This window comes from Haliotis rufescens, unplaced genomic scaffold (assembly GCF_023055435.1).
Source record: "Haliotis rufescens isolate VD_foot unplaced genomic scaffold, xgHalRufe1.0.p SCAF_144, whole genome shotgun sequence".
Classification (NCBI taxonomy): domain Eukaryota; kingdom Metazoa; phylum Mollusca; class Gastropoda; order Lepetellida; family Haliotidae; genus Haliotis; species Haliotis rufescens.
Window position 1 is genome coordinate 201,097 of NW_025963829.1, and position 131,159 is coordinate 332,255.

General features: G+C 42.2%; 4 protein-coding genes and 138 non-coding genes across 143 annotated transcripts in view; 140 read left to right on the top strand and 2 right to left on the bottom strand.

Moving 5' to 3' along the window:
* LOC124145266 overlaps positions 1–2,032 on the top strand; it is a 3,538-nt gene extending 1,506 nt beyond the window's left edge. Inside the window, exons 3-4 of the mRNA XM_046515025.2 lie at positions 857–922; positions 1,927–2,032. Coding sequence (XP_046370981.2) covers positions 857–922; positions 1,927–1,937 — 77 coding nt within the window. The 3' untranslated portion in view covers positions 1,938–2,032. The remainder of the gene's footprint in view (positions 1–856; positions 923–1,926) is intronic.
* An 8,047-nt stretch (positions 2,033–10,079) lies between these two features.
* LOC124130234 lies at positions 10,080–16,590 on the bottom strand. The gene is made up of 5 exons (XM_048395786.1): positions 16,483–16,590; positions 15,012–15,338; positions 14,832–14,912; positions 12,032–12,113; positions 10,080–11,610 (listed from the first exon to the last, which is right to left on the bottom strand). Exons 1-5 carry the CDS (start codon positions 16,562–16,564, stop codon positions 11,424–11,426), a joined length of 759 nt encoding a protein of 252 aa, XP_048251743.1. The 5' UTR covers positions 16,565–16,590; the 3' UTR covers positions 10,080–11,423.
* Positions 16,591–21,127: 4,537 nt separating this feature from the next.
* On the top strand, positions 21,128–21,200 carry Trnaa-agc. Its single transcript has one exon. It is a non-coding gene; the product is annotated as a tRNA-Ala (tRNA).
* Positions 21,201–21,266: 66 nt separating this feature from the next.
* On the top strand, positions 21,267–21,339 carry Trnaa-ugc. Its single transcript has one exon. It is a non-coding gene; the product is annotated as a tRNA-Ala (tRNA).
* Positions 21,340–21,794: 455 nt separating this feature from the next.
* Positions 21,795–21,867, top strand: Trnaa-ugc. The gene has a single exon. It is a non-coding gene; the product is annotated as a tRNA-Ala (tRNA).
* Positions 21,868–22,569: 702 nt separating this feature from the next.
* Positions 22,570–22,642, top strand: Trnaa-agc. The gene has a single exon. It is a non-coding gene; the product is annotated as a tRNA-Ala (tRNA).
* Positions 22,643–23,096: 454 nt separating this feature from the next.
* On the top strand, positions 23,097–23,169 carry Trnaa-agc. Its single transcript has one exon. It is a non-coding gene; the product is annotated as a tRNA-Ala (tRNA).
* A 454-nt stretch (positions 23,170–23,623) lies between these two features.
* On the top strand, positions 23,624–23,696 carry Trnaa-agc. Its single transcript has one exon. It is a non-coding gene; the product is annotated as a tRNA-Ala (tRNA).
* A 982-nt stretch (positions 23,697–24,678) lies between these two features.
* On the top strand, positions 24,679–24,751 carry Trnav-aac. The gene has a single exon. It is a non-coding gene; the product is annotated as a tRNA-Val (tRNA).
* Positions 24,752–25,205: 454 nt separating this feature from the next.
* Positions 25,206–25,278, top strand: Trnaa-agc. Its single transcript has one exon. It is a non-coding gene; the product is annotated as a tRNA-Ala (tRNA).
* Positions 25,279–25,733: 455 nt separating this feature from the next.
* Trnaa-agc lies at positions 25,734–25,806 on the top strand. The gene has a single exon. It is a non-coding gene; the product is annotated as a tRNA-Ala (tRNA).
* Positions 25,807–26,260: 454 nt separating this feature from the next.
* Trnaa-agc lies at positions 26,261–26,333 on the top strand. The gene has a single exon. It is a non-coding gene; the product is annotated as a tRNA-Ala (tRNA).
* Positions 26,334–26,928: 595 nt separating this feature from the next.
* Trnaa-ugc lies at positions 26,929–27,001 on the top strand. Its single transcript has one exon. It is a non-coding gene; the product is annotated as a tRNA-Ala (tRNA).
* A 314-nt stretch (positions 27,002–27,315) lies between these two features.
* Trnaa-agc lies at positions 27,316–27,388 on the top strand. Its single transcript has one exon. It is a non-coding gene; the product is annotated as a tRNA-Ala (tRNA).
* A 66-nt stretch (positions 27,389–27,454) lies between these two features.
* Trnaa-ugc lies at positions 27,455–27,527 on the top strand. The gene has a single exon. It is a non-coding gene; the product is annotated as a tRNA-Ala (tRNA).
* A 6,201-nt stretch (positions 27,528–33,728) lies between these two features.
* On the top strand, positions 33,729–33,801 carry Trnaa-ugc. Its single transcript has one exon. It is a non-coding gene; the product is annotated as a tRNA-Ala (tRNA).
* A 448-nt stretch (positions 33,802–34,249) lies between these two features.
* On the top strand, positions 34,250–34,322 carry Trnaa-ugc. Its single transcript has one exon. It is a non-coding gene; the product is annotated as a tRNA-Ala (tRNA).
* A 291-nt stretch (positions 34,323–34,613) lies between these two features.
* On the top strand, positions 34,614–34,686 carry Trnaa-ugc. Its single transcript has one exon. It is a non-coding gene; the product is annotated as a tRNA-Ala (tRNA).
* Positions 34,687–35,001: 315 nt separating this feature from the next.
* Positions 35,002–35,074, top strand: Trnaa-agc. Its single transcript has one exon. It is a non-coding gene; the product is annotated as a tRNA-Ala (tRNA).
* A 455-nt stretch (positions 35,075–35,529) lies between these two features.
* Trnaa-agc lies at positions 35,530–35,602 on the top strand. Its single transcript has one exon. It is a non-coding gene; the product is annotated as a tRNA-Ala (tRNA).
* A 429-nt stretch (positions 35,603–36,031) lies between these two features.
* Trnaa-agc lies at positions 36,032–36,104 on the top strand. Its single transcript has one exon. It is a non-coding gene; the product is annotated as a tRNA-Ala (tRNA).
* Positions 36,105–36,533: 429 nt separating this feature from the next.
* On the top strand, positions 36,534–36,606 carry Trnaa-ugc. The gene has a single exon. It is a non-coding gene; the product is annotated as a tRNA-Ala (tRNA).
* Positions 36,607–36,921: 315 nt separating this feature from the next.
* Positions 36,922–36,994, top strand: Trnaa-agc. The gene has a single exon. It is a non-coding gene; the product is annotated as a tRNA-Ala (tRNA).
* A 429-nt stretch (positions 36,995–37,423) lies between these two features.
* On the top strand, positions 37,424–37,496 carry Trnaa-agc. Its single transcript has one exon. It is a non-coding gene; the product is annotated as a tRNA-Ala (tRNA).
* Positions 37,497–37,925: 429 nt separating this feature from the next.
* Trnaa-agc lies at positions 37,926–37,998 on the top strand. The gene has a single exon. It is a non-coding gene; the product is annotated as a tRNA-Ala (tRNA).
* Positions 37,999–38,427: 429 nt separating this feature from the next.
* Positions 38,428–38,500, top strand: Trnaa-ugc. The gene has a single exon. It is a non-coding gene; the product is annotated as a tRNA-Ala (tRNA).
* Positions 38,501–38,815: 315 nt separating this feature from the next.
* Positions 38,816–38,888, top strand: Trnaa-agc. Its single transcript has one exon. It is a non-coding gene; the product is annotated as a tRNA-Ala (tRNA).
* A 429-nt stretch (positions 38,889–39,317) lies between these two features.
* On the top strand, positions 39,318–39,390 carry Trnaa-agc. The gene has a single exon. It is a non-coding gene; the product is annotated as a tRNA-Ala (tRNA).
* A 455-nt stretch (positions 39,391–39,845) lies between these two features.
* Trnaa-agc lies at positions 39,846–39,918 on the top strand. The gene has a single exon. It is a non-coding gene; the product is annotated as a tRNA-Ala (tRNA).
* A 66-nt stretch (positions 39,919–39,984) lies between these two features.
* Positions 39,985–40,057, top strand: Trnaa-ugc. The gene has a single exon. It is a non-coding gene; the product is annotated as a tRNA-Ala (tRNA).
* Positions 40,058–40,303: 246 nt separating this feature from the next.
* Trnaa-agc lies at positions 40,304–40,376 on the top strand. Its single transcript has one exon. It is a non-coding gene; the product is annotated as a tRNA-Ala (tRNA).
* Positions 40,377–40,805: 429 nt separating this feature from the next.
* Positions 40,806–40,878, top strand: Trnaa-ugc. Its single transcript has one exon. It is a non-coding gene; the product is annotated as a tRNA-Ala (tRNA).
* Positions 40,879–41,307: 429 nt separating this feature from the next.
* Positions 41,308–41,380, top strand: Trnaa-agc. Its single transcript has one exon. It is a non-coding gene; the product is annotated as a tRNA-Ala (tRNA).
* Positions 41,381–41,629: 249 nt separating this feature from the next.
* Trnaa-agc lies at positions 41,630–41,702 on the top strand. The gene has a single exon. It is a non-coding gene; the product is annotated as a tRNA-Ala (tRNA).
* Positions 41,703–42,131: 429 nt separating this feature from the next.
* On the top strand, positions 42,132–42,204 carry Trnaa-agc. Its single transcript has one exon. It is a non-coding gene; the product is annotated as a tRNA-Ala (tRNA).
* Positions 42,205–42,633: 429 nt separating this feature from the next.
* Trnaa-agc lies at positions 42,634–42,706 on the top strand. Its single transcript has one exon. It is a non-coding gene; the product is annotated as a tRNA-Ala (tRNA).
* Positions 42,707–42,773: 67 nt separating this feature from the next.
* Trnaa-ugc lies at positions 42,774–42,846 on the top strand. Its single transcript has one exon. It is a non-coding gene; the product is annotated as a tRNA-Ala (tRNA).
* Positions 42,847–43,133: 287 nt separating this feature from the next.
* Positions 43,134–43,206, top strand: Trnaa-agc. The gene has a single exon. It is a non-coding gene; the product is annotated as a tRNA-Ala (tRNA).
* Positions 43,207–43,660: 454 nt separating this feature from the next.
* Positions 43,661–43,733, top strand: Trnaa-agc. The gene has a single exon. It is a non-coding gene; the product is annotated as a tRNA-Ala (tRNA).
* Positions 43,734–44,161: 428 nt separating this feature from the next.
* Trnaa-agc lies at positions 44,162–44,234 on the top strand. The gene has a single exon. It is a non-coding gene; the product is annotated as a tRNA-Ala (tRNA).
* A 455-nt stretch (positions 44,235–44,689) lies between these two features.
* Positions 44,690–44,762, top strand: Trnaa-agc. Its single transcript has one exon. It is a non-coding gene; the product is annotated as a tRNA-Ala (tRNA).
* Positions 44,763–44,829: 67 nt separating this feature from the next.
* On the top strand, positions 44,830–44,902 carry Trnaa-ugc. Its single transcript has one exon. It is a non-coding gene; the product is annotated as a tRNA-Ala (tRNA).
* A 289-nt stretch (positions 44,903–45,191) lies between these two features.
* Positions 45,192–45,264, top strand: Trnaa-agc. The gene has a single exon. It is a non-coding gene; the product is annotated as a tRNA-Ala (tRNA).
* Positions 45,265–45,764: 500 nt separating this feature from the next.
* On the top strand, positions 45,765–45,837 carry Trnaa-agc. Its single transcript has one exon. It is a non-coding gene; the product is annotated as a tRNA-Ala (tRNA).
* Positions 45,838–45,904: 67 nt separating this feature from the next.
* On the top strand, positions 45,905–45,977 carry Trnaa-ugc. The gene has a single exon. It is a non-coding gene; the product is annotated as a tRNA-Ala (tRNA).
* Positions 45,978–46,266: 289 nt separating this feature from the next.
* On the top strand, positions 46,267–46,339 carry Trnaa-agc. The gene has a single exon. It is a non-coding gene; the product is annotated as a tRNA-Ala (tRNA).
* Positions 46,340–46,839: 500 nt separating this feature from the next.
* Trnaa-agc lies at positions 46,840–46,912 on the top strand. Its single transcript has one exon. It is a non-coding gene; the product is annotated as a tRNA-Ala (tRNA).
* A 67-nt stretch (positions 46,913–46,979) lies between these two features.
* Trnaa-ugc lies at positions 46,980–47,052 on the top strand. The gene has a single exon. It is a non-coding gene; the product is annotated as a tRNA-Ala (tRNA).
* Positions 47,053–47,341: 289 nt separating this feature from the next.
* Trnaa-agc lies at positions 47,342–47,414 on the top strand. Its single transcript has one exon. It is a non-coding gene; the product is annotated as a tRNA-Ala (tRNA).
* A 500-nt stretch (positions 47,415–47,914) lies between these two features.
* On the top strand, positions 47,915–47,987 carry Trnaa-agc. The gene has a single exon. It is a non-coding gene; the product is annotated as a tRNA-Ala (tRNA).
* A 67-nt stretch (positions 47,988–48,054) lies between these two features.
* Positions 48,055–48,127, top strand: Trnaa-ugc. The gene has a single exon. It is a non-coding gene; the product is annotated as a tRNA-Ala (tRNA).
* Positions 48,128–48,416: 289 nt separating this feature from the next.
* Positions 48,417–48,489, top strand: Trnaa-agc. The gene has a single exon. It is a non-coding gene; the product is annotated as a tRNA-Ala (tRNA).
* A 455-nt stretch (positions 48,490–48,944) lies between these two features.
* Positions 48,945–49,017, top strand: Trnaa-agc. Its single transcript has one exon. It is a non-coding gene; the product is annotated as a tRNA-Ala (tRNA).
* Positions 49,018–49,084: 67 nt separating this feature from the next.
* On the top strand, positions 49,085–49,157 carry Trnaa-ugc. The gene has a single exon. It is a non-coding gene; the product is annotated as a tRNA-Ala (tRNA).
* Positions 49,158–49,446: 289 nt separating this feature from the next.
* Trnaa-agc lies at positions 49,447–49,519 on the top strand. Its single transcript has one exon. It is a non-coding gene; the product is annotated as a tRNA-Ala (tRNA).
* Positions 49,520–49,948: 429 nt separating this feature from the next.
* Trnaa-agc lies at positions 49,949–50,021 on the top strand. Its single transcript has one exon. It is a non-coding gene; the product is annotated as a tRNA-Ala (tRNA).
* A 67-nt stretch (positions 50,022–50,088) lies between these two features.
* Trnaa-ugc lies at positions 50,089–50,161 on the top strand. Its single transcript has one exon. It is a non-coding gene; the product is annotated as a tRNA-Ala (tRNA).
* A 289-nt stretch (positions 50,162–50,450) lies between these two features.
* Positions 50,451–50,523, top strand: Trnaa-agc. The gene has a single exon. It is a non-coding gene; the product is annotated as a tRNA-Ala (tRNA).
* A 431-nt stretch (positions 50,524–50,954) lies between these two features.
* On the top strand, positions 50,955–51,027 carry Trnaa-agc. The gene has a single exon. It is a non-coding gene; the product is annotated as a tRNA-Ala (tRNA).
* A 595-nt stretch (positions 51,028–51,622) lies between these two features.
* On the top strand, positions 51,623–51,695 carry Trnaa-ugc. The gene has a single exon. It is a non-coding gene; the product is annotated as a tRNA-Ala (tRNA).
* Positions 51,696–52,010: 315 nt separating this feature from the next.
* On the top strand, positions 52,011–52,083 carry Trnaa-agc. Its single transcript has one exon. It is a non-coding gene; the product is annotated as a tRNA-Ala (tRNA).
* Positions 52,084–52,150: 67 nt separating this feature from the next.
* Trnaa-ugc lies at positions 52,151–52,223 on the top strand. The gene has a single exon. It is a non-coding gene; the product is annotated as a tRNA-Ala (tRNA).
* Positions 52,224–53,014: 791 nt separating this feature from the next.
* On the top strand, positions 53,015–53,087 carry Trnaa-agc. Its single transcript has one exon. It is a non-coding gene; the product is annotated as a tRNA-Ala (tRNA).
* Positions 53,088–53,516: 429 nt separating this feature from the next.
* On the top strand, positions 53,517–53,589 carry Trnaa-agc. Its single transcript has one exon. It is a non-coding gene; the product is annotated as a tRNA-Ala (tRNA).
* A 429-nt stretch (positions 53,590–54,018) lies between these two features.
* Positions 54,019–54,091, top strand: Trnaa-agc. Its single transcript has one exon. It is a non-coding gene; the product is annotated as a tRNA-Ala (tRNA).
* A 455-nt stretch (positions 54,092–54,546) lies between these two features.
* On the top strand, positions 54,547–54,619 carry Trnaa-agc. Its single transcript has one exon. It is a non-coding gene; the product is annotated as a tRNA-Ala (tRNA).
* A 66-nt stretch (positions 54,620–54,685) lies between these two features.
* Trnaa-ugc lies at positions 54,686–54,758 on the top strand. The gene has a single exon. It is a non-coding gene; the product is annotated as a tRNA-Ala (tRNA).
* Positions 54,759–55,047: 289 nt separating this feature from the next.
* On the top strand, positions 55,048–55,120 carry Trnaa-agc. Its single transcript has one exon. It is a non-coding gene; the product is annotated as a tRNA-Ala (tRNA).
* Positions 55,121–56,077: 957 nt separating this feature from the next.
* Positions 56,078–56,150, top strand: Trnaa-agc. The gene has a single exon. It is a non-coding gene; the product is annotated as a tRNA-Ala (tRNA).
* Positions 56,151–56,578: 428 nt separating this feature from the next.
* Positions 56,579–56,651, top strand: Trnaa-agc. Its single transcript has one exon. It is a non-coding gene; the product is annotated as a tRNA-Ala (tRNA).
* Positions 56,652–57,080: 429 nt separating this feature from the next.
* On the top strand, positions 57,081–57,153 carry Trnaa-agc. The gene has a single exon. It is a non-coding gene; the product is annotated as a tRNA-Ala (tRNA).
* Positions 57,154–57,608: 455 nt separating this feature from the next.
* Trnaa-agc lies at positions 57,609–57,681 on the top strand. Its single transcript has one exon. It is a non-coding gene; the product is annotated as a tRNA-Ala (tRNA).
* A 428-nt stretch (positions 57,682–58,109) lies between these two features.
* Trnaa-agc lies at positions 58,110–58,182 on the top strand. The gene has a single exon. It is a non-coding gene; the product is annotated as a tRNA-Ala (tRNA).
* A 957-nt stretch (positions 58,183–59,139) lies between these two features.
* Trnaa-agc lies at positions 59,140–59,212 on the top strand. The gene has a single exon. It is a non-coding gene; the product is annotated as a tRNA-Ala (tRNA).
* Positions 59,213–59,640: 428 nt separating this feature from the next.
* On the top strand, positions 59,641–59,713 carry Trnaa-agc. The gene has a single exon. It is a non-coding gene; the product is annotated as a tRNA-Ala (tRNA).
* Positions 59,714–60,142: 429 nt separating this feature from the next.
* Trnaa-agc lies at positions 60,143–60,215 on the top strand. Its single transcript has one exon. It is a non-coding gene; the product is annotated as a tRNA-Ala (tRNA).
* A 455-nt stretch (positions 60,216–60,670) lies between these two features.
* Positions 60,671–60,743, top strand: Trnaa-agc. Its single transcript has one exon. It is a non-coding gene; the product is annotated as a tRNA-Ala (tRNA).
* Positions 60,744–61,171: 428 nt separating this feature from the next.
* Positions 61,172–61,244, top strand: Trnaa-agc. Its single transcript has one exon. It is a non-coding gene; the product is annotated as a tRNA-Ala (tRNA).
* A 455-nt stretch (positions 61,245–61,699) lies between these two features.
* Positions 61,700–61,772, top strand: Trnaa-agc. The gene has a single exon. It is a non-coding gene; the product is annotated as a tRNA-Ala (tRNA).
* Positions 61,773–61,838: 66 nt separating this feature from the next.
* Trnaa-ugc lies at positions 61,839–61,911 on the top strand. Its single transcript has one exon. It is a non-coding gene; the product is annotated as a tRNA-Ala (tRNA).
* A 289-nt stretch (positions 61,912–62,200) lies between these two features.
* On the top strand, positions 62,201–62,273 carry Trnaa-agc. Its single transcript has one exon. It is a non-coding gene; the product is annotated as a tRNA-Ala (tRNA).
* Positions 62,274–62,702: 429 nt separating this feature from the next.
* On the top strand, positions 62,703–62,775 carry Trnaa-agc. Its single transcript has one exon. It is a non-coding gene; the product is annotated as a tRNA-Ala (tRNA).
* A 429-nt stretch (positions 62,776–63,204) lies between these two features.
* On the top strand, positions 63,205–63,277 carry Trnaa-agc. The gene has a single exon. It is a non-coding gene; the product is annotated as a tRNA-Ala (tRNA).
* Positions 63,278–63,732: 455 nt separating this feature from the next.
* On the top strand, positions 63,733–63,805 carry Trnaa-agc. The gene has a single exon. It is a non-coding gene; the product is annotated as a tRNA-Ala (tRNA).
* A 428-nt stretch (positions 63,806–64,233) lies between these two features.
* Trnaa-agc lies at positions 64,234–64,306 on the top strand. The gene has a single exon. It is a non-coding gene; the product is annotated as a tRNA-Ala (tRNA).
* Positions 64,307–64,735: 429 nt separating this feature from the next.
* On the top strand, positions 64,736–64,808 carry Trnaa-agc. The gene has a single exon. It is a non-coding gene; the product is annotated as a tRNA-Ala (tRNA).
* A 455-nt stretch (positions 64,809–65,263) lies between these two features.
* Trnaa-agc lies at positions 65,264–65,336 on the top strand. Its single transcript has one exon. It is a non-coding gene; the product is annotated as a tRNA-Ala (tRNA).
* Positions 65,337–65,764: 428 nt separating this feature from the next.
* On the top strand, positions 65,765–65,837 carry Trnaa-agc. Its single transcript has one exon. It is a non-coding gene; the product is annotated as a tRNA-Ala (tRNA).
* Positions 65,838–66,292: 455 nt separating this feature from the next.
* Trnaa-agc lies at positions 66,293–66,365 on the top strand. The gene has a single exon. It is a non-coding gene; the product is annotated as a tRNA-Ala (tRNA).
* A 66-nt stretch (positions 66,366–66,431) lies between these two features.
* Trnaa-ugc lies at positions 66,432–66,504 on the top strand. Its single transcript has one exon. It is a non-coding gene; the product is annotated as a tRNA-Ala (tRNA).
* A 289-nt stretch (positions 66,505–66,793) lies between these two features.
* Positions 66,794–66,866, top strand: Trnaa-agc. The gene has a single exon. It is a non-coding gene; the product is annotated as a tRNA-Ala (tRNA).
* Positions 66,867–67,295: 429 nt separating this feature from the next.
* Positions 67,296–67,368, top strand: Trnaa-agc. Its single transcript has one exon. It is a non-coding gene; the product is annotated as a tRNA-Ala (tRNA).
* A 429-nt stretch (positions 67,369–67,797) lies between these two features.
* Positions 67,798–67,870, top strand: Trnaa-agc. The gene has a single exon. It is a non-coding gene; the product is annotated as a tRNA-Ala (tRNA).
* A 455-nt stretch (positions 67,871–68,325) lies between these two features.
* Trnaa-agc lies at positions 68,326–68,398 on the top strand. The gene has a single exon. It is a non-coding gene; the product is annotated as a tRNA-Ala (tRNA).
* Positions 68,399–68,464: 66 nt separating this feature from the next.
* Trnaa-ugc lies at positions 68,465–68,537 on the top strand. Its single transcript has one exon. It is a non-coding gene; the product is annotated as a tRNA-Ala (tRNA).
* Positions 68,538–68,826: 289 nt separating this feature from the next.
* On the top strand, positions 68,827–68,899 carry Trnaa-ugc. The gene has a single exon. It is a non-coding gene; the product is annotated as a tRNA-Ala (tRNA).
* Positions 68,900–69,188: 289 nt separating this feature from the next.
* Positions 69,189–69,261, top strand: Trnaa-agc. The gene has a single exon. It is a non-coding gene; the product is annotated as a tRNA-Ala (tRNA).
* Positions 69,262–69,716: 455 nt separating this feature from the next.
* Trnaa-agc lies at positions 69,717–69,789 on the top strand. Its single transcript has one exon. It is a non-coding gene; the product is annotated as a tRNA-Ala (tRNA).
* A 429-nt stretch (positions 69,790–70,218) lies between these two features.
* Positions 70,219–70,291, top strand: Trnaa-agc. The gene has a single exon. It is a non-coding gene; the product is annotated as a tRNA-Ala (tRNA).
* Positions 70,292–70,720: 429 nt separating this feature from the next.
* Positions 70,721–70,793, top strand: Trnaa-agc. The gene has a single exon. It is a non-coding gene; the product is annotated as a tRNA-Ala (tRNA).
* Positions 70,794–71,248: 455 nt separating this feature from the next.
* Trnaa-agc lies at positions 71,249–71,321 on the top strand. The gene has a single exon. It is a non-coding gene; the product is annotated as a tRNA-Ala (tRNA).
* A 428-nt stretch (positions 71,322–71,749) lies between these two features.
* Positions 71,750–71,822, top strand: Trnaa-agc. Its single transcript has one exon. It is a non-coding gene; the product is annotated as a tRNA-Ala (tRNA).
* A 429-nt stretch (positions 71,823–72,251) lies between these two features.
* Trnaa-agc lies at positions 72,252–72,324 on the top strand. The gene has a single exon. It is a non-coding gene; the product is annotated as a tRNA-Ala (tRNA).
* Positions 72,325–72,779: 455 nt separating this feature from the next.
* Trnaa-agc lies at positions 72,780–72,852 on the top strand. Its single transcript has one exon. It is a non-coding gene; the product is annotated as a tRNA-Ala (tRNA).
* A 428-nt stretch (positions 72,853–73,280) lies between these two features.
* Trnaa-agc lies at positions 73,281–73,353 on the top strand. The gene has a single exon. It is a non-coding gene; the product is annotated as a tRNA-Ala (tRNA).
* Positions 73,354–73,808: 455 nt separating this feature from the next.
* On the top strand, positions 73,809–73,881 carry Trnaa-agc. Its single transcript has one exon. It is a non-coding gene; the product is annotated as a tRNA-Ala (tRNA).
* Positions 73,882–73,947: 66 nt separating this feature from the next.
* Trnaa-ugc lies at positions 73,948–74,020 on the top strand. The gene has a single exon. It is a non-coding gene; the product is annotated as a tRNA-Ala (tRNA).
* A 289-nt stretch (positions 74,021–74,309) lies between these two features.
* Trnaa-agc lies at positions 74,310–74,382 on the top strand. Its single transcript has one exon. It is a non-coding gene; the product is annotated as a tRNA-Ala (tRNA).
* A 429-nt stretch (positions 74,383–74,811) lies between these two features.
* Positions 74,812–74,884, top strand: Trnaa-agc. Its single transcript has one exon. It is a non-coding gene; the product is annotated as a tRNA-Ala (tRNA).
* Positions 74,885–75,313: 429 nt separating this feature from the next.
* Trnaa-agc lies at positions 75,314–75,386 on the top strand. Its single transcript has one exon. It is a non-coding gene; the product is annotated as a tRNA-Ala (tRNA).
* A 455-nt stretch (positions 75,387–75,841) lies between these two features.
* Trnaa-agc lies at positions 75,842–75,914 on the top strand. The gene has a single exon. It is a non-coding gene; the product is annotated as a tRNA-Ala (tRNA).
* Positions 75,915–75,980: 66 nt separating this feature from the next.
* Positions 75,981–76,053, top strand: Trnaa-ugc. Its single transcript has one exon. It is a non-coding gene; the product is annotated as a tRNA-Ala (tRNA).
* A 289-nt stretch (positions 76,054–76,342) lies between these two features.
* Trnaa-agc lies at positions 76,343–76,415 on the top strand. The gene has a single exon. It is a non-coding gene; the product is annotated as a tRNA-Ala (tRNA).
* A 455-nt stretch (positions 76,416–76,870) lies between these two features.
* On the top strand, positions 76,871–76,943 carry Trnaa-agc. Its single transcript has one exon. It is a non-coding gene; the product is annotated as a tRNA-Ala (tRNA).
* Positions 76,944–77,372: 429 nt separating this feature from the next.
* Positions 77,373–77,445, top strand: Trnaa-agc. The gene has a single exon. It is a non-coding gene; the product is annotated as a tRNA-Ala (tRNA).
* A 429-nt stretch (positions 77,446–77,874) lies between these two features.
* Trnaa-agc lies at positions 77,875–77,947 on the top strand. Its single transcript has one exon. It is a non-coding gene; the product is annotated as a tRNA-Ala (tRNA).
* A 455-nt stretch (positions 77,948–78,402) lies between these two features.
* Trnaa-agc lies at positions 78,403–78,475 on the top strand. The gene has a single exon. It is a non-coding gene; the product is annotated as a tRNA-Ala (tRNA).
* Positions 78,476–78,541: 66 nt separating this feature from the next.
* Trnaa-ugc lies at positions 78,542–78,614 on the top strand. Its single transcript has one exon. It is a non-coding gene; the product is annotated as a tRNA-Ala (tRNA).
* A 289-nt stretch (positions 78,615–78,903) lies between these two features.
* On the top strand, positions 78,904–78,976 carry Trnaa-agc. The gene has a single exon. It is a non-coding gene; the product is annotated as a tRNA-Ala (tRNA).
* A 429-nt stretch (positions 78,977–79,405) lies between these two features.
* Positions 79,406–79,478, top strand: Trnaa-agc. Its single transcript has one exon. It is a non-coding gene; the product is annotated as a tRNA-Ala (tRNA).
* A 931-nt stretch (positions 79,479–80,409) lies between these two features.
* Trnaa-agc lies at positions 80,410–80,482 on the top strand. Its single transcript has one exon. It is a non-coding gene; the product is annotated as a tRNA-Ala (tRNA).
* A 455-nt stretch (positions 80,483–80,937) lies between these two features.
* Trnaa-agc lies at positions 80,938–81,010 on the top strand. Its single transcript has one exon. It is a non-coding gene; the product is annotated as a tRNA-Ala (tRNA).
* A 429-nt stretch (positions 81,011–81,439) lies between these two features.
* On the top strand, positions 81,440–81,512 carry Trnaa-agc. Its single transcript has one exon. It is a non-coding gene; the product is annotated as a tRNA-Ala (tRNA).
* Positions 81,513–81,967: 455 nt separating this feature from the next.
* Trnaa-agc lies at positions 81,968–82,040 on the top strand. The gene has a single exon. It is a non-coding gene; the product is annotated as a tRNA-Ala (tRNA).
* Positions 82,041–82,106: 66 nt separating this feature from the next.
* On the top strand, positions 82,107–82,179 carry Trnaa-ugc. The gene has a single exon. It is a non-coding gene; the product is annotated as a tRNA-Ala (tRNA).
* Positions 82,180–82,468: 289 nt separating this feature from the next.
* Trnaa-agc lies at positions 82,469–82,541 on the top strand. The gene has a single exon. It is a non-coding gene; the product is annotated as a tRNA-Ala (tRNA).
* Positions 82,542–82,970: 429 nt separating this feature from the next.
* Positions 82,971–83,043, top strand: Trnaa-agc. The gene has a single exon. It is a non-coding gene; the product is annotated as a tRNA-Ala (tRNA).
* A 429-nt stretch (positions 83,044–83,472) lies between these two features.
* On the top strand, positions 83,473–83,545 carry Trnaa-agc. The gene has a single exon. It is a non-coding gene; the product is annotated as a tRNA-Ala (tRNA).
* Positions 83,546–84,000: 455 nt separating this feature from the next.
* Trnaa-agc lies at positions 84,001–84,073 on the top strand. The gene has a single exon. It is a non-coding gene; the product is annotated as a tRNA-Ala (tRNA).
* Positions 84,074–84,502: 429 nt separating this feature from the next.
* On the top strand, positions 84,503–84,575 carry Trnaa-agc. Its single transcript has one exon. It is a non-coding gene; the product is annotated as a tRNA-Ala (tRNA).
* A 455-nt stretch (positions 84,576–85,030) lies between these two features.
* Trnaa-agc lies at positions 85,031–85,103 on the top strand. Its single transcript has one exon. It is a non-coding gene; the product is annotated as a tRNA-Ala (tRNA).
* Positions 85,104–85,169: 66 nt separating this feature from the next.
* On the top strand, positions 85,170–85,242 carry Trnaa-ugc. Its single transcript has one exon. It is a non-coding gene; the product is annotated as a tRNA-Ala (tRNA).
* Positions 85,243–85,531: 289 nt separating this feature from the next.
* On the top strand, positions 85,532–85,604 carry Trnaa-agc. Its single transcript has one exon. It is a non-coding gene; the product is annotated as a tRNA-Ala (tRNA).
* Positions 85,605–86,033: 429 nt separating this feature from the next.
* On the top strand, positions 86,034–86,106 carry Trnaa-agc. The gene has a single exon. It is a non-coding gene; the product is annotated as a tRNA-Ala (tRNA).
* A 429-nt stretch (positions 86,107–86,535) lies between these two features.
* On the top strand, positions 86,536–86,608 carry Trnaa-agc. Its single transcript has one exon. It is a non-coding gene; the product is annotated as a tRNA-Ala (tRNA).
* Positions 86,609–87,063: 455 nt separating this feature from the next.
* Positions 87,064–87,136, top strand: Trnaa-agc. Its single transcript has one exon. It is a non-coding gene; the product is annotated as a tRNA-Ala (tRNA).
* Positions 87,137–87,564: 428 nt separating this feature from the next.
* Positions 87,565–87,637, top strand: Trnaa-agc. Its single transcript has one exon. It is a non-coding gene; the product is annotated as a tRNA-Ala (tRNA).
* A 429-nt stretch (positions 87,638–88,066) lies between these two features.
* Trnaa-agc lies at positions 88,067–88,139 on the top strand. Its single transcript has one exon. It is a non-coding gene; the product is annotated as a tRNA-Ala (tRNA).
* A 429-nt stretch (positions 88,140–88,568) lies between these two features.
* Trnaa-agc lies at positions 88,569–88,641 on the top strand. The gene has a single exon. It is a non-coding gene; the product is annotated as a tRNA-Ala (tRNA).
* A 501-nt stretch (positions 88,642–89,142) lies between these two features.
* On the top strand, positions 89,143–89,215 carry Trnaa-agc. The gene has a single exon. It is a non-coding gene; the product is annotated as a tRNA-Ala (tRNA).
* A 1,624-nt stretch (positions 89,216–90,839) lies between these two features.
* On the bottom strand, positions 90,840–100,942 carry LOC124127281 (protein LTO1 homolog). Of its 2 annotated transcripts, XM_048395787.1 has the most exons (6): positions 100,856–100,942; positions 99,804–99,909; positions 95,192–95,262; positions 92,011–92,125; positions 91,628–91,699; positions 90,840–91,505 (listed from the first exon to the last, which is right to left on the bottom strand). In XM_048395787.1, exons 1-5 carry the CDS (start codon positions 100,939–100,941, stop codon positions 91,631–91,633), a joined length of 447 nt encoding a protein of 148 aa, XP_048251744.1. In that variant the 5' UTR covers position 100,942; the 3' UTR covers positions 90,840–91,505; positions 91,628–91,630. The 2 variants fall into 2 exon arrangements, with proteins under 2 accessions (XP_048251744.1, XP_046346670.2); XM_046490714.2 differs by having other exon boundaries at positions 90,840–91,699.
* Positions 100,943–100,976: 34 nt separating this feature from the next.
* On the top strand, positions 100,977–105,239 carry LOC124127284 (ufm1-specific protease 1-like). The gene is made up of 3 exons (XM_048395788.1): positions 100,977–101,024; positions 101,602–101,739; positions 104,955–105,239. Exons 2-3 carry the CDS (start codon positions 101,623–101,625, stop codon positions 105,222–105,224), a joined length of 387 nt encoding a protein of 128 aa, XP_048251745.1. The 5' UTR covers positions 100,977–101,024; positions 101,602–101,622; the 3' UTR covers positions 105,225–105,239.
* The last annotated feature ends 25,920 nt before the right edge of the window (positions 105,240–131,159 follow it).

A 131,159-nucleotide genomic window follows, 5' to 3' on the forward strand; every position in this document is an offset into this window, starting at 1 on the left:
TCACTCACTCACTCTAGTCAGTCCATTTGCAGTTTTCTGCAACATTTCTCACAATCTGCCACTCCACACCCATTCTTGAATAGGGTTGGCAATCTTTCTCGGAGTCAGTTCCTGAATACCTTCTACGGCCTTTTCCTCAACCTTTCCTCAAGTGGGTGCCTGCAATTGTCCCCTTATCAGCAACGTAATAAGGTTCTCACCTTAGGTTCATTTGTAAATACCGAAGCTACGTTTATCAATTGTGATTGTTTTCAAATTCTACATACCCAGTTAAGTTTAATAACGAGGACCGGATAATCGGGGTTTCGATACGAATGAAACATGTCGGAGGATGTATTCGGCGATGTGTTTTGGTTGAAATTATTAACAAAGTGGACTATACACTCGCACTGCAAGTACTTTATATACATATAGTGATAAAGACTGCGTAATAAACAAGAGTACACGGTGATATATTTATTATACTGAATCTTATTTAGACTGTATACGCGGAATGAATAAGCGGCGGTCGGTTAGCCTAGTGGTTAAAGCGTTCGCTCGTCACGCCGAAGATCCGGGTTCGATTCCCGACATGGGTACAATGTGTGAAGCCCATTTCTGGTGTCCCCTGCCGTGATATTGCTGAAATATTGCTAAAAGCGGCGTAAAACCATACTCACTCACTCCAAATGAATAAGCGACAAAACTATTTCCATAATCATAAGACATTCCTGAAAAAAGACGAGTCTCTTGTACGATTCCGACTTCATCATAAGCGTGTTTATTAATCTTTCTAAGAAATACTGACACCAGATGTTCGCTCTACAGCCATACATAACTGCTTGTGCGATAATGTCAATAATCTTTCCCATTGTAGTTGACGACACCATTTCAGTCGAGGAGTTCGAGAGAAACCTCCGTGAAATGGATGATACAGATTTAGGTAAGACGAGTTGTATGATGTTTACGGTACAATATTCTCTATTGGTACCTTTCAGTTTCTAATACGGGTTTGTCACGTTCGCCAGCGTGTCCATTTGCGTTGACGTGGACACTATCACCCTTAATTCCTTTTTCAAAAAGATTCTGATTAATAAGGGTCTATGTATATTTCAGTATTGCCCCATAAATCCTGATATCCTGATATAAGACCCGTGAAGATCCGGGTGAGAATAGGTCTTTAGCAACCAATGCTTGTCGTAAGAGGCTACTAACGGGATCGGCTGGTCAGGCTCGGTGACTTGGATGATGCATCTCATCGTGTCCCAATTGTGTAGATCGATGCTGAGGATATCAATCATAGGATTGTCTGGCCCAGACACGATTATTTACAGGTCGCCGGAATAGGTGGAATATTGCTCAGTACGTTAAACAACAGACAAACAAGACATGATATAATATCTCGAAACAAACCTATAATATACTGATATAGTACCATGATCAAGTTTGACACTGCTAATGTGAACTCTTTGAAATGGATTAATCTTATGTTATGTTCATATGTACGGGAGCGTAGTAGGGCCACGGTGATTTTTTTTGGTCTAAGTATCTCCTACGTAGGACTTATTATCTCCTACGCAGGACTTAGTATCTCCTACGTAGGACTTACTATCTCCTACGTAGGACTTAATATCTCATACGTAGGACTTATTATCTCCTACGTATAGTAAGAAAGATATTAAGTCCTATGTAGGAGATAGTAAGTCCTACGTAGAAGATAATAAGTCCTACGTAGGAGATACTTAGACAAAAAAAAATTCACCGTGGCCCTACTACGCTTCCGTACATAAAACATTCCACGTTGCGAATTTAAGCTCTGTTTCCGTAACGTGTCCATTGCACTAGGCGAACAATGCAAATAATGTTAATGCTTATGCACCATTTTTATACACTGTGAACATACATTGCCTCAAAGCGGGTCAGTAAGGCTTTGTGTTTATATTTCAGATGACCAGTAGGGCGGCATTGATCCAGGCTGCGAGTGAGCCAGGACCTGTTCCTGTCGTCTCTGCTGTACCGCGGCACTCAAATAAAAGATAAATAAGCCCTTGAATATGTGTCCTGGTATGTTTGTATGTAATGGGAACTGGCCAAACTAGCTTGGGATAGGATTTCTTATATATTGACATAAAAAAAGCCCATTGGTGATGTTTGCAGTCTTGGTTTATGCCAGTCAGCAATAGTCCAATATATCGGGACGACCTGCTCATAATGGAGTGTAGCTCGCATTCCACGACAATGCTGCTCGCTGACTATAAGACAGGTATTGACCACCCTATCGTCAAAAATGTTATATTTGGGACCATACTTTCTTTGTGAAGTGCAGGTTCTGGTACTTTTTGGGGTTGAGTCCCATCCGGGATTCGATCACACCCTGAGACTGATGCACCCAATCGTCAGCACACAAAGTTAGCAATCCAACCCACCAAGCCGCCAAAGCTCCCCCAAAAAGGCGTTGTGTATTCAGAGCTTTCGGCCATGTCAGCCGTGCCCAGTCACACTTGACAGGGGGTACATGACCTACACTACCAGTTTTCGGACTCCATTTTGTAGACGCCACGGTGGCTGAGTGGATTAGGTCGCTGACTGTGTATGTGCTGGTAATTAGGGTGTGGTTTCGAATCTCTCCCCCCCCCCCCCCCCCCCCCCCTCTCCCTTTCCAAATCACACACACACACACACACAGAAAAACACACACACACACACACACACACACACACACACACACACACACACACACACACACACACACACACACACACACACACACACACACACACACACACACACACAGAGACAGACAGAGAGACACACACACGGACACAGACACACACAGAGACACACAGACACACACACAGACACACAGACACACACACACAGAAACACACACACAGACACAGACACACAGAGAGACACACACACAGACAGAGAGACACACACACGGACACAGACACACACAGAGACACACAGACACACACAGAGACACACAGACACACACACACAGAAACACACACACAGACACAGACACACAGAGAGACACACACACACAGACACACAGACACAGACACACGCACACGGACACAGACACGGACACACACAGACACACAGACAGACACACAGACAGACACACAGAGACACAGACACACACACACACACACACACACACACACACACACACACACACACACACACACACACACACACACATACACACACACACACACACACACACACACACACATTTACAATATCTTCCAATGTGACAATCTCGGAAAAAATATTTCAGTTATCAATAAATTAATATGGTGTCGTTTATTTTGAATTTGAATATACATAACAGCCAACTATACATTGAGGGGAGGAGGAGGGGAAACCAGAATAGGCTTCACACATTGTACCCACGTAGGGAATGGAACACGGTCCTCCGGCGTGACGAGCAAACGCTCTAACCGCTTGGCTACTCCACTGCCCTCCTCGGTGGTAACAAAAACAGGGGCGGTAACTGAGTTAGTCTTCTTCTTTAAGTTGTGTTAGTATCTGTGATTCTTAGGCGACACCCTGTGTGTTCACCACGGCTGTAGATTTGTGCATATCGAACCCTCTTGTATATAATCATTAAAATTCTATAATAATTCTGATAACTTGTAATGCCACTGAAACATTCAGTGATGTGTAAACAAGTATACCAAGAGAGAGTTTCAGCTGCGTATATCCAATTCTATCTAGGTGTATTGCTTCATGTTTAACCTAAAATAAAACGTCTATACAATTATTCACCTTGGTATGAAAGGATAAGAAGAAGAAGAAGAATAAACAACAAAATGACAGTGATGATTATAAGTATGAGTATGGTAATAATTTGTATCGGCATAAATATGAATGAAAAGTGTCAATAACATTGTTAACAGAATGGAAATCGGCACACAGTATACAGTAAACTACGGTTATAACGAACACGCTTATAACGAACTGGCGGTTTATGTGTTATGAAAATGTTATTGCTGATCCAGGGCACAATCGTGTTCTTCCTGTCAGTCCCAACACCTATCAAGTCTACTAGCTCGGAGCCAAAACACCAGCAACACGTGACAGCTGGTTACACTTGTTGCAGGGGGCAGGTACACTACTATCACAAAAGCAATGTCCCCTCAATCGTGATTATGAGCAGCACACTATAAGCATATGTGGCCCATCTGTGACTTTCCGCAACTGCAACAACACTTTCATGATTACGTCCCCATCTGCCACCTACATTTAACAGTGATAGATAGCGTAGATGATAACATAGCGTCCTGTCAGGAAATATCTGAAACTTGCATTGCATGCAGTATATACAACATGTAGTTGTGAAATGACCTTTTTTCAGTCAAACGTGATTTGGAGATAATGCTTATTATTCTAACCCTCTCTGTTATGAATATATTATTTATGTTTAAATTATTATTCCATCATAAAAGGACACAAAAGAGCATATAAAAATTGTGTTCGTTATAGCATTATAACTGAAAATTCTTCAGAGCTTTTCATTTCCAAACCATATTTTCATAACATAATCAAAACAAACATCACGACCAGTATGCTGAAAACAAATGCAATAACCTAGACTCATGAAGTTCTCTGGGTGAGCTCTTGTATATTAAAGTGGTAATGTATAATACATGTATACATGCACCAATCTCTCATGGGGTATTTTCAAGCTCGAAATATTCAGTGATACTTTCTACCACATACATGGTCGTAGCAGAACTCTTCAGGGTATTGCTTTCTTACAAACAATGTTAACTCGTGGTGCGAATATGTAAATGATAGTAATGTCTTAATAGGATCTTAAATGTTTAGGGGCGGTCGGGTAGCCTCGTGGTTAAAGCGTTCGCTCGTCACGCCGAAGACCCGGGTTCGAATCCCGACATGGGTACAATGTGTGAAGCCCATTTCTGGTGTCCTCCGCCATGATATTGCTGGAATATTGCTAAAAGCGGCGTAAAACCATACTCACTCACTCACTCACTTAAATGTTTAAGTGAGTGGATTTAACGCGTCTGAACAGTATTCCAGTTATATCACGACGTGTCAGCTTAATGTGAGATGAAATGAAATGATGCAGGTCCTCGATGTTTACCGTTTTTGATGAAACCCCAGAGAACATAGGTTGGGTGCTGACAAACCTATAAACATATTCTTCGCGAACAAAACTATCATAAATTCCTGGCGTGCTCAAAGGACGCAATTCTGCTCAGCGAATTGCGGCGCCTGAGACGACTGGGCCACCCATGCCCCGCTTCAATGTTTAAACAGATTTAAAATCTAAAATTACTTGACAGATATTATGAAACCTCGTTAACGCAACTGACATTATAGGTTTTCCCATGCACATTTTGGTCTTTTAACGGCATTCTTTTCATCGTAAACTACGCATAAAGGACAACTTCGAGTAAGATACGTGTAACCATATTTCAGTGATGTCGTTCAATAATATACATGCAGAACACCTATTGCCGTAAGCATATTCCGTCACCTGCTGTAGCTTCTGATAAGAGTTATCATGTTGCTCAAATTACTGAAAGAGGAATGGAATAATGTCTACATGTGTCGTGCTCGCACATATGTACCTTACACGGATTAATGAAAAATAACACGGTTTGTCTATAAATAAGGCGAAAGGTATCCATGTCTATGTGCATTCATATCGGACATGATAGGTAAATTGTTGTGTTTGTCATTTTACTGTATGTATACACGAAACCAAAACAGGCGATTACCATTTCAGTTCACAGTATGCTTAAATCTTATTCCTATGACACATCGATAAGAGAGTAAAGATGGATGGATGGTTTGTTGTTTTACGCCGCACTCAGCAATATTCCGGCTATATGACCGCGGTCTGTAAATAATCGAGTCTGGACCAGACAATCCAGTGATTGATATCATGAGCATCGATCCACGCAATTGGGATCGATGACCCTTTGGGCATAGTCGTTTATACATGGCAAGCTGTTTAATAATGACGTTTTGTTTAGGCCTCTATTCAGCAACGTTTGTTCAGAAAGGAACATTTCAAACTTATTTAAATTTAAAACTATACGGTTATTGCAATCAATATTTATTTATTTACAACTGTAATCAAAATCTTTTCAAGTTCTTAAAGGCTGATGATATGTTTTGGTTCTGAACACATTCAAAGTCACAGAAATGACGTTACACTGTCAAGTGAGATATTGTAAATTCACAGTGTTATAAGGTTAAAAATGCATCTCAGAAACTAATGATAATAAATAGAACCATTATAGCTGCAATGAGGAGTTGCATTAGATATAGTTCGTGACAGAACTGGTAGTTGGAAAGGAATCAATAGAGAAAAGACATTTCACATTTATCACAAGTGTATTCTGGACATTTCACATTTATCATTGGATTGGTCTCAGGCTATCGTCCATGAGCTAATGAAACAAATGGGGAGTTACAAGGAATAATCCGTTTGAAGCTTCGGAGCGAGTCACAGAATCAATAGAGAGATGAGCAATCTGGCACGTAGACTTTTGGTATTTTTCCGATGGCGACACACATGAGTTCATGGTCAGATATAAACTTGTAACGAATCAAATGGAGGTATTGAGACATGTGACAAGGACAGGTCAGGCTCGAACACTATAAAATGATACCCTCAACATTGTGAGAGGAGAGCGCGGTTTGCAGTCGATCGAGTCGAATCCCGATCGTTCTAAGTTTCCACCAGCTAGTGACGAGCCTGGCCAGTCTGATCCTGTTCTGTAGTGATAGATGGGCTGAGAGTAAGTAAAACTATGTGAGTATAAACTGGTGTTGCGTTTCTTTATTATGCGTGTGTGAATGCTGATAGAGACAACTTGGAGTAAGGGTCATTAGACCAATCTCTCCTTGACGGAGCCGAGCCGTGGTGGACAAGGCGAGGGCAATGTCCTGGCTTAATTGACCACAAGGACCAGGAACGGCAATACATTTAGTAACTGTAGCAGGGTCGCACTGGACCCCCGAAACCAGTTACGACAACAGTACAAAAGCATGTTAAAAGCGACGCAGTAAATAATCACAGGCAACATCTACCACTGAGATCCCATGTGCTCGGACAAAATACATGTTTCGTTTGTACTGTAGATGAAGATAGCGCTGGTGCTTCTGCTGGGACTCGTGGTTGTCGTCATCCCGAGTGCAGAGTCCTGGAGCAGAAGACGATGGTTCAGGGTGAGAGTTCCCAGGTTCAGGATACGTCTCAGGAGGATATTCCAACCTGTAACGAAAGTTGTGAGGAAAGGGAATACAGGCAACAGTATGTGGCATTATACACTGAAAAAGAGATATAACTTTGCAGACGGAGTATGTTGGTTTTCCGGACAAGAGAGAAGCAGTTGAAGGAAGAGGTGCTGAGACAGATCTTGAGGAAGATCAGTCGGACGTGATGGTGAGGAGGGCACGGGAGATGGAGGACTGGTTGGAGACGTACGACAAGGGGGGGCAGGTCTTGCAGGGTCTGAAGGAGCTGGTGAATACCAAGCGGGACGTGAGGGAACTTCACCAAGTCCTCCAGGATCTTGCCAGGTCCAAGAGGCTGCTGAAGTATGTGACCGAGGCGCTGTGTGGCCAAACCCGGTGGAAGACAGGATGGAGTCAATGGTGGTGGCGTGAATCCAAATGGAGTAGACAACGGAGATGGTGTTGTCGCCGTCACTCAAACCGTCGTTCAGTATTTCACAGCAGCGCCGCCTGCCCGCTCGAGTAAGTCACATCCAGATCGTGCATTGTTCTTAGAAATATTAATTAATCCTCCTCTGAAAGTGTGTTCATTCATAGTTCGTCGTGGACCGTATATAGGAGAAATCATGATAATCTGTTTATTCCACTTAAACAAAGTCGAGGGATTTCTCCGACTCAGATCATGCTATGGCTGATATGTAATGTCTCGAAAATTTTACTTAATGACCTATCGCTGTACGTTCCAAATAGCTAGTGAATTTCTGGCTCAGAATCAATCAATTTAATCTTCTATAGCCTAACGTCATAATAATGGTTTAACAAATAGAAGAATAACCAAGATTGGATGAACTGCCACAGAAAAAGCTTTGGACATCTGAATCATATCGATTGTGGGCGGTCATCAGTATCAGCACAACTGTAATAATCACAGCAAACTTGAAAGGGTTTAGACCATTACATGGCTGTATGATTCAATGACGTTACCACATATTATTACCTTATCCCATGACTATACTGACAACGTTATTTTTTCTGACTAAAACGAACCTTCTATTATCTGAAACATATGATTGTTGGTATAGTTCTCTGAATGGCTGAATACATAACTTGAATAAATTCTGTCTTGCAGACCGCACATCAGGATAAACAAAAAGGGAATACCATGTATTCCACAGATCGGCATCGTGTATGCTTGTCTGAATAAAAGCAAACAAACAAATGAAAGGAAGATCTAATGTTCACGTCGGTGTTCGTGCAACTAGTGACTGGGGGTTGTTAGTAAGGCCCATGATATACTGGTGTTTTGTGTTTAGTTTACATGAGAGTGAAGACATTGTTATTCGTGTTCTGTTGCAAACATAAGAACTGTCACGCAATCAGTGGGTTGACCAGTTATTAATAGGCTGCGCTAATTCAATTTACATTTACTTTGTCGAATGTATGTGTGATATAACACAAAACATCTCGTGACCCGTGAAGAACCGGGGTAGAATCAGTATTTAGCAACCTGTGCTTGCCGTAAGGGGCGACTATCGGGATCGGGTGGTCAGGCTCGCTGTATCCAAATTGCCTAGATGCTCATGATGTCAAACACTGGGTTGTCTGGTCAAGACTCAATTATTTACAGACAGCTGTCATATAGCTGGAATATTGCTGAGTGCAGCGTTAAACAACAAACAAACAAACAAAGCAAAGCATCGTGTGGTATTCATTGTGAAAACACACTTACAGCTATACCATTCACTTTAAAAATAAAACACACATTGAATGTAACAAACACGTATTAGTAAATAACCCATTCGGCAACAGCAGTGATGATCAAAGCAAATTCGAAAGCAAGATTGAAGCTAATAAATGTATATTTAAAAGAAGTTAAAACTCAAGATACGACGTCTTGTGACTACATTTCCTTAACTGAACACGTTAACTAGTAAGTGAAACGTTTTATTGTGGGTGATGTTATCCTTATTACATAACTCAAATTGATTTCATTTCATGAAGACCACACGTCAGTATGAATTCAACCAAAAGTCAGCTATTCGCGGATTTTCAGTGTATGATTATTTGAACAAAGAGTTAGAATTATTTTATACTGCTCACAAGATTCCAAGCGACAAACACGTAATCGTATAAAATACGAAGTTGAAACACACTTGCATGACCTTCCAATGTATTATTCAACCATTTAGGTGAAGTAATGTAAAATGGGGTTTAACGTCGCGTCCAAGATTACTGCACTTATATAGCGACGTGCATGCACGTGTGTGTGTGGCTGCTTGTACTAGTCCGGACTGATGCCGGTTATAGTGCTGGCACACTGATATATCATGCCGCAGTTTAACATGAATACCCCACTCAGACACAGTATACTGACTCCGAGCCGACCAGTCCTTGTTTTAGCACTTAATGCCGAGCGTCAGAAAGGGTAACAAGTACCATCTTTTAACGTCTTTTAGTATCGAACCCCGGACCTTCCGCTCTTCGGGTGGACGCTCTACCACTAGACCCACGGAGGCGGTCTAACCACTTAGGAAATACTTAACCTTGCCAACAGTCGGACAGGAAACACCTGCCATGCACTATAATTTGCTGTCATTGATATATTGCGTGGACATCATTGGGTCTTTATCCCGTAATGTAAACTGAATTATCCCTATTTTATGCATCGTTTGTGTATTGGCCTTCTTGTAATGCGGCCCATGTCACAAGTTGAACTTCAACTGCAGGGGTGTTTCAAATGATGCATTTGACTCAAAGGCAAAGGAACAAACGCCTTTCAGACACTCGGTTTCCAACTGTCACATCACGGAGTAATAACAACCCAAATATGGATTAAGAATATATTTATTAAATACAATTAAGAATCATGTTGGTAATGATGTATCCAACGCACTCACAACCATTCAGCTACCTTCCACTATCACCCTTCACACACTTCACACTCTTCACATCCTTCACACACACTTCACATACTTCACACACACTTCACATCCTTCACATACTTCACACACACCCTCTGTCCCATTAACATACACTTTCCAAATAGTTAAGGTTAACCCTACTTACACATTCACTAATTTTGCCCTAATAATCTATCTCTAAATCTCTATTAATACATCAATATATCATTGCATCAATGACAGAACATCAATACATCAATACATCAATATCAGGTCACATTAATACATCTCAACATCAACACCTCAATACATTAACATCTTTAAGGCATTATTTCTTCCAACATTTCAATACATGCATGTCAACAATTATCTCTCTTTATGTACACAATACGTACAAATTCATTCGCCACGCCTCCTTCTACGCCATTGCATTATAAACTGTACATTGTTACGAGCCTCACACAGGTCTCCTTCTATCCAGATGTAAACATCTCTGTGTACTTGGCCATCTGTCGCCCTGGGGCCAGGCTTCATAAAATGAATGACACTGTCTCCTCATACTTCATACAGGTGCCCCTCTGGGTCCCCGGACACTATACAACAAACGTTTACACGTAAGTTTATATACAAGTAACCATTCACCTTACATCGAGTATTTTATACTCAGAATGGTACACACATAGGTATTCACCATACAAATGAGCATGGGAGCATGCTCAGAATAACTATACACGGTTATTCAACATACATCAAGCCTGTACAATACTCATAATAACTAAAAAAGCATAGAGTTATTTAACATACATTGAGCAAGTACAACTTAGAATAACCAATGTCAATCAATACTTACATGATCAAGCTACAAGAATATAAGCATAACCAATATTCAAATAAAATGTAACTTACGCCACAAGATTTGGACAACGCACCAAAACCAAAACCGTCTAACCAAGGTTAGAATTCTCGTTGACTGCCCTCGATTTCTGTTCACAGTCTTTTTAAATACCCACTCAATCACACCGTTCATACAACAAATGACGTTCACGCGTGACCCAAGCAATCTTACATAACACCTCTAAAGCTCACAGCTTACATACAGTCCAACCACACTTTAATACATACAATCAAACCAACTTCAGAGAAATATATACATTGTGATCTTGACACCAAAAACGATAAACAATCATTATGGTTGGAATCATGATGATCATAGAAAAACATGGATGCTCTGTCATGTCATTGAGTGTCATATAGTACAGCTCTTTGCATGATGAAATACTGTGCTGAAAGAGAATACACGCATGATGAACGAAAGGTTCAAATTGTTTGGTAATCGGAGGCAGGAAGACTGGCGTCATGGGTGGCATCTTCTGGGGATATGGATGGTTGTCCCATGACGGCGTAGTTGTTGACATCGACTCGAGCAGACAGATCAGCGGACGTGGGATGATCCGTGAAAGGAAGCGACGGCGCTGGTGTCTTGGTGGTGATGTCATACCGACGTCTAAAAGGGTGAATAATTCATTAAAGTTCTCGTTTAGGACGGACGCATAACAATAAATGAAAGTGATCAGTATTAAATTCAGTTTTGAAATTCGCAAGCTTACTTAATAAGACAAATAATATCTTGTGGATATTTATATATCGTTTCTGAAGACAGGTTATGTATGTCAGTGTTTATTAAGAAATAAACTATTCCAGGAGTCATGTTTTTTAAATTATATGATGCCTAATGATTATAGTTAGATCACGACAGCGAAAGCCGATTTTGAAATTGACTGAAATATCGAATTAGACTGCTTTTATAACGGCACTGTCCTTTGAGAATGTTGTCTCATAAATGTTTGGCGCCGCCTTTGATCTCGTTTTCATGACAACATGAATCACAATAATGTCAATAATGCAGTTTAATGTAAGCACGTCACCTGAGAATCAGGAAGTACCCTGCAATGACAGCCAGGGCTACAACCACTCCTCCAGCACCTGCACCTCCCATAAACACACCAACTGAAGAATAATGTAACATTTAACAACTGTGATAGGTGTGATGTGGTCAATCTGGGGGTCGACCCTGCCTCATTGCATCCAACCCATGTAATAACTGTCTGTGCAAGTCCTCCTGACTTTACACGCCATGGTTAATATGTTCCCCTCTAACATACCCTACAAATCCTCGACCCGTATTTACATTAACGTAGGAGTGTAATTAATGTTACATAGTAAAGAAAATTAATCTCTTGTTGTCTTTCTTCTTAAAATCTAAGTTTAACAAAGCTGTAATCGTATTTTGATTAGAATCATGTAATCCTTCACCAACTTAAGACCCCACATGCAGCGGTAACTCTGAAACTATCCTCATTGTAAGGGCAGAGTAGGCCACCTGTGAGCGGTGCTTACATCGAGTCCTACTGACCTTATTCTCACTTTGCTACTTGATATTTTGATTTGATTTATCTTATTGTAACCTATTAAGAATAGGTTAATACAATCATACACAGATTAGATTTTTGCATCAGTTGTGTGATTTGATGTAAATTTTTAATGGCCTCAAATACCTTACAATAAAATATTAGACCTCTAGATTTACTGGTGCAGCTGTGATTGTGAACAGTAGGTATTTTAGTTGACAATGGTGAGAGATTAGATAGCATGAGGTGTATTATTTCTACTGAATTATTACATAAAGTGTGTTGATATATTTAAAGTGAAATACAGTTTGATCTGAAATTTTGTAAACAATATTTTTACCAAAATGATATTTACGTCTCTGTTCCAAAATAATCATGTCATGAAATGAACCAAAACCCAACTAATTAATGGTCAGTATATGTTCAATCTACATGTGATTTTTATATAATGGATAGAAACAGATAACTCTTTAGCAGTCTATATATTTCAAATTCAAAAACAGAGGCTGAGATTTCTTTTAAAAGAAAGAAATTATGAATGTTGTGTAATTCCCCTGGGTATTACAATCTAATCTTATCTAATCTAATCTAATCTAATTACTAATTTATTCCCCCTATTTATGTTTAATTGTGAAATCCATTTGGTTTTATGTAAAATATACACATCTTATTCAGATAATATTATCTTTGTTATCTTAGAAAACCATAGAGTCAATGAGGCAAACTGACAGCTGTGACAAAACGTGATATTTCACCTGATTTTAATAATGTTATTTCGCTCCAGCGAAAGCAGACCATACAAAGTATTTCAGGATTAAATACATAATACAAATATCAAAACCTGTCTGATTAAAAAGAGTGAATTTCTGTGTGACTTTGATATGAAGAAATTAAAAACTGCAGTACACTCTCGTGTCATTAAATTGATGCATCTGTTGTGTTTACACAGAATCAGATGAATTGATGTCTTCAAGATTGTTCTTAGGTAGCATGTTATGTTATTCACTGTGATTATTGTCCCTAAAACTTCTCTATTTCATAAGAATAGTGAAAAACACCACGCACTAACTCGTGAAATAAACATAGCGATCTCGAGTTCGCCAAGCCACGCATTGACTGATCAAATTAGCAAAGTACACGGGCGTGTTTCATGTGATGCAGTTCATTTACGATACAAAAATATGTCATTAAATATACTATCACATTGTATACATATGCTGACGAGGTTATGATAAAACATCAATTTCTGAAATACATGTACGTATCTCGAAATGCTCCTTTCGATTCACTTCCGGAACCCTGTATTAAAGCAAAGTGCGAATTCCCGTGTATCCCACGCATATTTTAGTTGGACCTCAGGATTAAATGTGGAATATCCTCTGTATTCGACATAGAGGATACCATTTTCTTGTTAGAAATGTCCCCATGGAGATGGAGTCCCCATCACTTCATACTCTCTGTTTCCTACCAGCTGATGCGACGGACTCTGCATGGAGCAGTGCTCTCCAAGCCTCATTTTCCATCCAAGATGGCGAAAGTGTGAAAAAGGTCAATGGGCTACTGTTAGTTTAATGTTAAGTGATGCGTATTAGAACCTCTAGTCTTCTTACTACTTGCTGCTACTGTTAATAGTACTCATTCTCCTACTGCTAACCAATATCACCACCACCATCACTACTACTACTACTACTACTACTACTACTACTACTACTTCTACTACTACTACTGCTACTACTACTACTACAACCACTTCCACGGGGCTTCGGCGTGGATCATTGCTCACAATATCGATCACTGGATTGTCTGATCCAGACTCGATGAATCATTCCTAATTAAAACAACTACTACTAAATCATACATGTATGATCCTTTGGCAAAGGTTAAAACGTGTTATACTGTCTCACGACTTGTGAAATTTCTTATTATGACATTCAGGGGGCATGGGTGGCCAAGTCGTCTAAGGCACCGCGATTCGCTGTGAAGAGTTGAGTTGCTTGGGCACGCAAGGAACCTATGATTGTGGGCTCAAATCCCGGTTCTCCCCGATTATGTTTCTAGGTTTGTCAGCACCATGCCCGTGCTCGTGGGTTTCACCGAAGTGGTAAACGTCTGGGATCTGCCTTACTTCGGGCTTTCCTCCCACATTAAGCTGACACGCCGCGATATAACTGTAAAACTGTTAAAAACGGCGTTAAACCCAACTCACTCACTCCCTCACTCTTATGACATTCCTAAGGCACCTACACTAAACTTCATGTCAACTTAGGCAATTTTCCGATAAGAAACACATTGATCCCCAAGACGTGCACAACTATACCTGGGAATTGATCATGAGAAGAGGCGGGTGTGGACGATGGACCCTCGGTAGCCCCGGTGTTCGGCCCGTCTGTCGTAATTCCTGTTGAAGGAGATTTATATTGCAAGGTAATACTGAAGAACAGGAACACCACGAGACTACGCGTGTGACGCCGTTAAACAATAAACTTCTTCTACTCACTTGCCATGCACTGGTATTTCACAACAGAGAAGGAAAGAAATGCTGATCTTCGAGGAGCCGGATACACACATTGAGTCTTTGTAGAGCAGATGTTGTAGAGGGGGAGCAGCTCGGTGTCATTGAACTTGAAGTAACCATGTTCTGTTATGCTGTCAGGGTTGATGGTGGCGCACCTAGAGAGACCAGTGATTCCACACTCTGTATTGTTTGTGTAGTAGGCATCACTGATGGTGATCCTCAGAGAGCAGCTACAGCTGATGTCATGCAGAGTACAGGAACCAGAACCAATACTTCCATAACAAGCTCTACTTGTCTGTATGGTTGCACCTGCACGATAATGATTTAATTATACAACTGGTTGAGTACTGAGCATGTTCCGTAAATTGTAGCAGAAAAAGAGGAAATTAGATTAAAATACAGTGTTTAGATAACTTAGGTACAATTCAGCTAGTGGTCATTGAATTGGGACACTGTGAAACACCAACTAGTATATTCAAACGACAATGTCCTTTACAACACATTCGGGTTTTCGAAGTGGAGTTTCCATAATCAATAAGGAAAACTCGACAATTCCTTTGTCAGGATTTATCGGTACATTTATGTATTTATCTCAGGGAATGTAAAGGTGTCACGCCCATCATACAAACAGATGATAAAGCCGAAAACGGAATGAATGCTGTATCAGAATGAAAACTCTAAAGGGGTCGGAAAGACCATGGCAATGGCGATCATATCTGTACCTTCTGCAATTTGAGTTTATAGAATTTTTCGATTGGAAAAAACCCTGTTAATAAGTGCAGGAAATCACCACATCTGCAAATGACTTGGCGACAAAATATAGGCGAATGGGATAAAGCACAAGGCAACGAAACAGCGAAACAAAGAGAATGTGGACTGCTTCCGTCTATCTTCGACCATCTTGCCGGCAAATGTAAGTGAATTTTGTCTTCGCATATTGATATCATGAACATCGTGATGATTGACCACAATGCATTGAATGGAGAATGTTATTGTGATGGCGTCATAGTCTTGGGATGGTTTTGTAAGATTACCATCTGAGAAACATATTTAGATAAGCGCACGTTACACAAAATCTCTGCCAGCTGGTCTGTCTCGAAGTTCCTGAACCATACTATTTTCCCCTCCGCCCAGCCCTCGCTGTACTGCTTTTGCCCTAAATGAAGCAAGTTTAGATGTTTATTCCCATATCATTGGGGCTCTTTTTCAATTTAAATCTAGACGTCTGTTTCTGTTAAAATTTCAGAAACTTAGGATTAGTCTGTTGTATTACATGCAATATATCTAACAGAGCGACGGCGTCACAGCACAGGTAGCACATACACGCTATCAAGTTTCTTGTCAGTACGTTTTAAGCTTGTAGGCCAAATACCTGAGCAATAATGCCTGTCTGGAAAATCTACACGAACAGGATCTTTTGTGTTGTTACGACGTTATGTAGTTAAGGCCCTACCTGCATGATATGTCTGCAGAATGCAGAACAAACTGATGGTGTGTCTCCAGTTGTACATTGTGTTGGTGTATAAATCCGCCATCCGTAAGAATACAAGGAAGTAAAATATAATCGTTATAATCCTCAGTACATCCTGGTTCATCACGATCAAAACATGCGTCACATTACATTGACTGAGCTTCATGTAGTGAGCAAAATGAACCTGTTCGTGGCCATGACCGTCTTTTCTTGGTGTTAAGATGTCAACTTCTACCCATGTTGTTCGTGGCGAATGTCAAAGACACCCAGTTTACATTTATTCTCATAAACGTTGCATTAAATACTATTATACAGTTGTATATATGTCAGAATAACGCCCCCCCCCAAAAAAAAAAAAAAAAAAAATTATAAATAAATAAAAAATAAAATAAATAAATAATATTAATTTTTTTTAAAAAAAATGCAATAATGTGATGCTGTTAGACATGCCAAGGGGTAAAATTAAACGGGCTTTAAAACACAAACATTGTTGTACCGGTTAGATTTTGGTGCAGTTTGGGATAAACCGCAAATACAGTCTATTCATAGTTTTATAACAGAGTTTATGATACGACTAAGTGCTACATATGAACAAGGCTGGCATGCCTCGCTAACTGGTAGTTCTGAAACTTTGTCCTTGTCACTGTCTAAAAAATCTATCTATGTGGGGCCTTATGTAAAGTGTATAACAATAAACAAGTTCGCCGAGCGTTAGCTCTGGTCCGTTGCAGTTCCTCTAAATTATACATAGAAACAGGTCGCTATATTAAAAATACCAAGAGAAAATAGAATTTGTAAAATATATAATTCTGGATATACAGAAAATGAGTATCCTTTTTGCTTGTTTGTGGGGCTTATGCAGATTTGCGTCAAATTTATTTTCGTAAGAAATACTGTGTACATCCCACTATACAGAAATAAAGTCTGTTGATAACATTGCTAATTTTAGACATTTGGCAAAGTTTGTATTGTATTGTTTGCAATGCAATTAAGAAACAAAAGTGTGAACGTGTAATTCAAGGACTGCCAGTTGGGTGCAGCTGCACTGAAGCTGTATGGGCCGACGGCCTAAATCCATATTGAAATAGAGATGATGATGGTGGAATACATACATACAGTCTACATACGATGTGATCACAGTATAGGACGACTGAATATAATCCCATAAGTGTACGGCCTTGTTCCACGCGCTGACATACACGGTCTCGTTTCTTGTATTTTTCATTTAACTGTAAGGTGTTTATTAGTTTCCGCTGAACATGATGGATGGATGGATGGAGGGGTAGATGGATGGATGGATGGATGGATGGATGGATGGATGGATGATGGATGATGGATGATGGATGATGGATGGATGTATGATGGATGATGGATGATGGATGGATGGATGGATGATTGATTGATGGATGGATGGATAGATGGATGGATGGATGGATGGAGGGGTAGATGGATGGATGGATGATGGATGATGGATGGATGGATGATGGATGATGGATGATGGATGGATGGATGATTGATTGATGGATGGATGGATAGATGGATGGATGGATGGATGATGGATGATGGATGATGGATGGATGTATGATGGATGATGGATGATGGATGGTTGGATGATTGCTGGATGGATGGATGATAGATGGATGGATGGATGGATGGATGGATGGAGGGTAGATGGATGGATGGGTGGATGGATGGATGGATGGAGGGGTAGATGGATGGATGGATGGATGGATGGATGGATGATGGATTGATGATGGATGATGGATGATGGATGGATGGATGGATGGATAGATGGGTGGATGGATGGATGGATGGATGGGTGGATGAATGGATGGATGGATGGATGGATGGATGGATGGATGGATGGATGGATGGATGGAGGATGGATGGATGGATGGATTGAGGGGTAGATGGATGGGTGGATGGATGGATGGATGGATGGATGATGGATGGATGATGGATGGATGGATGGATGGATGGATGGATGATGGATTGATGATGGATGATGGATGATGGATGGATGGATGATGGATGGATGGATGGATGGATGGATGGATGGATGGATGGGTTGTTTGGTTGGTTGGTTGGATGGTTGGTTATGAACTAATGTACAAAAGAAACTTTACGCTCGAAAATGTTTTATGTTTTTTTTTATGAAATAAAAATGTTTCATGATATGTTACTTAAACATATCCCTACTTCCAAACCAAACGTATTCGGTGGATAAAAGCGATTTTTTATTCTTTATTTGTGAAATAAACGTGAATTTGCCAGAAATGAGGTTTGGTGATGTAACATGAGATGTGCTCACGCGACTCGTTACAAACACAGTTACAAAAAGCACACAACATCATGCCCCGTTTATCAAGCATAGATAGAGAGAGAGGGCCATCGGAATGTCTCAACCAGGCGCCTCCAACGCCGACGTTGTTCCCATGTTACCGTCAGGCCACGATCGGCCGACCACCCGTGACTACGCCCGCTGAAGACCGTCAAATCCGGGCAACGCATTTAAGAAACCGGTTCACCACAGCGACGGCAACGGCAGCGACGGCACTGGGACACCGGGTCGGTCGACAGACTGTACAACGACGATTAAGGACATACGGTATTCAAGCACGTCGATCGTACCACGGCGTAATGCTCAAGCATCAACATCGACATAACCGGTTGATATTGGCCCGCCGAGTTCGACGTTGGCAAGTGCGAGATTGGAGTCGAGTGATTTTTACTGATGAAAGCAGATTTTGTCTGTACAGAAATGATGGTAGGATTCGTGTATGCAGACAACAGGGTGAACGTTTAGCGCCAAATTGTGTCCAACAAGTTCGAGCATATGGAGGCGGTAGCGTTGTTATCTGTGCTGGCATCTGTGGAGATATGACAACGAGGCTGGTCATTCGGGGAAACCTGACGGCTCTGTGATATAGGGACGACGTTCTGCAACCAGTAGTGCAGCCATATATACCGTATTCGACGTAATAAGCGCCCAGGGCGCTCTCAAAATTAGAAATAGGGGGCTCTTATTAGAATATTATTTTGAGTTGAAAGATCGTAAATTTCGTGGTTTATGCCGACAGCCTGAAATGTTTATATACGACAGATATATTTTTCCAGAATTTAATTGCCCATAATTAAGGGTGCATATAACATACGAGTGCGTATTATACACAAATAAATAAGTCTTGTGTACATTAATCAATTGGAAGGGGTGCTAATTGAGATTGTTCACTAGCCAATATATTAACAAATATCGCCGTGGGCGCTTATTAGAGAAGGGCGCTTATTACGTCGAATACGGTATTCAACAACAACTACGTGGTGTTCTTTTTCAGCATGATGATGCTATGCCGCATACTACAAGGCTAACAACCAACTTTTTGAATAACGTCAACATTCATGTATTACCCTGGCCTGCATTTTCCCTAGACATGAATCCGATTGAACACATATGGCACTATCTTGACCGATCGAGAAAACGGATCGTGGCACCAACCGCCGTTCAGGAGTTGGAACAATGTCTCATTGACACCTAACTTCATCCGACGTCTAACGTCACCAATGCGCGGACGTTTTATGGCGATAAAGTCTAGTTTCCACCGTTGCCGAACTTAGTTGGAATTTCCAGGCTCGATCGTAGCGCCATCAGTGGCTATTACGAGTTATGTCCCTTCTATGCCCCTCCTATTGACCAATCATATTCCATCTCTTATACACATGCATTCAATCTGCCAACAGAGGGCACTTGCAAATAGCCGAACGTGAGAAAGATTTGCATTTGCTTCACATAAAATGGCGGCGCCCAGTCAAGACGATCTAATCTTTAATTGTAATTAAGCGGACCTTATCTCGCGAAGTGAATCAATTCAATTGAGCAACTTGATTCAAAACATAAAAATAATTCCAAAATATCTGTCGGCGCCAAGTTGCCGGTACACATGCTTTGCAAATCCTGCAGTCGACTGAAATCAATGTTGTTTACATGTTTCGCCAACTTTAAACTTGTCACATGTTCAAAACACATTCTACATACACGCTGACTTCCAAATGTGAAAGCAAGTTTCTCTCAAAGCTGGAGCAACCCATCTGTCACTACAAGGACAATCAAGGTGGAAGGCTGGAGCAACCCATCTGTCACTACAAGGTCAATCAAGGTGGAAGGCTTAGCGTTCATGCCCCAAACCGCAACAGGTGATTGTGAAAAATACATTGAATGAAGACACACCTAGTCCGTCATCAGGGGAATTAGCTCACATGGTAGAGCGCCCACTTTGCATGCGGGAGGTACCGGGATCGATACCCGGATTCTCCAAGTGAAATTCACTTTACTTTTGGGTCAAATATGGACGTTACACTCAGTTGTCTCAGTCAAGTTCTACCAACTTCAAACTTGTTACATGTTCAAAACAAATTCTACACACACGCTGACTTCCAAATGTGAAAGCAAGTTTCTCTGAAAGCTGGAGCAACCCATCTGTCACTACAAGGACAATCAAGGTGGAAGGCTGGAGCAACCCATCTGTCACTACAAGGTTATTCAAGGTGGAAGGCTCAGCGTTCATGCCCCAAACCGCTACAGGTGATTGTGAAAAATACATTGAATGAAGACACACCTAGTCCGTCATCAGGGGAATTAGCTCACATGGTAGAGCGCTCGCTTAGCATGCGAGAGGTACCGGGATCGATACCCGGATTCTCCAAGTGTTTTGCTGTTTTTGTTTTGGTGAAATATTTTCTTATTTGGCTTTTTATGAATGTCTTGCACAGGGGAATTAGCTCACATGGTAGAGCGCCCGCTTTGCATGCGGGAGGTACCGGGATCGATACCCGGATTCTCCAAGTGAAATTCACTTTACTTTTGGGTCAAATATGGACGTTACATTCAGTTGTCTCAGTCAAGTTCTACCAACTTCAAACTTGTTACATGTTCAAAACAAATTCTACACACACGCTGACTTCCAAATGTGAAAGAAAGTTTCTCTCAAAGCTGGAGCAACCCATCTGTCACTACAAGAACAATCAAGGTGGAAGGCTGGAGCAACCCATCTGTCACTACAAGGTTATTCAAGGTGGAAGGCTCAGCGTTCATGCCCCAAACCGCTACAGGTGATTGTGAAAAATACATTGAATGAAGACACACCTAGTCCGTCATCAGGGGAATTAGTTCACATGGTAGAGCGCTCGCTTAGCATGCGAGAGGTACCGGGATCGATACCCGGATTCTCCAAGTGTTTTGCTGTTTTTGTTTTTGTGAAATATTGTTCTTATTTGGCTTTTTATGAATGTCTTGCACAGGGGGATTAGCTCACATGGTAGAGCGCCCGCTTTGCATGCGGGAGGTACCGGGATCGATACCCGGATTCTCCAAGTGAAATTCAGTTTATTTTTGGGTCAAATATGGACGTTACATTCGGTTGTCTCAGTCAAGTTCTACCAACTTCAAACTTGTTACATGTTCAAGACAAATTCTACACACACACTGACTTCCAAATGTGAAAGCAAGTTTCTCTCAAAGCTGGAGCAACCCAGCTGTCACTACAAGGACAATCAAGGTGGAAGGCTGGAGCAACCCATCTGTCACTACAAGGTCAATCAAGGTGGAAGGCTCAACGTTCATGCCCCAAACCGCTACAGGTGATTGTGAAAAATACATTGAATGAAGACACACCTAGTCCGTCATCAGGGGAATTAGCTCACATGGTAGAGCGCTCGCTTAGCATGCGGGAGGTACCGGGATCGATACCCGGATTCTCCAAGTGAAATTCACTTTACTTTTGGGTCAAATATGGACGTTACATTCAGTTGTCTCAGTCAAGTTCCACCAACTCAAACTTGTTACATGTTCAAAACAAATTCTACACACACACTGACTTCCAAATGTGAAAGCAAGTTTCTCTCAAAGCTGGAGCAACCCAGCTGTCACTACAAGGACAATCAAGGTGGAAGGTTGCAGCAACCCATCTGTCACTACAAGGTTAATGAAGGTGGAAGGCTTAGCGTTCATGCCCCAAACCGCTACAGGTGATTGTGAAAAATACATTGAATGAAGACACACCTAGTCCGTCATCAGGGGAATTAGCTCACATGGTAGAGCGCTCGCTTAGCATGCGAGAGGTACCGGGATCGATACCCGGATTCTCCAAGTGTTTTGCTGTTTTTGTTTTGGTGAAATATTGTTCTTATTTGGCTTTTTATGAATGTCTTGCACAGGGGGATTAGCTCACATGGTAGAGCGCCCGCTTTGCATGCGGGAGGGACGGGGATCGATACCCGGATTCTCCAAGTGAAATTCACTTTACTTTTGGGTCAAATATGGACGTTACATTCAGTTGTCTCAGTCAAGTTCCACCAACTCAAACTTGTTACATGTTCAAAACAAATTCTACACACACACTGACTTCCAAATGTGAAAGCAAGTTTCTCTCAAAGCTGGAGCAACCCAGCTGTCACTACAAGGACAATCAAGGTGGAAGGTTGCAGCAACCCATCTGTCACTACAAGGTTAATGAAGGTGGAAGGCTTAGCGTTCATGCCCCAAACCGCTACAGGTGATTGTGAAAAATACATTGAATGAAGACACACCTAGTCCGTCATCAGGGGAATTAGCTCACATGGTAGAGCGCTCGCTTAGCATGCGAGAGGTACCGGGATCGATACCCGGATTCTCCAAGAGTTTTGCTGTTTTTGTTTTGAAGAAATATTGTTCTTATTTGGCTTTTTATGAATGTCTTGCAAAGGTGGATTAGCTCACATGGTAGAGCGCCCGCTTTGCATGCGGGAGGGACGGGGATCGATACCCGGATTCTCCAAGTGAAATTCACTTTACTTTTGGGTCAAATATGGACGTTACATTCAGTTGTCTCAGTCAAGTTCCACCAACTCAAACTTGTTACATGTTCAAAACAAATTCTACACACACACTGACTTCCAAATGTGAAAGCAAGTTTCTCTCAAAGCTGGAGCAACCCTTCTGTCACTACAAGGACAATCAAGGTGGAAGGTTGCAGCAACCCATCTGTCACTACAAGGTTAATGAAGGTGGAAGGCTTAGCGTTCATGCCCCAAACCGCTACAGGTGATTGTGAAAAATACATTGAATGAAGACACACCTAGTCCGTCATCAGGGGAATTAGCTCAAATGGTAGAGCGCTCGCTTAGCATGCGAGAGGTACCGGGATCGATACCCGGATTCTCCAAGAGTTTTGCTGTTTTTGTTTTGGTGAAATATTGTTCTTATTTGGCTTTTTATGAATGTCTTGCAAAGGTGGATTAGCTCACATGGTAGAGCGCCCGCTTTGCATGCGGGAGGGACGGGGATCGATACCCGGATTCTCCAAGTGAAATTCACTTTACTTTTGGGTCAAATATGGACGTTACAGTCAGTTGTCTCAGTCAAGTTCCACCAACTTCAAACTTGTTACATGTTCAAAACAAATTCTACACACACACTGACTTCCAAATGTGAAAGCAAGTTTCTCTCAAAGCTGGAGCAACCCATCTGTCACTACAAGGACAATCAAGGTGGAAGGCTGGAGCAACCCATCTGTCACTACAAGGTCAATGAAGGTGGAAGGCTCAACGTTCATGCCCCAAACCGCTACAGGTGATTGTGAAAAATACATTGAATGAAGACACACCTAGTCCGTCATCAGGGGAATTAGCTCACATGGTAGAGCGCTCGCTAAGCATGCGAGAGGTACGGGGATCGATACCCAGATTCTCCAAGTGTTTTGCTGTTTTTGTTTTGGTGAAATATTGTTCTTATTTGGCTTTTTATGAATGTCTTGCACAGGGGGATTAGCTCACATGGTAGAGCGCCCGCTTTGCATGCGGGAGGGACGGGGATCGATACCCGGATTCTCCAAGTGAAATTCACTTTACTTTTGGGTCAAATATGGACGTTACATTCAGTTGTCTCAGTCAAGTTCCACCAACTCAAACTTGTTACATGTTCAAAAAAAATTCTACACACACACTGACTTCCAAATGTGAAAGCAAGTTTCTCTCAAAGCTGGAGCAACCCATCTGTCACTACAAGGACAATCAAGGTGGAAGGTTGCAGCAACCCATCTGTCACTACAAGGTTAATGAAGGTGGAAGGCTTAGCGTTCATGCCCCAAACCGCTACAGGTGATTGTGAAAAATACATTGAATGAAGACACACCTAGTCCGTCATCAGGGGAATTAGCTCACATGGTAGAGCGCTCGCTTAACATGCGAGAGGTACCGGGATCGATACCCGGATTCTCCAAGTGTTTTGCTGTTTTTGTTTTGGTGAAATATTGTTCTTATTTGGCTTTTTATGAATGTCTTGCAAAGGTGGATTAGCTCACATGGTAGAGCGCCCGCTTTGCATGCGGGAGGGACGGGGATCGATACCCGGATTCTCCAAGTGAAATTCACTTTACTTTTGGGTCAAATATGGACGTTACATTCAGTTGTCTCAGTCAAGTTCCACCAACTCAAACTTGTTACATGTTCAAAAAAAATTCTACACACACACTGACTTCCAAATGTGAAAGCAAGTTTCTCTCAAAGCTGGAGCAACCCATCTGTCACTACAAGGACAATCAAGGTGGAAGGTTGCAGCAACCCATCTGTCACTACAAGGTTAATGAAGGTGGAAGGCTTAGCGTTCATGCCCCAAACCGCTACAGGTGATTGTGAAAAATACATTGAATGAAGACACACCTAGTCCGTCATCAGGGGAATTAGCTCAAATGGTAGAGCGCTCGCTTAGCATGCGAGAGGTACCGGGATCGATACCCGGATTCTCCAAGAGTTTTGCTGTTTTTGTTTTGGTGAAATATTGTTCTTATTTGGCTTTTTATGAATGTCTTGCAAAGGTGGATTAGCTCACATGGTAGAGCGCCCGCTTTGCATGCGGGAGGGACGGGGATCGATACCCGGATTCTCCAAGTGAAATTCACTTTACTTTTGGGTCAAATATGGACGTTACAGTCAGTTGTCTCAGTCAAGTTCCACCAACTTCAAACTTGTTACATGTTCAAAACAAATTCTACACACACACTGACTTCCAAATGTGAAAGCAAGTTTCTCTCAAAGCTGGAGCAACCCATCTGTCACTACAAGGACAATCAAGGTGGAAGGCTGGAGCAACCCATCTGTCACTACAAGGTCAATCAAGGTGGAAGGCTTTGCGTTCATGCCCCAAACCGCTACAGGTGATTGTGAAAAATACATTGAATGAAGACACACCTAGTCCGTCATCAGGGGAATTAGCTCACATGGTAGAGCGCTCGCTTAGCATGCGAGAGGTACCGGGATCGATACCCGGATTCTCCAAGAGTTTTGCTGTTTTTGTTTTGGTGAAATATTGTTCTTATTTGGCTTTTTATGAATGTCTTGCAAAGGTGGATTAGCTCACATGGTAGAGCGCCCGCTTTGCATGCGGGAGGGACGGGGATCGATACCCGGATTCTCCAAGTGAAATTCACTTTACTTTTGGGTCAAATATGGACGTTACATTCAGTTGTCTCAGTCAGGTTCCACCAACTCAAACTTGTTACATGTTCAAAACAAATTCTACACACACACTGACTTCCAAATGTGAAAGCAAGTTTCTCTCAAAGCTGGAGCAACCCATCTGTCACTACAAGGACAATCAAGGTGGAAGGTTGCAGCAACCCATCTGTCACTACAAGGTTAATGAAGGTGGAAGGCTTAGCGTTCATGCCCCAAACCGCTACAGGTGATTGTGAAAAATACATTGAATGAAGACACACCTAGTCCGTCATCAGGGGAATTAGCTCACATGGTAGAGCGCTCGCTTAGCATGCGAGAGGTACCGGGATCGATACCCGGATTCTCCAAGAGTTTTGCTGTTTTTGTTTTGGTGAAATATTGTTCTTATTTGGCTTTTTATGAATGTCTTGCAAAGGTGGATTAGCTCACATGGTAGAGCGCCCGCTTTGCATGCGGGAGGGACGGGGATCGATACCCGGATTCTCCAAGTGAAATTCACTTTACTTTTGGGTCAAATATGGACGTTACAGTCAGTTGTCTCAGTCAAGTTCCACCAACTTCAAACTTGTTACATGTTCAAAACAAATTCTACACACACACTGACTTCCAAATGTGAAAGCAAGTTTCTCTCAAAGCTGGAGCAACCCATCTGTCACTACAAGGACAATCAAGGTGGAAGGCTGGAGCAACCCATCTGTCACTACAAGGTCAATGAAGGTGGAAGGCTCAGCGTTCATGCCCCAAACCGCTACAGGTGATTGTGAAAAATACATTGAATGAAGACACACCTAGTCCGTCATCAGGGGAATTAGCTCACATGGTAGAGCGCTCGCTAAGCATGCGAGAGGTACGGGGATCGATACCCGGATTCTCCAAGTGTTTTGCTGTTTTTGTTTTTGTGAAATATTGTTCTTATTTGGCTTTTTATGAATGTCTTGCACAGGGGGATTAGCTCACATGGTAGAGCGCCCGCTTTGCATGCGGGAGGTACCGGGATCGATACCCGGATTCTCCAAGTGAAATTCACTTTACTTTTGGTCAAATATGGACGTTACATTCAGTTGTCTCAGTCAAGTTCCACCAACTTCAAACTTGTTACATGTTCAAGACAAATTCTACACACACACTGACTTCCAAATGTGAAAGCAAGTTTCTCTCAAAGCTGGAGCAACCCATCTGTCACTACAAGGACAATCAACGTGGGAAGTTGCAGCAACCCATCTGTCACTACAAGGTTAATCAAGGTGGAAGTCTTAGCGTTCACGCCCCAAACCGCTACAGGTGATTGTGAAAAATACATTGAATGAAGACACACCTAGTCAGTCATCAGGGGAATTAGCTCACATGGTAGAGCGCTCGCTTAGCATGCGAGAGGTACCGGGATCGATACCCGGATTCTCCAAGTGTTTTGCTGTTTTTGTTTTTGTGAAATATTTTCTTATTTGGCTTTTTATGAATGTCTTGCACAGGGGAATTAGCTCACATGGTAGAGCGCCCGCTTTGCATGCGGGAGGTACCGGGATCGATACCCGGATTCTCCAAGTGAAATTCACTTTAATTTTGGGTCAAATATGGACGTTACATTCAGTTGTCTCAGTCAAGTTCCACCAACTTCAAACTTGTTACATGTTCAAAACAAATTCTACACACACACTGACTTCCAAATGTGAAAGCAAGTTTCTCTCAAAGCCGGAGCAACCCATCTGTCACTACAAGGACAATCAAGGTGGAAGGTTGCAGCAACCCATCTGTCACTACAAGGTTAATGAAGGTGGAAGGCTTAGCGTTCATGCCCCAAACCGCTACAGGTGATTGTGAAAAATACATTGAATGAAGACACACCTAGTCCGTCATCAGGGGAATTAGCTCACATGGTAGAGCGCTCGCTTGAGGTTACCTCCCTTGTTGAGGCGCAACGTGGAAGCAATTTGCAAGTGCTCTGCTATTTGTTGTAAGTACGTGTACCTTTGTGGAAATATTTGACTGTTATTATGAAGGTGTGTTCATATATGTTTCAAGATTACATCTGAACGTGTAATTGGAGGAAATAGAAACCATGAGCCGCCAGGCTGGGGGGCAAAGGCCACCCCTTAGTCAGGTCATCAACAACAATGGCCGCTATCGTGTTTATCAAAAAGAAAACATTGTTCGGGTTCATTATGACAACCAGATTCGCCCTAAAGCATTTGAGCTTTGCAAGGTGTTAGAGCAAGAACTGGGAGACAATACTGTGTACTGCTGTACACCTAGAAACAACAATTATTATGAAATTACTCTAGCGGAAAATGCGCTAGTAAAATCACTTGGAGAGTCTGTTGTTGTTGATCATGAAATATACAAACTTTCGCCTCTTGTGAATAACAGAGTTGTAGTTTCATTTATGAACTTGCCCAGCTATACCACAGATGAAGAAATTAGAAACTTCCTACATGCGTTTGGAATAATTGAAGTGGATACCATCCACAGGAGGAAAATCCATGGCACTAATTGGGAAGATGGTACAAGATATACACAAGTAAAATTTCCAACAGGGATCCGCAGTCTTCCCTATAGCGTCAAATTCAGGACACATGAAGGTTTTGATTTTTTCAGAGTTATTCACAACGAGCAAATCAAAGTGTGCTACCACTGCCTTTCAGACCAACACGAAAAAAAGATGTGTCCAAACATTGTATGTAGAAACTGCGGGAACCAAGGACATCTTCAAAACAACTGTCGTGTTCCAAAATGCCACAGATGTAAACTGAAGCCGGTAGACTGTGATTGCTATGGGTATGATGATGCTTCTGATGACATTGATAATGATAATCATGATGATCATGATAAGGATGAGGAAAATGACCTTGATGTTGGCATCATGGACACAGAGACGGATGCAACTCTAGCAAGGTGGCCTATTCTTAATGAATTAACAGTTGAAGATGACAAGGATCAAGAAGGGGTTGATACAGTTGTAGATGTCCCCGGGGAAGACAACGAGGAAATGTCACAAGATAAACATGTGACGAATTTTGTGACTGACTCGAACAATGAAACTCAAAATCTTGTCAATGAACTACTATTTGAAATCATTGACAGAAGTGTACATGTTGGCCAATGTAGTTCTGATGCCAAAAAACATGTATCTCCGTGTAGTGCTCACTTAGTGAATGATGTGACAGACACACTGTTAGATATTGTACAGGAAGTTAATCGTGAACATCATGACAATAGTGAGGTTGTAGATGTTCATGATGGCATGGCAGCCTCGAATGAGATCAATCACAATGTTCTTTCACAGCCATACCGTGGGGATGGTGCCCCAGGAAGCGTGAAAGGGAAATGGAGAATATCCAAGCCTGATGAAGAGGTAATTAGGGCACATGTTGGGGGAAGAGCCCCTAGTAAAAAGAATGTTGTTAAATCTCGAAAAGGGAAAAAATATAGATGAAACACATGTTGAAGTATAATATGCATCTCTCATTGCTCATCATGTTCAGTATATGGTCATGGAATGTCAATGGTTTGAGAGATGTTGGTAAATTTGAAAAAGTGATGTCACTTATAAACAATTCACATGTTGATATAGCATTCTTACAGGAAACGTTTTGGGACACAACATTTGTTGAAAACTATCAACATATGTGGGCCGGGAAAATTTTATTTTGTAATTCAACCAACATAAATCGCAGGGGTGTAGCTATATTAGTATCCGAAAATTTTCAACATGAAGTTAGAATGATAGCACACGATTCTGAAGGCAGACTATTAAAAGCAGAAATTGATGTGGATGATAAAAAATATTATTTACTCAATGTTTATGCTCCTAATGGTTTAGAAGAAAAGTTAACATTTTACAAAGAGCTAGAAGGATGGTTAGAACCAAGTAATATGTTTGTAGGGGGAGATTTTAATGATATAGTAGATCCTGTTTTGGATAAAGGCATTAACAATAAAACATTCAATCTAAGAAGTAGTGACACTCTTATTTCCATAATTCAAAAATATTGTATGGTTGATGTATGGAGACACAAAAATTATGATAAAAAGGAGTTCTCTAGAACCCAAACAGTAAATGGTGTTTTAAAACAATCCAGAATTGACTTTTTTCTATTATCCAGACATCTTTTACATAGTGCTATACATTGTTATATCAAATACTGTTAAATGAGCGATCACAACATTGTTTCACTGAAGGTTGATCTCAGTAACATAGAAAAGGGTCCAGGAGTTTGGATTTTTAATAATCAGCTGTTAGAAGATGGTATGTTTTATAATAAAATTCGTCATATTATTGAGGAAGCAAAAGTATGTCCACTTTTTACATCAGAGCCACTTATGTGGTGGGACAACTTGAAATATCAATTTTAAAAGTTTTCAAAATCTTATTCAAGCAAAAAAAGTAGACTGGCAAAAAATGATTATTACAACATTCAAAATAAACTTAGAATTGAATATCAAAAATTAGCTTCAACACCGGGGTATCAATCTACACAACTGTGTGATTTAGAAAATAAATTAGAAGAATATGACAACAACACCTGTAGGGGTGCTATCTTGAGATCAAAAGCACAATTTACTCTTGAATCTGACAGATGCACTTCTTATTTCTTAAATTTAGAAAAGTCAAAACAGCAAGCTAATTCAATCAAAGAACTTATAACTGAAGATGGAACAACGATACGGAATACAGAGGACATTATAGACGCAGCACAATAATTTTATGCCAAGTTATATACAGATGAGGGATTTGATCAAGTAAAAGAACAAGTAGTTGTAAATATGATTCAGAAATCGATTAATGATGAACAAAAAGTTAAATGCGATCTTCCCATTTCTGAAAAACAGTTGACAGAGGCACTGAAAGGAATGAAACATAACAAGACACCAGGTCCAGATGGTTTAACTGTTGAATTCTTCCTCAAGTTTTGGGAGAGTTTATGTCCTCTTTTCCATCATGTTACACAGAGTATCTTTGAAGAGAAGGAATTATCTCGTTCTATGAAAACCAGTATTATCAGCTTATTCTATAAAAATAAAGGTGATAAAAGAGATTTAAAATGTTACAGACCTATTTCACTGATCAATGTTGACTGTAAATTAATATCACGCACATTGTCGCTTAGACTCAAGTCTGTAATGTCAGATATTATCTCCCCTGAACAATCCTGCTGTGTACCAGGGAGAGACATTGCACACAATTTACATTCGGTCAGGGATGTAGTTGATATAGTGGATAGTGAAGATAAAGATGCATTTTTAATTAAAGTAGATCAAGAGAAAGCTTTCGATAGAGTTTCACATAATTACTTGTTGGATATTTTACAAAAATTCAATTTTGGGAATAATTTTATATCCTGGATTAGAATTTTGTATACAGACATTAAAAGTTCTGTCAAGTGTAATGGACATTTAAGTCCATATTTCAAACTATCCCGTGGAGTAAGGCAAGGGGACCCGATGAGTTCCATGCTGTTTGTGCTTATTTCTGAACCATTAAATTTGTTAATAAAAGAGAACCCACATATTCAAGGCATCAACATTGGCAATGTTTCATCTTTAATATATCAACATGCCGATGACACTACTATTACAGTGTGCAACTCACAGTCAGTGGAAAATACTTTTGAAACAATTAAATATTATTGCGAAGCAACTCAAGCCAAGATCAATTTACAAAAGTCGGAGGTGTTACTTCTTGGTAAAGCCAAGTTCAATAAATGTAACATTAGTCTTCCCGTGAAGGTTAAAATAGATTGTGTTGAACTTCTGGGGATATATCTTGGCTCTGACTTGGCCACTTGTGAGACACTAAATTGGACGAAAAAGATAAATAAAATTCAAACTCTACTTAATTCATGGATTCAACGTCAACTCACACTGCAGGGCAGAGCCACGGTTTTAAACATCCTCATTGCCTCTAGATTATGGTACTCTTTTACAGTGTTACCAGTGCCACACTGGGTAGAAGTAGCCTTTTCCAAAATGTTTTCAAAATTCTTATGGGTAAATAAAAAGCCAAAAATAGCAGCTGTGACATGCATGGGCAAATGTACAGAAGGTGGTTTAAATATACCCAATTTGTGCCTTAAAAAGTATGCTTTAAGATTGAAACTGTTAAAAGCTTTCTTAGATTGTAAATTAGACTCATTATGGAAAGCAACTATGTCTTTCTTCTTTTCAAAATATTTAAATATGGGATTACAATCAAACATACTATGTTTAAAGTTTGACAAAAAAGATATGTTGCATGTAAATCCTTTTTATGCTGAGTTGTTGCTTGCCTGGGAGGACATCAGTGGTGGTAAGAGAAGCAAACCTACCACTTTACCGGATATAATGTGTCAGCCTTTATTCAACAACCCTCTAATTTTGTATATGAACAAAACTTTGTTGTTTAAATCATTCATTGACGGTGGGATCACTTGCATAAAAGATATTTGCTATGAAGTTATACCACAATTTTTGTCACCTGATAGTATTGTTGAAATTGTACAAGAAACAATACCTGATGTTGATGTGGCCACAATCAAGAATGGTTATGCTGTTATTTTATATGCGCTTCCAACAGATTGGAAACAGATCATATTGTCTGATGCTGTCATAAATCCTCCTTGTAAAGAAATACTTTGTCCTATAGCGAACGAAGATGTATCAGTGCAGCTGTTTACGGTGAAATATTGTAATGAAATTTTCAGAACAAAATATTTTAAAAAACCAGTTGCCATGAATTGGTGGGATAATATATCTCTTGACATCAACTGGAAAGATGTTTGGGTTAATGTGTATCAAAATGACAAATCAGCCGAATGTATACAACTAGATTTTAAGATTGCCCATAACATTATTTACACATATGACAGACTCAGCCAATTTGGTTTGACAGACACAGATATTTGTCCAGTTTGTCAAAATGAAAAAGAAGATGTTCTGCACTTCTTCATCTTCTGTAAAGAGTTATCGTTCTTACAATCACTATTTGTTGACATCCTCACTGATGTGTGTCAAGATACTGGGTTCACTCTTGGACAATTCTCGCTGTGGTTATTGTTTGGATTTCTTCCTGAGAGAAGTGTGTCGGCAAAACCATTGTTAGATATACTGTTATCAATTTATCGGTTGGCAGTATTTAAGAGAAGAGTTGTTATAAGCCTAGGTACAGTCTCTTTTCACATAAACACATTTTTCAAATCCTTGGTAAAAAGACATCTCACATTTCTTTTGTATCATTACACAAAAATGAAAAGATTGCATGTCTTTATTCAAAAATACATAATGTCTAATGACCTCATCGAGTTAGATGGGAATGACATTCTTTTGAAACATCCTCTTGATTAGCTCAATTATAAGTTACTTATACTATTTCATTTCACATGAAAGCTTTTTTCAAATCTTTCATAAAGTGTCATTTTAGTTGAATGATTGTTCATTATTGAAAAATGAATCAATTACAAAGTTGTGTGTACATAATCAAATGTAAAAATCTATTTCTCATATTTCTGTCTTTAGAATTAAAATGTTAACCACTGCCACCCAACTTCTGTGATACCCTTTTTATCTTTGTGGTGGCAGTGTCAGCACTGTCTGCGTTTGTATTATATTCCTGTGAATAAATTTTATCAAGAAAAAAAAGAAAAAAAAAAAGAGCGCTCGCTTAGCATGCGAGAGGTACCGGGATCGATACCCGGATTCTCCAAGTGTTTTGCTGTTTTTGTTTTTGAGAAATAGTGTTCTTATTTGGCTTTTTATAAATGTCTTGCACAGGGGGATTAGCTCACATGGTAGAGCGCCCGCTTTGCATGCGGGAGGTACCGGGATCGATACCCGGATTCTCCAAGTGAAATTCAGTTTATTTTTGGGTCAAATATGAACGTTACATTCAGTTGTCTCAGTCAAGTTCTTCCAACTTCAAACGTGTTACAAAACAAATTCTACACACACACTGACTTCCAAATGTGAAAGCAAGTTTCTCTCAAAGCTGGAGCAACCCATCTGTCACTACAAGGACAATCAAGGTGGAAGGCTGGAGGAACCCATCTGTCACTACAAGGTCAATCAAGGTGGAAGGCTTAGCGTTCATGCCCCAAACCGCTACAGGTGATTGTAAAAATAAAGTGAATGAAGACACACCTTCTCCGTCATCAGGGGAATTAGCTCAAATGGTAGAGCGCTCGCTTAGCATGCGAGAGGTACCGGACTCGATACCCGGATTCTCCAAGTGTTTTGCTGTTTTTGTTTTTGTGAAATATTGTTCTTATTTGGCTTTTTATGAATGTCTTGCACAGGGGGATTAGCTCACATGGTAGAGCGCCCGCTTTGCATGCGGGAGGTACCGGGATCGATACCCGGATTCTCCAAGTGAAATTCACTTTACTTTTGGGTCCAATATGGACGTTACATTCAGTTGTCTCAGTCAAGTTCTTCCAACTTCAAACGTGTTACAAAACAGATTCTACACACACACACAAGTTTCTCTCAAAGCTGGAGCAACCCATCTGTCACTACAAGGACAATCAAGGTGGAAGGCTGGAGGAACCCATCTGTCACTACAAGGTCAATCAAGGTGGAAGGCTTAGCGTTCGTGCCCCAAACCGCTACAGGTGATTGTGAAAAATATATTGAATGAAGACACACCTACTCCGTCATCAGGGGAATTAGCTCACATGGTAGAGCGCCCGCTTTGCATGCGGGAGGAACCGGGATCGATACCCGGATTCTCCAAGTGAAATTCAGTTTATTTTTGGGTCAAATATGGACGTTACATTCAGTTGTCTCAGTCAAGCTCTACCAACTTCAAACTTGTTACATGTTCAAAACAAATTCTACACACACACTGACTTCCAAATGTGAAAGCAAGTTTCTCTCAAAGCTGGAGCAACCCATCTGCCACTACAAGGACAATCAAGGTGGAAGGCTGGAGGAACCCATCTGTCACTACAAGGTCAATCAAGGTGGAAGGCTTAGCGTTCGTGCCCCAAACCGCTACAGGTGATTGTGAAAAATATATTGAATGAAGACACACCTACTCCGTCATCAGGGGAATTAGCTCAAATGGTAGAGCGCTCGCTTAGCATGCGAGAGGTACCGGGATCGATACCCGGATTCTCCAAGTATTTTCCTGTTTTTGTTTTTGTGAAATATTGTTCTTATTTGGCTTTTTATGAATGTCTTGCACAGGGGGATAAGCTCACATGGTAGAGGGCCCGCTTTGCATGCGGGAGGTACCGGGATCAATACCCGGATTCTCCAAGTGAAATTCAGTTTATTTTTGGGTCCAATATGGACGTTACATTCAGTTGTCTCAGTCAAGTTCTACCAACTTCAAACTTGTTACATGTTCAAAACAAATTCTACACACACACTGACTTCCAAATGTGAAAGCAAGTTTCTCTCAAAGCTGGAGCAACCCATCTGCCACTACAAGGACAATCAAGGTGGAAGGCTGGAGGAACCCATCTGTCACTACAAGGTCAATCAAGGTGGAAGGCTTAGCGTTCATGCCCCAAACCGCTACAGGTGATTGTGAAAAATATATTGAATGAAGACACACCTACTCCGTCATCAGGGGAATTAGCTCAAATGGTAGAGCGCTCGCTTAGCATGCGAGAGGTACCGGGATCGATACCCGGATTCTCCAAGTGATTTGCTGTTTTTGTTTTTGAGAAATAGTGTTCTTATTTGGCTTTTTATGAATGTCTTGCACAGGGGGATTAGCTAACATGGTAGAGCGCCCGCTTTGCATGCGGGAGGTACCGGGATCGATACCCGGATTCTCCAAGTGAAATTCAGTTTATTTTTGGCTCAAATATGGACGTTACATTCAGTTGTCTCAGTCAAGTTCTACCAACTTCAAACGTGTTACAAAACAAATTCTACACAAACACAAGTTTCTCTCAAAGCTGGAGCAACCCATCTGTCACTACAAGGACAATCAAGGTGGAAGGCTGGAGGAACCCATCTGTCACTACAAGGTCAATCAAGGTGGAAGGCTTAGCGTTCATGCCCCAAACCGCTACAGGTGATTGTGAAAAATATATTGAATGAAGACACACCTTCTCTGTCATCAGGGGAATTAGCTCAAATGGTAGAGCGCTCGCTTAGCATGCGAGAGGTACCGGGATCGATACCCGGATTCTCCAAGTGTTTTGCTGTTTTTGTTTTTGAGAAATAGTGTTCTTATTTGGCTTTTTATGAATGTCTTGCACAGGGGGATTAGCTAACATGGTAGAGCGCCCGCTTTGCATGCGGGAGGTACCGGGATCGATACCCGGATTCTCCAAGTGAAATTCAGTTTATTTTTGGCTCAAATATGGACGTTACATTCAGTTGTCTCAGTCAAGTTCTACCAACTTCAAACGTGTTACAAAACAAATTCTACACACACACAAGTTTCTCTCAAAGCTGGAGCAACCCATCTGTCACTACAAGGACAATCATGGTGGAAGGCTGGAGGAACCCATCTGTCACTACAAGGTCAATCAAGGTGGAAGGCTTAGCGTTCATGCCCCAAACCGCTACAGGTGATTGTGAAAAATATATTGAATGAAGACACACCTACTCCGTCATCAGGGGAATTAGCTCACATGGTAGAGCGCCCGCTTTGCATGCGGGAGGAACCGGGATCGATACCCGGATTCTCCAAGTGAAATTCAGTTTATTTTTGGGTCAAATATAGACGTTACATTCAGTTGTCTCAGTCAAGCTCTACCAACTTCAAACTTGTTACATGTTCAAAACAAATTCTACACACACACTGACTTCCAAATGTGAAAGCAAGTTTCTCTCAAAGCTGGAGCAACCCATCTGTCACTACAAGGACAATCAAGGTGGAAGGCTGGAGGAACCCATCTGTCACTACAAGGTCAATCAAGGTGGAAGGCTTAGCGTTCGTGCCCCAAACCGCTACAGGTGATTGTGAAAAATATATTGAATGAAGACACACCTTCTCCGTCATCAGGGGAATTAGCTCAAATGGTAGAGCGCTCGCTTAGCATGCGAGAGGTACCGGGATCGATACCCGGATTCTCCAAGTGTTTTGCTGTTTTTGTTTTTGTGAAATATTGTTCTTATTTGGCTTTTTATGAATGTCTTCCACAGGGGGATTAGCTCACATGGGAGAGCGCCCGCTTTGCATGCGGGAGGTACCGGGATCGATACCCGGATTCTCCAAGTGAAATTCAGTTTATTTTTGGCTCAAATATGGACGTTACATTCAGTTGTCTCAGTCAAGTTCTACCAACTTCAAACGTGTTACAAAACAAATTCTACACACACACAAGTTTCTCTCAAAGCTGGAGCAACCCATCTGTACCTACAAGGACAATCAAGGTGGAAGGCTGGAGGAACCCATCTGTCACTACAAGGTCAATCAAGGTGGAAGGCTTAGCGTTCGTGCCCCAAACCGCTACAGGTGATTGTGAAAAATACAGTGAATGAAGACACACCTTCTCCGTCATCAGGGGAATTAGCTCAAATGGTAGAGCGCTCGCTTAGCATGCGAGAGGTACCGGGATCGATACCCGGATTCTCCAAGTATTTTCCTGTTTTTGTTTTTGTGAAATATTGTTCTTATTTGGCTTTTTATGAATGTCTTGCACAGGGGGATAAGCTCACATGGTAGAGGGCCCGCTTTGCATGCGGGAGGTACCGGGATCGATACCCGGATTCTCCAAGTGAAATTCAGTTTATTTTTGGCTCAAATATGGACGTTACATTCAGTTGTCTCAGTCAAGTTCTACCAACTTCAAACGTGTTACAAAACAAATTCTACACAAACACAAGTTTCTCTCAAAGCTGGAGCAACCCATCTGTCACTACAAGGACAATCAAGGTGGAAGGCTGGAGGAACCCATCTGTCACTACAAGGTCAATCAAGGTGGAAGGCTTAGCGTTCATGCCCCAAACCGCTACAGGTGATTGTGAAAAATATATTGAATGAAGACACACCTTCTCTGTCATCAGGGGAATTAGCTCAAATGGTAGAGCGCTCGCTTAGCATGCGAGAGGTACCGGGATCGATACCCGGATTCTCCAAGTGTTTTGCTGTTTTTGTTTTTGAGAAATAGTGTTCTTATTTGGCTTTTTATGAATGTCTTGCACAGGGGTATTAGCTAACATGGTAGAGCGCCCGCTTTGCATGCGGGAGGTACCGGGATCGATACCCGGATTCTCCAAGTGAAATTCAGTTTATTTTTGGCTCAAATATGGACGTTACATTCAGTTGTCTCAGTCAAGTTCTACCAACTTCAAACGTGTTACAAAACAAATTCTACACACACACAAGTTTCTCTCAAAGCTGGAGCAACCCATCTGTCACTACAAGGACAATCATGGTGGAAGGCTGGAGGAACCCATCTGTCACTACAAGGTGCATCAAGGTGGAAGGCTTAGCGTTCATGCCCCAAACCGCTACAGGTGATTGTGAAAAATATATTGAATGAAGACACACCTACTCCGTCATCAGGGGAATTAGCTCACATGGTAGAGCGCCCGCTTTGCATGCGGGAGGAACCGGGATCGATACCCGGATTCTCCAAGTGAAATTCAGTTTATTTTTGGGTCAAATATAGACGTTACATTCAGTTGTCTCAGTCAAGCTCTACCAACTTCAAACTTGTTACATGTTCAAAACAAATTCTACACACACACTGACTTCCAAATGTGAAAGCAAGTTTCTCTCAAAGCTGGAGCAACCCATCTGCCACTACAAGGACAATCAAGGTGGAAGGCTGGAGGAACCCATCTGTCACTACAAGGTCAATCAAGGTGGAAGGCTTAGCGTTCGTGCCCCAAACCGCTACAGGTGATTGTGAAAAATATATTGAATGAAGACACACCTTCTCCGTCATCAGGGGAATTAGCTCAAATGGTAGAGCGCTCGCTTAGCATGCGAGAGGTACCGGGATCGATACCCGGATTCTCCAAGTGTTTTGCTGTTTTTGTTTTTGTGAAATATTGTTCTTATTTGGCTTTTTATGAATGTCTTCCACAGGGGGATTAGCTCACATGGGAGAGCGCCCGCTTTGCATGCGGGAGGTACCGGGATCGATACCCGGATTCTCCAAGTGAAATTCAGTTTATTTTTGGCTCAAATATGGACGTTACATTCAGTTGTCTCAGTCAAGTTCTTCCAACTTCAAACGTGTTACAAAACAAATTCTACACACACACAAGTTTCTCTCAAAGCTGGAGCAACCCATCTGTACCTACAAGGACAATCAAGGTGGAAGGCTGGAGGAACCCATCTGTCACTACAAGGTCAATCAAGGTGGAAGGCTTAGCGTTCGTGCCCCAAACCGCTACAGGTGATTGTGAAAAATACAGTGAATGAAGACACACCTTCTCCGTCATCAGGGGAATTAGCTCAAATGGTAGAGCGCTCGCTTAGCATGCGAGAGGTACCGGGATCGATACCCGGATTCTCCAAGTATTTTCCTGTTTTTGTTTTTGTGAAATATTGTTCTTATTTGGCTTTTTATGAATGTCTTGCACAGGGGGATAAGCTCACATGGTAGAGGGCCCGCTTTGCATGCGGGAGGTACCGGGATCAATACCCGGATTCTCCAAGTGAAATTCAGTTTATTTTTGGCTCAAATATGGACGTTACATTCAGTTGTCTCAGTCAAGTTCTACCAACTTCAAACTTGTTACATGTTCAAAACAAATTCTACAAACACACTGACTTCCAAATGTGAAAGCAAGTTTCTCTCAAAGCTGGAGCAACCCATCTGTCACTACAAGGACAATCAAGGTGGAAGGCTGGAGGAACCCATCTGTCACTACAAGGTCAATCAAGGTGGAAGGCTTAGCGTTCATGCCCCAAACCGCTACAGGTGATTGTGAAAAATATATTGAATGAAGACACACCTACTCCGTTATCAGGGGAATTAGCTCAAATGGTAGAGCGCTCGCTTAGCATGCGAGAGGTACCGGGATCGATACCCGGATTCTCCAAGTGTTTTGCTGTTTTGGTTTTGTGAAATATTGTTCTTATTTGGCTTTTTATGAATGTCTTGCACAGGGGGATTAGCTCACATGGTAGAGCGCCCGCTTTGCATGCGGGAGGTACCGGGATCAATACCCGGATTCTCCAAGTGAAATTCAGTTTATTTTTGGGTCCAATATGGACGTTACATTCAGTTGTCTCAGTCAAGTTCTTCCAACTTCAAACGTGTTACAAAACAGATTCTACACACACACACAAGTTTCTCTCAAAGCTGGAGCAACCCATCTGTCACTACAAGGTCAATCAAGGTGGAAGGCTTAGCGTTCATGCCCCAAACCGCTACAGGTGATTGTGAAAAATATATTGAATGAAGACACACCTAGTCCGTCATCAGGGGAATTAGCTCAAATGGTAGAGCGCTCGCTTAGCATGCGAGAGGTACCGGGATCGATACCCGGATTCTCCAAGTGTTTTGCTGTTTTTGTTTTTGAGAAATAGTGTTCTTATTTGGCTTTTTATGAATGTCTTGCACAGGGGGATTAGCTAACATGGTAGAGCGCCCGCTTTGCATGCGGGAGGTACCGGGATCGATACCCGGATTCTCCAAGTGAAATTCAGTTTATTTTTGGCTCAAATATGGACGTTACATTCAGTTGTCTCAGTCAAGTTCTACCAACTTCAAACGTGTTACAAAACAAATTCTACACACACACAAGTTTCTCTCAAAGCTGGAGCAACCCATCTGTCACTACAAGGACAATCATGGTGGAAGGCTGGAGGAACCCATCTGTCACTACAAGGTCAATCAAGGTGGAAGGCTTAGCGTTCATGCCCCAAACCGCTACAGGTGATTGTGAAAAATATATTGAATGAAGACACACCTTCTCCGTCATCAGGGGAATTAGCTCAAATGGTAGAGCGCTCGCTTTGCATGCGGGAGGTACCGGGATCGATACCCGGATTCTCCAAGTGTTTTGCTGTTTTTGTTTTTGAGAAATAGTGTTCTTATTTGGCTTTTTATGAATGTCTTGCACAGGGGGATTAGCTAACATGGTAGAGCGCCCGCTTTGCATGCGGGAGGTACCGGGATCGATACCCGGATTCTCCAAGTGAAATTCAGTTTATTTTTGGCTCAAATATGGACGTTACATTCAGTTGTCTCAGTCAAGTTCTACCAACTTCAAACGTGTTACAAAACAAATTCTACACACACACAAGTTTCTCTCAAAGCTGGAGCAACCCATCTGTCACTACAAGGACAATCATGGTGGAAGGCTGGAGGAACCCATCTGTCACTACAAGGTCAATCAAGGTGGAAGGCTTAGCGTTCATGCCCCAAACCGCTACAGGTGATTGTGAAAAATATATTGAATGAAGACACACCTTCTCCGTCATCAGGGGAATTAGCTCAAATGGTAGAGCGCTCGCTTAGCATGCGAGAGGTACCGGGATCGATACCCGGATTCTCCAAGTATTTTCCTGTTTTTGTTTTTGTGAAATATTGTTCTTATTTGGCTTTTTATGAATGTCTTGCACAGGGGGATAAGCTCACATGGTAGAGGGCCCGCTTTGCATGCGGGAGGTACCGGGATCAATACCCGGATTCTCCAAGTGAAATTCAGTTTATTTTTGGCTCAAATATGGACGTTACATTCAGTTGTCTCAGTCAAGTTCTACCAACTTCAAACTTGTTACATGTTCAAAACAAATCCGTCATCAGGGGAATTAGCTCAAATGGTAGAGCGCTCGCTTAGCATGCGAGAGGTACCGGGATCGATACCCGGATTCTCCAAGTGTTTTGCTGTTTTTGTTTTTGTGAAATATTGTTCTTATTTGGCTTTTTATGAATGTCTTGCACAGGGGGATAAGCTCACATGGTAGAGCGCCCGCTTTGCATGCGGGAGGTACCGGGATCGATACCCGGATTCTCCAAGTGAAATTCAGTTTATTTTTGGGTCCAATATGGACGTTACATTCAGTTGTCTCAGTCAAGTTCTTCCAACTTCAAACTTGTTACAAAACAAATTCTACACAAACACAAGTTTCTCTCAAAGCTGGAGCAACCCATCTGTCACTACAAGGACAATCATGGTGGAAGGCTGGAGGAACCCATCTGTCACTACAAAGTCAATCAAGGTGGAAGGCTTAGCGATCATGCCCCAAACCGCTACAGATGATTGTGAAAAATATATTGAATGAAGACACACCTTCTCCGTCATCAGGGGAATTAGCTCAAATGGTAGAGCGCTCGCTTAGCATGCGAGAGGTACCGGGATCGATACCCGGATTCTCCAAGTGTTTTGCTGTTTTTGTTTTTGTGAAATATTGTTCTTATTTGGCTTTTTATGAATGTCTTGCACAGGGGGATTATCTCACATGGTAGAGCGCCCGCTTTGCATGCGGGAGGTACCGGGATCGATACCCGGATTCTCCAAGTGAAATTCAGTTTATTTTTGGGTCCAATATGGACGTTACATTCAGTTGTCTCAGTCAAGTTCTTCCAACTTCAAACGTGTTACAAAACAAATTCTACACAAACACAAGTTTCTCTCAAAGCTGGAGCAACCCATCTGTCACTACAAGGACAATCATGGTGGAAGGCTGGAGGAACCCATCTGTCACTACAAAGTCAATCAAGGTGGAAGGCTTAGCGTTCATGCCCCAAACCGCTACAGGTGATTGTGAAAAATATATTGAATGAAGACACACCTACTCTGTCATCAGGGGAATTAGCTCAAATGGTAGAGCGCTCGCTTAGCATGCGAGAGGTACCGGGATCGATACCCGGATTCTCCAAGTGTTTTGCTGTTTTTGTTTTTGTGAAATATTGTTCTTATTTGGCTTTTTATGAATGTCTTCCACAGGGGGATTAGCTCACATGGTAGAGCGCCCGCTTTGCACGCGGGAGGTACCGGGATCAATACCCGGATTCTCCAAGTGAAATTCAGTTTATTTTTGGGTCCAATATGGACGTTACATTCAGTTGTCTCAGTCAAGTTCTACCAACTTCAAACTTGTTACATGTTCAAAACAAATTCTACAAACACACTGACTTCCAAATGTGAAAGCAAGTTTCTCTCAAAGCTGGAGCAACCCATCTGTCACTACAAGGACAATCAAGGTGGAAGGCTGGAGGAACCCATCTGTCACTACAAGGTGCATCAAACCGCTACAGGTGATTGTGAAAAATATATTGAATGAAGACACACCTACTCCGTCATTAGGGGAATTAGCTCAAATGGTAGAGCGCTCGCTTAGCATGCGAGAGGTACCGGGATCGATACCCGGATTCTCCAAGTATTTTCCTGTTTTTGTTTTTGTGAAATATTGTTCTTATTTGGCTTTTTATGAATGTCTGCACTGGGGGATAAGCTCACATGGTAGAGCGCCCGCTTTGCATGCGGGAGGTACCGGGGTCAATACCCGGATTCTCCAAGTGAAATTCAGTTTATTTTTGGCTCAAATATGGACGTTACATTCAGTTGTCTCAGTCAAGTTCTACCAACTTCAAACTTGTTACATGTTCAAAAGAAATTCTACACACACACTGACTTCCAAATGTGAAAGCAAGTTTCTCTCAAAGCTGGAGCAACCCATCTGTCACTACAAGGACAATCAAGGTGGAAGGCTGGAGGAACCCATCTGTCACTACAAGGCCAATCAAGGTGGAAGGCTTAGCGTTCGTGCCCCAAACCGCTACAGGTTATTGTGAAAAATATATTGAATGAAGACACACCTACTCCGTCATCAGGGGAATTAGCTCAAATGGTAGAGCGCTCGCTTAGCATGCGAGAGGTACCGGGATCGATACCCGGATTCTCCAAGTGTTTTGCTGTTTTTGTTTTTGAGAAATAGTGTTCTTATTTGGCTTTTTATGAATGTCTTGCACAGGGGTGTTAGCTCACATGGTAGAGCGCCCGCTTTGCATGCGGGAGGTACCGGGATCAATACCCGGATTCTCCAAGTGAAATTCAGTTTATTTTTGGGTCAAATATGGACGTTACATTCAGTTGTCTCAGTCAAGTTCTTCCAACTTCAAACGTGTTACAAAACAAATTCTACACAAACACAAGTTTCTCTCAAAGCTGGAGCAACCCATCTGTCACTACAAGGACAATCATGGTGGAAGGCTGGAGGAACCATCTGTCACTACAAAGTCAATCAAGGTGGAAGGCTTAGCGTTCATGCCCCAAACCGCTACAGGTGATTGTGAAAAATATATTGAATGAAGACACACCTACTCTGTCATCAGGGGAATTAGCTCAAATGGTAGAGCGCTCGCTTAGCATGCGAGAGGTACCGGGATCGATACCCGGATTCTCCAAGTGTTTTGCTGTTTTTGTTTTTGTGAAATATTGTTCTTATTTGGCTTTTTATGAATGTCTTGCACTGGGGGATAAGCTTACATGGTAGAGCGCCCGCTTTGCACGCGGGAGGTACCGGGATCAATACCCGGATTCTCCAAGTGAAATTCAGTTTATTTTTGGGTCAAATATGGACGTTACATTCAGTTGTCTCAGTCAAGTTCTACCAACTTCAAACTTGTTACATGTTCAAAACAAATTCTACACACACACTGACTTCCAAATGTGAAAGCAAGTTTCTCTCAAAGCTGGAGCAACCCATCTGTCACTACAAGGACAATCAAGGTGGAAGGCTGGAGGAACCCATCTGTCACTACAAGGTGCATCAAGGTGGAAGGCTTAGCGTTCATGCCCCAAACCGCTATAGGTGATTGTGAAAAATATATTGAATGAAGACACACCTTCTCCGTCATCAGGGGAATTAGCTCAAATGGTAGAGCGCTCGCTTAGCATGCGAGAGGTACCGGGATCGATACCCGGATTCTCCAAGTGTTTTGCTGTTTTTGTTTTTGAGAAATAGTGTTCTTATTTGGCTTTTTATGAATGTCTTGCACAGGGGGATTAGCTCACATGGTAGAGCGCCCGCTTTGCATGCGGGAGGTACCGGGATCAATACCCGGATTCTCCAAGTGAAATTCAGTTTATTTTTGGCTCAAATATGGACGTTACATTCAGTTGTCTCAGTCAAGTTCTTCCAACTTCAAACGTGTTACAAAACAAATTCTACACAAACACAAGTTTCTCTCAAAGCTGGAGCAACCCATCTGTCACTACAAGGACAATCATGGTGGAAGGCTGGAGGAACCCATCTGTCACTACAAAGTCAATCAAGGTGGAAGGCTTAGCGTTCGTGCCCCAAACCGCTACAGGTGATTGTGAAAAATATATTGAATGAAGACACACCTACTCCGTCATCAGGGGAATTAGCTCAAATGGTAGAGCGCTCGCTTAGCATGCGGGAGGTACCGGGATCGATACCCGGATTCTCCAAGTATTTTCCTGTTTTTATTTTTGTGAAATATTGTTCTTATTTGGCTTTTTATGAATGTCTTGCACTGGGGGATAAGCTCACATGGTAGAGCGCCCGCTTTGCATGCGGGAGGTACCGGGATCAATACCCGGATTCTCCAAGTGAAATTCAGTTTATTTTTGGGTCAAATATGGACGTTACATTCAGTTGTCTCAGTCAAGTTCTACCAACTTCAAACTTGTTACATGTTCAAAACAAATTCTACAAACACACTGACTTCCAAATGTGAAAGCAAGTTTCTCTCAAAGCTGGAGCAACCCATCTGTCACTACAAGGACAATCAAGGTGGAAGGCTGGAGGAACCCATCTGTCACTACAAGGTGCATAAAGGTGGAAGGCTGGAGGAACCCATCTGTCACTGCAAGGTCAATCAAGGTGGAAGGCTTAGCGTTCGTGCCCCAAACCGCAACAGGTTATTGTGAAAAATATATTGAATGAAGACACACCTACTCCGTCATCAGGGGAATTAGCTCAAATGGTAGAGCGCTCGCTTAGCATGCGAGAGGTACCGGGATCGATACCCGGATTCTCCAAGTGTTTTGCTGTTTTTGTTTTTGAGAAATAGTGTTCTTATTTGGCTTTTTATGAATGTCTTGCACTGGGGGATTAGCTCACATGGTAGAGCGCCCGCTTTGCATGCGGGAGGTACCGGGATCAATACCCGGATTCTCCAAGTGAAATTCAGTTTATTTTTGGGTCCAATATGGACGTTACGTTCAGTTGTCTCAGTCAAGTTCTTCCAACTTCAAACGTGTTACAAAACAAATTCTACACAAACACAAGTTTCTCTCAAAGCTGGAGCAACCCATCTGTCACTACAAGGACAATCATGGTGGAAGGCTGGAGGAACCCATCTGTCACTACAAAGTCAATCAAGGTGGAAGGCTTAGCGTTCGTGCCCCAAACCGCTACAGGTGATTGTGAAAAATAAATTGAATGAAGACACACCTACTCCGTCATCAGGGGAATTAGCTCAAATGGTAGAGCGCTCGCTTAGCATGCGAGAGGTACCGGGATCGATACCCGGATTCTCCAAGTATTTTCCTGTTTTTGTTTTTGTGAAATATTGTTCTTATTTGGCTTTTTATGAATGTCTTGCACTGGGGGATAAGCTCACATGGTAGAGCGCCCGCTTTGCATGCGGGAGGTACCGGGATCAATACCCGGATTCTCCAAGTGAAATTCAGTTTATTTTTGGGTCAAATATGGACGTTACATTCAGTTGTCTCAGTCAAGTTCTACCAACTTCAAACTTGTTACATGTTCAAAACAAATTCTACAAACACACTGACTTCCAAATGTGAAAGCAAGTTTCTCTCAAAGCTGGAGCAACCCATCTGTCACTACAAGGACAATCAAGGTGGAAGGCTGGAGGAACCCATCTGTCACTACAAGGTGCATAAAGGTGGAAGGCTGGAGGAACCCATCTGTCACTACAAGGTCAATCAAGGTGGAAGGCTTAGCGTTCGTGCCCAACACCGCAACAGGTTATTGTGAAAAATATATTGAATGAAGACACACCTACTCCGTCATCAGGGGAATTAGCTCAAATGGTAGAGCGCTCGCTTAGCATGCGAGAGGTACCGGGATCGATACCCGGATTCTCCAAGTGTTTTGCTGTTTTTGTTTTTGAGAAATAGTGTTCTTATTTGGCTTTTTATGAATGTCTTGCACAGGGGGATTAGCTCACATGGTAGAGCGCCCGCTTTGCATGCGGGAGGTACCGGGATCAATACCCGGATTCTCCAAGTGAAATTCAGTTTATTTTTGGGTCAAATATGGACGTTACATTCAGTTGTCTCAGTCAAGTTCTTCCAACTTCAAACGTGTTACAAAACAAATTCTACACAAACACAAGTTTCTCTCAAAGCTGGAGCAACCCATCTGTCACTACAAGGACAATCATGGTGGAAGGCTGGAGGAACCCATCTGTCACTACAAAGTCAATCAAGGTGGAAGGCTTAGCGTTCGTGCCCCAAACCGCTACAGGTGATTGTGAAAAATATATTGAATGAAGACACACCTACTCCGTCATCAGGGGAATTAGCTCAAATGGTAGAGCGCTCGCTTAGCATGCGGGAGGTACCGGGATCGATACCCGGATTCTCCAAGTATTTTCCTGTTTTTGTTTTTGTGAAATATTGTTCTTATTTGGCTTTTTATGAATGTCTTGCACTGGGGGATAAGCTCACATGGTAGAGCGCCCGCTTTGCATGCGGGAGGTACCGGGATCAATACCCGGATTCTCCAAGTGAAATTCAGTTTATTTTTGGCTCAAATATGGACGTTACATTCAGTTGTCTCAGTCAAGTTCTACCAACTTCAAACTTGTTACATGTTCAAAACAAATTCTACAAACACACTGACTTCCAAATGTGAAAGCAAGTTTCTCTCAAAGCTGGAGCAACCCATCTGTCACTACAAGGACAATCAAGGTGGAAGGCTGGAGGAACCCATCTGTCACTACAAGGTGCATAAAGGTGGAAGGCTGGAGGAACCCATCTGTCACTACAAGGTCAATCAAGGTGGAAGGCTTAGCGTTCGTGCCCAACACCGCAACAGGTTATTGTGAAAAATATATTGAATGAAGACACACCTACTCCGTCATCAGGGGAATTAGCTCAAATGGTAGAGCGCTCGCTTAGCATGCGAGAGGTACCGGGATCGATACCCGGATTCTCCAAGTGTTTTGCTGTTTTTGTTTTTGAGAAATAGTGTTCTTATTTGGCTTTTTATGAATGTCTTGCACAGGGGGATTAGCTCACATGGTAGAGCGCCCGCTTTGCATGCGGGAGGTACCGGGATCAATACCCGGATTCTCCAAGTGAAATTCAGTTTATTTTTGGGTCAAATATGGACGTTACATTCAGTTGTCTCAGTCAAGTTCTTCCAACTTCAAACGTGTTACAAAACAAATTCTACACAAACACAAGTTTCTCTCAAAGCTGGAGCAACCCATCTGTCACTACAAGGACAATCATGGTGGAAGGCTGGAGGAACCCATCTGTCACTACAAAGTCAATCAAGGTGGAAGGCTTAGCGTTCGTGCCCCAAACCGCTACAGGTGATTGTGAAAAATATATTGAATGAAGACACACCTACTCCGTCATCAGGGGAATTAGCTCAAATGGTAGAGCGCTCGCTTAGCATGCGGGAGGTACCGGGATCGATACCCGGATTCTCCAAGTATTTTCCTGTTTTTGTTTTTGTGAAATATTGTTCTTATTTGGCTTTTTATGAATGTCTTGCACTGGGGGATAAGCTCACATGGTAGAGCGCCCGCTTTGCATGCGGGAGGTACCGGGATCAATACCCGGATTCTCCAAGTGAAATTCAGTTTATTTTTGGCTCAAATATGGACGTTACATTCAGTTGTCTCAGTCAAGTTCTACCAACTTCAAACTTGTTACATGTTCAAAACAAATTCTACAAACACACTGACTTCCAAATGTGAAAGCAAGTTTCTCTCAAAGCTGGAGCAACCCATCTGTCACTACAAGGACAATCAAGGTGGAAGGCTGGAGGAACCCATCTGTCACTACAAGGTGCATCAAGGTGGAAGGCTTAGCGTTCATGCCCCAAACCGCTACAGGTGATTGTGAAAAATATATTGAATGAAGACACACCTTCTCCGTCATCAGGGGAATTAGCTCAAATGGTAGAGCGCTCGCTTAGCATGCGAGAGGTACCGGGATCGATACCCGGATTCTCCAAGTGTTTTGCTGTTTTTGTTTTTGAGAAATAGTGTTCTTATTTGGCTTTTTATGAATGTCTTGCACAGGGGGATTAGCTCACATGGTAGAGCGCCCGCTTTGCATGCGGGAGGTACCGGGATCAATACCCGGATTCTCCAAGTGAAATTCAGTTTATTTTTGGGTCAAATATGGACGTTACATTCAGTTGTCTCAGTCAAGTTCTTCCAACTTCAAACGTGTTACAAAACAAATTCTACACAAACACAAGTTTCTCTCAAAGCTGGAGCAACCCATCTGTCACTACAAGGACAATCATGGTGGAAGGCTGGAGGAACCCATCTGTCACTACAAAGTCAATCAAGGTGGAAGGCTTAGCGTTCGTGCCCCAAACCGCTACAGGTGATTGTGAAAAATATATTGAATGAAGACACACCTACTCCGTCATCAGGGGAATTAGCTCAAATGGTAGAGCGCTCGCTTAGCATGCGAGAGGTACCGGGATCGATACCCGGATTCTCCAAGTATTTTCCTGTTTTTGTTTTTGTGAAATATTGTTCTTATTTGGCTTTTTATGAATGTCTTGCACTGGGGGATAAGCTCACATGGTAGAGCGCCCGCTTTGCATGCGGGAGGTACCGGGATCAATACCCGGATTCTCCAAGTGAAATTCAGTTTATTTTTGGGTCAAATATGGACGTTACATTCAGTTGTCTCAGTCAAGTTCTTCCAACTTCAAACGTGTTACAAAACAAATTCTACACACACACAAGTTTCTCTCAAAGCTGGAGCAACCCATCTGTCACTACAAGGACAATCAAGGTGGAAGGCTGGAGGAACCCATCTGTCACTACAAGGTGCATCAAGGTGGAAGGCTTAGCGTTCATGCCCCAAACCGCTACAGGTGATTGTGAAAAATATATTGAATGAAGACACACCTTCTCCGTCGTCAGGGGAATTAGCTCAAATGGTAGAGCGCTCGCTTAGCATGCGAGAGGTACTGGGATCGATACCCGGATTCTCCAAGTGTTTTGCTGTTTTTGTTTTTGAGAAATATTGTTCTTATTTGGCTTTTTATGAATGTCTTGCACAGGGGGATTAGCTCACATGGTAGAGCGCCCGCTTTGCATGCGGGAGGTACCGGGATCAATACCCGGATTCTCCAAGTGAAATTCAGTTTATTTTTGGGTCCAATATGGACGTTACATTCAGTTGTCTCAGTCAAGTTCTTCCAACTTCAAACGTGTTACAAAACAAATTCTACACAAACACAAGTTTCTCTCAAAGCTGGAGCAACCCATCTGTCACTACAAGGACAATCATGGTGGAAGGCTGGAGGAACCCATCTGTCACTACAAAGTCAATCAAGGTGGAAGGCTTAGCGTTCGTGCCCCAAACCGCTACAGGTGATTGTGAAAAATATATTGAATGAAGACACACCTACTCCGTCATCAGGGGAATTAGCTCAAATGGTAGAGCGCTCGCTTAGCATGCGAGAGGTACCGGGATCGATACCCGGATTCTCCAAGTATTTTCCTGTTTTTGTTTTTGTGAAATATTGTTCTTATTTGGCTTTTTATGAATGTCTTGCACTGGGGGATAAGCTCACATGGTAGAGCGCCCGCTTTGCATGCGGGAGGTACCGGGATCAATACCCGGATTCTCCAAGTGAAATTCAGTTTATTTTTGGGTCAAATATGGACGTTACATTCAGTTGTCTCAGTCAAGTTCTTCCAACTTCAAACGTGTTACAAAACAAATTCTACACACACACACAAGTTTCTCTCAAAGCTGGAGCAACCCATCTGTCACTACAAGGACAATCAAGGTGGAAGGCTGGAGGAACCCATCTGTCACTACAAGGTCAATCAAGGTGGAAGGCTTAGCGTTCATGCCCCAAACCGCTACAGGTGATTGTGAAAAATACAGTGAATGAAGACACACCTACTCCGTCATCAGGGGAATTAGCTCAAATGGTAGAGCGCTCGCTTAGCATGCGAGAGGTACCGGGATCGATACCCGGATTCTCCAAGTATTTTCCTGTTTTTGTTTTTGAGAAATATTGTTCTTATTTGGCTTTTTATGAATGTCTTGCACAGGGGGATTAGCTCACATGGTAGAGCGCCCGCTTTGCATGCGGTAGGAACCGGGATCGATACCCGGATTCTCCAAGTGAAATTCAGTTTATTTTTGGGTCAAATATGGACGTTACATTCAGTTGTCTCAGTCAAGTTCTACCAACTTCAAACTTGTTACATGTTCAAAAGAAATTCTACACACACACTGACTTCCAAATGTGAAAGCAAGTTTCTCTCAAAGCTGGAGCAACCCATCTGTCACTACAAGGACAATCAAGGTGGAAGGCTGGAGGAACCCATCTGTCACTACAAAGTCAATCAAGGTGGAAGGCTTAGCGTTCATGCCCCAAACCGCTACAGGTGATTGTGAAAAATATATTGAATGAAGACACACCTTCTCCGTCATCAGGGGAATTAGCTCAAATGGTAGAGCGCTCGCTTAGCATGCAAGAGGTACCGGGATCGATACCCGGATTCTCCAAGTGTTTTGCTGTTTTTGTTTTTGAGAAATAGTGTTCTTATTTGGCTTTTTATGAATGTCTTGCACAGGGGGATTAGCTCACATGGTAGAGCGCCCGCTTTGCATGCGGGAGGAACCGGGATCGATACCCGGATTCTCCAAGTGAAATTCAGTTTATTTTTGGGTCAAATATGGAGGTTACATTCAGTTGTCTCAGTCAAGTTCTACCAACTTCAAACTTGTTACATGTTCAAAAGAAATTCTACACACACACTGACTTCCAAATGTGAAAGCAAGTTTCTCTCAAAGCTGGAGCAACCCATCTGTCACTACAAGGACAATCAAGGTGGAAGGCTGGAGGAACCCATCTGTCACTACAAGGTCAATCAAGGTGGAAGGCTTAGCGTTCATGCCCCAAACCGCTACAGGTGATTGTGAAAAATATATTGAATGAAGACACACCTTCTCCGTCATCAGGGGAATTAGCTCAAATGGTAGAGCGCTCGCTTAGCATGCGAGAGGTACCGGGATCGATACCCGGATTCTCCAAGTGTTTTGCTGTTTTTGTTTTTGTGAAATAGTGTTCTTATTTGGCTTTTTATGAATGTCTTGCACAGGGGGATTAGCTCACATGGTAGAGCGCCCGCTTTGCATGCGGGAGGTACCGGGATCAATACCCGGATTCTCCAAGTGAAATTCAGTTTATTTTTGGGTCAAATATGGACGTTACATTCAGTTGTCTCAGTCAAGTTCTTCCAACTTCAAACGTGTTACAAAACAAATTCTACACAAACACAAGTTTCTCTCAAAGCTGGAGCAACCCATCTGTCACTACAAGGACAATCATGGTGGAAGGCTGGAGGAACCCATCTGTCACTACAAGGTCAATCAAGGTGGAAGGCTTAGCGTTCGTGCCCCAAACCGCTACAGGTGATTGTCAAAAATACAGTGAATGAAGACACACCTTCTCCGTCATCAGGGGAATTAGCTCAAATAGTAGAGCGCTCGCTTAGCATGCGAGAGGTACCGGGATCGATACCCGGATTCTCCAAGTGTTTTGCTGTTTTTGTTTTTGTGAAATATTGTTCTTATTTGGCTTTTTATGAATGTCTTGCACAGGGGGATTAGCTCACATGGTAGAGCGCCCGCTTTGCATGCGGGAGGTACCGGGATGGATACCCGGATTCTCCAAGTGAAATTCAGTTTATTTTTGGGTCAAATATGGACGTTACATTCAGTTGTCTCAGTCAAGTTCTTCCAACTTCAAACGTGTTACAAAACAAATTCTACACACACACAAGTTTCTCTCAAAGCTGGAGCAACCCATCTGTCACTACAAGGACAATCATGGTGGAAGGCTGGAGGAACCCATCTGTCACTACAAAGTCAATCAAGGTGGAAGGCTTAGCGTTCATGCCCCAAACCGCTACAGGTGATTGTGAAAAATATATTGAATGAAGACACACCTACTCCGTCATCAGGGGAATTAGCTCAAATGGTAGAGCGCTCGCTTAGCATGCGAGAGGTACCGGGATCGATACCCGGATTCTCCAAGTGTTTTGCTGTTTTTGTTTTTGTGAAATAGTGTTCTTATTTGGCTTTTTATGAATGTCTTGCACAGGGGGATTAGCTAACATGGTAGAGCGCCCGCTTTGCATGCGGGAGGTACCGGGATCAATACCCGGATTCTCCAAGTGAAATTCAGTTTATTTTTGGGTCAAATATGGACGTTACATTCAGTTGTCTCAGTCAAGTTCTTCCAACTTCAAACGTGTTACAAAACAAATTCTACACACACACAAGTTTCTCTCAAAGCTGGAGCAACCCATCTGTCACTACAAGGACAATCAAGGTGGAAGGCTGGAGGAACCCATCTGTCACTACAAGGTCAATCAAGGTGGAAGGCTTAGCGTTCGTGCCCCAAACCGCTACAGGTGATTGTGAAAAATACAGTGAATGAAGACACACCTACTCCGTCATCAGGGGAATTAGCTCAAATGGTAGAGCGCTCGCTTAGCATGCGAGAGGTACCGGGATCGATACCCGGATTCTCCAAGTGTTTTGCTGTTTTTGTTTTTGTGAAATATTGTTCTAATTTGGCTTTTTATGAATGTCTTGCACAGGGGGATAAGCTCACATGGTAGAGCGCCCGCTTTGCACGCGGGAGGTACCGGGATGGATACCCGGATTCTCCAAGTGAAATTCAGTTTATTTTTGGGTCAAATATGGACGTTACATTCAGTTGTCTCAGTCAAGTTCTTCCAACTTCAAACGTGTTACAAAACAAATTCTACACAAACACAAGTTTCTCTCAAAGCTGGAGCAACCCATCTGTCACTACAAGGACAATCATGGTGGAAGGCTGGAGGAACCCATCTGTCACTACAAAGTCAATCAAGGTGGAAGGCTTAACGTTCATGCCCCAAACCGCTACAGGTGATTGTGAAAAATATATTGAATGAAGACACACCTTCTCCGTCATCAGGGGAATTAGCTCAAATGGTAGAGCGCTCGCTTAGCATGCGAGAGGTACCGGGATCGATACCCGGATTCTCCAAGTGTTTTGCTGTTTTTGTTTTTGTGAAATATTGTTCTTATTTGGCTTTTTATGAATGTCTTGCACAGGGGGATAAGCTCACATGGTAGAGCGCCCGCTTTGCACGCGGGAGGTACCGGGATCAATACCCGGATTCTCCAAGTGAAATTCAGTTTATTTTTGGGTCAAATATGGACGTTACATTCAGTTGTCTCAGTCAAGTTCTACCAACTTCAAACTTGTTACATGTTGAAAACAAATTCTACACACACACTGACTTCCAAATGTGAAAGCAAGTTTCTCTCAAAGCTGGAGCAACCCATCTGTCACTACAAGGACAATCAAGGTGGAAGGCTGGAGGAACCCATCTGTCACTACAAGGTCAATCAAGGTGGAAGGCTTAGCGTTCGTGCCCCAAACCGCTACAGGTGATTGTGAAAAATATATTGAATGAAGACACACCTACTCCGTCATCAGGGGAATTAGCTCAAATGGTAGAGCGCTCGCTTAGCATGCGAGAGGTACCGGGATCGATACCCGGATTCTCCAAGTGTTTTGCTGTTTTGGTTTTGTGAAATATTGTTCTTATTTGGCTTTTTATGAATGTCTTGCACAGGGGGATTAGCTCACATGGTAGAGCGCCCGCTTTGCATGCGGGAGGTACCGGGATCAATACCCGGATTCTCCAAGTGAAATTCAGTTTATTTTTGGGTCAAATATGGACGTTACATTCAGTTGTCTCAGTCAAGTTCTTCCAACTTCAAACGTGTTACAAAACAAATTCTACACACACACAAGTTTCTCTCAAAGCTGGAGCAACCCATCTGTCACTACAAGGACAATCAAGGTGGAAGGCTGGAGGAACCCATCTGTCACTACAAGGTGCATCAAGGTGGAAGGCTTAGCGTTCGTGCCCCAAACCGCTACAGGTGATTGTGAAAAATACAGTGAATGAAGACACACCTACTCCGTCATCAGGGGAATTAGCTCAAATGGTAGAGCGCTCGCTTAGCATGCGAGAGGTACCGGGATCGATACCCGGATTCTCCAAGTGTTTTGCTGTTTTTGTTTTTGTGAAATATTGTTCTAATTTGGCTTTTTATGAATGTCTTGCACAGGGGGATAAGCTCACATGGTAGAGCGCCCGCTTTGCACGCGGGAGGTACCGGGATGGATACCCGGATTCTCCAAGTGAAATTCAGTTTATTTTTGGGTCAAATATGGACGTTACATTCAGTTGTCTCAGTCAAGTTCTTCCAACTTCAAACGTGTTACAAAACAAATTCTACACAAACACAAGTTTCTCTCAAAGCTGGAGCAACCCATCTGTCACTACAAGGACAATCATGGTGGAAGGCTGGAGGAACCCATCTGTCACTACAAAGTCAATCAAGGTGGAAGGCTTAACGTTCATGCCCCAAACCGCTACAGGTGATTGTGAAAAATATATTGAATGAAGACACACCCTCTCCGTCATCAGGGGAATTAGCTCAAATGGTAGAGCGCTCGCTTAGCATGCGAGAGGTACCGGGATCGATACCCGGAATCTCCAGGTGGTTTGCTGTTTTTGTTTTTGTGAAATATTGTTCTTATTTGGCTTTTTATGAATGTCTTGCACAGGGGGATAAGCTCACATGGTAGAGCGCCCGCTTTGCACGCGGGAGGTACCGGGATCAATACCCGGATTCTCCAAGTGAAATTCAGTTTATTTTTGGGTCAAATATGGACGTTACATTCAGTTGTCTCAGTCAAGTTCTACCAACTTCAAACTTGTTACATGTTGAAAACAAATTCTACACACACACTGACTTCCAAATGTGAAAGCAAGTTTCTCTCAAAGCTGGAGCAACCCATCTGTCACTACAAGGACAATCAAGGTGGAAGGCTGGAGGAACCCATCTGTCACTACAAGGTCAATCAAGGTGGAAGGCTTAGCGTTCGTGCCCCAAACCGCTACAGGTGATTGTGAAAAATATATTGAATGAAGACACACCTACTCCGTCATCAGGGGAATTAGCTCAAATGGTAGAGCGCTCGCTTAGCATGCGAGAGGTACCGGGATCGATACCCGGATTCTCCAAGTGTTTTGCTGTTTTGGTTTTGTGAAATATTGTTCTTATTTGGCTTTTTATGAATGTCTTGCACAGGGGGATTAGCTAACATGGTAGAGCGCCCGCTTTGCATGCGGGAGGTACCGGGATCAATACCCGGATTCTCCAAGTGAAATTCAGTTTATTTTTGGGTCAAATATGGACGTTACATTCAGTTGTCTCAGTCAAGTTCTTCCAACTTCAAACGTGTTACAAAACAAATTCTACACACACACAAGTTTCTCTCAAAGCTGGAGCAACCCATCTGTCACTACAAGGACAATCAAGGTGGAAGGCTGGAGGAACCCATCTGTCACTACAAGGTCAATCAAGGTGGAAGGCTTAGCGTTCGTGCCCCAAACCGCTACAGGTGATTGTGAAAAATACAGTGAATGAAGACACACCTACTCCGTCATCAGGGGAATTAGCTCAAATGGTAGAGCGCTCGCTTAGCATGCGAGAGGTACCGGGATCGATACCCGGATTCTCCAAGTGTTTTGCTGTTTTTGTTTTTGTGAAATATTGTTCTAATTTGGCTTTTTATGAATGTCTTGCACAGGGGGATAAGCTCACATGGTAGAGCGCCCGCTTTGCACGCGGGAGGTACCGGGATGGATACCCGGATTCTCCAAGTGAAATTCAGTTTATTTTTGGGTCAAATATGGACGTTACATTCAGTTGTCTCAGTCAAGTTCTTCCAACTTCAAACGTGTTACAAAACAAATTCTACACAAACACAAGTTTCTCTCAAAGCTGGAGCAACCCATCTGTCACTACAAGGACAATCATGGTGGAAGGCTGGAGGAACCCATCTGTCACTACAAAGTCAATCAAGGTGGAAGGCTTAACGTTCATGCCCCAAACCGCTACAGGTGATTGTGAAAAATATATTGAATGAAGACACACCTTCTCCGTCATCAGGGGAATTAGCTCAAATGGTAGAGCGCTCGCTTAGCATGCGAGAGGTACCGGGATCGATACCCGGATTCTCCAAGTGTTTTGCTGTTTTTGTTTTTGTGAAATATTGTTCTTATTTGGCTTTTTATGAATGTCTTGCACAGGGGGATAAGCTCACATGGTAGAGCGCCCGCTTTGCATGCGGGAGGTACCGGGATCAATACCCGGATTCTCCAAGTGAAATTCAGTTTATTTTTGGGTCAAATATGGACGTTACATTCAGTTGTCTCAGTCAAGTTCTACCAACTTCAAACTTGTTACATGTTGAAAACAAATTCTACACACACACTGACTTCCAAATGTGAAAGCAAGTTTCTCTCAAAGCTGGAGCAACCCATCTGTCACTACAAGGACAATCAAGGTGGAAGGCTGGAGGAACCCATCTGTCACTACAAGGTCAATCAAGGTGGAAGGCTTAGCGTTCGTGCCCCAAACCGCTACAGGTGATTGTGAAAAATATATTGAATGAAGACACACCTACTCCGTCATCAGGGGAATTAGCTCAAATGGTAGAGCGCTCGCTTAGCATGCGAGAGGTACCGGGATCGATACCCGGATTCTCCAAGTGTTTTGCTGTTTTGGTTTTGTGAAATATTGTTCTTATTTGGCTTTTTATGAATGTCTTGCACAGGGGGATTAGCTAACATGGTAGAGCGCCCGCTTTGCATGCGGGAGGTACCGGGATCAATACCCGGATTCTCCAAGTGAAATTCAGTTTATTTTTGGGTCAAATATGGACGTTACATTCAGTTGTCTCAGTCAAGTTCTTCCAACTTCAAACGTGTTACAAAACAAATTCTACACACACACAAGTTTCTCTCAAAGCTGGAGCAACCCATCTGTCACTACAAGGACAATCAAGGTGGAAGGCTGGAGGAACCCATCTGTCACTACAAGGTGCATCAAGGTGGAAGGCTTAGCGTTCGTGCCCCAAACCGCTACAGGTGATTGTGAAAAATACAGTGAATGAAGACACACCTACTCCGTCATCAGGGGAATTAGCTCAAATGGTAGAGCGCTCGCTTAGCATGCGAGAGGTACCGGGATCGATACCCGGATTCTCCAAGTGTTTTGCTGTTTTTGTTTTTGTGAAATATTGTTCTAATTTGGCTTTTTATGAATGTCTTGCACAGGGGGATAAGCTCACATGGTAGAGCGCCCGCTTTGCACGCGGGAGGTACCGGGATGGATACCCGGATTCTCCAAGTGAAATTCAGTTTATTTTTGGGTCAAATATGGACGTTACATTCAGTTGTCTCAGTCAAGTTCTTCCAACTTCAAACGTGTTACAAAACAAATTCTACACAAACACAAGTTTCTCTCAAAGCTGGAGCAACCCATCTGTCACTACAAGGACAATCATGGTGGAAGGCTGGAGGAACCCATCTGTCACTACAAAGTCAATCAAGGTGGAAGGCTTAACGTTCATGCCCCAAACCGCTACAGGTGATTGTGAAAAATATATTGAATGAAGACACACCCTCTCCGTCATCAGGGGAATTAGCTCAAATGGTAGAGCGCTCGCTTAGCATGCGAGAGGTACCGGGATCGATACCCGGAATCTCCAGGTGGTTTGCTGTTTTTGTTTTTGTGAAATATTGTTCTTATTTGGCTTTTTATGAATGTCTTGCACAGGGGGATAAGCTCACATGGTAGAGCGCCCGCTTTGCACGCGGGAGGTACCGGGATCAATACCCGGATTCTCCAAGTGAAATTCAGTTTATTTTTGGGTCAAATATGGACGTTACATTCAGTTGTCTCAGTCAAGTTCTACCAACTTCAAACTTGTTACATGTTGAAAACAAATTCTACACACACACTGACTTCCAAATGTGAAAGCAAGTTTCTCTCAAAGCTGGAGCAACCCATCTGTCACTACAAGGACAATCAAGGTGGAAGGCTGGAGGAACCCATCTGTCACTACAAGGTCAATCAAGGTGGAAGGCTTAGCGTTCGTGCCCCAAACCGCTACAGGTGATTGTGAAAAATATATTGAATGAAGACACACCTACTCCGTCATCAGGGGAATTAGCTCAAATGGTAGAGCGCTCGCTTAGCATGCGAGAGGTACCGGGATCGATACCCGGATTCTCCAAGTGTTTTGCTGTTTTGGTTTTGTGAAATATTGTTCTTATTTGGCTTTTTATGAATGTCTTGCACAGGGGGATTAGCTAACATGGTAGAGCGCCCGCTTTGCATGCGGGAGGTACCGGGATCAATACCCGGATTCTCCAAGTGAAATTCAGTTTATTTTTGGGTCAAATATGGACGTTACATTCAGTTGTCTCAGTCAAGTTCTTCCAACTTCAAACGTGTTACAAAACAAATTCTACACACACACAAGTTTCTCTCAAAGCTGGAGCAACCCATCTGTCACTACAAGGACAATCAAGGTGGAAGGCTGGAGGAACCCATCTGTCACTACAAGGTCAATCAAGGTGGAAGGCTTAGCGTTCGTGCCCCAAACCGCTACAGGTGATTGTGAAAAATACAGTGAATGAAGACACACCTACTCCGTCATCAGGGGAATTAGCTCAAATGGTAGAGCGCTCGCTTAGCATGCGAGAGGTACCGGGATCGATACCCGGATTCTCCAAGTGTTTTGCTGTTTTTGTTTTTGTGAAATATTGTTCTAATTTGGCTTTTTATGAATGTCTTGCACAGGGGGATAAGCTCACATGGTAGAGCGCCCGCTTTGCACGCGGGAGGTACCGGGATGGATACCCGGATTCTCCAAGTGAAATTCAGTTTATTTTTGGGTCAAATATGGACGTTACATTCAGTTGTCTCAGTCAAGTTCTTCCAACTTCAAACGTGTTACAAAACAAATTCTACACAAACACAAGTTTCTCTCAAAGCTGGAGCAACCCATCTGTCACTACAAGGACAATCATGGTGGAAGGCTGGAGGAACCCATCTGTCACTACAAAGTCAATCAAGGTGGAAGGCTTAACGTTCATGCCCCAAACCGCTACAGGTGATTGTGAAAAATATATTGAATGAAGACACACCTTCTCCGTCATCAGGGGAATTAGCTCAAATGGTAGAGCGCTCGCTTAGCATGCGAGAGGTACCGGGATCGATACCCGGATTCTCCAAGTGTTTTGCTGTTTTTGTTTTTGTGAAATATTGTTCTTATTTGGCTTTTTATGAATGTCTTGCACAGGGGGATAAGCTCACATGGTAGAGCGCCCGCTTTGCATGCGGGAGGTACCGGGATCAATACCCGGATTCTCCAAGTGAAATTCAGTTTATTTTTGGGTCAAATATGGACGTTACATTCAGTTGTCTCAGTCAAGTTCTACCAACTTCAAACTTGTTACATGTTGAAAACAAATTCTACACACACACTGACTTCCAAATGTGAAAGCAAGTTTCTCTCAAAGCTGGAGCAACCCATCTGTCACTACAAGGACAATCAAGGTGGAAGGCTGGAGGAACCCATCTGTCACTACAAGGTCAATCAAGGTGGAAGGCTTAGCGTTCGTGCCCCAAACCGCTACAGGTGATTGTGAAAAATATATTGAATGAAGACACACCTACTCCGTCATCAGGGGAATTAGCTCAAATGGTAGAGCGCTCGCTTAGCATGCGAGAGGTACCGGGATCGATACCCGGATTCTCCAAGTGTTTTGCTGTTTTGGTTTTGTGAAATATTGTTCTTATTTGGCTTTTTATGAATGTCTTGCACAGGGGGATAAGCTCACATGGTAGAGCGCCCGCTTTGCACGCGGGAGGTACCGGGATGGATACCCGGATTCTCCAAGTGAAATTCAGTTTATTTTTGGGTCAAATATGGACGTTACATTCAGTTGTCTCAGTCAAGTTCTTCCAACTTCAAACGTGTTGCAAAACAAATTCTACACAAACACAAGTTTCTCTCAAAGCTGGAGCAACCCATCTGTCACTACAAGGACAATCATGGTGGAAGGCTGGAGGAACCCATCTGTCACTACAAAGTCAATCAAGGTGGAAGGCTTAACGTTCATGCCCCAAACCGCTACAGGTGATTGTGAAAAATATATTGAATGAAGACACACCTTCTCCGTCATCAGGGGAATTAGCTCAAATGGTAGAGCGCTCGCTTAGCATGCGAGAGGTACCGGGATCGATACCCGGATTCTCCAAGTGTTTTGCTGTTTTTGTTTTTGTGAAATATTGTTCTTATTTGGCTTTTTATGAATGTCTTGCACAGGGGGATAAGCTCACATGGTAGAGCGCCCGCTTTGCACGCGGGAGGTACCGGGATCAATACCCGGATTCTCCAAGTGAAATTCAGTTTATTTTTGGGTCAAATATGGACGTTACATTCAGTTGTCTCAGTCAAGTTCTACCAACTTCAAACTTGTTACATGTTGAAAACAAATTCTACACACACACTGACTTCCAAATGTGAAAGCAAGTTTCTCTCAAAGCTGGAGCAACCCATCTGTCACTACAAGGACAATCAAGGTGGAAGGCTGGAGGAACCCATCTGTCACTACAAGGTCAATCAAGGTGGAAGGCTTAGCGTTCGTGCCCCAAACCGCTACAGGTGATTGTGAAAAATATATTGAATGAAGACACACCTTCTCCGTCATCAGGGGAATTAGCTCAAATGGTAGAGCGCTCGCTTAGCATGCGAGAGGTACCGGGATCGATACCCGGATTCTCCAAGTGTTTTGCTGTTTTGGTTTTGTGAAATATTGTTCTTATTTGGCTTTTTATGAATGTCTTGCACAGGGGGATTAGCTCACATGGTAGAGCGCCCGCTTTGCATGCGGGAGGTACCGGGATCAATACCCGGATTCTCCAAGTGAAATTCAGTTTATTTTTGGGTCAAATATGGACGTTACATTCAGTTGTCTCAGTCAAGTTCTTCCAACTTCAAACGTGTTACAAAACAAATTCTACACACACACAAGTTTCTCTCAAAGCTGGAGCAACCCATCTGTCACTACAAGGACAATCATGGTGGAAGGCTGGAGGAACCCATCTGTCACTACAAAGTCAATCAAGGTGGAAGGCTTAGCGTTCATGCCCCAAACCGCTACAGGTGATTGTGAAAAATATATTGAATGAAGACACACCTACTCCGTCATCAGGGGAATTAGCTCAAATGGTAGAGCGCTCGCTTAGCATGCGAGAGGTACCGGGATCGATACCCGGATTCTCCAAGTGTTTTGCTGTTTTTGTTTTTGAGAAATAGTGTTCTTATTTGGCTTTTTATGAATGTCTTGCACAGGGGGATTAGCTAACATGGTAGAGCGCCCGCTTTGCATGCGGGAGGTACCGGGATCAATACCCGGATTCTCCAAGTGAAATTCAGTTTATTTTTGGGTCAAATATGGACGTTACATTCAGTTGTCTCAGTCAAGTTCTTCCAACTTCAAACGTGTTACAAAACAAATTCTACACACACACAAGTTTCTCTCAAAGCTGGAGCAACCCATCTGTCACTACAAGGACAATCAAGGTGGAAGGTTGGAGGAACCCATCTGTCACTACAAGGTCAATCAAGGTGGAAGGCTTAGCGTTCGTGCCCCAAACCGCTACAGGTGATTGTGAAAAATATATTGAATGAAGACACACCTACTCCGTCATCAGGGGAATTAGCTCAAATGGTAGAGCGCTCGCTTAGCATGCGAGAGGTACCGGGATCGATACCCGGATTCTCCAAGTGTTTTGCTGTTTTTGGTTTTGTGAAATATTGTTCTAATTTGGCTTTTTATGAATGTCTTGCACAGGGGGATAAGCTCACATGGTAGAGCGCCCGCTTTGCACGCGGGAGGTACCGGGATCGATACCCGGATTCTCCAAGTGAAATTCAGTTTATTTTTGGGTCAAATATGGACGTTACATTCAGTTGTCTCAGTCAAGTTCTTCCAACTTCAAACGTGTTACAAAACAAATTCTACACAAACACAAGTTTCTCTCAAAGCTGGAGCAACCCATCTGTCACTACAAGGACAATCATGGTGGAAGGCTGGAGGAACCCATCTGTCACTACAAAGTCAATCAAGGTGGAAGGCTTAACGTTCATGCCCCAAACCGCTACAGGTGATTGTGAAAAATATATTGAATGAAGACACACCTTCTCCGTCATCAGGGGAATTAGCTCAAATGGTAGAGCGCTCGCTTAGCATGCGAGAGGTACCGGGATCGATACCCGGATTCTCCAAGTGTTTTGCTGTTTTTGTTTTTGTGAAATATTGTTCTTATTTGGCTTTTTATGAATGTCTTGCACAGGGGGATAAGCTCACATGGTAGAGCGCCCGCTTTGCATGCGGGAGGTACCGGGATCAATACCCGGATTCTCCAAGTGAAATTCAGTTTATTTTTGGGTCAAATATGGACGTTACATTCAGTTGTCTCAGTCAAGTTCTACCAACTTCAAACTTGTTACATGTTGAAAACAAATTCTACACACACACTGACTTCCAAATGTGAAAGCAAGTTTCTCTCAAAGCTGGAGCAACCCATCTGTCACTACAAGGACAATCAAGGTGGAAGGCTGGAGGAACCCATCTGTCACTACAAGGTCAATCAAGGTGGAAGGCTTAGCGTTCGTGCCCCAAACCGCTACAGGTGATTGTGAAAAATATATTGAATGAAGACACACCTACTCCGTCATCAGGGGAATTAGCTCAAATGGTAGAGCGCTCGCTTAGCATGCGAGAGGTACCGGGATCGATACCCGGATTCTCCAAGTGTTTTGCTGTTTTGGTTTTGTGAAATATTGTTCTTATTTGGCTTTTTATGAATGTCTTGCACAGGGGGATAAGCTCACATGGTAGAGCGCCCGCTTTGCACGCGGGAGGTACCGGGATGGATACCCGGATTCTCCAAGTGAAATTCAGTTTATTTTTGGGTCAAATATGGACGTTACATTCAGTTGTCTCAGTCAAGTTCTTCCAACTTCAAACGTGTTACAAAACAAATTCTACACAAACACAAGTTTCTCTCAAAGCTGGAGCAACCCATCTGTCACTACAAGGACAATCATGGTGGAAGGCTGGAGGAACCCATCTGTCACTACAAAGTCAATCAAGGTGGAAGGCTTAACGTTCATGCCCCAAACCGCTACAGGTGATTGTGAAAAATATATTGAATGAAGACACACCTTCTCCGTCATCAGGGGAATTAGCTCAAATGGTAGAGCGCTCGCTTAGCATGCGAGAGGTACCGGGATCGATACCCGGATTCTCCAAGTGTTTTGCTGTTTTTGTTTTTGTGAAATATTGTTCTTATTTGGCTTTTTATGAATGTCTTGCACAGGGGGATAAGCTCACATGGTAGAGCGCCCGCTTTGCACGCGGGAGGTACCGGGATCGATACCCGGATTCTCCAAGTGAAATTCAGTTTATTTTTGGGTCAAATATGGACGTTACATTCAGTTGTCTCAGTCAAGTTCTTCCAACTTCAAACGTGTTACAAAACAAATTCTACACAAACACAAGTTTCTCTCAAAGCTGGAGCAACCCATCTGTCACTACAAGGACAATCATGGTGGAAGGCTGGAGGAACCCATCTGTCACTACAAAGTCAATCAAGGTGGAAGGCTTAACGTTCATGCCCCAAACCGCTACAGGTGATTGTGAAAAATATATTGAATGAAGACACACCTTCTCCGTCATCAGGGGAATTAGCTCAAATGGTAGAGCGCTCGCTTAGCATGCGAGAGGTACCGGGATCGATACCCGGATTCTCCAAGTGTTTTGCTGTTTTTGTTTTTGTGAAATATTGTTCTTATTTGGCTTTTTATGAATGTCTTGCACAGGGGGATAAGCTCACATGGTAGAGCGCCCGCTTTGCATGCGGGAGGTACCGGGATCAATACCCGGATTCTCCAAGTGAAATTCAGTTTATTTTTGGGTCAAATATGGACGTTACATTCAGTTGTCTCAGTCAAGTTCTACCAACTTCAAACTTGTTACATGTTGAAAACAAATTCTACACACACACTGACTTCCAAATGTGAAAGCAAGTTTCTCTCAAAGCTGGAGCAACCCATCTGTCACTACAAGGACAATCAAGGTGGAAGGCTGGAGGAACCCATCTGTCACTACAAGGTCAATCAAGGTGGAAGGCTTAGCGTTCGTGCCCCAAACCGCTACAGGTGATTGTGAAAAATATATTGAATGAAGACACACCTACTCCGTCATCAGGGGAATTAGCTCAAATGGTAGAGCGCTCGCTTAGCATGCGAGAGGTACCGGGATCGATACCCGGATTCTCCAAGTGTTTTGCTGTTTTGGTTTTGTGAAATATTGTTCTTATTTGGCTTTTTATGAATGTCTTGCACAGGGGGATAAGCTCACATGGTAGAGCGCCCGCTTTGCACGCGGGAGGTACCGGGATGGATACCCGGATTCTCCAAGTGAAATTCAGTTTATTTTTGGGTCAAATATGGACGTTACATTCAGTTGTCTCAGTCAAGTTCTTCCAACTTCAAACGTGTTACAAAACAAATTCTACACAAACACAAGTTTCTCTCAAAGCTGGAGCAACCCATCTGTCACTACAAGGACAATCATGGTGGAAGGCTGGAGGAACCCATCTGTCACTACAAAGTCAATCAAGGTGGAAGGCTTAACGTTCATGCCCCAAACCGCTACAGGTGATTGTGAAAAATATATTGAATGAAGACACACCTTCTCCGTCATCAGGGGAATTAGCTCAAATGGTAGAGCGCTCGCTTAGCATGCGAGAGGTACCGGGATCGATACCCGGATTCTCCAAGTGTTTTGCTGTTTTTGTTTTTGTGAAATATTGTTCTTATTTGGCTTTTTATGAATGTCTTGCACAGGGGGATAAGCTCACATGGTAGAGCGCCCGCTTTGCACGCGGGAGGTACCGGGATCAATACCCGGATTCTCCAAGTGAAATTCAGTTTATTTTTGGGTCAAATATGGACGTTACATTCAGTTGTCTCAGTCAAGTTCTACCAACTTCAAACTTGTTACATGTTGAAAACAAATTCTACACACACACTGACTTCCAAATGTGAAAGCAAGTTTCTCTCAAAGCTGGAGCAACCCATCTGTCACTACAAGGACAATCAAGGTGGAAGGCTGGAGGAACCCATCTGTCACTACAAGGTCAATCAAGGTGGAAGGCTTAGCGTTCGTGCCCCAAACCGCTACAGGTGATTGTGAAAAATATATTGAATGAAGACACACCTTCTCCGTCATCAGGGGAATTAGCTCAAATGGTAGAGCGCTCGCTTAGCATGCGAGAGGTACCGGGATCGATACCCGGATTCTCCAAGTGTTTTGCTGTTTTGGTTTTGTGAAATATTGTTCTTATTTGGCTTTTTATGAATGTCTTGCACAGGGGGATTAGCTCACATGGTAGAGCGCCCGCTTTGCATGCGGGAGGTACCGGGATCAATACCCGGATTCTCCAAGTGAAATTCAGTTTATTTTTGGGTCAAATATGGACGTTACATTCAGTTGTCTCAGTCAAGTTCTTCCAACTTCAAACGTGTTACAAAACAAATTCTACACACACACAAGTTTCTCTCAAAGCTGGAGCAACCCATCTGTCACTACAAGGACAATCATGGTGGAAGGCTGGAGGAACCCATCTGTCACTACAAAGTCAATCAAGGTGGAAGGCTTAGCGTTCATGCCCCAAACCGCTACAGGTGATTGTGAAAAATATATTGAATGAAGACACACCTACTCCGTCATCAGGGGAATTAGCTCAAATGGTAGAGCGCTCGCTTAGCATGCGAGAGGTACCGGGATCGATACCCGGATTCTCCAAGTGTTTTGCTGTTTTTGTTTTTGAGAAATAGTGTTCTTATTTGGCTTTTTATGAATGTCTTGCACAGGGGGATTAGCTAACATGGTAGAGCGCCCGCTTTGCATGCGGGAGGTACCGGGATCAATACCCGGATTCTCCAAGTGAAATTCAGTTTATTTTTGGGTCAAATATGGACGTTACATTCAGTTGTCTCAGTCAAGTTCTTCCAACTTCAAACGTGTTACAAAACAAATTCTACACACACACAAGTTTCTCTCAAAGCTGGAGCAACCCATCTGTCACTACAAGGACAATCAAGGTGGAAGGTTGGAGGAACCCATCTGTCACTACAAGGTCAATCAAGGTGGAAGGCTTAGCGTTCGTGCCCCAAACCGCTACAGGTGATTGTGAAAAATATATTGAATGAAGACACACCTACTCCGTCATCAGGGGAATTAGCTCAAATGGTAGAGCGCTCGCTTAGCATGCGAGAGGTACCGGGATCGATACCCGGATTCTCCAAGTGTTTTGCTGTTTTTGGTTTTGTGAAATATTGTTCTAATTTGGCTTTTTATGAATGTCTTGCACAGGGGGATAAGCTCACATGGTAGAGCGCCCGCTTTGCACGCGGGAGGTACCGGGATCGATACCCGGATTCTCCAAGTGAAATTCAGTTTATTTTTGGGTCAAATATGGACGTTACATTCAGTTGTCTCAGTCAAGTTCTTCCAACTTCAAACGTGTTACAAAACAAATTCTACACAAACACAAGTTTCTCTCAAAGCTGGAGCAACCCATCTGTCACTACAAGGACAATCATGGTTGAAGGCTGGAGGAACCCATCTGTCACTACAAAGTCAATCAAGGTGGAAGGCTTAACGTTCATGCCCCAAACCGCTACAGGTGATTGTGAAAAATATATTGAATGAAGACACAACTTCTCCGTCATCAGGGGAATTAGCTCAAATGGTAGAGCGCTCGCTTAGCATGCGAGAGGTACCGGGATCGATACCCGGATTCTCCAAGTGTTTTGCTGTTTTTGTTTTTGTGAAATATTGTTCTTATTTGGCTTTTTATGAATGTCTTGCACAGGGGGATAAGCTCACATGGTAGAGCGCCCGCTTTGCACGCGGGAGGTACCGGGATCAATACCCGGATTCTCCAAGTGAAATTCAGTTTATTTTTGGGTCAAATATGGACGTTACATTCAGTTGTCTCAGTCAAGTTCTACCAACTTCAAACTTGTTACATGTTGAAAACAAATTCTACACACACACTGACTTCCAAATGTGAAAGCAAGTTTCTCTCAAAGCTGGAGCAACCTATCTGTCACTACAAGGACAATCAAGGTGGAAGGCTGGAGGAACCCATCTGTCACTACAAGGTCAATCAAGGTGGAAGGCTTAGCGTTCGTGCCCCAAACCGCTACAGGTGATTGTGAAAAATATATTGAATGAAGACACACGTACTCCGTCATCAGGGGAATTAGCTCAAATGGTAGAGCGCTCGCTTAGCATGCGAGAGGTACCGGGATCGATACCCGGATTCTCCAAGTGTTTTGCTGTTTTGGTTTTGTGAAATATTGTTCTTATTTGGCTTTTTATGAATGTCTTGCACAGGGGGATTAGCTCACATGGTAGAGCGCCCGCTTTGCATGCGGGAGGTACCGGGATCAATACCCGGATTCTCCAAGTGAAATTCAGTTTATTTTTGGCTCAAATATGGACGTTACATTCAGTTGTCTCAGTCAAGTTCTACCAACTTCAAACGTGTTACAAAACAAATTCTACACACACACAAGTTTCTCTCAAAGCTGGAGCAACCCATCTGTCACTACAAGGACAATCATGGTGGAAGGCTGGAGGAACCCATCTGTCACTACAAGGTCAATCAAGGTGGAAGGCTTAGCGTTCATGCCCCAAACCGCTACAGGTGATTGTGAAAAATATATTGAATGAAGACACACCTACTCCGTCATCAGGGGAATTAGCTCACATGGTAGAGCGCCCGCTTTGCATGCGGGAGGAACCGGGATCGATACCCGGATTCTCCAAGTGAAATTCAGTTTATTTTTGGGTCAAATATGGACGTTACATTCAGTTGTCTCAGTCAAGTTCTTCCAACTTCAAACGTGTTACAAAACAAATTCTACACACACACAAGTTTCTCTCAAAGCTGGAGCAACCCATCTGTCACTACAAGGACAATCATGGTGGAAGGCTGGAGGAACCCATCTGTCACTACAAAGTCAATCAATGTGGAAGGCTTAGCGTTCATGCCCCAAACCGCTACAGGTGATTGTGAAAAATACAGTGAATGAAGACACACCTTCTCCGTCATCAGGGGAATTAGCTCAAATGGTAGAGCGCTCGCTTAGCATGCGAGAGGTACCGGGATCGATACCCGGATTCTCCAGGTGGTTTGCTGTTTTTGTTTTTGTGAAATATTGTTCTTATTTGGCTTTTTATGAATGTCTTGCACAGGGGGATAAGCTCACATGGTAGAGCGCCCGCTTTGCACGCGGGAGGTACCGGGATCAATACCCGGATTCTCCAAGTGAAATTCAGTTTATTTTTGGGTCAAATATGGACGTTACATTCAGTTGTCTCAGTCAAGTTCTACCAACTTCAAACTTGTTACATGTTCAAAACAAATTCTACACACACACTGACTTCCAAATGTGAAAGCAAGTTTCTCTCAAAGCTGGAGCAACCCATCTGCCACTACAAGGACAATCAAGGTGGAAGGCTGGAGGAACCCATCTGTCACTACAAGGTCAATCAAGGTGGAAGGCTTAGCGTTCATGCCCCAAACCGCTACAGGTGATTGTGAAAAATACATTGAATGAAGACACACCTACTATGTCATTAGGGGAATTAGCTCAAATGGTAGAGCGCTCGCTTAGCATGCGAGAGGTACCGGGATCGATACCCGGATTCTCCAAGTGTTTTGCTGTTTTTGTTTTTGAGAAATAGTGTTCTTATTTGGCTTTTTATGAATGTCTTGCACATGGGGATTAGCTCACATGCTAGAGAGACCGCTTTGTATGCGGGAGGTACCGGGATCGATACCCGGATTCTCCAAGTGAAATTCAGTTTATTTTTGGGTCAAATATGGACGTTACATTCAGTTGTCTCAGTCAAGTTCTTCCAACTTCAAACGTGTTACAAAACAAATTCTACACACACACAAGTTTCTCTCAAAGCTGGAGCAACCCATCTGTCACTACAAGGACAATCAAGGTGGAAGGCTGGAGGAACCCATCTGTCACTACAAGGTCAATCAAGGTGGAAGGCTTAGCGTTCGTGCCCCAAACCGCTACAGGTGATTGTGAAAAATATAGTGAATGAAGACACACCTACTCCGTCATCAGGGGAATTAGCTCAAATGGTAGAGCGCTCGCTTAGCATGCGAGAGGTACCGGGATCGATACCCGGATTCTCCAAGTGTTTTGCTGTTTTTGGTTTTGTGAAATATTGTTCTAATTTGGCTTTTTATGAATGTCTTGCACAGGGGGATAAGCTCACATGGTAGAGCGCCCGCTTTGCACGCGGGAGGTACCGGGATGGATACCCGGATTCTCCAAGTGAAATTCAGTTTATTTTTGGGTCAAATATGGACGTTACATTCAGTTGTCTCAGTCAAGTTCTTCCAACTTCAAACGTGTTACAAAACAAATTCTACACAAACACAAGTTTCTCTCAAAGCTGGAGCAACCCATCTGTCACTACAAGGACAATCATGGTGGAAGGCTGGAGGAACCCATCTGTCACTACAAAGTCAATCAAGGTGGAAGGCTTAACGTTCATGCCCCAAACCGCTACAGGTGATTGTGAAAAATATATTGAATGAAGACACACCTTCTCCGTCATCAGGGGAATTAGCTCAAATGGTAGAGCGCTCGCTTAGCATGCGAGAGGTACCGGGATCGATACCCGGATTCTCCAAGTGTTTTGCTGTTTTTGTTTTTGTGAAATATTGTTCTTATTTGGCTTTTTATGAATGTCTTGCACAGGGGGATAAGCTCACATGGTAGAGCGCCCGCTTTGCACGCGGGAGGTACCGGGATCAATACCCGGATTCTCCAAGTGAAATTCAGTTTATTTTTGGGTCAAATATGGACGTTACATTCAGTTGTCTCAGTCAAGTTCTACCAACTTCAAACTTGTTACATGTTGAAAACAAATTCTACACACACACTGACTTCCAAATGTGAAAGCAAGTTTCTCTCAAAGCTGGAGCAACCCATCTGTCACTACAAGGACAATCAAGGTGGAAGGCTGGAGGAACCCATCTGTCACTACAAGGTCAATCAAGGTGGAAGGCTTAGCGTTCGTGCCCCAAACCGCTACAGGTGATTGTGAAAAATATATTGAATGAAGACACACCTACTCCGTCATCAGGGGAATTAGCTCAAATGGTAGAGCGCTCGCTTAGCATGCGAGAGGTACCGGGATCGATACCCGGATTCTCCAAGTGTTTTGCTGTTTTGGTTTTGTGAAATATTGTTCTTATTTGGCTTTTTATGAATGTCTTGCACAGGGGGATAAGCTCACATGGTAGAGCGCCCGCTTTGCACGCGGGAGGTACCGGGATGGATACCCGGATTCTCCAAGTGAAATTCAGTTTATTTTTGGGTCAAATATGGACGTTACATTCAGTTGTCTCAGTCAAGTTCTTCCAACTTCAAACGTGTTACAAAACAAATTCTACACAAACACAAGTTTCTCTCAAAGCTGGAGCAACCCATCTGTCACTACAAGGACAATCATGGTGGAAGGCTGGAGGAACCCATCTGTCACTACAAAGTCAATCAAGGTGGAAGGCTTAACGTTCATGCCCCAAACCGCTACAGGTGATTGTGAAAAATATATTGAATGAAGACACACCTTCTCCGTCATCAGGGGAATTAGCTCAAATGGTAGAGCGCTCGCTTAGCATGCGAGAGGTACCGGGATCGATACCCGGATTCTCCAAGTGTTTTGCTGTTTTTGTTTTTGTGAAATATTGTTCTTATTTGGCTTTTTATGAATGTCTTGCACAGGGGGATAAGCTCACATGGTAGAGCGCCCGCTTTGCACGCGGGAGGTACCGGGATCGATACCCGGATTCTCCAAGTGAAATTCAGTTTATTTTTGGGTCAAATATGGACGTTACATTCAGTTGTCTCAGTCAAGTTCTTCCAACTTCAAACGTGTTACAAAACAAATTCTACACAAACACAAGTTTCTCTCAAAGCTGGAGCAACCCATCTGTCACTACAAGGACAATCATGGTGGAAGGCTGGAGGAACCCATCTGTCACTACAAAGTCAATCAAGGTGGAAGGCTTAACGTTCATGCCCCAAACCGCTACAGGTGATTGTGAAAAATATATTGAATGAAGACACACCTTCTCCGTCATCAGGGGAATTAGCTCAAATGGTAGAGCGCTCGCTTAGCATGCGAGAGGTACCGGGATCGATACCCGGATTCTCCAAGTGTTTTGCTGTTTTTGTTTTTGTGAAATATTGTTCTTATTTGGCTTTTTATGAATGTCTTGCACAGGGGGATAAGCTCACATGGTAGAGCGCCCGCTTTGCATGCGGGAGGTACCGGGATCAATACCCGGATTCTCCAAGTGAAATTCAGTTTATTTTTGGGTCAAATATGGACGTTACATTCAGTTGTCTCAGTCAAGTTCTACCAACTTCAAACTTGTTACATGTTGAAAACAAATTCTACACACACACTGACTTCCAAATGTGAAAGCAAGTTTCTCTCAAAGCTGGAGCAACCCATCTGTCACTACAAGGACAATCAAGGTGGAAGGCTGGAGGAACCCATCTGTCACTACAAGGTCAATCAAGGTGGAAGGCTTAGCGTTCGTGCCCCAAACCGCTACAGGTGATTGTGAAAAATATATTGAATGAAGACACACCTACTCCGTCATCAGGGGAATTAGCTCAAATGGTAGAGCGCTCGCTTAGCATGCGAGAGGTACCGGGATCGATACCCGGATTCTCCAAGTGTTTTGCTGTTTTGGTTTTGTGAAATATTGTTCTTATTTGGCTTTTTATGAATGTCTTGCACAGGGGGATAAGCTCACATGGTAGAGCGCCCGCTTTGCACGCGGGAGGTACCGGGATGGATACCCGGATTCTCCAAGTGAAATTCAGTTTATTTTTGGGTCAAATATGGACGTTACATTCAGTTGTCTCAGTCAAGTTCTTCCAACTTCAAACGTGTTACAAAACAAATTCTACACAAACACAAGTTTCTCTCAAAGCTGGAGCAACCCATCTGTCACTACAAGGACAATCATGGTGGAAGGCTGGAGGAACCCATCTGTCACTACAAAGTCAATCAAGGTGGAAGGCTTAACGTTCATGCCCCAAACCGCTACAGGTGATTGTGAAAAATATATTGAATGAAGACACACCTTCTCCGTCATCAGGGGAATTAGCTCAAATGGTAGAGCGCTCGCTTAGCATGCGAGAGGTACCGGGATCGATACCCGGATTCTCCAAGTGTTTTGCTGTTTTTGTTTTTGTGAAATATTGTTCTTATTTGGCTTTTTATGAATGTCTTGCACAGGGGGATAAGCTCACATGGTAGAGCGCCCGCTTTGCACGCGGGAGGTACCGGGATCAATACCCGGATTCTCCAAGTGAAATTCAGTTTATTTTTGGGTCAAATATGGACGTTACATTCAGTTGTCTCAGTCAAGTTCTACCAACTTCAAACTTGTTACATGTTGAAAACAAATTCTACACACACACTGACTTCCAAATGTGAAAGCAAGTTTCTCTCAAAGCTGGAGCAACCCATCTGTCACTACAAGGACAATCAAGGTGGAAGGCTGGAGGAACCCATCTGTCACTACAAGGTCAATCAAGGTGGAAGGCTTAGCGTTCGTGCCCCAAACCGCTACAGGTGATTGTGAAAAATATATTGAATGAAGACACACCTTCTCCGTCATCAGGGGAATTAGCTCAAATGGTAGAGCGCTCGCTTAGCATGCGAGAGGTACCGGGATCGATACCCGGATTCTCCAAGTGTTTTGCTGTTTTGGTTTTGTGAAATATTGTTCTTATTTGGCTTTTTATGAATGTCTTGCACAGGGGGATTAGCTCACATGGTAGAGCGCCCGCTTTGCATGCGGGAGGTACCGGGATCAATACCCGGATTCTCCAAGTGAAATTCAGTTTATTTTTGGGTCAAATATGGACGTTACATTCAGTTGTCTCAGTCAAGTTCTTCCAACTTCAAACGTGTTACAAAACAAATTCTACACACACACAAGTTTCTCTCAAAGCTGGAGCAACCCATCTGTCACTACAAGGACAATCATGGTGGAAGGCTGGAGGAACCCATCTGTCACTACAAAGTCAATCAAGGTGGAAGGCTTAGCGTTCATGCCCCAAACCGCTACAGGTGATTGTGAAAAATATATTGAATGAAGACACACCTACTCCGTCATCAGGGGAATTAGCTCAAATGGTAGAGCGCTCGCTTAGCATGCGAGAGGTACCGGGATCGATACCCGGATTCTCCAAGTGTTTTGCTGTTTTTGTTTTTGAGAAATAGTGTTCTTATTTGGCTTTTTATGAATGTCTTGCACAGGGGGATTAGCTAACATGGTAGAGCGCCCGCTTTGCATGCGGGAGGTACCGGGATCAATACCCGGATTCTCCAAGTGAAATTCAGTTTATTTTTGGGTCAAATATGGACGTTACATTCAGTTGTCTCAGTCAAGTTCTTCCAACTTCAAACGTGTTACAAAACAAATTCTACACACACACAAGTTTCTCTCAAAGCTGGAGCAACCCATCTGTCACTACAAGGACAATCAAGGTGGAAGGTTGGAGGAACCCATCTGTCACTACAAGGTCAATCAAGGTGGAAGGCTTAGCGTTCGTGCCCCAAACCGCTACAGGTGATTGTGAAAAATATATTGAATGAAGACACACCTACTCCGTCATCAGGGGAATTAGCTCAAATGGTAGAGCGCTCGCTTAGCATGCGAGAGGTACCGGGATCGATACCCGGATTCTCCAAGTGTTTTGCTGTTTTTGGTTTTGTGAAATATTGTTCTAATTTGGCTTTTTATGAATGTCTTGCACAGGGGGATAAGCTCACATGGTAGAGCGCCCGCTTTGCACGCGGGAGGTACCGGGATCGATACCCGGATTCTCCAAGTGAAATTCAGTTTATTTTTGGGTCAAATATGGACGTTACATTCAGTTGTCTCAGTCAAGTTCTTCCAACTTCAAACGTGTTACAAAACAAATTCTACACAAACACAAGTTTCTCTCAAAGCTGGAGCAACCCATCTGTCACTACAAGGACAATCATGGTTGAAGGCTGGAGGAACCCATCTGTCACTACAAAGTCAATCAAGGTGGAAGGCTTAACGTTCATGCCCCAAACCGCTACAGGTGATTGTGAAAAATATATTGAATGAAGACACAACTTCTCCGTCATCAGGGGAATTAGCTCAAATGGTAGAGCGCTCGCTTAGCATGCGAGAGGTACCGGGATCGATACCCGGATTCTCCAAGTGTTTTGCTGTTTTTGTTTTTGTGAAATATTGTTCTTATTTGGCTTTTTATGAATGTCTTGCACAGGGGGATAAGCTCACATGGTAGAGCGCCCGCTTTGCACGCGGGAGGTACCGGGATCAATACCCGGATTCTCCAAGTGAAATTCAGTTTATTTTTGGGTCAAATATGGACGTTACATTCAGTTGTCTCAGTCAAGTTCTACCAACTTCAAACTTGTTACATGTTGAAAACAAATTCTACACACACACTGACTTCCAAATGTGAAAGCAAGTTTCTCTCAAAGCTGGAGCAACCTATCTGTCACTACAAGGACAATCAAGGTGGAAGGCTGGAGGAACCCATCTGTCACTACAAGGTCAATCAAGGTGGAAGGCTTAGCGTTCGTGCCCCAAACCGCTACAGGTGATTGTGAAAAATATATTGAATGAAGACACACGTACTCCGTCATCAGGGGAATTAGCTCAAATGGTAGAGCGCTCGCTTAGCATGCGAGAGGTACCGGGATCGATACCCGGATTCTCCAAGTGTTTTGCTGTTTTGGTTTTGTGAAATATTGTTCTTATTTGGCTTTTTATGAATGTCTTGCACAGGGGGATTAGCTCACATGGTAGAGCGCCCGCTTTGCATGCGGGAGGTACCGGGATCAATACCCGGATTCTCCAAGTGAAATTCAGTTTATTTTTGGGTCAAATATGGACGTTACATTCAGTTGTCTCAGTCAAGTTCTTCCAACTTCAAACGTGTTACAAAACAAATTCTACACACACACAAGTTTCTCTCAAAGCTGGAGCAACCCATCTGTCACTACAAGGACAATCATGGTGGAAGGCTGGAGGAACCCATCTGTCACTACAAAGTCAATCAATGTGGAAGGCTTAGCGTTCATGCCCCAAACCGCTACAGGTGATTGTGAAAAATACAGTGAATGAAGACACACCTTCTCCGTCATCAGGGGAATTAGCTCAAATGGTAGAGCGCTCGCTTAGCATGCGAGAGGTACCGGGATCGATACCCGGATTCTCCAGGTGGTTTGCTGTTTTTGTTTTTGTGAAATATTGTTCTTATTTGGCTTTTTATGAATGTCTTGCACAGGGGGATAAGCTCACATGGTAGAGCGCCCGCTTTGCACGCGGGAGGTACCGGGATCAATACCCGGATTCTCCAAGTGAAATTCAGTTTATTTTTGGGTCAAATATGGACGTTACATTCAGTTGTCTCAGTCAAGTTCTACCAACTTCAAACTTGTTACATGTTCAAAACAAATTCTACACACACACTGACTTCCAAATGTGAAAGCAAGTTTCTCTCAAAGCTGGAGCAACCCATCTGCCACTACAAGGACAATCAAGGTGGAAGGCTGGAGGAACCCATCTGTCACTACAAGGTCAATCAAGGTGGAAGGCTTAGCGTTCATGCCCCAAACCGCTACAGGTGATTGTGAAAAATACATTGAATGAAGACACACCTACTATGTCATTAGGGGAATTAGCTCAAATGGTAGAGCGCTCGCTTAGCATGCGAGAGGTACCGGGATCGATACCCGGATTCTCCAAGTGTTTTGCTGTTTTTGTTTTTGAGAAATAGTGTTCTTATTTGGCTTTTTATGAATGTCTTGCACATGGGGATTAGCTCACATGCTAGAGAGACCGCTTTGTATGCGGGAGGTACCGGGATCGATACCCGGATTCTCCAAGTGAAATTCAGTTTATTTTTGGGTCAAATATGGACGTTACATTCAGTTGTCTCAGTCAAGTTCTTCCAACTTCAAACGTGTTACAAAACAAATTCTACACACACACAAGTTTCTCTCAAAGCTGGAGCAACCCATCTGTCACTACAAGGACAATCAAGGTGGAAGGCTGGAGGAACCCATCTGTCACTACAAGGTCAATCAAGGTGGAAGGCTTAGCGTTCGTGCCCCAAACCGCTACAGGTGATTGTGAAAAATATAGTGAATGAAGACACACCTACTCCGTCATCAGGGGAATTAGCTCAAATGGTAGAGCGCTCGCTTAGCATGCGAGAGGTACCGGGATCGATACCCGGATTCTCCAAGTGTTTTGCTGTTTTTGGTTTTGTGAAATATTGTTCTAATTTGGCTTTTTATGAATGTCTTGCACAGGGGGATAAGCTCACATGGTAGAGCGCCCGCTTTGCACGCGGGAGGTACCGGGATGGATACCCGGATTCTCCAAGTGAAATTCAGTTTATTTTTGGGTCAAATATGGACGTTACATTCAGTTGTCTCAGTCAAGTTCTTCCAACTTCAAACGTGTTACAAAACAAATTCTACACAAACACAAGTTTCTCTCAAAGCTGGAGCAACCCATCTGTCACTACAAGGACAATCATGGTGGAAGGCTGGAGGAACCCATCTGTCACTACAAAGTCAATCAAGGTGGAAGGCTTAACGTTCATGCCCCAAACCGCTACAGGTGATTGTGAAAAATATATTGAATGAAGACACACCTTCTCCGTCATCAGGGGAATTAGCTCAAATGGTAGAGCGCTCGCTTAGCATGCGAGAGGTACCGGGATCGATACCCGGATTCTCCAAGTGTTTTGCTGTTTTTGTTTTTGTGAAATATTGTTCTTATTTGGCTTTTTATGAATGTCTTGCACAGGGGGATAAGCTCACATGGTAGAGCGCCCGCTTTGCACGCGGGAGGTACCGGGATCAATACCCGGATTCTCCAAGTGAAATTCAGTTTATTTTTGGGTCAAATATGGACGTTACATTCAGTTGTCTCAGTCAAGTTCTACCAACTTCAAACTTGTTACATGTTGAAAACAAATTCTACACACACACTGACTTCCAAATGTGAAAGCAAGTTTCTCTCAAAGCTGGAGCAACCCATCTGTCACTACAAGGACAATCAAGGTGGAAGGCTGGAGGAACCCATCTGTCACTACAAGGTCAATCAAGGTGGAAGGCTTAGCGTTCGTGCCCCAAACCGCTACAGGTGATTGTGAAAAATATATTGAATGAAGACACACCTACTCCGTCATCAGGGGAATTAGCTCAAATGGTAGAGCGCTCGCTTAGCATGCGAGAGGTACCGGGATCGATACCCGGATTCTCCAAGTGTTTTGCTGTTTTGGTTTTGTGAAATATTGTTCTTATTTGGCTTTTTATGAATGTCTTGCACAGGGGGATTAGCTCACATGGTAGAGCGCCCGCTTTGCATGCGGGAGGTACCGGGATCAATACCCGGATTCTCCAAGTGAAATTCAGTTTGTTTTTGGGTCAAATATGGACGTTACATTCAGTTGTCTCAGTCAAGTTCTTCCAACTTCAAACGTGTTACAAAACAAATTCTACACACACACAAGTTTCTCTCAAAGCTGGAGCAACCCATCTGTCACTACAAGGACAATCATGGTGGAAGGCTGGAGGAACCCATCTGTCACTACAAAGTCAATCAAGGTGGAAGGCTTAGCGTTCATGCCCCAAACCGCTACAGGTGATTGTGAAAAATACATTGAATGAAGACACACCTACTCCGTCATCAGGGGAATTAGCTCAAATGGTAGAGCGCTCGCTTAGCATGCGAGAGGTACCGGGATCGATACCCGGATTCTCCAAGTGTTTTGCTGTTTTTGTTTTTGAGAAATAGTGTTCTTATTTGGCTTTTTATGAATGTCTTGCACAGGGGGATTAGCTAACATGGTAGAGCGCCCGCTTTGCATGCGGGAGGTACCGGGATCAATACCCGGATTCTCCAAGTGAAATTCAGTTTATTTTTGGGTCAAATATGGACGTTACATTCAGTTGTCTCAGTCAAGTTCTTCCAACTTCAAACGTGTTACAAAACAAATTCTACACACACACAAGTTTCTCTCAAAGCTGGAGCAACCCATCTGTCACTACAAGGACAATCAAGGTGGAAGGCTGGAGGAACCCATCTGTCACTACAAGGTCAATCAAGGTGGAAGGCTTAGCGTTCGTGCCCCAAACCGCTACAGGTGATTGTGAAAAATATATTGAATGAAGACACACCTACTCCGTCATCAGGGGAATTAGCTCAAATGGTAGAGCGCTCGCTTAGCATGCGAGAGGTACCGGGATCGATACCCGGATTCTCCAAGTGTTTTGCTGTTTTTGGTTTTGTGAAATATTGTTCTAATTTGGCTTTTTATGAATGTCTTGCACAGGGGGATAAGCTCACATGGTAGAGCGCCCGCTTTGCACGCGGGAGGTACCGGGATCAATACCCGGATTCTCCAAGTGAAATTCAGTTTATTTTTGGGTCAAATATGGACGTTACATTCAGTTGTCTCAGTCAAGTTCTTCCAACTTCAAACGTGTTACAAAACAAATTCTACACAAACACAAGTTTCTCTCAAAGCTGGAGCAACCCATCTGTCACTACAAGGACAATCATGGTGGAAGGCTGGAGGAACCCATCTGTCACTACAAAGTCAATCAAGGTGGAAGGCTTAACGTTCATGCCCCAAACCGCTACAGGTGATTGTGAAAAATATATTGAATGAAGACACAACTTCTCCGTCATCAGGGGAATTAGCTCAAATGGTAGAGCGCTCGCTTAGCATGCGAGAGGTACCGGGATCGATACACGGATTCTCCAAGTGTTTTGCTGTTTTTGGTTTTGTGAAATATTGTTCTAATTTGGCTTTTTATGAATGTCTTGCACAGGGGGATAAGCTCACATGGTAGAGCGCCCGCTTTGCACGCGGGAGGTACCGGGATCAATACCCGGATTCTCCAAGTGAAATTCAGTTTATTTTTGGGTCAAATATGGACGTTACATTCAGTTGTCTCAGTCAAGTTCTTCCAACTTCAAACGTGTTACAAAACAAATTCTACACAAACACAAGTTTCTCTCAAAGCTGGAGCAACCCATCTGTCACTACAAGGACAATCATGGTGGAAGGCTGGAGGAACCCATCTGTCACTACAAAGTCAATCAAGGTGGAAGGCTTAACGTTCATGCCCCAAACCGCTACAGGTGATTGTGAAAAATATATTGAATGAAGACACAACTTCTCCGTCATCAGGGGAATTAGCTCAAATGGTAGAGCGCTCGCTTAGCATGCGAGAGGTACCGGGATCGATACCCGGATTCTCCAAGTGTTTTGCTGTTTTTGTTTTTGTGAAATATTGTTCTTATTTGGCTTTTTATGAATGTCTTGCACAGGGGGATAAGCTCACATGGTAGAGCGCCCGCTTTGCACGCGGGAGGTACCGGGATCAATACCCGGATTCTCCAAGTGAAATTCAGTTTATTTTTGGGTCAAATATGGACGTTACATTCAGTTGTCTCAATCAAGTTCTACCAACTTCAAACTTGTTACATGTTGAAAACAAATTCTACACACACACTGACTTCCAAATGTGAAAGCAAGTTTCTCTCAAAGCTGGAGCAACCCATCTGTCACTACAAGGACAATCAAGGTGGAAGGCTGGAGGAACCCATCTGTCACTACAAGGTCAATCAAGGTGGAAGGCTTAGCGTTCGTGCCCCAAACCGCTACAGGTGATTGTGAAAAATATAGTGAATGAAGACACACCTACTCCGTCATCAGGGGAATTAGCTCAAATGGTAGAGCGCTCGCTTAGCATGCGAGAGGTACCGGGATCGATACCCGGATTCTCCAAGTGTTTTGCTGTTTTTGGTTTTGTGAAATATTGTTCTAATTTGGCTTTTTATGAATGTCTTGCACAGGGGGATAAGCTCACATGGTAGAGCGCCCGCTTTGCACGCGGGAGGTACCGGGATGGATACCCGGATTCTCCAAGTGAAATTCAGTTTATTTTTGGGTCAAATATGGACGTTACATTCAGTTGTCTCAGTCAAGTTCTTCCAACTTCAAACGTGTTACAAAACAAATTCTACACAAACACAAGTTTCTCTCAAAGCTGGAGCAACCCATCTGTCACTACAAGGACAATCATGGTGGAAGGCTGGAGGAACCCATCTGTCACTACAAAGTCAATCAAGGTGGAAGGCTTAACGTTCATGCCCCAAACCGCTACAGGTGATTGTGAAAAATATATTGAATGAAGACACACCTTCTCCGTCATCAGGGGAATTAGCTCAAATGGTAGAGCGCTCGCTTAGCATGCGAGAGGTACCGGGATCGATACCCGGATTCTCCAAGTGTTTTGCTGTTTTTGTTTTTGTGAAATATTGTTCTTATTTGGCTTTTTATGAATGTCTTGCACAGGGGGATAAGCTCACATGGTAGAGCGCCCGCTTTGCACGCGGGAGGTACCGGGATCAATACCCGGATTCTCCAAGTGAAATTCAGTTTATTTTTGGGTCAAATATGGACGTTACATTCAGTTGTCTCAGTCAAGTTCTACCAACTTCAAACTTGTTACATGTTGAAAACAAATTCTACACACACACTGACTTCCAAATGTGAAAGCAAGTTTCTCTCAAAGCTGGAGCAACCCATCTGTCACTACAAGGACAATCAAGGTGGAAGGCTGGAGGAACCCATCTGTCACTACAAGGTCAATCAAGGTGGAAGGCTTAGCGTTCGTGCCCCAAACCGCTACAGGTGATTGTGAAAAATATATTGAATGAAGACACACCTACTCCGTCATCAGGGGAATTAGCTCAAATGGTAGAGCGCTCGCTTAGCATGCGAGAGGTACCGGGATCGATACCCGGATTCTCCAAGTGTTTTGCTGTTTTGGTTTTGTGAAATATTGTTCTTATTTGGCTTTTTATGAATGTCTTGCACAGGGGGATTAGCTCACATGGTAGAGCGCCCGCTTTGCACGCGGGAGGTACCGGGATCAATACCCGGATTCTCCAAGTGAAATTCAGTTTATTTTTGGGTCAAATATGGACGTTACATTCAGTTGTCTCAGTCAAGTTCTTCCAACTTCAAACGTGTTACAAAACAAATTCTACACACACACAAGTTTCTCTCAAAGCTGGAGCAACCCATCTGTCACTACAAGGACAATCATGGTGGAAGGCTGGAGGAACCCATCTGTCACTACAAAGTCAATCAAGGTGGAAGGCTTAGCGTTCATGCCCCAAACCGCTACAGGTGATTGTGAAAAATACATTGAATGAAGACACACCTACTCCGTCATCAGGGGAATTAGCTCAAATGGTAGAGCGCTCGCTTAGCATGCGAGAGGTACCGGGATCGATACCCGGATTCTCCAAGTGTTTTGCTGTTTTTGTTTTTGAGAAATAGTGTTCTTATTTGGCTTTTTATGAATGTCTTGCACAGGGGGATTAGCTAACATGGTAGAGCGCCCGCTTTGCATGCGGGAGGTACCGGGATCAATACCCGGATTCTCCAAGTGAAATTCAGTTTATTTTTGGGTCAAATATGGACGTTACATTCAGTTGTCTCAGTCAAGTTCTTCCAACTTCAAACGTGTTACAAAACAAATTCTACACACACACAAGTTTCTCTCAAAGCTGGAGCAACCCATCTGTCACTACAAGGACAATCAAGGTGGAAGGCTGGAGGAACCCATCTGTCACTACAAGGTCAATCAAGGTGGAAGGCTTAGCGTTCGTGCCCCAAACCGCTACAGGTGATTGTGAAAAATATATTGAATGAAGACACACCTACTCCGTCATCAGGGGAATTAGCTCAAATGGTAGAGCGCTCGCTTAGCATGCGAGAGGTACCGGGATCGATACCCGGATTCTCCAAGTGTTTTGCTGTTTTTGGTTTTGTGAAATATTGTTCTAATTTGGCTTTTTATGAATGTCTTGCACAGGGGGATAAGCTCACATGGTAGAGCGCCCGCTTTGCACGCGGGAGGTACCGGGATCGATACCCGGATTCTCCAAGTGAAATTCAGTTTATTTTTGGGTCAAATATGGACGTTACATTCAGTTGTCTCAGTCAAGTTCTTCCAACTTCAAACGTGTTACAAAACAAATTCTACACAAACACAAGTTTCTCTCAAAGCTGGAGCAACCCATCTGTCACTACAAGGACAATCATGGTGGAAGGCTGGAGGAACCCATCTGTCACTACAAAGTCAATCAAGGTGGAAGGCTTAACGTTCATGCCCCAAACCGCTACAGGTGATTGTGAAAAATATATTGAATGAAGACACAACTTCTCCGTCATCAGGGGAATTAGCTCAAATGGTAGAGCGCTCGCTTAGCATGCGAGAGGTACCGGGATCGATACCCGGATTCTCCAAGTGTTTTGCTGTTTTTGTTTTTGTGAAATATTGTTCTTATTTGGCTTTTTATGAATGTCTTGCACAGGGGGATAAGCTCACATGGTAGAGCGCCCGCTTTGCACGCGGGAGGTACCGGGATCAATACCCGGATTCTCCAAGTGAAATTCAGTTTATTTTTGGGTCAAATATGGACGTTACATTCAGTTGTCTCAATCAAGTTCTACCAACTTCAAACTTGTTACATGTTGAAAACAAATTCTACACACACACTGACTTCCAAATGTGAAAGCAAGTTTCTCTCAAAGCTGGAGCAACCCATCTGTCACTACAAGGACAATCAAGGTGGAAGGCTGGAGGAACCCATCTGTCACTACAAGGTCAATCAAGGTGGAAGGCTTAGCGTTCGTGCCCCAAACCGCTACAGGTGATTGTGAAAAATATAGTGAATGAAGACACACCTACTCCGTCATCAGGGGAATTAGCTCAAATGGTAGAGCACTCGCTTAGCATGCGAGAGGTACCGGGATCGATACCCGGATTCTCCAAGTGTTTTGCTGTTTTTGGTTTTGTGAAATATTGTTCTAATTTGGCTTTTTATGAATGTCTTGCACAGGGGGATAAGCTCACATGGTAGAGCGCCCGCTTTGCACGCGGGAGGTACCGGGATGGATACCCGGATTCTCCAAGTGAAATTCAGTTTATTTTTGGGTCAAATATGGACGTTACATTCAGTTGTCTCAGTCAAGTTCTTCCAACTTCAAACGTGTTACAAAACAAATTCTACACAAACACAAGTTTCTCTCAAAGCTGGAGCAACCCATCTGTCACTACAAGGACAATCATGGTGGAAGGCTGGAGGAACCCATCTGTCACTACAAAGTCAATCAAGGTGGAAGGCTTAACGTTCATGCCCCAAACCGCTACAGGTGATTGTGAAAAATATATTGAATGAAGACACACCTTCTCCGTCATCAGGGGAATTAGCTCAAATGGTAGAGCGCTCGCTTAGCATGCGAGAGGTACCGGGATCGATACCCGGATTCTCCAAGTGTTTTGCTGTTTTTGTTTTTGTGAAATATTGTTCTTATTTGGCTTTTTATGAATGTCTTGCACAGGGGGATAAGCTCACATGGTAGAGCGCCCGCTTTGCACGCGGGAGGTACCGGGATCAATACCCGGATTCTCCAAGTGAAATTCAGTTTATTTTTGGGTCAAATATGGACGTTACATTCAGTTGTCTCAGTCAAGTTCTACCAACTTCAAACTTGTTACATGTTGAAAACAAATTCTACACACACACTGACTTCCAAATGTGAAAGCAAGTTTCTCTCAAAGCTGGAGCAACCCATCTGTCACTACAAGGACAATCAAGGTGGAAGGCTGGAGGAACCCATCTGTCACTACAAGGTCAATCAAGGTGGAAGGCTTAGCGTTCGTGCCCCAAACCGCTACAGGTGATTGTGAAAAATATATTGAATGAAGACACACCTACTCCGTCATCAGGGGAATTAGCTCAAATGGTAGAGCGCTCGCTTAGCATGCGAGAGGTACCGGGATCGATACCCGGATTCTCCAAGTGTTTTGCTGTTTTGGTTTTGTGAAATATTGTTCTTATTTGGCTTTTTATGAATGTCTTGCACAGGGGGATTAGCTCACATGGTAGAGCGCCCGCTTTGCATGCGGGAGGTACCGGGATCAATACCCGGATTCTCCAAGTGAAATTCAGTTTATTTTTGGGTCAAATATGGACGTTACATTCAGTTGTCTCAGTCAAGTTCTTCCAACTTCAAACGTGTTACAAAACAAATTCTACACACACACAAGTTTCTCTCAAAGCTGGAGCAACCCATCTGTCACTACAAGGACAATCATGGTGGAAGGCTGGAGGAACCCATCTGTCACTACAAAGTCAATCAAGGTGGAAGGCTTAGCGTTCATGCCCCAAACCGCTACAGGTGATTGTGAAAAATACATTGAATGAAGACACACCTACTCCGTCATCAGGGGAATTAGCTCAAATGGTAGAGCGCTCGCTTAGCATGCGAGAGGTACCGGGATCGATACCCGGATTCTCCAAGTGTTTTGCTGTTTTTGTTTTTGAGAAATAGTGTTCTTATTTGGCTTTTTATGAATGTCTTGCACAGGGGGATTAGCTAACATGGTAGAGCGCCCGCTTTGCATGCGGGAGGTACCGGGATCAATACCCGGATTCTCCAAGTGAAATTCAGTTTATTTTTGGGTCAAATATGGACGTTACATTCAGTTGTCTCAGTCAAGTTCTTCCAACTTCAAACGTGTTACAAAACAAATTCTACACACACACAAGTTTCTCTCAAAGCTGGAGCAACCCATCTGTCACTACAAGGACAATCAAGGTGGAAGGCTGGAGGAACCCATCTGTCACTACAAGGTCAATCAAGGTGGAAGGCTTAGCGTTCGTGCCCCAAACCGCTACAGGTGATTGTGAAAAATATATTGAATGAAGACACACCTACTCCGTCATCAGGGGAATTAGCTCAAATGGTAGAGCGCTCGCTTAGCATGCGAGAGGTACCGGGATCGATACCCGGATTCTCCAAGTGTTTTGCTGTTTTTGGTTTTGTGAAATATTGTTCTAATTTGGCTTTTTATGAATGTCTTGCACAGGGGGATAAGCTCACATGGTAGAGCGCCCGCTTTGCACGCGGGAGGTACCGGGATCGATACCCGGATTCTCCAAGTGAAATTCAGTTTATTTTTGGGTCAAATATGGACGTTACATTCAGTTGTCTCAGTCAAGTTCTTCCAACTTCAAACGTGTTACAAAACAAATTCTACACAAACACAAGTTTCTCTCAAAGCTGGAGCAACCCATCTGTCACTACAAGGACAATCATGGTGGAAGGCTGGAGGAACCCATCTGTCACTACAAAGTCAATCAAGGTGGAAGGCTTAACGTTCATGCCCCAAACCGCTACAGGTGATTGTGAAAAATATATTGAATGAAGACACAACTTCTCCGTCATCAGGGGAATTAGCTCAAATGGTAGAGCGCTCGCTTAGCATGCGAGAGGTACCGGGATCGATACCCGGATTCTCCAAGTGTTTTGCTGTTTTTGTTTTTGTGAAATATTGTTCTTATTTGGCTTTTTATGAATGTCTTGCACAGGGGGATAAGCTCACATGGTAGAGCGCCCGCTTTGCACGCGGGAGGTACCGGGATCAATACCCGGATTCTCCAAGTGAAATTCAGTTTATTTTTGGGTCAAATATGGACGTTACATTCAGTTGTCTCAATCAAGTTCTACCAACTTCAAACTTGTTACATGTTGAAAACAAATTCTACACACACACTGACTTCCAAATGTGAAAGCAAGTTTCTCTCAAAGCTGGAGCAACCCATCTGTCACTACAAGGACAATCAAGGTGGAAGGCTGGAGGAACCCATCTGTCACTACAAGGTCAATCAAGGTGGAAGGCTTAGCGTTCGTGCCCCAAACCGCTACAGGTGATTGTGAAAAATATATTGAATGAAGACACACCTACTCCGTCATCAGGGGAATTAGCTCAAATGGTAGAGCGCTCGCTTAGCATGCGAGAGGTACCGGGATCGATACCCGGATTCTCCAAGTGTTTTGCTGTTTTGGTATTGTGAAATATTGTTCTTATTTGGCTTTTTATGAATGTCTTGCACAGGGGGATAAGCTCACATGGTAGAGCGCCCGCTTTGCATGCGGGAGGTACCGGGATCAATACCCGGATTCTCCAAGTGAAATTCAGTTTATTTTTGGGTCAAATATGGACGTTACATTCAGTTGTCTCAGTCAAGTTCTTCCAACTTCAAACGTGTTACAAAACAAATTCTACACACACACAAGTTTCTCTCAAAGCTGGAGCAACCCATCTGTCACTACAAGGACAATCATGGTGGAAGGCTGGAGGAACCCATCTGTCACTACAAAGTCAATCAAGGTGGAAGGCTTAGCGTTCATGCCCCAAACCGCTACAGGTGATTGTGAAAAATACATTGAATGAAGACACACCTACTCCGTCATCAGGGGAATTAGCTCAAATGGTAGAGCGCTCGCTTAGCATGCGAGAGGTACCGGGATCGATACCCGGATTCTCCAAGTGTTTTGCTGTTTTTGTTTTTGAGAAATAGTGTTCTTATTTGGCTTTTTATGAATGTCTTGCACAGGGGGATTAGCTAACATGGTAGAGCGCCCGCTTTGCATGCGGGAGGTACCGGGATCAATACCCGGATTCTCCAAGTGAAATTCAGTTTATTTTTGGGTCAAATATGGACGTTACATTCAGTTGTCTCAGTCAAGTTCTTCCAACTTCAAACGTGTTACAAAACAAATTCTACACACACACAAGTTTCTCTCAAAGCTGGAGCAACCCATCTGTCACTACAAGGACAATCAAGGTGGAAGGCTGGAGGAACCCATCTGTCACTACAAGGTCAATCAAGGTGGAAGGCTTAGCGTTCGTGCCCCAAACCGCTACAGGTGATTGTGAAAAATATATTGAATGAAGACACACCTACTCCGTCATCAGGGGAATTAGCTCAAATGGTAGAGCGCTCGCTTAGCATGCGAGAGGTACCGGGATCGATACCCGGATTCTCCAAGTGTTTTGCTGTTTTTGGTTTTGTGAAATATTGTTCTAATTTGGCTTTTTATGAATGTCTTGCACAGGGGGATAAGCTCACATGGTAGAGCGCCCGCTTTGCACGCGGGAGGTACCGGGATCGATACCCGGATTCTCCAAGTGAAATTCAGTTTATTTTTGGGTCAAATATGGACGTTACATTCAGTTGTCTCAGTCAAGTTCTTCCAACTTCAAACGTGTTACAAAACAAATTCTACACAAACACAAGTTTCTCTCAAAGCTGGAGCAACCCATCTGTCACTACAAGGACAATCATGGTGGAAGGCTGGAGGAACCCATCTGTCACTACAAAGTCAATCAAGGTGGAAGGCTTAACGTTCATGCCCCAAACCGCTACAGGTGATTGTGAAAAATATATTGAATGAAGACACAACTTCTCCGTCATCAGGGGAATTAGCTCAAATGGTAGAGCGCTCGCTTAGCATGCGAGAGGTACCGGGATCGATACCCGGATTCTCCAAGTGTTTTGCTGTTTTTGTTTTTGTGAAATATTGTTCTTATTTGGCTTTTTTATGAATGTCTTGCACAGGGGGATTAGCTCACATGGTAGAGCGCCTGCTTTGCATGCGGGAGGAACCAGGATCGATAACCGGATTCTCCAAGTGAAATTCAGTTTATTTTTGGGTCAAATATGGACGTTACATTCAGTTGTCTCAGTCAAGTTCTTCCAACTTCAAACTTGTTACATGTTCAAAACAAATTCTACACACACACTGACTTCCAAATGTGAAAGCAAGTTTCTCTCAAAGCTGGAGCAACCCATCTGTCACTACAAGGACAATCAAGGTGGAAGGCTGGAGGAACCTATCTGTCACTACAAGGTCAATCAAGGTGGAAGGCTGGAGGAACCCATCTGTCACTACAAGGTCAATCAAGGTGGAAGGCTTAGCGTTCATGCCCCAAACCGCTACAGGTGATTGTGAAAAATACATTGAATGAAGACACACTTACTCTGTCATTAGGGGAATTAGCTCAAATGGTAGAGCGCTCGCTTAGCATGCGAGAGGTACCGGGATCGATACCCGGATTCTCCAAGTGTTTTGCTGGGTTTTTTTGTGTGAAATATTGTTCTTATTTGGCTTTTTGTGAATGTCTTGCACAGGGGGATTAGCTCACATGGTAGAGGGCCCGCTTTGCATGGGGGAGGTATCGGGATCGATACCCGGATTCTCCAAGTGAAATTCAGTTTATTTTTGGGTCAAATATGGACGTTACATTCAGTTGTCTCAGTCATGTTCTACCAACTTCAAATTTGTCACATGTTGAACAAAAATTCGACCGATACACTGAATCGGAATTTCTGCTCGGTTGGCAAACTCAAAACAACGTAATTTGGCCAAATTTCAGACATATTGATGATTGTATATTGTTAAAAAACATCAAATTGCCAATTCCCTTCCACTGATTTACCCACTGACTAGACTTTGTATGTGTTTGTGATGGGTGCCACCTCTCACCTTTTCGAAAACACCACCATATGACAGTGATACGTAAACCCATGCTCATGATATAGTCGGAATCATTCTGTGATTTTGGTAGAGATTTCTTAGGAATATGGAAAGGGTTTTGTCGCTTTTATTTACAATCAGGTATCACTGAACCAGATACATCCCTTCTATGCTGAAGTGTTGTCAGTCTGGTATTTTCCAACTGAGCACGTGGATAGTTTGTTTCTGAACAGACTTTTTTATTACCACCTCTCAGATGATATTGAAAGAATCTTTTTGGTTTGTTTCTTTCATAGAACATCATTGCAGAACACATTAATGTTTCTTATATTGATGACATGACATTTGAATTATATCTCCATACCTGAGGGTCCTGATGGGGGGAGTCCCATAAACAGTAAGCAGTAAAATTTAGGGTACTTTTTCATTAAGCGGTAATTTTTCTTCTTTTTCAATAAAATCGTACCTAAAAATTCCTAAATCAGACATGACGGGACATGGGACTTTTAATTCTCATTTCGTTTCATCCCCACAATTCATATTTTTAATACCGGGTAAAATCTCAAATCGCTAAACATTCTAGACTGGTCCCCTGCGTCAGTTGCGCAGCCTGCTTTCTGTGGCGAAGCATTTGGGTCTTGAAGACAGACTGTTTTTGACCATTTAAATCATTTTACAATAAGCAGTAAATTATTCATTTACGTTAAGCAGTGATTTTTTGGTATTTTACGCTAGGCATTTACAATTAAAAAAGATGAATTTTATGTTTACGATAGTGTTTGAAGTGTGTTTTACGTTAAGCATTAAAACCCATTACGACCCTCATACCTATCATCATAATCCATGAGGAGATTTCCAGTCAGAAATCACAAATCATGTTGACATCCACAGTTCAGTGACCTCCCAAATGATGTTGACACCAACAGTCGTGAGTTATCACAACCAAACGTACAACTCGACATCACATGAGTCTCTTTCGGGAATAAAGTCATTGATCAATTCATCCCGAGCACATTCAACTGAAAGTTGCTAGTCCCAACATGCTCAATGCAAGTGATTCTGATCCTGTCTTGTCTGTGTATTATGTGCATGAGTGAGTGAGTGAGTTGTGTTTCACGCCGCTTTTGACAGTATTACAGTTATATCGCGGCGTGTCATCTCAATGTTGGAGGAAAGCCCGAAGTGATGCAGGTCTCAGATGTTTGCAACTTTGGTGAAACCCACGAGCTGAAACCCATGGTGCTGACAAACCTAGAAACATAATTGGGGTGAACTGGGATTCAAACCCACAATCATAGGTTTCTAGCGTGCCCAAGGGACGCAACTCTGCACAACGACTGAGCTACCCATGCCCCCATTTTGTGCATGACATACATCAGTCTAACAGTTAATGGTTACCCTAATTACAGTGTCACAGTTTCACATAAAGATGTAAGGCATTGGGAACCAGGTTGTGGAGCATAGTCCCTCTGTAACCATGGTAACACATCCACTCGATTCACAGCAGCTACTGTCTCCACATAGTGTCATTGTGTCTAAGTACTCAGTGGACTTGTGAGGACTAACTCCAACCTTGGAGCTCTCTGTTCCTGTTGCAGAAGGTTGTGCCTGGTTGTCATATTACAGAGCAATGGTGGTCAGACTCAGTGACTTGGTTGACAACATGCCATTGTACCAAGGATGTAACATTGCTCATATTATCATAATCATTTGTCTGGTCCAGGCTTGATTATTTACAGTCTGCTTTAATACAGCTGAAGTACTGTTGAGTTTGTCACAAAGCAACAAACATCATTGAGTCATCCTTGGATACAGATATGTCAGTTGTCTGGACAGTAGTCTCACTATGTACACATGTAGCACCCTGTGAGGTGATCTCTCAGAGGGACATGTGTGTCATAAAGCAGCAAACACCATCGAGTCATCCTTGGATACAGATATGTCAGTTGTCTGGACAGTAGTCTCACTATGAACACATGTAGCACCCTTTGAGGTGATCTCTCAGAAGGACATGCCCTTGCTCTTGTCTTGAGCCCCGTATGACGTGCTTATTCCAAGTAAGGAGGTTACCTGGAACACAAATTGTGTTTAACAGACAATCTCACCACAGCCTTTGCATATCACATTCATCTGCCTTGAATTGCCTGTATGACTGCCTGTCACAGTGTGACTCTTTGCTTTATTGAAAAGATTACCCGGTAGTTATCTGGTCATGGCTTTACTGCCTTACATTCTTTATTGGTATTGAACAGAGACTGATTATTCTCTGGTATTGACATTTTATATTAATTACAAAAAGGAATATACTCTAATAAATGCTGACATTTTATATTAATTACAAAAAGGAATATACTCTAATAAATGCCCCACTCTGTATCTACCTGTTTGAACTTGGCACGTATCCTCTCCAGGTCTTCAAAGAGAGTCTGGTTCATCACATCTGCCACAGGGAACTGAGACAACATGGCCGCCAGGGCCTGCAGAGACTTCTGAACCCTGGTGAATGGGGGAAACATGTCAGTGTTGGTCTAATTGTGTCTATCATGGCCTCATTGACCTAGGGAGCCACAGTATCCCATGGCTTCATGGGCCTAGGGAGCCACAGTATCCCATGGCTTCATGGGCCTAGGGAGCCACAGTATCCCATGGCTTCATGGGCCTAGGGAGCCACAGTATCCCATGGCTTCATGGGCCTAGGGAGCCACAGTATCCCATGGCTTCATGGGCCTAGGGAGCCACAGTATCCCATGGCTTCATGGGCCTAGGGAGCCACAGTATCCCATGGCTTCATGGGCCTAGGGAGCCACAGTATCCCATGGCTTCATGGGCCTAGGGAGCCACAGTATCCCATGGCTTCATGGGCCTAGGGAGCCACAGTATCCCATGGCTTCATGGGCCTAGGGAGCCACAGTATCCCATGGCTTCATGGGCCTAGGGAGCCACAGTATCCCATGGCTTCATGGGCCTAGGGAGCCATAGTATCCCATGGCTTCATGGGCCTAGGGAGCTACAGTATCCCATGGCTTCATGGGCCTAGGGAGCCACAGTATCCCATGGCTTCATGGGCCTAGGGAGCTACAGTATGCCATGGCTTCGTGGGCCTAGGGAGCTACAGTATCCCATGGCTTCATGGGCCTAGGGAGCCACAGTATCCCATGGCTTCATGGACCTAGGGAGTCACAGTATTCCATGGCTTTATGAGCCAAAATCTCATCTGTAATGGCTGGGTACAAAAAAGAAACCAACACAAGGACCAGATCAACAAAACAGCTGCTTAATTTGGGTCTCCAGTCCAGTGTACTTTATTGTCTTGATGCACAACCTAGCACTCCCCACTTAGACCTCCGTCCCTGTCCTGTTTACTTAAAATCGTTACGGGTCTAATGGACCTCCTAGCTAGCCCAACCTAGACCTCTGTCCCTGTCCTGTTTACTTAAAATCGTTACGGGTCTAATGGACCTCCTAGCTAGCCCCACCTGGACCTCCGTCCCTGTCCTGTTTACTTAAAATCGTTACAGTCCAAATGGACCTCCTAGCTAGACCAACCTGGACCTCCGTCCCTGTCCTGTTTACTTAAAATCGTTACGGGTCTAATGGACCTCCTAGCTAGCCCAACCTAGACCTCTGTCCCTGTCCCGTTTACTTAAAATCGTTACGGGTCTAATGGACCTCCTAGCTAGCCCCACCTGGACCTCCGTCCCTGTCCTGTTTACTTAAAATTGTTACAGTCCAAATGGACCTCCTAGCTAGACCAACCTCGACCTCCGTCCCTGTCCTGTTTACTTAAAATCGTTACGGTTCTAATGGATCTCCTAGCTAGCCAAACCTAGACCTCTGTCCCTGTCCTGTTTACTTAAAATCATAATGATTCTAATGGACCATCTAGCAAGCCCCACCTAGAACTCCGTCCCTGTCCTGTTTACTTAAAATCGTTACAGGTCTAATGGACCATCTAGCTAGCTCAACCTAGACCTCTGTCCCTGTCCTGTTTACTTAAAATCATTACGGTTCTAATGGACCATCTAGCTAGCCCCACCTAGAACTCTGTCCCTGTCCTGTTTATTTAAAATCGTTACGGTTCTAATGGACCATCTAGCTAGCCAAACCTAGACCTCCGTCCCTGTCCTGTTTGCTTAAAATCGTTACAGTTCTAATGGACCATCTAGCTAGCCCAACCTAGACCTCTGTCCCTGTCCTGTTTACTTAAAATCATTACGGTTCTAATGGACCATCTAGCTAGCCCCACCTAGAACTCCGTCCCTGTCCTGTTTACTTAAAATCATAATGATTCTAATGGACCATCTAGCAAGCCCCACCTAGAACTCCGTCCCTGTCCTGTTTGCTTAAAATCGTTACGGTTCTAATGGACCATCTAGCTAGCTCAACCTAGACCTCCTTCCCTGTCCTGTTTACTTCAAATTGTTATGGTTCTAATGGACCACCACCTAGCTAGCCCCACCTAGAACTCCGTCCCTGTCCTGTTTACTTAAAATCGTTACGTCCTAATGGACCATTTAGCTAGCCCCACATGGACCTCCGTCCCTGTCCTGTTTTCTTAAAATCATTACGGTTCTAATGGACCATCTAGCAAGCCCAACCTAGACCTCTGTCCCTGTCCTGTTTACTTAAAATCGTTATGGTTCTAATGGACCATCTAGCTAGCTCGATCTAGACCTCCGTCCCTGTCCTGTTTACTTAAAATCTTTACAGTTCTAATGGACCATCCAGCTAGCCCAACCTAGACCTCCATCCCTGTCCTGTTTACTTAAAATCATTACGGTTCTAATTGACCTCCTAGCTAGCGCAACCTAGACCTCTGTCCCTGTCCTGTTTGCTTAAAATTGCTACGGTCCAAATGGACCATCTAGCTAGCCCCACCTGGTCCTCCGTCCCTGTCCTGTTTACTTAAAATCATTACGGTTCTAATGGACCATCTAGCTAGCCCAACCTAGACCTCCGTCCCTGTCCTGTTTACTTAAAATCATTATGGTCCTAATGGACCATCTAGTTAGCCCCACCTAGACCTCCGTCCCTGTCCTGTTTGCTTAAAATCGTTATGGTCCTAATGGACCTCCTAGCTAGCCCAACCTAGACCTCCATCCCTGTCCTGTTTACTTAAAATCATTACGGTCCTAATGGACCATCTAGCTAGCCCAACCTAGACCTCCGTCCCTGTCCTGTTTTCTTAAAATCATTACGGTCTTTATGGACCTCCTAAAAACTTTATGGCCCAGATGTACCACCTAGCTGTACAAACCTGGATCTTGGTCCTATTCAGGTACTTAATACCTGTGTGGACCAACGAGCGGTCTTACCTGGGTCGCTATCCAGTATGAGCATCACAGCAGTGGAGTCATAGAGGACCAACCAGCATGCCTTACCTGGATCTCGGTCCTATTCAGGTACTTAATACCTGTGTGGACCAACAAGCTGGCCTTTCCTAGGTCGCAATCCAGTATGAGCATCACAGCAGTGTAGTCATAGAGCACCAACCAGCATGCCTCACCTGGATCTTGGTCCCCGCATGTGTATGGCCCTGGTGGACCTTCTCGCTAGACTCACCTTGGTTTCAATGTCCCTTCTTGTGTATTCAGCTCCTGCAATGTCTCGACGTAGCCCTGGTAAAACCCCACCTAGAGACACAAAGAGGAACTACAACTGACGAAAACGGGAGCACAGAAATTGTTTATACAAATACCAGATAGAAACACAAATTGAAAAAAATTACCACACAAGGAATTAACATGAACAGATTATATTTCATTCCACTGTGCTGCACATTTCCTTATGTCATAAACCCCAATATTACTTTACTATTCTTATATTTTATTCAGATTCTTGCACATTCACAAAGTGAGTTGGGTTTAATGCCAGTTTTAACAGTATTCCAGTAATATCATGAGGGGGGGAAAGCCCGATGCGATGAGTATAGGAATGGTGCTGACAAACCAAGAAACAAAATGCAGGATTCGAACCCACATTTGTTTGGTGTGCCCAAGGGATGATGCAATTCTCCACTGCAAATTAGGTCGCCTTAGACAACTGGGTCATCCATGCCCCCAGTGGACTGATGACTAAGTGAGTGGGTGAGTTTGGTTTTACGCCGCTTTTAGCAATATTCCAGCAATATCATGGCTGGGGACACCAGAGTGAGTGAGTGAGTATGGTTTAACGCCGCTTTTAGCAATATTCCAGCAATATCACGGCGGGGGGCACCAGAGTGAGTGAGTGAGTATGGTTTAACGCCGCTTTTAACAATATTCCAGCAATATCACGGCTGGGGACACCAGAGTGAGTGAGTGAGTATGGTTTAACGCCGCTTTTAGCAATATTCCAGCAATATCACGGCGGGGGGCACCAGAAATGGGCTTCACACATTGTACCCACGTCGGGAATCGAACCTGGGTCTTCGGCGTGATGAGCAAACACTTTAACCACTAGGCTACCAGACCGCCTTTGACTAATGACTAAATATGTACATCCTTAAATACATTGTTGTGTGGACATTAACATGTTATGCAGCTTATCCAACAGCTCTCTCCACAGTCAGTCATGAAACTCTCCAATCATTTGGTATTGGGTAAAATGTGGTTACCATTCAACCATAAATCACATGCAATCATTGAAACATCATTACTATTTACATTCTAATTTGAATGAATAAAACAAAATTGGTGCGTGAGTGAATATTGTTTGTCACAAAATACATCAAGTAAGGATAGCAGGATAAAAGCTCCTTGCCATCGGGGAATAATGAGAGAGAGGGTCAGCCACATTATGTATTGTATCGGTACCTGAGTGACGTGTCTGTATTTGCCCAGCTATGTGGCAACGGCCTGTAAATAATCCCATCTGGGCCAGACAATCCGGTGGTTGATAGTATGAGTAATAAGAGAATATTGTTTTACAACGCTTTTAGCAATATTCCAGCAATATCACAGTTGGGAACACCAGAAATGGGCTTCACACATTGTACCCATGTGGAGAATCGAACCCGGGTTTTAGGTGTGAAGAGCGAACGCTTTAACCACTAGACTACCCCACTACCCCTTAAGAGCAAGGATCCATGCTCTGCAGTCACTGAGTCTGACCATCCGATCCATTTAACTGTTTGAATGGCATTCTAGAAGTTGATGAGTACGTGACAACACATACAAATTTATGGATAACAAATTCTGATTTAGTACATTTAGCGACATTTCAATGTAGATTCTTACCCCGTTACCAAGCTGGAACTAATCACACTCCAACTTATGAAGCTGGGCCCACTTGCACAAAGAGATCTTAGCGCTATGACTATTGTAACCCTATGTTAAAGTGTGGGAGTGCTTCGTGTTAGTGCTAGAATAGCTTTGTGCAAGTGGGCCCTTGAGCTTATGACAAAAATTGCTAAATGCAGAAGACAGAAGTTGTTATCCATAGAGTTGTATGTTTCCGATCCATTTAGTCACCTCTTATGAAGAGTGAGTGTGTGAGTTTGGTTTTACGCCACTTTTAGCAATATTCCAGCAATATCACGGTGGGGGACACCAGAAATGGGCTTTACAGATTGTACCCATGTCAGGATTCGAACCCGGGTCTTCGGCGTGACGAGCGAACGCTTTAACCACTAGGCTACCCGACCGCCCCTCTTATGAAGAGCATAGGTTGCTGTGGACCTATTCTAGCGCGGAATCCCCACAGGGCAATACATGAGTGGTAACAAAGTATGTTAACACATGATATCCTCATACTGATATGGGACGTTGTGATACCCGGTACCAAATAACATAGAATGATTATTTTTCTAGCCCACAAAAATGAACCAACCTTGCTGAAATATTAACAAACATAATAATAACTTATTCACCTAACAAACTCAGATCTTTCATATATCCTTGGTATAGGAATGGTTAGCTATAGTAACATGTGTTAAGATCCTAGGTTCAAAATAAAATGCCACTGTGAACAACTCTTTTGAAGTTTAGAATTTACCGGTACTTAAAAATTGTCAGTGAGTGAATGAGTTGGGTTTTACGCCGCTTTTAGCAATATTCCAGCAATATCACGGTGGGGGACACCAGAAATGGGCGTCACACATTGTACCAATGTGTGGAATCAAACCCAGGCCTCAGAGTGACAAGAAAATGCTTTAACCACTAGGCTACCCCACCGCCCTATAAAATTGTCAGCATGTATACCATGTATCATGTATCTGATATTTAAAATATTGTATTTCGAAAACCCGTCTATATAAAAAGTCATCAAGAACATGCTTTTGAAGATACCTCAACCATTAACATGATAACCCCGGTGCATCAGAATTAGTCCCAAACAGCCAGTGCGAGGTAACAAGAGGCATCAACTGGGTCATCTTCCTGAGGCAAGGGACTTAACGGACTGTAGAAGTCCAGTTTCCACCCTTGCCGACCTTGACTGGTCTTTCTGTGCTTGATCGTAGCGCCACTAGCGGCTATTAAGAGTTGACCAATCAGATTCCACCTCTCATATTACTTGCATTTGCTTTAAAAATTGAGGTGCGGAGTGAAGACGATCTGATCAATAATCAAGATCTATATTGTAATAAAATGAGTCTTACTTCGATTTCGTTACGCGATTTTGATTGGATTATGCATAGACATGTTAGTCCAGCAAAAGACTAACTTCATAATTCCAGCCAAGTTCGGCAAGGGTGGAAACTGGATTTTTATAATCAGTAAAGTCCCTTGCCTCGGGAAGATGCAGCTCGGTTGATTGAGTGACATCATACCCTGATGTTGATCAAATCACTTAATTGTCTGGTCCAGACTCAATTATTCACAGGTTGACGTCACATAGTTGGAATATTGTTGAGGGTCCAGCGTGAGAAATTGGTATTAGTCCTAAAGTCCTTACCAAACTGCCCAATAGTAAAGTTACCTAAGGACTAGTAAAAATTGGCCCATTTTAAGGGTTTCACTATATAGTGGACAAAAACTGTTAGATTCTAACCCCGAGTATCGTATTAAACAACAATCAAAGAGATGAAAATGATAAAGGATGTTTTACCAGAATAATTAACTGGAAGACAAAAAATGGTGTTGTGCCAGTTATGCTCACACTAATTGTCACAGAACACAACAATATGCATCAGGATATGTTTTGGTACAGACAATAACTCAAAACAATAGCAGAGTGCGAATTTATTAATACTACTTGTTCTTAGATTTGTAGATAAAACAAAAGTTAGAATTTGTCCTTTGGACTGAAATCCTTCTACTTTGGTTTGACAGGCATCCTGGTTATAAACTCTTTCTCTGCATGGTCATGTTGAGTTTTACTTTGGCTGTAGGGTGCAAATATACAACTTCAGGTTGGACTTAACCAACATTTGGGAAACGTCAATTAATAAAATGCACACAAGTTCCCCATAATCTATTGGCATTATAAGTATACTTTAATTGAACATGTTTAAACCCTGTATTCTCAGTGGTATGAGTTCAGTGTCATTTAAACAATCCATTAAACATCAAACTTTAATTATTGAAAGCGAACTATATCAACGCGGAGAGTCATGACGTCATCCGCCCTAAAACATTCCATTTCAGGTGACTTGGTTTCACAAACGGCAGAAAATGAGGGCTACCGCAATGTCATTCACTTGAAATACAAGTTGCACCCAGTAAAGTTAGCGTTGGAATTGGAAAGAAATCCAGACCCGGCTCAAGCTGAAAATGGATACATATTAACATTCTGTGAACTTTTGGTGTGTGTTTGAGTCATACTACGGCTGCTGATGACGGGGATTACCGCTGGAGGCAGCGCGGTTGGATTTACTGAGGCACGAAATAATGTGGAGCTCAGTGATTTCTTTTAGAAAGTCGAGCATTCTCTGTTATAGCTTCGAATGGACACTTCATTTCGGTGACCTGACATATACATGATCTGTCTGACTTTAAAGCCTGCATCATATATAGCCTAAATCGATGTCGCTCTCAGTTTTCCCTAATTATTTTAAAGTTATTTTTAGACATTGAGGAATTCCCCTAAAGTGGTTCTGTATGTATCCGCGCGTATGTATTGACAATGTAATCATGTGACATACTGACGTTCATCGGGAAATGAATGACAGTCAGCTTGGTAGTGTTCACCTAGGCGAGGTCGCCCGCTACAGTCAATGTTACGTGTGTGGTATCACAAGATTAACAAGCCCTACCTCTGAACCAATAGCTGCTCCCTTCTCAAATCCCAGAGAGAATCCGTCTGCCAGTCCCTTCTTCTCCCCATCAGCTCTCCCCTCGCTGAACCCCTGCCCCTGGCTCCTGGGGAGACAAACATCATCACAATACACACATCAATTTAATCAAGTGAACTCATGTTTAAGCAGCCGTGATATAATTCTTGATGATACAAAAGTTAGGAAATGACTTACTCAAAGAGGAAAATTTTTGCATTAACATTATCTTTAACTTCAAGCATGATTGGTCACTGTATTCCCTCATCTGTATTATTTTCTATATTTCACTGAAGATGTAAAACACAATGAACTGATGAACTGGATGAGGGGATACAGAATGAGCAGTAAACTGTGTGTTGCGGGGACATTATAAAGATATCCTTGCTACAACCCATCATTGAACGATATAATAAAACTCTATGCTTAAACACTTCAAGTTCAAGATAAAAAGTATCTGAATGATGAGAAACATCACTTCTTTATTTTTTCGAGCTGGTGAATTCCCAGGTGTTTCCCCAAGAATGTGGAAGTAGACCGTCAGTGTTTACGTCATTTCAAGAATACAGTCTCCTGAAAAACTTAATAACATCAAAATGTGTCGTTCAGACACTTATTAACTTCTTTTTTGCGGTGATGTGATCAACCCTTCATCCAAATGAAAAAGGTGCATATTATGTAAACTTCATATTAAAACATTATTGTCATTTACAGATTTTAGATTTGAAATAGATCTATTTGACACATAATTATTCGATATGTAATTAATGAAAATTCAAGTCTATTCTCCAATTATATTTGTTATGTCGAAGAGTTCACGGTGATATTTTGTCTACGACTTGAAAGTGTCTACGAAGTTTCCATGGCTACGAATTCACCTACACTGTAGGTTACTATCGTGTTGAGCAATATATCGAGTGAGTCGACTGACTTCATCTTTTCATCACGTTCATGATTTGATAACTTCGAAAGATATATTTGCTGTGATCAGTCTGTTAATCTCTTTAAGAAACCCTACAAACATAAATCCTTGCCTTTCTTCGGTCATGATAACATCGTGAAAGAGATCATCAATATCATCATTCCTCGAAACCTTCTCGTGATCCGCGGACGCCGCCATCTTGAAGGGCAGGTGAGGTGTACATGAGAGTTACCCGCCCCTTGTTGTTGCAGCATGAGAATATTGCACCAGCTTTGAGTAATGTAAGAGGCCATAATTAGATAATTCCTTGATCAAGGCTTACTGCTGACAAATAGTCAAAGTCCTTTGATAATCACTGCAAGGGTTGGCTAATCAGTTTGACCAAGTTCGCCTTTAATTACGTTCACATACACTGGATAAGTGTTATCATTTGGCAAAAGATATGCAGGGTACAAGAGATATTATTCCAGCAGTAAAATTATGGTAATATTTGTAAAATCTAAATAATTTTCCCTCGATTAATGACAATGACAAAAGCAGTTTATAGTTACAGAAATAGGATTCCAGGAATAGGCCCTTTTGTCGTTGCTTAAATATTTCCAGATTTAAAATAACCACACGAAGGTGATGTGAGGTAAAACAGGATTCAACGTAGTGTTCCTAATTATTGCACTCATATAGCAACGCGCATGCACGTGTCTGCATGGGTCTGGCTGCTTATACAAGTCCAGACCAATTCCGTTTTTGTCGTGCTAGCCGACTGAAATACCTTGACGCAGTTTAGCATGGTTCCCCTACTCTGTTGCAGTATACTGACTCTGTGCTGACAGTCCTTGTTGGGATGTGTGTATGTTTCAGGTGAAGTGCCATAGTTTCAACATGACAGATTTACAGCTGAATGTTCATGAAGGAATTGCTCCACCAGGGAGTGATGTTGCCATGGTGACAGGAGACTATGACTACTACCACTATGGCTGTGATGGGGTTGATGACCGAGTAAGTCAAACTGAGGGTTATGTCTCACTATAAATCTGTCTGATCCGTGTGTCCCATGTGAGAAACATGGCAGTTGCAGACAACTCCAACATGTCCAGAAGCGTATAAATTCATTGCATTGCATCTGGAATGGGGAAAACAACTGCATCGTTCCTACTGTAACACAGCCCATGAAATACCTATTATATCACCTATATGCAGTACAGTATGTACCAGTGGAACTATTTACCATGATATATCTGTAGTATCACTCAACTGTAGCATAGTATGTACCACAGGAACTATTTACCATGATATATCTGTAGTATCACCCAACTGTAGCACAGTATGTACCACAGGAACTATTTACCATGCTATATCTGTAGTATCACTCAACTATAGCATGGTATGTACAACAGGAACTATTTACCATAATATATCTGCAATATCACTCAACTGTAGCACAGTATGTAGCACAGGAACTATTCACCATGATATATCTGTAGTATCACTCAACTATAACACAGTATGTACCACAGGAACTATTTACCATGCTATATCTGTAGTATCACTCAACTGTAGCACAGTATGTAACACAGGAACTATTTACCATGATGTATCTGTAGTATCACTCAACTGTAGCACAGTATGTACCACAGGAACTATTTACCATGATGTGTCTGTTACATCACTCAACTGTATCACAGTATGATCCACAGGAACTATTTACTATGAGATGTTTGTGATATTCATACACTATGTAGCACAGGAACTATTTACCATGATATATCTGTGATATTCATCAACTGTAGCAGTATGTACCACAGGAACTATTTACCTTGATATACTGGTGACCAGAATCGGAACATTTCAAGCTATTTCCTCATTGAAACAACCGACAATGAAAGTAAAATATAACATTATAAAAATTGTTTGAAAAAACTTTATTCATGACAACATGTTGTTTACAAACCTTTTTCTGATCGATATTCATTGCCATCTCCGTCAACCACCACCGTTAGAATTTGGCAGGAGGGGATTTCAGGGGAAGGTCCATCAGAAAACACTCCCCTTCAGAAACCACGAAAACAATGTCCCAACTGAAGTGACAGCTTATCAAACTTGATGAAATTCATTTCAGAACACGCACAATTAAGAAAATCATACACAATCCACTATTTCTGGGACACAAATGTTTAAGTTCTGTCACTATTTGGCTTTGGATGCATGAAATCTTGAAATTAATGGGTCACACCATGCAGATTCCTCGTTTCAAAATATCCGGCTTGTCTGCAGCCTAAAAAGCGGCTGTTCAGTCATACTCTTTCACATTGTTAATCATATGGATGTACCAGCAGGCTCATTCAATCCCAGATAATCTACCTGTTATTGTTGAACCACATCATAGATCAGGGTTGTCATCTTGCTTCATTCTATAACTCGTTACGGAGAATGTAAACACAGATTGTCAGCCATTGACACCTGTGAGGTGTGAGTAACCGAGATGTAGGTCAAGTTCAGCCACATCCAAGTTCGGGATGGAGAGGCATTTATTTTAATTTTATTATTGTTTACTGGGGGTAATTGCTAACTAACTAATAACACTTACACATGTTAAATGTATAATAGAATGTTAATTCATAAAGTTTGCTGTAGAAATATATTCGTTTAGCATTTTACAACCTTTTTCTATTACCCTTCACCCCTACAATAGAAATGATGGCATGTTCTATTTCAAAGAAATGACCTCTCTCACAAAATTCCAAGAAATGACAGTCAGTCCACAGTGTACAACAGTGTACAACAGTTTGGTAGAAATTAAAACATCTCTCTTTGGACTAAGTTTGGAGTGTTATTTGTCAACTTCTTTTGAAAATCTATATGTTTTGAACACTTATTATGAACTACTCACGACTATGGTGTTTTTAATCTTGAACTTTAGTAATAATTGTTACATATATAACTACCTGTGACCACTTTTCGCAATGTTCTAAGATTGCACACCTGTGCACCTATGTTATTACGCGTTGCAAGAGAGCGCGTTTTCAAAGCGTTGTTGCCGTCATGGCAGAATGGAGATAAACCTACTGTGTTTTGAAATTTGATGTAGTCCCACTGTAGAATAGACATAATAATTTTGAACCGAGCGCTTTATATCATGTTATGGAAACACTGTAAAACCACTGTAAAAGTTGTTTCTTATGTTTGATGGATGTTTCTTTTCTACATGACACTGGCATCAGATGACTTTTTACACTATGTGACTATTACGCAGGGGATGTTAATATTGCAGACTAATCACAAAATGATAGTTTTGTAGAGTTGGGGCTGTGGTTACTTCAGACTAATTCATTGAACACTTATAATGCTAGTTTGGGGCTGTGGTTACTTCAGACTAATTCATTGAACACTTATAATGCTAGTTTGGGGCTGTGGTTACTTCAGACTAATTCATTGAACACTTATAATGCTAGTTTGGGGCTGTGGTTACTTCAGACTAATTCATTGAACACTTGTTATGCAAGTTTGGGGCTGTGGTTACTTCAGACTAATTCATTGAACACTTGTAATGCAGGTTTGGGGCTGTTGTTACTTCAGACTAATTCATTGAACACTTGTTGTGCAGGTTTGGGGCTGTGGTTACTTCAGACTAATTCATTGAACACTTGTTATGCAGGTTTGGGGCTGTGGTTACTTCAGACTAATTCATTGAACACTTGTAATGCAGGTTTGGGGCTGGGGTTACTTCACTGAACACCGAACACTTTTTTTTATGCAGGTTTGGGGCTGGGGTTACTTCAGACAAATTCATTGAACACTTGTAATGCAGGTTTAGGGCTGTTGTTACTTCAGACTAATTCATTGAACACTTGTTGTGCAGGTTTGGGGCTGTGGTTACTTCAGACTAATTCATTGAACACTTGTTATGCAGGTTTGGGACTGTGGTTGCTTCAGACTAATTCATTGAACACTTGTTGTGCAGTTTTGGGGCTGTGGTTGCTTCAGACTAATTCATTGAACACTTGTTGTGCAGGGTTGGGGCTGTGGTTACTTCAGACTAATTCATTGAACACTTTTTATGCAGGGTTGGGACTGGTTACTTCAGACTAATTCATTGAACACTTGTTGTGCAGGGTTGGGACTGTGGTTACTTCAGACTAATTCATTGAACACTTGTTATGCAGTTTTGGGGCTGTGGTTGCTTCAGACTAATTCATTGAACACTTGTTGTGCAGGGTTGGGGCTGCGGCTATAGGACCCTCCAGACGCTGTGTTCGTGGGTTCACAGACAGCCGATGGGGGCAGGAGGAGCGACGTCACATCCTGTACCATCAATTACAGACATCCAGAAGGCTCTAGTGGCCATGGAGGACAAGGGCCAAGCGTTCCTGGGATCTCGAGACTGGATCGGCAGTGTCGAAGTGGCACTCTGTGTCGACTTCTTCTTCCAGGTAAGTGTACTGGTACTCTCTGCTCTCTGGATTCTAGGAAACAGTAGGTCCTAGCATCCAGTATCCTGGCAACGGATAACAGTGGTGGAACAATACACCGATGCATCGGTGAATTGCAATTTTTTGCTTCTCTATACATGTATCGATCACAGTCACACCCTGAGTAAAAAATATTGATTCTGACCTTAAATGTTTGCTTTAATAACTGTTCCACTAAACACTAATCAGTAGTGCAAGTCAATAGTGAAAACATAAATATTTTCATTTGTTGTGCCACACTTGACACTGCCAACTGTAAATCGTCAGTGTGTCAGGTATTTGGCCATCCGCTCTATAAAAAAGATGGCTTAGGGACCACAGATAAGAGCACATGCAAGTATTGTGATACATATCGGATTGTGAGTAAAGTATCGTGATATGTACCGGATCTCACAGTTGGTGTATCGTCCCAGCCCTACCGGATAAGTGCCAGGCACCCTATGTTTGTTACTCACTGCTTTTTGTCTGTGAGGATCTGTGGGGCTCCCCAGGGAGCTGAGATGCAACTTGAATTGTATAACCATATCTGCTGTGAACATGCATCACCATTATTGCTATTATCATTGTTGTTGTTGTTGTTGCTGCTGCTGCTGCTACTACTACTACTACTAGTACTACTACTACTACTATCATTATAAGGAGCGGTTGGGTAGCCTAGTGGTTAAAGCGTTCGCTCGTCCAGGTTCGAATCCCGACATCGATACAATGTGTGAAGCCCATTTCTGGTGTCCCCTGCCGTTATATTGCTGGAATATTGCTACAAGTGGCGTAAAAACATACTCACTCACTATTATCATTATTAAGCCTCAGACCCCTCGAAGATCCAAGGTAGAATAGGTCTTCCGCAACCCATGCATGCTGTAAAAGGCGACAAAGCTTGTTGTAAGAGGCGATTAACGGGATCTGGTGGTTAGACTCGCTGACTTGGTTGATGCATGTCATCGATCCCAAGTGCGTGGATCAATGCTCATGATATTAATCACTGGATTGTCTGGTCCAGACTCGATTATTTACAGACCACCGTCATATAGCTGGAATATTGCTGAGTGCGGCGTTAAACAACAAACCAACAAAACCAAGTATTAAGCCTCATGACCCCAGTGATTCTGGACAGATTCTTGCATTTCCCTCTGTAAGGATTTCAGTTCAGATTAGGTCCCCTGTGCCTCATGGAGATTCGGGTTCGAATCCCGGATCGCCCCGATTATGTTTCTAGGTTTGTCAGCACCATACCCGTGCTCGTGGGTTTCACCGAAGTTGTAAATGTCTGAGACCTGCATCACTTCGGGCTTTCCCTTCCACATTAAGCTGACACGCCGTGATATAACTGGAATACTGTTAAAAGCGGCGTTAAACCCAACTCACTCACTCACTCACTCAGAACCATTACTGTACCCCATTATTGTTGTTAGAGCTGTTTGAAGGCAACTGATGTTAGCAAATACAGGTTGGCAAACTCCAGATATTTTGCCAACTTGCGTTTTCACAATTTTCTGTTACTTTATTCCTCTTCACTTCTCTCAGATGCTGATGTCATTTTCTAGCAGACATAAGTAAAAATCATGTGATAGCTACGCAGCATCTGATTGGTTGTAAGCAGCCAACACATGTTTGACAACCCTGCAAAATTCAAAATTATGTCTTAAAACACCAAATTGATGGCCAAAATATTGGTGAGAGAGACCAGTTCTCTGTTTTTGCCAACATTCTTGTTATTGTACCTAGCAGTTCTTAAATGATGTGGGGCGGTCGGGTAGCCTAGTGGTTAAAGCGTTTGCTCGTCACGCCGAAGACCCGGGTTCGATTCCCGACATGGGTACAATGTGTGAAGCCCAATTCTGGTGTCCCCCGCCGTGATAATGCTGGAATATTGCTAAAAGCAGCGTAAAACCATACTCACTCACTCTTAAATGATGTAAGCACAAGGCTCCTGTGTTGCTGTCTCTCCAACAATATTATTCATATCAATTATGTCATTTATAAACATCAGTTAATTATAATAAGTATACAACCCAAGCTAGAGGCGCTAGAAGGTTAACAGTCACATAACCATCTCATCCTACCGGGTACCCATTCACTGCTGGGTGAACAGGGGCATATATTAAAAAAAGTCACTTGCCTAAGGAGACACCACATGTGCTATACTCTCAGTAGTCAAGCTGCCAAACACAGTCATCCATCCAACTTTTCCCTGCGACCATCGTTCATCTGATTAGTGACCTGTGCGCAAGTCACAGGTTGCTCTCATTTAATATATGAGAAGGATACATGTGTACAAAGGTATATTTTAAACAATCATAGTTGTGTGAAGATCAAAAAGTCCCTGCAATTCTGCAGTTGGCGGACTCAGTCCAGGGTTGGTTGGTTGGTTTGTTGTTAAACGCCGCACTCAGCAATATTCCAGCTATATGACGGTGGTCTGTAAATAATCGAGTCTGGACCAAACAATCCAGTGATTGATATCATGAGCATCGATCCACGCAAATGGGAATCGATGACATTCATCAACCAAGTCAGCAAGCCTGACCATCCAAACCCGTTAGTCGCCTTTTACGACAAGCAGAGTCACCTTTTACGGCAAGCATGGGTTGCTGAAGACCTATTCTACCTCGGAATCTTCACGGGTCTCAGTCCGGGGGTCACCTGTCGCCCAGCTCAGTTTGACTTCTGTATGTCATGTGGTTCAATTAGCCAGTCTAAGATTGTGTGATGAACATTACATATATTGAATATTTTTGAAAATATATGTCATTGCTCAGTTGACCGTACACATCAATAGCAAATCCTGCAGTGAATGTTATAACTATCTTCTTATGTATACTTAGGGGGCACGGGTGGCCCAGTCGCCTAAGGCGCCGCGATACGCTGTGCAGAGTTGCGTCCCTTGGGCACGCCAGAAACCTATGATTGTGGGTTCAAATCACGGTTTGTCAGCACCATACCCGTGCTCGTGGGTTTCACCGAAGTGGTAAACATCTGAGACCTGCATCATTTCGGGTTTTCCTCCCACATTAAGCTGACACGCTGCGATATAACTGGAATACTGTTAAAAGCAGCGTTAAACCCAACTCACTCACTCACTTATGTATACTTACTAGTGATCCATGAATTCACACGTACAACCTACTTAAAACCATTTCACTCTAGATAGAGATAGAGTGCACAGTGACCAAATGGCTGGGATAATAATTCTCTGCATTCAGCATGATATTCAGCAGTCTGCAACTTTGTGTGGGTTAAGGTCATGGTGTACGTTGGTCTACATACATGATCAACGTTTTGTAAACATCATTCAAACAAATGTCTTTACCTGTTGTTCAATGTTTCTTGATAGCATGTGTTTAGTGCCATTCCAGTGACAGTGTTCATATTCCTTGTCATCATTTGCTTGTAATCTTCAAGATATATGTATCATGGTGTTCACAGAGAGATCAGTTTAGAATAGGACACGAAACACCAATGAACATAAAAATTCCTGGTACAGACAATTGAAGCAAAACACCGTTAGGGCAAATACTAGCAGCTGAGAGGGTATGAAGTCTTTTCATGCTTACCATGATTTTAGTGCTATGAAAGGGTCAGTGTTGGTATTCCGTGTCACCTCCTAGCATATGCTAGTGCTAGCATATGAGAAAGAACGCACAGTGCAAATACTAGTAGTCTACATGGGCGTAAAGTGATGGACACTTTGCTGAAGAGTAATGTTGATATGTACTTACCTTGAAAATGTCTTTTGGTCTTGTTTCCTGATTTCGTCATTGCCGATGTTCCCCTGAGCAATTCTAGCATTTGCTGGTGCTAGTTTGTTTTGAACAAGCACAATACAAATTATTGGCTTTCTCAAAAGGCGGTTGTCATTTATTGACAGGATTAACTTGATGACTATATGAGGATGCAGTGGAGTTGCTTGGAGGTCATGTTGTTGGTCACTTGGAAACCCCTAGCATTCGCTAGTGCTAGCATTTAAAGAAGCAAGCACAAAAGCAATACTAGTAATTTTCAAGAGATATGTATCAAGGTGTTTGTTGAGAGGACAGTTGAGAATAGGTCGAGGAACTCCAATGAACATCAAGAAAATGCTAGTACATGTAAATGAAATAACAACATTAGGGTAAATGGTCGTAGTTGAGAGGGGACCAAATGTTTTCAAGCTTACCATGTGTTTAGTTGAAAACAATGTCAGTGTTGGTATTCCGTGTCAACCCCTAGCATATGCTAGTGCTAGCATATGAGAAAGCAAGCACAGTGCACATACTAGTAGTCTACATGGGCGTAAAGTGAGGGAAACTTGGCTGAAGAGTAATGTTGATATGTACTTGGAAAATGTCTTTTGCTCTTGTTTCTTGGTTTTCGTCATTGCCGATGTTCCCCTGAGCAACCCTAGCTTTTGCTGGTGCTAGTTTGTTTTGAACAAGCACAATACAAATTCTAGGCTTTCTCAAAAGGCGTTTATCATTTATTGACAGGATTAACTTGATGACTATATAAGGATGCAGTGGAGTTGCTTGAAGGTCATGTTGTTGGTCACTTGGAAACCCCTAGCATTTGCTAGTGCTAGCATTTAGGGAAGCAAGCACAAAAGCAATACTAGTAATTTTCAAGAGATATGTATCAAGGTGTTTGTTGAGAGGTCAGTTGAGAATAGGTCGAGGAACTCCAATGAACATCAAGAAAATGCTAGTACAGGTAAATGAAATAACAACATTAGGGTAAATGGTCGTAGTTGAGAGGGGACCACATGTTTTCAAGCCTACCATGTGTTTAGTTGTATAACAATGTCAGTGTTGGTATTCCGTGTCAACCCCTAGCATATGCTAGTGCTAGCATATGAGAAAGCATGCACAGTGCAAATACTAGAAGTCTACATGGGCGTAAAGTGATGGACACTTTGCTGAAGAGTGATGTTGATATGAACTTACTTGGAAAATGTCTTTTGGTCTTGTTTCTTGGTTTTCGTCATTGCCGATGTTCCCCTGAGCAACCCTAGCATTTGCTAGTGCTAGTTTGTTTTGAACAAGCACAATACAAATTCTAGGCTTTCTCAAAAGGCAGTTGTCATTAATTGACAGGATTAACTTGATGACTATATGAGGATGCAGTGGAGTTGCTTGAAGGTCGTGTTGTTGGTCACTTGGAAACCCCTAGCATTCGCTAGTGCTAGCATTTAAAAAGCAAGCACAAAAGCAATACTAGTAATTTTCAAGAGATATGTATCAAGGTGTTTGTTGAGAGGTCAGTTGAGAATAGGTCGAGGAACTCCAATGAACATCAAGAAAATGCTAGTACAGGTAAATGAAATAACAACATTATGGTAAATGGTCGTAGTTGAGAGGGGACCACATGTTTTCAAGCCTACCATGTGTTTAGTTGTATGACAATGTCAGTGTTGGTATTCCGTGTCAACCCCTAGCATATGCTAGTGCTAGCATATAAGAAAGCATGCACAGTGCAAATACTAGAAGTCTACATGGGCGTAAAGTGATGGACACTTTGCTGAAGAGTGATATTGATATGAACTTACTTTGAAAATGTCTTTTGGTCTTGTTTCTTGGTTTTCGTCATTGCCGATGTCCCCCTGAGCAACCCTAGCATTTGCTAGTGCTAGTTTGTTTTGAACAAGCACAATACAAATTCTAGGCTTTCTCAAAAGGCAGTTGTCATTTATTGACAGGATTAACTTGATGACTATATAAGGATGCAGTGGAGTTGCTTGAAGGTCGTGTTGTTGGTTACTTGGAAACCACTAGCATTCGCTAGTGCTAGCATTTAAAAAGCAAGCACAAAAGCAATACTAGTAATTTTCAAGAGATATGTATCAAGGTGTTTGTTGAGAGGTCAGTTGAGAATAGGTCGAGGAACTCCAATGAACGACAAGAAAATGCTAGTACAGGTAATTGAAATAACAACACTGGGGTTAATGGTCGTAGTTGAGAGGGGACCACATGTTTTCAAGCTTACCATGTGTTTAGTTGTATAACAATGTCAGTGTTGGTATTCCGTGTCAACCCCTAGCATGTGCTAGTGCTAGCATATGAGAAAGCAAGCACAGTGCAAATACTAGTAGTCTACATGGGCGTAAAGTGATGGACACTTTGCTGAAGAGTAATGTTGATATGAACTTACCTTGAAAATGTCTTTTGGTCTTGTTTCTTGATTTCGTCATTGCCGATGTTCCCCTGAGCAATTCTAGCATTTGCTGGTGCTAGTTTGTTTTGAACAAGCACAATACAAATTCTAGGCTTTCTCAAAAGGCAGTTGTCATTTATTGACAGGATTAACTTGATGACTATATGAGGATGCAGTGGAGTTGCTTGAAGGTCATGTTGTTGGTCACTTGGAAACCCCTAGCATTCGCTAGTGCTAGCATTTAAAAAGCAAGCACAAAAGCAAAACTAGTAATTTTCAAGAGATATGTATCAAGGTGTTTGTTGAGAGGTCAGTTGAGAATAGGTCGAGGAACTCCAATGAACGACAAGAAAATGCTAGTACAGGTAATTGAAATAACAACATTATGATAAATGGTCGTAGTTGAGAGGGGACCACATGTTTTTAAGCTTACCATGTGTTTAGTTGTATAACAATGTCAGTGTTGGTATTCCGTGTCAACCCCTAGCATGTGCTAGTGCTAGCATATGAGAAAGCAAGCACAGTGCAAATACTAGTAGTCTACATGGGCGTAAAGTGAGGGACACCTTTCAGAAAAGTAATGTTGATATGAACTTACTTGGAAAAAGTCTTTTGGTCTTGTTTCTTGGTTTTCGTCATTGCCGATGTCCCCCTGAGCAACCCTAGCATTTGCTAGTGCTAGTTTGTTTTGAACAAGCACAATACAAATTCTAGGCTTTCTCAAAAGGCGGTTGTCATTTATTGACAGGATTAACTTGATGACTATATGAGGATGCAGTGGAGTTGCTTGAAGGTCATGTTGTTGGTCACTTGGAAACCCCTAGCATTCGCTAGTGCTAGCATTTAAAAAGCAAGCACAAAAGCAATACTAGTAATTTTCAAGACATATGTATCAAGGTGTTTGTTGAGAGGTCAGTTGAGAATAGGTCGAGGAACTCCAATGAACATCAAGAAAATGCTAGTACAGGTAATTGAAATAACAACATTAGGATAAATGGTCGTAGTTGAGAGGGGACCACATGTTTTCAAGCTTACCATGTGTTTAGTTGTATAACAATGTCAGTGTTGGTATTCCGTGTCAACCCCTAGCATGTGCTAGTGCTAGCATATGAGAAAGCAAGCACAGTGCAAATACTAGTAGTCTACATGGGCGTATAGTGATGGACACTTTGCTGAAGAGTAATGCTGATATGAACTTACTTGGAAAATGTCTTTTGGTCTTGTTTCTTGATTTCGTCATTGCCGATGTTCCCCTGAGCAATTCTAGCATTTGCTGGTGCTAGTTTGTTTTGAACAAGCACAATACAAATTCTAGGCTTTCTCAAAAGGCGGTTGTCATTTATTGACAGGATTAACTTGATGACTATATGAGGATGCAGTGGAGTTGCTTGAAGGTCATGTTGTTGGTCACTTGGAAACCCCTAGCATTCGCTAGTGCTAGCATTTAAAAAGCAAGCACAAAAGCAATACTAGTAATTTTCAAGACATATGTATCAAGGTGTTTGTTGAGAGGTCAGTTGAGAATAGGTCGAGGAACTCCAATGAACATCAAGAAAATGCTAGTACAGGTAATTGAAATAACAACATTAGGATAAATGGTCGTAGTTGAGAGGGGACCACATGTTTTCAAGCTTACCATGTGTTTAGTTGTATAACAATGTCAGTGTTGGTATTCCGTGTCAACCCCTAGCATGTGCTAGTGCTAGCATATGAGAAAGCAAGCACAGTGCAAATACTAGTAGTCTACATGGGCGTATAGTGATGGACACTTTGCTGAAGAGTAATGCTGATATGAACTTACTTGGAAAATGTCTTTTGGTCTTGTTTCTTGATTTCGTCATTGCCGATGTTCCCCTGAGCAATTCTAGCATTTGCTGGTGCTAGTTTGTTTTGAACAAGCACAATACAAATTCTAGGCTTTCTCAAAAGGCGGTTGTCATTTATTGACAGGATTAACTTGATGACTATATGAGGATGCAGTGGAGTTGCTTGAAGGTCATGTTGTTGGTCACTTGGAAACCCCTAGCATTCGCTAGTGCTAGCATTTAAAAAGCAAGCACAAAAGCAATACTAGTAATTTTCAAGACATATGTATCAAGGTGTTTGTTGAGAGGTCAGTTGCGAATGGGTCGAGGAACTCCAATGAACATCAAGAAAATGCTAGTACAGGTAAATGAAATAACAACATTAGGATAAATGGTCGTAGTTGAGAGGGGACCACATGTTTTCAAGCTTACCATGTGTTTAGTTGTATAACAATGTCAGTGTTGGTATTCCGTGTCAACCCCTAGCATGTGCTAGTGCTAGCATATGAGAAAGCAAGCACAGTGCAAATACTAGTAGTCTACATGGGCGTAAAGTGAGGGACACCTTTCAGAAAAGTAATGTTGATATGAACTTACTTGGAAAATGTCTTTTGCTCTTGTTTCTTGGTTTTCGTCATTGCCGATGTCCCCCTGAGCAACCCTAGCATTTGCTGGTGCTAGTTTGTTTTGAACAAGCACAATACAAATTGTAGGCTTTCTCAAAAGGCGGTTGTCATTTATTGACAGGATTAACTTGATGACTATATGAGGATGCAGTGGAGTTGCTTGAAGGTCATGTTGTTGGTCACTTGGAAACCCCTAGCATTCGCTAGTGCTAGCATTTAAAAAGCAAGCACAAAAGCAATACTAGTAATTTTCAAGAGATATGTATCAAGGTGTTTGTTGAGAGGTCAGTTGAGAGGTCGAGGAACTCCAATGAACATCAAGAAAATGCTAGTACATGTAATTGAAATAACAACATTAGGATAAATGGTCGTAGTTGAGAGGGGACCACATGTTTTCAAGCTTACCATGTGTTTAGTTGTATAACAATGTCAGTGTTGGTATTCCGTGTCAACCCCTAGCATGTGCTAGTGCTAGCATATGAGAAAGCATGCACAGTGCAAATACTAGAAGTCTACATGGGCGTAAAGTGATGGACACTTTGCTGAAGAGTGATGTTGATATGAACTTACTTGGAAAATGTCTTTTGGTCTTGTTTCTTGGTTTTCGTCATTGCCGATGTTCCCCTGAGCAACCCTAGCATTTGCTAGTGCTAGTTTGTTTTGAACAAGCACAATACAAATTCTAGGCTTTCTCAAAAGGCGGTTGTCATTTATTGACAGGATTAACTTGATGACTATATAAGGATGCAGTGGAGTTGCTTGAAGGTCGTGTTGTTGGTTACTTGGAAACCACTAGCATTCGCTAGTGCTAGCATTTAAAAAGCAAGCACAAAAGCAATACTAGTAATTTTCAAGAGATATGTATCAAGGTGTTTGTTGAGAGGTCAGTTGAGAATAGGTCGAGGAACTCCAATGAACGACAAGAAAATGCTAGTACAGGTAATTGAAATAACAACACTGGGGTAAATGGTCGTAGTTGAGAGGGGACCACATGTTTTCAAGCTTACCATGTGTTTAGTTGTATAACAATGTCAGTGTTGGTATTCCGTGTCAACCCCTAGCATGTGCTAGTGCTAGCATATGAGAAAGCATGCACAGTGCAAATACTAGAAGTCTACATGGGCGTAAAGTGATGGACACTTTGCTGAAGAGTGATGTTGATATGAACTTACTTGGAAAATGTCTTTTGGTCTTGTTTCTTGGTTTTCGTCATTGCCGATGTCCCCCTGAGCAACCCTAGCATTTGCTAGTGCTAGTTTGTTTTGAACAAGCACAATACAAATTCTAGGCTTTCTCAAAAGGCGGTTGTCATTTATTGACAGGATTAACTTGATGACTATATAAGGATGCAGTGGAGTTGCTTGAAGGTCGTGTTGTTGGTTACTTGGAAACCACTAGCATTCGCTAGTGCTAGCATTTAAAAAGCAAGCACAAAAGCAATACTAGTAATTTTCAAGAGATATGTATCAAGGTGTTTGTTGAGAGGTCAGTTGAGAATAGGTCGAGGAACTCCAATGAACATCAAGAAAATGCTAGTACAGGTAATTGAAATAACAACACTGGGGTAAATGGTCGTAGTTGAGAGGGGACCACATGTTTTCAAGCTTACCATGTGTTTAGTTGTATAACAATGTCAGTGTTGGTATTCCGTGTCAACCCCTAGCATGTGCTAGTGCTAGCATATGAGAAAGCAAGCACAGTGCAAATACTAGTAGTCTACATGGGCGTAAAGTGATGGACACTTTGCTGAAGAGTAATGTTGATATGAACTTACTTGGAAAATGTCTTTTGCTCTTGTTTCTTGATTTCGTCATTGCCGATGTTCCCCTGAGCAATTCTAGCATTTGCTGGTGCTAGTTTGTTTTGAACAAGCACAATACAAATTCTAGGCTTTCTCAAAAGGCGGTTGTCATTTATTGACAGGATTAACTTGATGACTATATGAGGATGCAGTGGAGTTGCTTGAAGGTCATGTTGTTGGTCACTTGGAAACCCCTAGCATTCGCTAGTGCTAGCATTTAAAAAGCAAGCACAAAAGCAATACTAGTAATTTTCAAGAGATATGTATCAAGGTGTTTGTTGAGAGGTCAGTTGAGAATAGGTCGAGGAACTCCAATGAACATCAAGAAAATGCTAGTACAGGTAAATGAAATAACAACATTAGGATAAATGGTCGTAGTTGAGAGGGGACCACATGTTTTCAAGCCTACCATGTGTTTAGTTGTATAACAATGTCAGTGTTGGTATTCCGTGTCAACCCCTAGCATATGCTAGTGCTAGCATATGAGAAAGCATGCACAGTGCAAATACTAGAAGTCTACATGGGCGTAAAGTGATGGACACTTTGCTGAAGAGTGATGTTGATATGAACTTACTTGGAAAATGTCTTTTGGTCTTGTTTCTTGGTTTTCGTCATTGCCGATGTTCCCCTGAGCAACCCTAGCATTTGCTAGTGCTAGTTTGTTTTGAACAAGCACAATACAAATTCTAGGCTTTCTCAAAAGGCAGTTGTCATTTATTGACAGGATTAACTTGATGACTATATGAGGATGCAGTGGAGTTGCTTGAAGGTCGTGTTGTTGGTCACTTGGAAACCCCTAGCATTCGCTAGTGCTAGCATTTAAAAAGCAAGCACAAAAGCAATACTAGTAATTTTCAAGAGATATGTATCAAGGTGTTTGTTGAGAGGTCAGTTGAGAATAGGTCGAGGAACTCCAATGAACATCAAGAAAATGCTAGTACAGGTAAATGAAATAACAACATTATGGTAAATGGTCGTAGTTGAGAGGGGACCACATGTTTTCAAGCCTACCATGTGTTTAGTTGTCTAACAATGTCAGTGTTGGTATTCCGTGTCAACCCCTAGCATATGCTAGTGCTAGCATATGAGAAAGCAAGCACAGTGCAAATACTAGTAGTCTACATGGGCGTAAAGTGATGGACACCTTTCAGAAAAGTAATGTTGATATGAACTTACTTGGAAAATGTCTTTTGGTCTTGTTTCTTGGTTTTTGTCATTGCCGATGTTCCCCTGAGCAACCCTAGTATTTGCTGGTGCTAGTTTGTTTTGAACAAGCACAATACAAATTCTAGGCTTTCTCAAAAGGCGGTTGTCATTTATTGACAGGATTAACTTGATGACTATATGAGGATGCAGTGGAGTTGCTTGAAGGTCATGTTGTTGGTCACTTGGAAACCCCTAGCATTCGCTAGTGCTAGCATTTAAAAAGCAAGCACAAAAGCAATACTAGTAATTTTCAAGAGATATGTATCAAGGTGTTTGTTGAGAGGTCAGTTGAGAGGTCGAGGAACTCCAATGAACATCAAGAAAATGCTAGTACAGGTAATTGAAATAACAACATTAGGATAAATGGTCGTAGTTGAGAGGGGACCACATGTTTTCAAGCTTACCATGTGTTTAGTTGTATAACAATGTCAGTGTTGGTATTCCGTGTCAACCCCTAGCATGTGCTAATGCTAGCATATGAGAAAGCAAGCACAGTGCAAATACTAGTAGTCTACATGGGCGTATAGTGATGGACACTTTGCTGAAGAGTAATGCTGATATGAACTTACTTGGAAAATGTCTTTTGGTCTTGTTTCTTGATTTCGTCATTGCCGATGTTCCCCTGAGCAATTCTAGCATTTGCTGGTGCTAGTTTGTTTTGAACAAGCACAATACAAATTATTGGCTTTCTCAAAAGGCGGTTTTCATTTATTGACAGGATTAACTTGATGACTATATGAGGATGCAGTGGAGTTGCTTGAAGGTCATGTTGTTGGTCACTTGGAAACCCCTAGCATTCGCTAGTGCTAGCATTTAAAAAGCAAGCACAAAAGCAATACTAGTAATTTTCAAGACATATGTATCAAGGTGTTTGTTGAGAGGTCAGTTGAGAATAGGTCGAGGAACTCCAATGAACATCAAGAAAATGCTAGTACAGGTAATTGAAATAACAACATTAGGATAAATGGTCGTAGTTGAGAGGGGACCACATGTTTTCAAGCTTACCATGTGTTTAGTTGTATAACAATGTCAGTGTTGGTATTCCGTGTCAACCCCTAGCATGTGCTAGTGCTAGCATATGAGAAAGCAAGCACAGTGCAAATACTAGTAGTCTACATGGGCGTATAGTGATGGACACTTTGCTGAAGAGTAATGCTGATATGAACTTACTTGGAAAATGTCTTTTGGTCTTGTTTCTTGATTTCGTCATTGCCGATGTTCCCCTGAGCAATTCTAGCATTTGCTGGTGCTAGTTTGTTTTGAACAAGCACAATACAAATTCTAGGCTTTCTCAAAAGGCGGTTGTCATTTATTGACAGGATTAACTTGATGACTATATGAGGATGCAGTGGAGTTGCTTGAAGGTCATGTTGTTGGTCACTTGGAAACCCCTAGCATTCGCTAGTGCTAGCATTTAAAAAGCAAGCACAAAAGCAATACTAGTAATTTTCAAGACATATGTATCAAGGTGTTTGTTGAGAGGTCAGTTGCGAATGGGTCGAGGAACTCCAATGAACATCAAGAAAATGCTAGTACAGGTAAATGAAATAACAACATTAGGATAAATGGTCGTAGTTGAGAGGGGACCACATGTTTTTAAGCTTACCATGTGTTTAGTTGTATAACAATGTCAGTGTTGGTATTCCGTGTCAACCCCTAGCATGTGCTAGTGCTAGCATATGAGAAAGCAAGCACAGTGCAAATACTAGTAGTCTACATGGGCGTAAAGTGAGGGACACCTTTCAGAAAAGTAATGTTGATATGAACTTACTTGGAAAATGTCTTTTGCTCTTGTTTCTTGGTTTTCGTCATTGCCGATGTCCCCCTGAGCAACCCTAGCATTTGCTGGTGCTAGTTTGTTTTGAACAAGCACAATACAAATTCTAGGCTTTCTCAAAAGGCGGTTGTCATTTATTGACAGGATTAACTTGATGACTATATGAGGATGCAGTGGAGTTGCTTGAAGGTCATGTTGTTGGTCACTTGGAAACCCCTAGCATTCGCTAGTGCTAGCATTTAAAAAGCAAGCACAAAAGCAATACTAGTAATTTTCAAGAGATATGTATCAAGGTGTTTGTTGAGAGGTCAGTTGAGAATAGGTCGAGGAACTCCAATGAACGACAAGAAAATGCTAGTACAGGTAATTGAAATAACAACACTGGGGTAAATGGTCGTAGTTGAGAGGGGACCACATGTTTTCAAGCTTACCATGTGTTTAGTTGTATAACAATGTCAGTGTTGGTATTCCGTGTCAACCCCTAGCATGTGCTAGTGCTAGCATATGAGAAAGCATGCACAGTGCAAATACTAGAAGTCTACATGGGCGTAAAGTGATGGACACTTTGCTGAAGAGTGATGTTGATATGAACTTACTTGGAAAATGTCTTTTGGTCTTGTTTCTTGGTTTTCGTCATTGCCGATGTTCCCCTGAGCAACCCTAGCATTTGCTAGTGCTAGTTTGTTTTGAACAAGCACAATACAAATTCTAGGCTTTCTCAAAAGGCGGTTGTCATTTATTGACAGGATTAACTTGATGACTATATAAGGATGCAGTGGAGTTGCTTGAAGGTCGTGTTGTTGGTTACTTGGAAACCACTAGCATTCGCTAGTGCTAGCATTTAAAAAGCAAGCACAAAAGCAATACTAGTAATTTTCAAGAGATATGTATCAAGGTGTTTGTTGAGAGGTCAGTTGAGAATAGGTCGAGGAACTCCAATGAACGACAAGAAAATGCTAGTACAGGTAATTGAAATAACAACACTGGGGTAAATGGTCGTAGTTGAGAGGGGACCACATGTTTTCAAGCTTACCATGTGTTTAGTTGTATAACAATGTCAGTGTTGGTATTCCGTGTCAACCCCTAGCATGTGCTAGTGCTAGCATATGAGAAAGCATGCACAGTGCAAATACTAGAAGTCTACATGGGCGTAAAGTGATGGACACTTTGCTGAAGAGTGATGTTGATATGAACTTACTTGGAAAATGTCTTTTGGTCTTGTTTCTTGGTTTTCGTCATTGCCGATGTCCCCCTGAGCAACCCTAGCATTTGCTAGTGCTAGTTTGTTTTGAACAAGCACAATACAAATTCTAGGCTTTCTCAAAAGGCGGTTGTCATTTATTGACAGGATTAACTTGATGACTATATAAGGATGCAGTGGAGTTGCTTGAAGGTCGTGTTGTTGGTTACTTGGAAACCACTAGCATTCGCTAGTGCTAGCATTTAAAAAGCAAGCACAAAAGCAATACTAGTAATTTTCAAGAGATATGTATCAAGGTGTTTGTTGAGAGGTCAGTTGAGAATAGGTCGAGGAACTCCAATGAACGACAAGAAAATGCTAGTACAGGTAATTGAAATAACAACACTGGGGTAAATGGTCGTAGTTGAGAGGGGACCACATGTTTTCAAGCTTACCATGTGTTTAGTTGTATAACAATGTCAGTGTTGGTATTCCGTGTCAACCCCTAGCATGTGCTAGTGCTAGCATATGAGAAAGCAAGCACAGTGCAAATACTAGTAGTCTACATGGGCGTAAAGTGATGGACACTTTGCTGAAGAGTGATGTTGATATGAACTTACTTGGAAAATGTCTTTTGGTCTTGTTTCTTGGTTTTCGTCATTGCCGATGTCCCCCTGAGCAACCCTAGCATTTGCTAGTGCTAGTTTGTTTTGAACAAGCACAATACAAATTCTAGGCTTTCTCAAAAGGCGGTTGTCATTTATTGACAGGATTAACTTGATGACTATATAAGGATGCAGTGGAGTTGCTTGAAGGTCGTGTTGTTGGTTACTTGGAAACCACTAGCATTCGCTAGTGCTAGCATTTAAAAAGCAAGCACAAAAGCAATACTAGTAATTTTCAAGAGATATGTATCAAGGTGTTTGTTGAGAGGTCAGTTGAGAATAGGTCGAGGAACTCCAATGAACGACAAGAAAATGCTAGTACAGGTAATTGAAATAACAACACTGGGGTAAATGGTCGTAGTTGAGAGGGGACCACATGTTTTCAAGCTTACCATGTGTTTAGTTGTATAACAATGTCAGTGTTGGTATTCCGTGTCAACCCCTAGCATGTGCTAGTGCTAGCATATGAGAAAGCAAGCACAGTGCAAATACTAGTAGTCTACATGGGCGTAAAGTGATGGACACTTTGCTGAAGAGTAATGTTGATATGAACTTACCTTGAAAATGTCTTTTGCTCTTGTTTCTTGATTTCGTCATTGCCGATGTTCCCCTGAGCAATTCTAGCATTTGCTGGTGCTAGTTTGTTTTGAACAAGCACAATACAAATTCTAGGCTTTCTCAAAAGGCGGTTGTCATTTATTGACAGGATTAACTTGATGACTATATGAGGATGCAGTGGAGTTGCTTGAAGGTCATGTTGTTGGTCACTTGGAAACCCCTAGCATTCGCTAGTGCTAGCATTTAAAAAGCAAGCACAAAAGCAAAACTAGTAATTTTCAAGAGATATGTATCAAGGTGTTTGTTGAGAGGTCAGTTGAGAATAGGTCGAGGAACTCCAATGAACATCAAGAAAATGCTAGTACAGGTAAATGAAATAACAACATTAGGGTAAATGGTCGTAGTTGAGAGGGGACCACATGTTTTCAAGCCTACCATGTGTTTAGTTGTCTAACAATGTCAGTGTTGGTATTCCGTGTCAACCCCTAGCATGTGCTAGTGCTAGCATATGAGAAAGCAAGCACAGTGCAAATACTAGTAGTCTACATGGGCGTATAGTGATGGACACCTTTCAGAAAAGTAATGTTGATATGAACTTACTTGGAAAATGTCTTTTGCTCTTGTCTCTTGGTTTTCGTCATTGCCGATGTCCCCCTGAGCAACCCTAGCATTTGCTGGTGCTAGTTTGTTTTGAACAAGCACAATACAAATTCTAGGCTTTCTCAAAAGGCGGTTGTCATTTATTGACAGGATTAACTTGATGACTATATGAGGATGCAGTGGAGTTGCTTGAAGGTCATGTTGTTGGTCACTTGGAAACCCCTAGCATTCGCTAGTGCTAGCATTTAAAAAGCAAGCACAAAAGCAATACTAGTAATTTTCAAGAGATATGTATCAAGGTGTTTGTTGAGAGGTCAGTTGAGAGGTCGAGGAACTCCAATGAACATCAAGAAAATGCTAGTACATGTAATTGAAATAACAACATTAGGATAAATGGTCGTAGTTGAGAGGGGACCACATGTTTTCAAGCTTACCATGTGTTTAGTTGTATAACAATGTCAGTGTTGGTATTCCGTGTCAACCCCTAGCATGTGCTAGTGCTAGCATATGAGAAAGCATGCACAGTGCAAATACTAGAAGTCTACATGGGCGTAAAGTGATGGACACTTTGCTGAAGAGTGATGTTGATATGAACTTACTTGGAAAATGTCTTTTGGTCTTGTTTCTTGGTTTTCGTCATTGCCGATGTTCCCCTGAGCAACCCTAGCATTTGCTAGTGCTAGTTTGTTTTGAACAAGCACAATACAAATTCTAGGCTTTCTCAAAAGGCGGTTGTCATTTATTGACAGGATTAACTTGATGACTATATAAGGATGCAGTGGAGTTGCTTGAAGGTCGTGTTGTTGGTTACTTGGAAACCACTAGCATTCGCTAGTGCTAGCATTTAAAAAGCAAGCACAAAAGCAATACTAGTAATTTTCAAGAGATATGTATCAAGGTGTTTGTTGAGAGGTCAGTTGAGAGGTCGAGGAACTCCAATGAACATCAAGAAAATGCTAGTACAGGTAATTGAAATAACAACATTAGGATAAATGGTCGTAGTTGAGAGGGGACCACATGTTTTCAAGCTTACCATGTGTTTAGTTGTATAACAATGTCAGTGTTGGTATTCCGTGTCAACCCCTAGCATATGCTAGTGCTAGCATATGAGAAAGCAAGCACAGTGCAAATACTAGTAGTCTACATGGGCGTATAGTGATGGACACTTTGCTGAAGAGTAATGCTGATATGAACTTACTTGGAAAATGTCTTTTGGTCTTGTTTCTTGATTTCGTCATTGCCGATGTTCCCCTGAGCAATTCTAGCATTTGCTGGTGCTAGTTTGTTTTGAACAAGCACAATACAAATTATTGGCTTTCTCAAAAGGCGGTTGTCATTTATTGACAGGATTAACTTGATGACTATATGAGGATGCAGTGGAGTTGCTTGAAGGTCATGTTGTTGGTCACTTGGAAACCCCTAGCATTCGCTAGTGCTAGCATTTAAAAAGCAAGCACAAAAGCAATACTAGTAATTTTCAAGACATATGTATCAAGGTGTTTGTTGAGAGGTCAGTTGCGAATGGGTCGAGGAACTCCAATGAACATCAAGAAAATGCTAGTACAGGTAATTGAAATAACAACATTAGGATAAATGGTCGTAGTTGAGAGGGGACCACATATTTTTAAGCTTACCATGTGTTTAGTTGTATAACAATGTCAGTGTTGGTATTCCGTGTCAACCCCTAGCATGTGCTAGTGCTAGCATATGAGAAAGCAAGCACAGTGCAAATACTAGTAGTCTACATGGGCGTAAAGTGAGGGACACCTTTCAGAAAAGTAATGTTGATATGAACTTACTTGGAAAATGTCTTTTGCTCTTGTTTCTTGGTTTTCGTCATTGCCGATGTCCCCCTGAGCAACCCTAGCATTTGCTAGTGCTAGTTTGTTTTGAACAAGCACAATACAAATTGTAGGCTTTCTCAAAAGGCGGTTGTCATTTATTGACAGGATTAACTTGATGACTATATGAGGATGCAGTGGAGTTGCTTGAAGGTCATGTTGTTGGTCACTTGGAAACCCCTAGCATTCGCTAGTGCTAGCATTTAAAAAGCAAGCACAAAAGCAATACTAGTAATTTTCAAGAGATATGTATCAAGGTGTTTGTTGAGAGGTCAGTTGAGAGGTCGAGGAACTCCAATGAACATCAAGAAAATGCTAGTACAGGTAATTGAAATAACAACATTAGGATAAATGGTCGTAGTTGAGAGGGGACCACATGTTTTTAAGCTTACCATGTGTTTAGTTGTATAACAATGTCAGTGTTGGTATTCCGTGTCAACCCCTAGCATGTGCTAGTGCTAGCATATGAGAAAGCAAGCACAGTACAAATACTAGTAGTCTACATGGGCGTATAGTGAGGGACACTTTGCTGAAGAGTAATGTTAATATGAACTTACTTGGAAAATGTCTTTTGGTCTTGTTTCTTGATTTCGTCATTGCCGATGTCCCCCTGAGCAACCCTAGCATTTGCTAGTGCTAGTTTGTTTTGAACAAGCACAATACAAATTCTAGGCTTTCTCAAAAGGCGGTTGTCATTTATTGACAGGTTTAAATTGATGACTGTATGAGGATGCAGTGGAGTTGCTTGAAGGTCATGTTGTTGGTCACTTGGAAACCCCTAGCATTCGCTAGTGCTAGCATTTAAAAAGCAAGCACAAAAGCAAAAGTAGTAATTTTCAAGAGATATGTTTCAAGGTGTTTGTTGAGAGGTCAGTTGAGAATAGGTCGAGGAACTCCAATGAACATCAAGAAAATGCTAGTACAGGTAATTGAAATAACAACATTATGGTAAATGGTCGTAGTTGAGAGGGGACCACATGTTTTCAAGCTTACCATGTGTTTAGTTGTATAACAATGTCAGTGTTGGTATTCTGTGTCAACCCCTAGCATATGCTAGTGCTAGCATATGAGAAAGCAAGCACAGTGCAAATACTAGTAGTCTACATGGGCGTATAGTGATGGACACTTTGCTGAAGAGTAATGCTGATATGAACTTACTTGGAAAATGTCTTTTGGTCTTGTTTCTTGATTTCGTCATTGCCGATGTTCCCCTGAGCAATTCTAGCATTTGCTGGTGCTAGTTTGTTTTGAACAAGCACAATACAAATTATTGGCTTTCTCAAAAGGCGGTTGTCATTTATTGACAGGATTAACTTGATGACTATATGAGGATGCAGTGGAGTTGCTTGAAGGTCATGTTGTTGGTCACTTGGAAACCCCTAGCATTCGCTAGTGCTAGCATTTAAAAAGCAAGCACAAAAGCAATACTAGTAATTTTCAAGACATATGTATCAAGGTGTTTGTTGAGAGGTCAGTTGCGAATGGGTCGAGGAACTCCAATGAACATCAAGAAAATGCTAGTACAGGTAATTGAAATAACAACATTAGGATAAATGGTCGTAGTTGAGAGGGGACCACATATTTTTAAGCTTACCATGTGTTTAGTTGTATAACAATGTCAGTGTTGGTATTCCGTGTCAACCCCTAGCATGTGCTAGTGCTAGCATATGAGAAAGCAAGCACAGTGCAAATACTAGTAGTCTACATGGGCGTAAAGTGAGGGACACCTTTCAGAAAAGTAATGTTGATATGAACTTACTTGGAAAATGTCTTTTGCTCTTGTTTCTTGGTTTTCGTCATTGCCGATGTCCCCCTGAGCAACCCTAGCATTTGCTAGTGCTAGTTTGTTTTGAACAAGCACAATACAAATTGTAGGCTTTCTCAAAAGGCGGTTGTCATTTATTGACAGGATTAACTTGATGACTATATGAGGATGCAGTGGAGTTGCTTGAAGGTCATGTTGTTGGTCACTTGGAAACCCCTAGCATTCGCTAGTGCTAGCATTTAAAAAGCAAGCACAAAAGCAATACTAGTAATTTTCAAGAGATATGTATCAAGGTGTTTGTTGAGAGGTCAGTTGAGAGGTCGAGGAACTCCAATGAACATCAAGAAAATGCTAGTACAGGTAATTGAAATAACAACATTAGGATAAATGGTCGTAGTTGAGAGGGGACCACATGTTTTTAAGCTTACCATGTGTTTAGTTGTATAACAATGTCAGTGTTGGTATTCCGTGTCAACCCCTAGCATGTGCTAGTGCTAGCATATGAGAAAGCAAGCACAGTACAAATACTAGTAGTCTACATGGGCGTATAGTGAGGGACACTTTGCTGAAGAGTAATGTTAATATGAACTTACTTGGAAAATGTCTTTTGGTCTTGTTTCTTGATTTCGTCATTGCCGATGTCCCCCTGAGCAACCCTAGCATTTGCTAGTGCTAGTTTGTTTTGAACAAGCACAATACAAATTCTAGGCTTTCTCAAAAGGCGGTTGTCATTTATTGACAGGTTTAAATTGATGACTGTATGAGGATGCAGTGGAGTTGCTTGAAGGTCATGTTGTTGGTCACTTGGAAACCCCTAGCATTCGCTAGTGCTAGCATTTAAAAAGCAAGCACAAAAGCAAAAGTAGTAATTTTCAAGAGATATGTTTCAAGGTGTTTGTTGAGAGGTCAGTTGAGAATAGGTCGAGGAACTCCAATGAACATCAAGAAAATGCTAGTACAGGTAATTGAAATAACAACATTATGGTAAATGGTCGTAGTTGAGAGGGGACCACATGTTTTCAAGCTTACCATGTGTTTAGTTGTATAACAATGTCAGTGTTGGTATTCTGTGTCAACCCCTAGCATATGCTAGTGCTAGCATATGAGAAAGCAAGCACAGTGCAAATACTAGTAGTCTACATGGGCGTAAAGTGAGGGACACCTTTCAGAAAAGTAATGTTGATATGAACTTACTTGGAAAATGTCTTTTGGTCTTGTTTCTTGGTTTTCGTCATTGCCGATGTTCCCCTGAGCAACCCTAGTATTTGCTAGTGGTAGTTTGTTTTGAGCTAGCACAATACAGATTCTAGGCTTTCTCAAAAGGCGGTTGTCATTTATTGACAGGATTAACTTGATGACTATATGAGGATGAAGTGGAGTTGCTTGAAGGTCATGTTGTTGGTCACTTGGAAACCCCTAGCATTCGCTAGTGCTAGCATTTAAAAAGCAAGCACAAAAGCAATACTAGTAATTTTCAAGAGATATGTATCAAGGTGTTTGTTGAGAGGTCAGTTGATAGGTCGAGGAACTCCAATGAACATCAAGAAAATGCTAGTACAGGTAATTGAAATAACAACATTAGGATAAATGGTCGTAGTTGAGAGGGGACCACATGTTTTCAAGCTTACCATGTGTTTAGTTGTATAACAATGTCAGTGTTGGTATTCCGTGTCAACCCCTAGCATATGCTAGTGCTAGCATATGAGAAAGCAAGCACAGTGCAAATACTAGTAGTCTACATGGGCGTATAGTGATGGACACTTTGCTGAAGAGTAATGCTGATATGAACTTACTTGGAAAATGTCTTTTGGTCTTGTTTCTTGATTTCGTCATTGCCGATGTTCCCCTGAGCAATTCTAGCATTTGCTGGTGCTAGTTTGTTTTGAACAAGCACAATACAAATTCTAGGCTTTCTCAAAAGGCGGTTGTCATTTATTGACAGGATTAACTTGATGACTATATGAGGATGAAGTGGAGTTGCTTGAAGGTCATGTTGTTGGTCACTTGGAAACCCCAAGCATTCGCTAGTGCTAGCATTTAAAAAGCAAGCACAAAAGCAATACTAGTAATTTTCAAGACATATGTATCAAGGTGTTTGTTGAGAGGTCAGTTGCGAATGGGTCGAGGAACTCCAATGAACATCAAGAAAATGCTAGTACAGGTAATTGAAATAACAACATTAGGATAAATGGTCGTAGTTGAGAGGGGACCACATGTTTTTAAGCTTACCATGTGTTTAGTTGTATAACAATGTCAGTGTTGGTATTCCGTGTCAACCCCTAGCATGTGCTAGTGCTAGCATATGAGAAAGCAAGCACAGTGCAAATACTAGTAGTCTACATGGGCGTAAAGTGAGGGACACCTTTCAGAAAAGTAATGTTGATATGAACTTACTTGGAAAATGTCTTTTGCTCTTGTTTCTTGGTTTTCGTCATTGCCGATGTCCCCCTGAGCAACCCTAGCATTTGCTGGTGCTAGTTTGTTTTGAACAAGCACAATACAAATTGTAGGCTTTCTCAAAAGGCGGTTTTCATTTATTGACAGGATTAACTTGATGACTATATGAGGATGCAGTGGAGTTGCTTGAAGGTCATGTTGTTGGTCACTTGGAAACCCCTAGCATTCGCTAGTGCTAGCATTTAAAAAGCAAGCACAAAAGCAAAAGTAGTAATTTTCAAGAGATATGTTTCAAGGTGTTTGTTGAGAGGTCAGTTGAGAATAGGTCGAGGAACTCCAATGAACATCAAGAAAATGCTAGTACAGGTAATTGAAATAACAACATTATGGTAAATGGTCGTAGTTGAGAGGGGACCACATGTTTTCAAGCTTACCATGTGTTTAGTTGTATAACAATGTCAGTGTTGGTATTCCGTGTCAACCCCTAGCATATGCTAGTGCTAGCATATGAGAAAGCAAGCACAGTGCAAATACTAGTAGTCTACATGGGCGTAAAGTGAGGGACACCTTTCAGAAAAGTAATGTTGATATGAACTTACTTGGAAAATGTCTTTTGGTCTTGTTTCTTGGTTTTCGTCATTGCCGATGTTCCCCTGAGCAACCCTAGTATTTGCTAGTGGTAGTTTGTTTTGAGCTAGCACAATACAGATTCTAGGCTTTCTCAAAAGGCGGTTGTCATTTATTGACAGGATTAACTTGATGACTATATGAGGATGAAGTGGAGTTGCTTGAAGGTCATGTTGTTGGTCACTTGGAAACCCCTAGCATTCGCTAGTGCTAGCATTTAAAAAGCAAGCACAAAAGCAATACTAGTAATTTTCAAGAGATATGTATCAAGGTGTTTGTTGAGAGGTCAGTTGATAGGTCGAGGAACTCCAATGAACATCAAGAAAATGCTAGTACAGGTAATTGAAATAACAACATTAGGATAAATGGTCGTAGTTGAGAGGGGACCACATGTTTTCAAGCTTACCATGTGTTTAGTTGTATAACAATGTCAGTGTTGGTATTCCGTGTCAACCCCTAGCATATGCTAGTGCTAGCATATGAGAAAGCAAGCACAGTGCAAATACTAGTAGTCTACATGGGCGTATAGTGATGGACACTTTGCTGAAGAGTAATGCTGATATGAACTTACTTGGAAAATGTCTTTTGGTCTTGTTTCTTGATTTCGTCATTGCCGATGTTCCCCTGAGCAATTCTAGCATTTGCTGGTGCTAGTTTGTTTTGAACAAGCACAATACAAATTCTAGGCTTTCTCAAAAGGCGGTTGTCATTTATTGACAGGATTAACTTGATGACTATATGAGGATGAAGTGGAGTTGCTTGAAGGTCATGTTGTTGGTCACTTGGAAACCCCAAGCATTCGCTAGTGCTAGCATTTAAAAAGCAAGCACAAAAGCAATACTAGTAATTTTCAAGACATGTATCAAGGTGTTTGTTGAGAGGTCAGTTGCGAATGGGTCGAGGAACTCCAATGAACATCAAGAAAATGCTAGTACAGGTAATTGAAATAACAACATTAGGATAAATGGTCGTAGTTGAGAGGGGACCACATGTTTTTAAGCTTACCATGTGTTTAGTTGTATAACAATGTCAGTGTTGGTATTCCGTGTCAACCCCTAGCATGTGCTAGTGCTAGCATATGAGAAAGCAAGCACAGTGCAAATACTAGTAGTCTACATGGGCGTAAAGTGAGGGACACCTTTCAGAAAAGTAATGTTGATATGAACTTACTTGGAAAATGTCTTTTGGTCTTGTTTCTTGGTTTTCGTCATTGCCGATGTCCCCCTGAGCAACCCTAGCATTTGCTGGTGCTAGTTTGTTTTGAACAAGCACAATACAAATTGTAGGCTTTCTCAAAAGGCGGTTTTCATTTATTGACAGGATTAACTTGATGACTATATGAGGATGCAGTGGAGTTGCTTGAAGGTCATGTTGTTGGTCACTTGGAAACCCCTAGCATTCGCTAGTGCTAGCATTTAAAAAGCAAGCACAAAAGCAATACTAGTAATTTTCAAGAGATATGTATCAAGGTGTTTGTTGAGAGGTCAGTTGAGAATAGGTCGAGGAACTCCAATGAACATCAATAAAATGCTAGTACAGGTAATTGAAATAACAACATTAGGGTAAATGGTCGTAGTTGAGAGGGGACCACATGTTTTCAAGCTTACCATGTGTTTAGTTGTATAACAATGTCAGTGTTGTCATTCCGTGTCAACCCCTAGCATATGCTAGTGCTAGCATATGAGAAAGCAAGCACAGTGCAAATACTAGTAGTCTACATGGGCGTATACTTAGGGATACTTTGCTGAAGAGTAATGTTGATATGAACTTACTTGGAAAATGTCTTTTGTCTTGTTTCTTGATTTCGTCATTGCCGATGTTCCCCTGAGCAGTTCTAGCATTTGATAGTGCTAGTTTGTTTTGAACAAGCACAATACAAATTGTAGGCTTTCTCAAAAGGCGGTTGTCATTTATTGACAGGATTAACTTGATGACTATATGAGGATGCAGTGGAGTTGCTTGAAGGTCATGTTGTTGGTCACTTGGAAACCCCTAGCATTCGCTAGTGCTAGCATTTAAAAAGCAAGCACAAAAGCAAAAGTAGTAATTTTCAAGAGATATGTATCAAGGTGTTTGTTGAGAGGTCAGTTGAGAATAGGTCGAGGAACTCCAACGAACATCAAGAAAATGCTAGTACAGGTAAATGAAATAACAATGTTAGGGTAAATGGTCGTAGTTGAGAGGGGACCACATGTTTTCAAGCTTACCATGTGTTTAGTTGTATAACAATGTCAGTGTTGGCATTCCGTGTCGACCCCTAGCATGTGCTAGTGCTAGCATATGAGAAAGCAAGCACAGTGCAAATACTAGTAGTCTACATGGGCGTATAGTGAGGGACACTTTGCTGAAGAGTAATGTTGATATGAACTTACTTGGAAAATGTCTTTTGTCTTGTTTCTTGATTTCGTCATTGCCGATGTTCCCCTGAGCAATTCTAGCATTTGCTGGTGCTAGTTTGTTTTGAACACGCACAATACAAATTGTAGGCTTTCTTCAAAAGGCGGTTGTCATTTATTGACAGGATTAACTTGATGACTATATGAGGATGCAGTGGAGTTGCTTGAAGGTCATGTTGTTGGTCACTTGGAAACCCCTAGCATTCGCTAGTGCTAGCATTTAAAAAAGCAAGCACAAAAGCAATACTAGTAATTTTCAAGAGATATGTATCAAGGTGTTTGTTGAGAGGTCAGTTGAGAATAGGTCGAGGAATTCCAATGAACATCAAGAAAATGCTAGTACAGGTAAATGAAATAACAATGTTAGGGTAAATGGTCGTAGTTGAGAGGGGACCACATGTTTTCAAGCTTACCATGTGTTTAGTTGTATAACAATGTCAGTGTTGGCATTCCGTGTCGACCCCTAGCATGTGCTAGTGCTAGCATATGAGAAAGCAAGCACAGTGCAAATACTAGTAGTCTACATGGGCGAAAAGTGATGGACACTTTGCTGAAGAGTAATGTTGATATGAACTTACTT

What these genes read in the sequence shown, in the direction of transcription:
- LOC124127284 (XM_048395788.1), top strand. Translation starts at nt 101,623, where the DNA reads ATGACAGATTTACAGCTGAATGTTCATGAAGGAATTGCTCCACCAGGG. An exon ending in GTGATGGGGTTGATGACCGA is followed by an intron (nt 101,740 to 104,954) that starts GTAAGTCAAACT and finishes CTTGTTGTGCAG; the next exon opens with GGTTGGGGCTGCGGCTATAG.
- LOC124130234 (XM_048395786.1), bottom strand. Translation starts at nt 16,564, where the DNA reads ATGGCGGATTTATACACCAACACAATGTACAACTGGAGACACACCATC. An exon ending in GAAATACCAGTGCATGGCAA is followed by an intron (nt 14,913 to 15,011) that starts GTGAGTAGAAGA and finishes CTCCTTCAACAG; the next exon opens with GAATTACGACAGACGGGCCG. An exon ending in GGGTACTTCCTGATTCTCAG is followed by an intron (nt 11,611 to 12,031) that starts GTGACGTGCTTA and finishes TCACCCTTTTAG; the next exon opens with ACGTCGGTATGACATCACCA.
- LOC124127281 (XM_048395787.1), bottom strand. Translation starts at nt 100,941, where the DNA reads ATGGCGGCGTCCGCGGATCACGAGAAGGTTTCGAGGAATGATGATATT. An exon ending in GTTATCATGACCGAAGAAAG is followed by an intron (nt 99,910 to 100,855) that starts GCAAGGATTTAT and finishes TTGTCTCCCCAG; the next exon opens with GAGCCAGGGGCAGGGGTTCA. An exon ending in TACGTGCCAAGTTCAAACAG is followed by an intron (nt 91,700 to 92,010) that starts GTAGATACAGAG and finishes TTTGTGTTCCAG; the next exon opens with GTAACCTCCTTACTTGGAAT.